Source organism: Saccopteryx leptura, chromosome 11, assembly GCF_036850995.1.
Source record: "Saccopteryx leptura isolate mSacLep1 chromosome 11, mSacLep1_pri_phased_curated, whole genome shotgun sequence".
NCBI classification, from domain to species: Eukaryota; Metazoa; Chordata; class Mammalia; order Chiroptera; family Emballonuridae; genus Saccopteryx; species Saccopteryx leptura.
In genome coordinates, this window is record NC_089513.1 from 71292543 (window position 1) to 71404302 (window position 111760).

The 111760-nt window shown below is 44.3% G+C and overlaps 2 protein-coding genes and 1 pseudogene across 2 annotated transcripts; 2 read left to right on the forward strand and 1 right to left on the reverse strand.

Annotated features, from left to right (window-relative positions):
• Positions 1-18438: 18438 nt before the first annotated feature.
• Positions 18439-19316, reverse strand: LOC136383113 (cytotoxic granule associated RNA binding protein TIA1 pseudogene; annotated as a pseudogene).
• A 4334-nt stretch (positions 19317-23650) lies between these two features.
• On the forward strand, positions 23651-53463 carry LOC136383087 (mitochondrial adenyl nucleotide antiporter SLC25A24-like). Its single transcript, XM_066352641.1, has 10 exons — positions 23651-23839; positions 33200-33326; positions 39780-39867; positions 41515-41626; positions 42608-42766; positions 44643-44795; positions 45785-45892; positions 47544-47711; positions 49946-50096; positions 53214-53463. The coding sequence occupies exons 1-10, from the start codon at positions 23651-23653 to the stop codon at positions 53384-53386; spliced, it is 1428 nt and encodes a 475-aa protein (XP_066208738.1). The 3' UTR covers positions 53387-53463.
• Positions 53464-62899: 9436 nt separating this feature from the next.
• On the forward strand, positions 62900-101339 carry LOC136383129 (mitochondrial adenyl nucleotide antiporter SLC25A24). Its single transcript, XM_066352709.1, has 10 exons — positions 62900-63217; positions 75770-75896; positions 82138-82225; positions 90119-90230; positions 92012-92170; positions 92941-93093; positions 93953-94060; positions 96055-96222; positions 97507-97657; positions 99258-101339. Exons 1-10 carry the CDS (start codon positions 63035-63037, stop codon positions 99440-99442), a joined length of 1434 nt encoding a protein of 477 aa, XP_066208806.1. The 5' UTR covers positions 62900-63034; the 3' UTR covers positions 99443-101339.
• The last annotated feature ends 10421 nt before the right edge of the window (positions 101340-111760 follow it).

Below are 111760 nucleotides of genomic sequence, written 5' to 3' on the forward strand. Positions count from 1 at the left end.
AGGAAAGGGTAGGAAAGAGCAGGGGCATGAAAATGTGCTTGGGGACCTACCAAGTGCCCAGGACTGCTCCAGCCGTTTCCTCTGCTGCATACTCTAATCCTGTCACCCGGGATAAGAGTACAGAAGGGGTTAAAATAATAGCTTCTCTTCTCAAATTTGGCTGTGCACCCGGAGAACTGAAAAGCCTTAAAGTAAAAAGCCTCCCTAGATGCATAGCAAGTACCTGCCGTCTGCAGGCAGGTACCTCATTTCAATGTACGTTTCCTCCTTGGTTACACAAAGTTCATGTTTTCAAACTGAGTTATTAATGTCCTTTTAACTCAAAGAGTGCCTCGCAGTCATCTCTGAAAGGAGGTCATTGAGGAGGTTCTCGCTCCCTGGTCACTCCTTTATTCGTGCATGCATTCATATAAAAATATTTTTTAATAGCTTCAAAGGTCAGTCACTGCTAGACCCAATGATAAACGCAACAGAAGCCTGCCCTCCGGAACTGCACGATCTAGTAAGGGAGACATTTGTAAACCAGTCATTAGAAAACAAAACCTAGCATCTTGAGGTGTGTTTCTTCAGAATGCAGAAGCAATATGTCTACTACTCAGAAGAGGAAGTGGACTAATTGAAGTTAACCAGTGCTCTGAATTTCAAAGAACACCCAGGATTTGGCACAAAAGGGATGAGGTGTTGCACGTGGGAGAAAGAAGTAGAGACCTTGAGGCTGAGTTTAGGATTAGGGACTGGGGGTTGGTCGCAGATAACGCTGGTTGCCCACCCAGCAGAATGGGGGGAGGGGAGCAGTGGGAGGAGGCAAGGGGACACTGAGGTTCTAACTTGGACAACTACATGGATGTTCAGTCTATTAAATGAGCTTGGAAGGCTGGAGGCGGGCAGGCTGGGAACAGAGCGATCTTGAGAACTTGAACTACCTGAGGGACAGTCAGGGCGAGAAGGGCAGCCTGAGCTCAGGTGACTGGGGAAGACCAAAAGCAGGCACTTGGGAGCATCCCTGACTGCTGACGCCCCGAAGGTGGGTAGACATGGGTTACTCTGAAGAACGTTTAAGGGGTAGACTGAGGAAGAAAACCTGGTGAAGGTGCTTGAGAACAGTCAGAGAAAGAGATTAAGAACATTGGCCTGGGGCCCTGGCCGGTTGGCTCAGTGGTAGAGCGTTGGCCCGGCATGTGGATGTCCTGGGTTTGATTTCTAGTCAGGGCACAAAGGAGAAGCGCCCATCTGCTTCTTCCCCCTTCCCCCTCTTCTTTCTTTCTGTTTTTCTTTCCCTCCTGCAGCCAAGGCTCCACTGGAGTCAAGTTGGCCAGGGCGCTGAGGAGGGCTCCATGGCCTCTGCCTCAGGTGCTAGAATGGCTCTGGTGGCATCAGAGCAACGCCCCAGATGGGCAGAACATTGCCCCCTGGTGGGCTTGCCAGGTGGATCCCCGTCAGGCGCATGCAGGAGTCTGTCTCTCTGCCTCCCTGCTTCTCACTTCAGAAAAATACCCCCCCCTAAAAAAGAACGTTGGCCTGGAAGCCAAGAGTTTCAATAATTTCATGTTCATAGTTATTAAGACCTACTATGTGCCAGGCACTATGCTGGTGACTAGAGATACAAATGAACAAGACAGGGGCAGGTGGGGGGCGATTAATGTATGAATGGAGAATGACATAGATGTGCAAACAGATCAGAGAGAGAGAGAGAGAGAGAGAGAGAGATCATGATCCATGGGGAGCAGAAGAAGTTTCCAGAAAGTACGGCAGAGCAATTCTGGAGAATTTGGACTGTGGGGGAAGCAGAGTTCGCTACCCTAAATTATGTCATTTGGGATATTATTTTAAACTGGTTATTTTTTAAGAAGCAAAAGACTCAGAAAGAACCTTTGAAACCCCCCCCCCCTTACCTGTCTAAAGGAATTCAGGTAGAAAAACCTGTTTAAAGGAAGGGAGCTATCACCTTACCTTAAACCATGTGTGACAGAGGGGAGGAGCCTGGCAACCTGTTTGTTGGACTCCCCTCAGTGTCTCATTGTTTCTGGGTGGCTCCGCAGGAATTTGTTTACCAAAGGTTGGCTCTGTCTCACCTTCCTTCCTTCCAAATTCCCAGACCTCTGCCTCCCTATCCTTAATCCAGAACAGCACATAAACCTTAACTGCCCTATATGTATGTCCTCAGGGTCCCCTATTCTATGGAATCCCCATCTGTGTGTGTATGTGTATTTTATATATATATAAAATAAATTAGCTTATTTTCTCCTGTTCATGTTCATTTGATTATTAGATCATCCAGAAGAACTCAGACAAGTAGAAGGAACATTCTTTCCTCTCCTACAATGGAAAAGAAGCTGTTGAATGGAAGAGCTCATAGATCATTAATAATCTCGGCAGGAGAAGTCTCCATAAAAGGTGGCGGCAAAGTAAGATTCAAATGGTCTGGGAAGTGAATGGAAGGTAGTAATGAGGAATGGGCGACTAAAAATTATTTTTAAAAAATTGTCATTGAATGAAAAGAACAAGGACAGTAGCTAAAGGAGGAGGGCTCAAGCTTTTTCAGTAACATTCGGGGACTAACCAAGATTCGCTGAGAGCCTGTTAGGTGCCAAGCACCTCATAGGCCCTGGAGATCTGAGAAGCAGTGCCTGTTCTGTGTCCTACAGTCTAGTGCAGGATGCTCGTACTGGAGCTCCAGGCAGTTCCAGTGCAATGCATCACCGAGTTCTGTCTATGTGACGGGAAGCAGAGGCTGTCTATGTGATGGTAAGCAGAGGCTGCTGTGGGTGCATATAGTAGTAACATCTGACTAGGAAAGTAGGTTGTGGAAGACTTTCTGGGGTAAGCGATTTTTGAGCCGATGCCTGAATGATGAGAAGGGGGGTGGGGAGTGGTTTCCAGGAAGAAGCTACTGCATGTGCAAAGGCTCAGAGGAAGAGAGATCATGCTGCAGGAGGAACTGAAAATATCGTAGTTCAGTCTGGCTGCAGCTTAGAGTGGGGTGTGGTGACAGGGATATAATAGGGAGTCTTTGAAGTTCTAAAACAGAGGAATAATATATTCAGATTTGCATTTTATAAAGAGCTCCAGCTGCAGTAAAACTGGAGGTAGAAAGCGAGTCTAGCACTCTTTTTCAGATTCATGTTTGATTATTAAACACCTTGTATGAGTCAAAGTCCAGGCAAGAAACAGACATCGTTTCAAAGTGTTTGAATAAAAAGTTTCATGAAAGGACTCTATACAGAACTCTGTACAGGGCAGAGTAAGTACCACATCTGGTGGTACCTCTCATTATCCAAGTCCAACCAAAGCTAGAAGGCAACAGAACCTGGAAATGGAGTTCATAGAGGACACCCTCTTGCAGCACACAGCAGGGCACAGAACATCAGAGTGGAAGTCAACAGACTACCGAATTCAAGGTCACATTATTTGTAACAAACGTTACTACCGATACCTGGTTCTCCTTTACTTCTTGGGCATACGGGAGTTTACATTTCTGGATCCCCTTGTAGTTAGGTGGGGTCAATAACATGTGAGGAGTCATGTATCACTTCTAGGAGGAAACAGTGGAAAGCTTTTGAGCAGTTTTCTAGACTTTCTCTTCCTTGCCACAGTAGTCATGGGGGAGGCCTCGGGTTAAGACGTAGCAGCCCCAAGACTGAAGCCCCCAGATCACTGAGTCAGCAGGTGGAGAACTGCCAGCAGCAGCAGTGAACTGTTCCCACCCCACTCCGCTGGTTTCATTGAGATGTAATTGACATATGACATTGAATTAGTCCGAGATGTACAACACAATGATTTGATACAGGCATACATTGGGAAATGATTACCATCAGAGCTTAAGAACATCAATCACCTCTCTTTCTGGTTGGGATTTGACGTCAAGGGAATTGTTGGATGTTACATGCTGAAGATGACAGAGGCTCTATGAGCCTGGACCTCTAGGTGACCGTGTGGCTAAAGCTACTCCCTCTCTCCTCCAGCCCTGACCAGGGACACTTACATTGAACTGTTATGTGAGCAAGGAACACACTTTTACTGTGACCTTTAGAGGTATGTGTGTCACAACAGCTAGCATGACCTTGCTACAGAAATGATTACAGAAGTACAGTGCTATCATAAAAATCTAAAGATAGTCAGGCAGGCGGTACACAGCAAGGAAACTATTATCGGGAGCTGGAAAATGGAAACTTGTGGCAAGACATTCAGTGAGAGAGATGCCTGTGATAATCAGAGGGCAAGTCAGTGCCTACAAAGCCCAGAGCTCCAGAAGAGGTTGGGAAATGGAAGGTTAGTGGGCTGTGTTTACTAGCTGCATTTAGCAAGGTATTAGGAACATGAGATGAGCTCATGCAATAATAAGGTTTGCATGCATAAATGAAAAGGAATGGAGAGAGCACAGAAGTTCGGAGCCTCAAGGGATCGGGAAAAAACTAGCTGCTCTCTACTGCGAAGAATAGGAAGCAAGACTGAGAAAGCCTTTGCTGTCATGGGCCAATTAATCCTCAGCCATACGGCCGAGATTAGACTGAGGGTGTGGCCTGCGTATTCAAGTCTGATGGCCCCTTAAGTGGAGAAGAAGAGACAGAAAGGGGCGAAAAAGCAAAGAAATCAATTAGGATGGAGACTTACCTCTAGGAAAGGACTTGCGTGTCATTGGCATAGGAAACTGACTGGATGTCAACAGATCAGAGGCCTTTCAGTTTTTGAGGGACTGAAATGCTAAAGGAACCATGAGCCTGAATTAAATTCTTTACTGTCTATAGGAAGTCATACTTCCCAACACCTACTTCGTTGTGGGCTTAGAGGAAAAACTCCAGAGGGCAGAGCCAGTGACCGCAGAGGACAGTGTCCTGACGGAAAGCAGAAACCAGGTCTAGCCTAGGAACTCCGCCGGCAATTTCTGGGCCATCACAATGCCCCCATGCAGACTTCCATTTTTGTAGTGGGGCACTGTTTCCCTTCTTCCCTCTTTCCCTTCTGGAAGTGTCTACTGTAATACTATTGTTTCATCATTATGTATTAGATGTGATTGAAGAAGGTATCTTACTAGTTTATAGGCCGCAGTGACACTTTGGCACTATTGACACATTAGACCAGACAATTCCTTGTCCTGTGCATTGTACAATGTTTAGCAACTTCCATGGCCTCTACCCACTAGATGCCAGTAGCAGCCACCTCCTTCCCAGTTGTGACAATCAAAAATGACTCCAGACCTTGCCTCGTGTTCCCTGGGGGACAAAAGCACCCTGGGTTGAGAATCACTAGGTCACTAGATGATGCGGGTTATACCCAGCCCGATGGAGAAGCCTGTGTGGTCACGTGGGGACCCTGCACTTTGAACTTGACAAGGTGCCTGGGTGAGGTTTTAGGTGAACTCCCTTGGGGAGAGAGCATGTATTATTTGGGAAGAAGGGAGAAGTGGATATTTGATGACCAAATGGATGGACTGTGGCATAGACTGCTAGGTCATCACCAGGCCTGTTTCTCTTCCCGAGTCCATAGTTAGACCTGTGCTTTCCGGACTCCCTTCCCATCATTGCTCCTCGTCTGGGTTCCAGCCCACGGAATGTGTGCGACTTCCAGCCTGGCCCATAGAGACCTCCTGCATGCGATCCTTTCTCTCTCCCCCTCTGAGGGCTGAGTGTGGACGTCACGATGGCCTTGGAAGCCAGGTGTTAAAGATGAGAAAGCCTTTATCAGCTTGGGTCTTTCTATAAGCAGAACCAGTTAAAATGCCTCTCTCAAACCCATGGATCAGTATGTTGGTCTATGAGAAATTAGCATTTAATTATGTGTGTGATTTTTTAAAATTACTTTTTAATTGTGGCAAAATACATATAACAGAATGACCATCTTAGCCATTTCTAAGTGTCCAGTTCAGCGGTGTGAAGTACCAGCACATGGCTGTGCAACCATCATCACTGTCCATCCCCAGAACCTTTCCATATGGCCAACTGAAAGTCTGTTCCCATGAACAGTGTTCCCCACCCCACCTCCAGCCCCTGGCCACCACCATTCTGCTTTCTGTCTCTGTGAATTAGACTACCTTAGTACCTCATAGGACTGAAATCCTACAGTATTTGGCCTTGTGTGACTGCTTATTTCACTTACGCATTTAATTAGAAAGCTACCAAAATGTGGGGTGTGTCCATTGTACCAGCAAGAATTACAGACTCAGTGCCTGGAACAGAGTAGATACTCAAATAATTGTTTGCTGAGTGAGTGAACATTCAGTTATTGTAGTCAGTTTGAAACATTTGTTTAGACTATTATATTGTATTTAATTTGCAAATTTATTGTTTTAGAGTTAGATACAAGTTAGATATATGTTATAAGATATCTAATTTTATGTGTAATATTCACTTAAGAAAACTTATAATAAATTAACATTGGAGGCCCATGACTTTTTTTTCTATACATTATTCATTTTAGGGAAACACTGCTATACTGGTTTGTTTGGAGAGCATCTATTCTAAGAATGTTAAATCAAATACTTGCCTTAATTTTCTGTTGCCCCAAAGCAAACCAGACTAGAGTTACTGAGAAATGATTATAGGAAAATGACACAGCAGTTTGAATAATAACATGCCCAGCCAAACAAAAGCTTTTTAATTTCACCGGGAAGGAAATAATGGCAGTAAAAACACCCCCCCTTTCTTTGGTCCTGTGGTTAAATCGGGATGCCACAGACACCTAAGTACTGACATTGCTCTGTCTAAAGGAAGAGGAAAGGTTTTCAAGGAAAGAACCAGACAATGGTCTGAGGTGTCTCCTTTAATCCTAAACCTTCATCTCTCTCATCACTAGTTCTGGTTACCTTTTCTTTTCAAATTGTTATGGAAAGATGGTAAATTGCCTTTGTGGTTCTTAAAAACAAACACTAACCTATATGCTCTTCTATCAGAAACTATACTGTTTATTCAACAATTTCACTCCAGTCAGGACGTAACTAGAGTGGATTACGAAGCGTCCTTTCACTTACTGAGTGTGTTAGCCTAAGTGCCTAGACTGACAGCATTTGGGAGACAGTTAACTGCTATTTGGTCCCCCTTCCCTTGCCTCCTTCGATCTAATGTTAGGGTACCAATGGGAATGATCACTTTCTCACTTCTTTATAACTATACTGGATCATATATATTTACAACTATAATTAGGTAGAATGGGATTTCTCTTTCCAAAGAACATTAACTGCTAATTTCATAAACAAATACATCATGGAAGTTGTAGGAAATAAAGCTTTCTCTAAGAGCATTTCAGAAACTACTGACGATCTCAAAAAAAAAAACCCAAAAAACAACAAAAAGCTGAGAAAATCTTTTAAGAACTCAAACCAAACCAACTGTGAGTCTCAAATCCGATCTGCTGATTTAGATGCAAATAATTTTTATGAATTAGTAAACCAAGGAGGAATGTTTTAAAGAAACCAAACTAAAAAGCAACCACTAAACCAGTACCTAGTCTATGCATTTTCTAATTAAATTAGCGCAAAACCAGAACACTATAACATTTTGTTTAGCTAGACACCTGGAAAGCATTTTTAAAATTAGCATTATTTTCTCCTTTTACACCAGAGGTATAGAACTTTCAGGTACATTTTTTTTTTTTTTTTTACAGAGACCTAGAGAGAGTCAGAGAGAGGGACAGACAGACAGGAATAGAGAGATGAGAAGCATCAATCATTAGTTTTTCGTTGCCACACTTTAGTTGTTCATTGATTGCTTTCTCATATGTGCCTTGACTGTGGGCCTTCAGCAGACTGAGTCAGCAACCTTGGGTCCAAGCTGGTGAGCTTTTGCTCAAACCAGATGAGCCTGCGCTCAAGCTGGCGACCTCGGGGTCTCGAACCTGGGTCCTCGGCATCCCAGTCCGACGCTCTATCCACTGTGCCACTGCCTGGTCAGGCTCAGGTACATTTTTTAACGTGTTATATTTTTTGTTTGTAAAACACGCATATTGACCAGTTACAATACAAAAATAAAATAGCCTCTATGGCAACCATAAGACAAAGACTATGCCTCCCATACTATCACTAGCTCTAAGTTAGGGCTACAAACAGCTGGAATTCTGAAATGAATCAGAGCCATGACTTAACCACAATGAACATTGACTTGGGAGTTCCAGGTTTAATGCCAGTTCTGCTTCTGACGGTTTGATTTTGAGCAAGTGACAAACAACTTGAGAAAGATAGTCCAGACCGGTATTGTCCCATAGAACTTTCTGTAATGATGGAAATATTCTCTGCTCTGTTCAAAATGGTAGCCATATGTTACTGAACACATGTGATGTGGCTGGTGTGACAAAAGAAATGGATTAAAGTTTTTTTATTTATTGATTTGGGAGAGAGAGAGAGGGAGAGAGAGAGAGAGAAACATCGATCTGAAACATTGATTTGTTGTTCCACTTGTTTACGCATTCATTGGTTGATTCTTTACGTGCCCTGACCTGGCATCTAACCCGCAACCTTAGCTTCACAGGGTGACGCTCTAACTAACTGAGTCATCAGTCAGGGCAAAGGAAATAATTTTCTTTTTAAGTGAAAGGAAGGGAGATAGACAGACCCCTGCATGTGCCCTGACCAGCATCCACCAGCAACCTGTCTGGGGCCGATGCTTGAATCAACTGAGCTATCCTCAGCACCCAGGGCCGACACTTGAACTAATTGAGCCACTGGCTGCAGGAGAGGAAGAGGGAGAGAAGGGGGAGAAGGAGAGGAAGAGAAGCAGATGGTTACTTCTCATAAGTGCCCTGACTTGGGAGCAATCCTGGGATGTTTGCACACAGGCTGACGCTCTATCCACTCAGGCAACCATTCAGGGCCCAAAGAAAACACATTTTAAATTGTATTTAATTTGAATCAATTTAAGTAGTCATATGTGGCTAATGGCTACCATACTGGACGGACAGCAAACATTTCTCGCTCTCATTCAGCAAGCTTTTGAACGCCTGTAATCTGCCAAGCTCCAGGCGACGTGGGATAGGTGGGGCATCACAAGGTCTTTGCCTTCAAGGAGTTAACTAGGAGACAAGCTAAATCAGTATTTGTTATACAGGACGCGCTGCAAGAAACGTGCAGAAAGCACGGAGCACACGGACGGGAAAGTAGTTACCGAAGGTGACTCGTCTCTAAGGTCCTTGTGAGCTCTACAACTATGAAAACTAATCTTAGCAAATATTTACTGAGCACCTCTTTTCTGTCCAGCTCATTTTCAGCTTGATTTCTGAGCACAGCATTACCGCTCAGAGGTATGGATAGTAACTGACAAATACCGTCTGCACTCTTAATTTGTAGTAGCTGACAGATACTCTCGGCACTCTTATTTTGTAGATTCATCCATTCGATATTTAGGGAGTGTTTATCTACCAAGCACTTGTATGCAAAAAAAATGAATTTGATATTGTTTTCAAGTTGATCTCAAAAGTGTATAGTGAAATAAAAACAGACTTTGAGTCTATTTTTCAGGAATGCAAATTACCAGGAGATGGGTTTGGTTATATTTAGAATTGATAGTGTTTCAATTCAGTTCAATTCACTTTTATATTTATTGGTCTAAATATGACTTAGGCAGTCATATTTAGAACTGATGGTGTTTCAAGTATTATTTCAACTACCTACAGCCAAATCAGCAGCATTGATTAGTAGTAATAATAACGACAGTTGCCCCTGACTAGGTGGCTCAGTTAGTTGGTTAGGCGTCCTCCTGGTATGCCAAGGTGGCTGGTCTGCTCCCTGGTCAGGGCACATACAGGAATCAACCAATGAAAGCATAGAGAAGCGGAACAACAAAAATCAATGCTTTCCTCTCGCGCCTCCTCTTTCTTCTGTCTCTAAAATCAATAAATTTAAATTAAAAAAAAACTAATGCCCTGGCCGGTTGGCTCAGCAGTAGAGCGTCGGCCTAGCGTGCGGAGGACCAGGGTTCGATTCCCGGCCAGGGCACATAGGAGAAGCGCCCATTTGCTTCTCCACCCCTCCGCCGCGCTTTCCTCTCTGTCTCTCTCTTCCCCTCCCGCAGCCAAGGCTCCATTGGAGCAAAGATGGCCCGGGCGCTGGGCATGGCTCTGTGGCCTCTGCCTCAGGCGCTAGAGTGGCTCTGGTCGCAATATGGCGACGCCCAGGATGGGCAGAGCATCGCCCCCTGGGGGGCAGAGCACCGCCCCTGGTGGGCGTGCCGGGTGGATCCCAGTCGGGCGCATGCGGGAGTCTGTCTGACTGTCTCTCCCTGTTTCCAGCTTCAGAAAAATGAAAAAAAAAAAAAACACAAAAAAACAAAGAAAAAAAAAAAAAACTAATAAAGAAAGTAGAAGTGAAAGGATTAGGCATGTTTGTCCATTTAAAACTTCCCGTAGAAAAGAGAAACAAAAAGCTACCCATTAGTTCTGCGTTAGAATATATCAGAATAAATATTTTGAGGAGCTGTTTCTTAGAAAAGATTCTTTTCTATTGTCAGCTAGGTATAAATACACATTCCTCTTTCAGTATTCTGTGGCTTCTTGTTTACTGGTGTCTGGTTATAGTATCAAGTCAGTATTTTTCTTTTTTTGTTTAATTTTTTTAAGTGATTGATTTTTAGAGAGACAGAGAGAGGAAGGGAGAGAGAAAGAGAGAGAAGTGTTTATCTGTTGTTCCACTTAGTTGTGCATTCACCTGTTGCTTCCCATACATGCCCTGGCTGGGGCCTGAACCTGCAACCCTTGCATTTCGAGGTGATGCTCTAACTGACTGAGCTAACAGGCCAGGGCTCAGGTCAGTATTTTTCTATGTATTAGATCATGTCTTATTTTACATAAAACTCTTCTTTGCCTTGAATGCCTCTTATTTATTGGACATATACATATTTATTTCAACTATTACTTACTTAGTTGGCCAGTATGCAAGCAATCAATTATACAAAAGCAAGTAAGAGCTGGATCTTCTCAAGCGGAGAATAAGGAAAGTAAAACAGAAGAGAGTTGAGAAAGAGGCATTTACAAAACCACCATAGTATTTCAGAGGAGGAAGCAATTACTTCCAGATGAGAAATTCAGAGAAGGCTGGGGGAGGATGTGGCGTTGAGCTGGACCTTGAGCCCTGGAGGAAGCGGAGCATCTGCACATGCAGAGAAGGAAGCATAAACCATTTCCGACCGGAGCCCAGGCACAGAGGCGAGACAGCAGAAAGCCGGGGAGGAGAAGAGTCTGGGTTGAAACAAAGGGAAAAATTGCTATAACAGAGTAGCAGAAAACAAGGTTAGAAACCGATTGTGGCCAGAACCTGGTCTTAAGTGCTAGGCTGGGTAGACAAGACTTTGTTTTGTAGGTTGCGAAGCATTTGAACAAGGGAATGAAAAACCAGAGCTGTTCATTAGGAACGATAATCCAACAGAGGTCTTTAAGATACATTAGGCTGGAAAGAGGCTATGGAAGGGCCAGTTAGAAGGCTGGATAGTACAGCCGTGCAGACCACAGGTCAGGGGGTTCCAAATCAAAACTCTGGGAAGCTATTGCGTGTGGTGATGGAATACGGGGAGGAAGTAAAAAACATTTTCGATTTTATAAATCTTCAAGACAGAGAGGATGGTGGCACTTCAAGCAAATTTAGGGGGTGCAGGAGGAGAAACAGATTGAAGTTGATACAGAAAATATGCTCTTGAAAGGAAGAAGTCAATTTACACTGTATTCTGGAAATACACATATGCGATTCATTTTGAAAGTGAAAATGTGAGCTGCACTGGGGGACATCTTGACTTCTGCACTGTGACAATGAGTGTCCAGGGTATTTGTATTCAGTGTTGTTTCATTATTTAAGTATATTTATGTTCTCACACTGCTGAATTGGAGAAATGCCTCTAGTAACCTTAACCTGACCTTCCTGGTCAGTCCAGTGTCTGAGGTATATAGATTTTTTGCTGCATTCAAATATATAACCAAGGAGATTCTTAAAATAGCACACAAGATCTTTATCATTAACGATAACAAGAAGTGCCCATCCATGGATGGACTCAATTTCAGCTTTTAGCTTACTTGTTCTTTGAACACTTAAACTAAGGGGCTTTCTAGATTAAATCTGAGGTGGTTAATATATTTCAAATAATAAGTGTATAGACAATTTCTGTCATTATCATGACTAATGCAATCAAATATAATTTCCCAGTTGGAAAAAGTAATTTTCATTTATACAATCTTTCTAAAAAGGAATATTCAGGTTTCAGTAGAATTGGTTAAGATCAAAAACATTTTTAAGGGTTTAACAGTTGTTAGAAATTACTGATGTTCTCAAAGAAAGCTCAGAAAATCTTTAAAAATTCAAACCAGAAATTTAATTAAAAAAGAAAGAATAGAAGAAAGCAAAAAGAAAAGAAAAAATTCAAACCAAACCAAAGTACTTTCTGCATAGGTGGAGACGGGAGATCAGTTATGAAAAAGTGAGTCCATTTCTAACACAAAATGTTCAAAGCAGTACCTTCCTCCATATCTGTGGTGTTTATTTTCAATATGAAAAGAATTATAGTTGGAATATGCAGTAGGCCTATTTACTCTGACATTTTGAATGCTATGTTTAACTTTACTCATTTAAAACCTTAAGAGCTATCTTTATAAAAAAGCTTTTTGTTTTTTGAGAGAGAGGAGGGCCCAGACTTAAGGACTTAAGGTATGTTGAGACACCAATCTCACTTCCTTTCTTTGGCGCACTTCAAAATACTAGCTAAAACACCAGAGGTTCCTGCCTGCCCTGTGGTGGCGCAGTGGATAAAGCGTGGACCTGGAACGCTGAGGTCACTGGTTCAAAACCCTGCACTTGTCTGGTCAAGGCACATATGAGAGTTGATGTTTCCAGCTCCTCCCCCCTTTCTTTCTCTCTCCTCTCTAAAATGAATAAATAATGAAAAATAAATAAAACATAGGAGGTTCCTTTGTGGGAACAAGAAGACTGCCACCCACCTGGCAAGTCAGTTTGGCCAAAGGAAAGTGTAGCAAGATCTCACACTGATGGTTTTACTATGAAGCAAAAAACCAGAATAATAATGTGGGATATAAAAAATAAAAGAAAAAATTTCCCTCCAGTGATATGTAGGAAAGGAAACTGTGGGAAAGGCACAAACAACTGATTTTAAAGTAAGTTTTATCAAAATTACCCAGTGACTTGTTTCCATTATGCCCCCCCCTTTTTTAAGAGCAGACTTGACTTCTTAATACATATTTTGGTTAATCAAGCACCTTCATTTGTGGAAACCTTTTTTTGGGCCACTGATATGCTAAGCCTGCGCTGGAGCAAGGGCGACAGTGCCGCTCCCCTTCAGAAGCTGTCAGCACAGGGGCTGTAGCGCGTATGCGGTGGAGAGGGGGCGGGGCAGGAGGAAAGGGCACACGTCTGTCTTTGCTGATTAGCGTGGCATCTGCATTCGCCAATACGGATGTGCTTTAACTTACGCTGTGGACGTGTTCCCGAGAAGTTGTATACAAACTGATTTTTTATTGTTAATTAAATCTGAATGGCTGTGCTGTATTTTCAGAATTCCTTTATTTACGTTTCTGATTGGTCTGCAACTGGCAGAGGTTTTCTAAGACTTTGAATTTCTCTGATACTTCTTTCCTCTCATGTAGTCAAGCCCTGTTAATCCTAATACACGTTTATTGGTTATGATTTAAAAAATTCTTCTATATGTGAAAAATGTTTTTCCTTTACCTTATCAATTTAAACCTTGCACATCTGTATTTATCTTATTCCATATATTTATAAGTCTGTATTTCCGGCTATTCCATAGATTTGCTGATATTATTACTGTTACTCTATGATGATAGTAATAATAACAGCATTTACTGAGCACTTACTATGTACTAGGCATTGTTCTAGGCTAAGAACTTTCATGCATTCATTTATTTAAACCTCACCATTCAATGAAGTAGATATTATTCTTCCATTTTACAGATGAAGAAACTGAGGCACAGAGAGATTGAGCAATTCTCTTAAGGTTACACAATCAGTAAGTGGCAGAACCCTAACATTAGAGTTTCATAAATGAGGTTCACAACTGTAATGGAGTCAGACTTGGAAGGCTTTATGCCTGGAAGTGGTCTTTTCGCTTACATTCCGTTTGCTAGAATTGAGTTACATGGCTGCACCTAATTGCAAGGAAGGCTGGGAAATGTAGTCCAATTTTATATCCAGAGGAAAAGAGAAATGCTTTGGGAAATAGTTAAGTAGTCTCTAACTGTGTGACCACAAACTAGTAAACCACAATTACATAACTTGTGATAAATGCTGTAAAGGGAAAACAGTATGGACTTTCCTCAAAAAATTAAAAATGGAACTGCCTTTGCACCCAGTGATCCCACTTCTGGGAATTTGTCTGAAGAAACATGAAACATTAATTTGAAAGAATACATGCACCCCTATGTTCACTTCAGGGTGATTTACAACAGCCAAGATCTGGAAGCAGCCCAAGTGCCCATCAGTAGATGAGTGGATAAAAAAGCTGTGGTATATTTACACAGTGGAATACTACTCAGCTGTAAAGAAAAAAAGGAAATCTTACCTGTGCGACAGCTCAGATGGATCTGAGAGTATTATGCTAAGTGAAATAAGCCAGTCAGAGAAAGACAAACACCATATGACCTCATTTATTTCTGGAATCCAATGAACAAAATAATTTAACAAACAAAATAGAAACAGAAGCATAGATACAGAGAACAGACTGGGAGGGGGTTTGGGGGGATGGGTGAAAAAAAAGGTGAAGGCATTAAGCAAAAAATCTATGGGTGCACAATGTGATGGGCAGATGTTTTGCTGAATTGTAGGCTTGAAACCTGTATGCTTCTGTGGACCAATGTCACCCCAATAAATTCAATTTTAAAAAATTGAAAAATAAAAAATGTTGACCTAAAATATTCTGTAAAGTAAAATAGTATATATGAGCGAGAATAACGGAGAGGCGATGAGGAGCTACATAAGGAATGTCCTTTGTTAGGAGGTAATTTTTAAACTGAGACCTGAAAAATGAGAAGACAGAGTGGTAGGAGAAGGAACATTCTAGGCATGTACGGCGTGCTCCGAGGGAGGAACAGCTGGGAGAGTCTGAGGACCTGGAAGCCCCGTGTGGCTGAGCCCGGGAGACAGCGGCCTGAGACGAGGCTGGGGAGCTGGCCAGGGGCCACGTCATGCAGCGCTCCATAGAACACAGTACAGAGTCAGAATTCAATCCTAATAGTAATGGAAAGACATGATATTTTGGTATTTTTAACAGGATGTTAAAACGGGACTCTTTCTGACTCACTTGCAGCTGAAATCCCAATGACCCCCACCTTCCGAGGTGAAGTGTGGGGGACGAGTGAAGAGGTAAAGCAGTCACTAACTCAAACTGATGAGTAACAACTAAGACCAAGTAGGCTGAGGCATGAAGAAACGATTTTTTTTTTTTTTTTGGAAAGAGAGACAGACAGAGAGGAAGGGACAGAGAGATGAGAAGCATCAACTCATAGTTGCGTCACTTTTAGTTCTTTGATTGCTTCTCATATGTGCCTTAATGGGGGTGTGGGGTGCTCCAGCAGATCCAGTGACCCCTTGCTCAAGCCAGCGACCTTGGGCTTCAAGTCAGAGACCATGGAGTCATGTCTATGATCCCAAGCTCAAGCTGATGGGACCTCAATCCAATGACTGGTGTCCTTATAAGAAGGCCATGTGAGGACATAGGGCACATACAGGAACAGATCAATGTGCCTGTTTCTCTCTCTCTTTGCCTCTCACTAAAATCAATAAACAATATTAAAAAAACCATTTAGATAGTAATGTGCAAAACATAAATGAATGTGGCTCACTGTCAATAAACAGTGTATGCTTTTTTAAGGGGGTATTTTTCCTAAGTTAGAAGCGGGAGGCAGTCAGACTCTCTCATGTGCCCAACCAGGATCCACCTGGCATGCCCACAGGGGGCGATGCTCTGCTTATCTGGGGTGTTGCTCTGTCACAACCAGAGCCATTCTAGTGCCTGAGGCAGAGGCCATGGAGCCATCCTCAGCACCTGGGCCAACTTTGCTCCAGCGGAGTCTTGGCTGCGGAAGGGCAAGAGAGAGACAGAAAGGAAGGAGAGGTGGAAGGGTAGAGAAGCAGATGGGCGCTTCTCCTGTGTGCCCTGACCAGGAATTGAACCTAGGACTTCCCACATGCTGGGCTGACACTCTACCGCTGAGCCAACTGGCCAGGGCAAACAATGTATGCTTTTTTGAGACCCAATAGAAGTAGAGGTTTAATAGTAAAAGAAGATATAGTCAAACCTCTTAATAAGTGGAATCCCCAAAGTTTTATCACATGAAATTATGGTCACATTATCAAAATGTTAATTTGTTTGCTAGTTGTTATGATTTTGCTTGTTCTGATTTATGAGATGTGTAAAAATAGACCTATTATTACAAATGTGTGCCATACACTGAACTGAGAAAGTCTCAAATTATCCCAAAGTAGTTTCATTTTCTGATCTTGTATCCTGAAGAAGATACTCCCTTTACCTGGGACTCAGTTGAGAACTGCAGCCAGCTGGAGGATGGCGCCAACTACCGACTGAGTTCTATCTCCGTTCACAGTAACGATGTGGCTCACAGATAATCTAGTCTATCATTTCTGTTTTCCTCTTTATTGAATTTATGGGGGTGACATGGTGAACAGAACTGTACAGGTTTCAGGTGCTCAATTCTATAGTGCATCATCTGTTCACCCCGTCACATCTCCATCCATCACCATTTATCCCGCCTATAACCTCTTCCAGCCCCCATTACCCCCCCACCGCCACCCGGCAAGCACCACTGTGGTCCATGTCTGTGAGTTTTCTCTTCCCCCCCTTTGTCCCCAATCCCTCCACCCCTGTCACTCAGTCTCCCTCTATCATTATTTTCTGTCAATAGTTACAGCTGGCTTGGTGCACCCATTACACTGAGTTTCATTAATTTGACTACTCTTGAAAGATACTGGTAAAACAAATAAATGATGTTTGGAACACTCATGATTAAAAAACAATTATGATGCAATATATTTCTTTGGTTGATAGCTTTCATGATATTGTAGGACATAAGGGGAAAAATGTAAAATGGAATAATAAAGTAATAAATGAAAATTGTTATTTTTTATTTTTATAAATCATGAATGTATTTTATTAGAATGGATCTATATACTCTGTCTATTCAATAAATAAATATGTAATGAATTGGGGGAAAGTATTAGTTGAGTAAATTATGTTTATAGAAAACTAAAACAGTCCATAAAAGGCATTAAGCTGTCATTCTGTGTTCTATCACCCTCTGCTGGTCAGTGAGAAAATTACAGTTAGCCTTTCCCCCACTGCAAAATGGATTTCTTTCATAAAAACTAAAAAAATGTTTTTGTTCATTTGCTAAATCAAAAACAAAAATATGCTCATGAATAAAAAATTATACCGAAAATAAATACTTCATAAGTCATCTGTTTGTGCCTCTCTCCGCCATTTGCTGGGAGCTACTCAATGGAAGTCAGAGACTCAGTTATCTTCTTCGTATCTCTAGTAGCCAGCATACGGCTTTGGCACAATATATATTTATATATACACTCAGTAAATATTGGATAAATGATGTGTTGAGGCCATTTGTGTATTATAACAGTCTTCATTTATCGTTAGTTTGTAAAGTTCTTTTGTTTCATAAATATTCCTATGTGGATTTATATAAAATTAGTAGAATAGTTATTTTCAACATATTTCATATAAAATGCTCAAGTTATTTTAACTTCAATATATTTTCACAGTTTCAACCCTATGTTCATAGTCAGTTTTATTTACTTTAAAACCCTTCTTCACTATGGAAAACTTTAGGGAAGTGTAAATAATAGCTTATAATTACTGAGCATCTCTTTGTTACTATTTTTCTAAGTACCATATATACATATATAAAATCTCCCTCAATCCTCACAAGCCTTTAGAGACAAAGTCTATTACTATTTGCTTCACTTTAAAGGTAAGGAAATTGTTGAATAGTGAGGTTAAGTAACTTCCAGACTCTGCACAGTTTTGGTTTTTCATTTTTTAAAAACATCTTCATATTACATGTTTTAAATGGTATCATGAATGCAAACTAAAATAGAACTGCACTACTTTAGTGGAAAAAAGTTCAACATTGTGCAATTTTCTGCCTCTTAATTTAAAAAAAGTGGCAGCAATCCCTGCATTTGTATTTGAAACAAGGATTTGAGAAACTTTATTAAAAAAGGTAATGAAGGCAAAAATTGGCAGACATCCAGCATCTTGTTTCTTTTTAAAACAATATGGATGGTAAGTAATTTCATGATTAAAAAACGAACCTTTTAAATAAATATTGTATCTGACATATGCACTGACTGATTTGATAAATCTTTAAGTAAATAACGGCTTTACTATACTCCCTGTAGCCTCAAAGCCACTGGCTTTAGGTTCTGGAGTCCTTTTTCATTGAGTTTCATACCCTGCCACTCGATACCCTTTTTCATTGAGTTTCATACCCTGCCACTCGATACCCTGCAGGCTGATTAGGCAACATGCTGCCATTCTGTCCTGGAGGTGGCTGCACTCCGTAATTTGGTCCCATCCATGGTGCAGAAGACTGTGTCTGACTGTTGTACGGGATTTATCATATCAAGAATTTCTTTGTCCCAATAGCATTTCACAACATGACCTTCAATGGTAGTTCCATTAACAGAAACAATTGCATGTGCTGCACTTTTGTGGGAGTTGAATCGAACAAATGAATATCCTTTATCTGGAAAGACTCGAATTTCCATTATTTGTCCAAATGGCAAAAAAGTTTGACGCATAAGTTGTTCTGTTAGCCCAGAAGTGGCGCCTCCACAGTACCCGGTACAGTTACTAGGACTGAACTGATTTACAACCTCATCATATGACAGCTGTTTGGTGTTTGACTCATATGTACTCTTTGGATCTGGAGGCTTTCGGGTTGCCCAGTTAGTTCTTATTTGTCTTCCACCAAGCCACTGGCCACCCATCTGCTGAATGGCGTTTTCCACATCCCATTTGTTGAAAAAGGAGACAAAGCCATATCCCTTAGATTTTCCTGTTGCCATGTCTTTTGCCACTTGGGCATCTGATATTCTTCCAAATGGTGCAAATGCAGCTTTTATATCTTCAGTTGTAATTTCTGGACTGAGATCACCAACAATGACATGGAAATGATCTTGTGAACGCTGTGTGCTGACAACGGTACTACTGCTTGTATCTTTTGACAGCTGGGGGTTGTTGCCCAATTCACTTTGACTTCCTTACCCATTTTCTTCCGCCCATTCATAGCAGCTAATGCTGCAGCTGCATGACGATGCTCATAAAACTCCACAAAACAATATGGATCATTTCCAGCTGTATCCATAATCATTTTGCAGTTTTTACAAGGTCCAATCTGGCTAAAGAGCTGGAGAATCAGAGCTTCTGTCATATCTCTGGATAGGTTACCAACATATAGCCTTGGGCATCTCATCTTTCATGGCTGCTGCTGTCGCTGCAGCACCTTTAGGTCCAACTCCCTACCTTTTACTACGTCCCGGGACGGGACGTTTGAGCGGCTCTAGCTGCAGAATAGCGGGGTTTCTCGGCTGACCAGAGGTTACTACGCCTCCTTCTTCGCCAGCAATTACACAAAACCCGCCGACCCAGCGTGAACAATGAAGCCCCAATTCGAGATGGCGGTGAGCCGGGAGCCTAGGAGCAGCCAGAGCAAGAAATTCTTTATTCTATGAATTACTTAGTCATGACTTTTGCCCATTTTCAAGCTGGATTGGTTATCTTTTTCTTAATGGCTTGTGGGTGTTCTTTCTAAATTGTGGTTACTAACTGTATGTTGGTTACATGCACTGCAAATGTACTCTTCTAGCTTGTTGCTTATTTTTAAATTCATTTTTTAGTGTTTTTTTTTTTTTTTTAGGTGTCATTTTAGGAAATTCGCTCTTAGCAAGCAATGTATTTCACTATCTTTCTTCAAGTTCTTAATTTCATCCAGGGATTTGAGAAATTCTCTGAGGGGAAGAAGCTGTTGCAGCGGACCTTGAGCATTCTCAAGATCAGCTTAATTGCTGTTATTTCACGTTAATGGACTTCCTTGGGGGAGTACTGCTTGAACTGAGAACTGCAGGCTGAAGTGGGGTTAAATAAGCTAGCGTGGGGGCGGTGACTTCCAGGCAAAGGGCAAAGCCTGGGCCATCTGAGCGGCTGAAAGCAGGTGTGTAGCTGGAGCTCGGAAAGCAAAGGAGTGGGACAAGTGAGGAGGGAGGAGGAGATGCAGGCCAGTCCACACTGTTTCTAAGTATAACGGGATATTACTGAAGCAGGAGAGTAATATAATCAGATTTGCTTTCTTCAAACTTCTCCCTGTTTAAAAGATGGAGAAAAAGTTTAAGTGATTATAGTAAAGGGCTGCTAAAATGGTCTCAGAAAGAATCGATGGTAGTTTGCCTTGACCGGTAGCTCAGTTGGTTATAGCATCGACCTCCTATGCCAAGGTTGCAGGTTTGATCTCTGGTCAGGGCACATACAAGAATCAACCAACGAGTGCATAAATGAGTGGAATAATGCCTCAATGAACATAGGTGAACATATATCTTCATGAATAAATATTTTCAAAAATTTTGAGTAGATACCCAGGAGAAGGATTGCTGGGTCATATAATAGCTCTGTTCTTAATTTTTGAGGACCCTTCATATATACTTTTTTCCATAGTGGCTGAACCAATTTACATTCCTACCAGCAGTGTATTCAAGTTCCTTTTTCTCCACATCCTCCCTAACACTTGTTGCTTCTTGTCTTAATAATAATAGCCGTTCTGACAGGTGTGGAGTGACATCTTATTGTGGTTTGATTTTCATTTTCCTTATAGCTAATGAAGTTGAGCATCTTTTCATATATCTGTTGGCCATTTGTACGTCTTCTTGGGAAAAGTGTCTGCTAATTTGTAATTGGATTGCTTTGTTGTTGCGTTGTGTCAGTTCTTTATGTATTTTGGCTATTAGCTTCTCAACAGGTTTTTTTTTTTTTTTAATTTATTCACTTTAGAGAGGAGAGAGAGAGAAGGGGGGAGGAGCTGGAAGCATCAACTCCCATATGTGCCTTGACCAGGCAAGCCCAGGGTTTCGAACCGGGGACCTCAGCGTTCCAGGTCAAGGCTTTATCCACTGCGCCACCACAGGTCAGGCTCAACAGGTATTATTTGCAAATATCTTCTCCCATTTGGTTGGTTGTCCTGGTTATGTTGAAGATTTCTGTTGCTGTGCAGAGGCTTTTATACTTGATGTTGTCCCATTCATTTATTTTTGCTTTTACTTCCCTTGCTTTTGGGGTCAAATTCATAAAAACCTATTTGAGACCATGGTTTCCATGTTTAGTACCTATGTTTTCTTCTATGCATTTTGTTTCAGGTCTTAAATTTAGGCCTTTGACTCACTTTGAGTTAATTTTTGTGTATGGTGTGAAATAGAAGTCTAGTTTCATTTTTTTTGCATGTAGCTTTCCAACTTTGCTAGTACCATTTATTGAAGAGGCTTTCCTTTTTCCATTGCATGAGTTTGGAATTTTTGTTGAAATTAGTTGCTCATATACTTCAAAATTTTTTACAACTGTTGTCATACATTTTATTTTTTCATTTTATATAAGCTCCACAATGTTATTACATTTGCTTTGACAGTTAATTTCTTTTTTAAAAAAATCTTTTATACTTATAAATGCACAGTACTTATATTTTCTAAAAGTTTTATTTTATTTTAAAAGTTTTATTAATAGCTTTTTAAAATTCTGTTTACTGATTTTAGAGACAGGAGAGAGGTGGGGGTGGGGGAGAAGTGAGAAGCTGCTTCCCAGACACGCCTTGACCAGACAAGCCCAGGGTTTTGAACCAGTGACCTCAGTGTTTCAGGTCAACACCTTATCTACTGCACCACCACAGGTCAGGCAATAGCATTGTTTTATTTTTAATTCCAAACTCATTAATTTAAAAGGTACATACTTTATGACATCTGGTTACATCTTTAGTATAGCACTTAAGCTGATTTTTTTCTGTTGTTGTTATTTTAGAAGCCTACAGCAGTAGTTTTCAAGCTTTTTACACTTGAGGGCTGGTGAAAATAGGAGAATTATTTTGGGGATGCTTAGGCAGAAATCACCCTGAGCATAACCAGATTCGTCTGAAATCACTGGGTCTATAATCATCTTCATACAATATAAGTAAGGGTGGTCAATTCTTTTGTGAACAGGCATGAAATTTCTGGCAGATCAGCAGCTGAAAAACACTGGCGTAGAGCATACTAGATGTTGAGCTTCTAGGAGAGCAGGTTCAATTGTCTTCATTTTTATAGCACTTAACAAAATACTATTGTAAAAACTATGTAATACATTATCTTAAAGTGTATCTAACAATGGTATTTTAAGAAATGAGTAAACTTTACTCTGTGGCCCATAATTTGGGTATTATCAAGAAAAAAAATCCTTTTAAAAACATTGGTCTGGGCCTGTCATTAGACTGTTTGATGACAAACCTTTGAAAGGCCATGACCAAAGACTGAGAACGCAAAAGCTTCAGGGCAACAAACCACAGAATTGGGTTTCTGCACACTCCCCAACCTTTTCTCCTGCAATTCTGGAGAGCCTCGACTTTACTTATAATGTTGATTTTATTGATTTTAGAGAGAGGGAGAGAGACAGGAACATCAATTTGTTCCTGTATGTCCCCTGACTGATGGTGGAAATGGAACCGCAAGCTCTGAGCTTCCGGACGATGCTCTGACCAGCTGAACTATCCAGCCAGGGCCCTAGTGCCTCGACTTTAGACCTCAGCCTCCGTGGTGAGAGCCTGCGTGGTGGGCCTGCGAGAGGCTGAGGCAGGGCGGAAAAGGGTGGTGTCCCCCAAGACAAAGGAAACTGGGTCAAGATGGAGGGCCGGGTCATCAGCGTCTAAACAAGCCCAGGATTAAATAAGGCCAGGATTTCAGAGTGTCCTTTGGGTGCTGTGACAAGGAAGTTCAGTAGGGTAGGGGCCTGAGATGAGACCGCAGTGGAGCTGGAGCAGGTGGGAAGTGAGGACGAGGTGACAACCAGGTTGGGCGAGGGAGGGCAGGGGGAGACGGGAATGGAGGGAAGGCTGCCCTCTGCAGACCTCTCCCGCAGGGTCAGTGGGGTCCCGAATGCAAGGTGATGACCTGCCCTGGGAGAAAGGGTGGCTCCCATCAGAGGTGCAGGTCACAGCCACTCACCCGCCACAGGCAGAGAGTTTGCGCCCACAGACTCTGGACCTCTATGGGTCGAGGCCACCCGAACGTGCTTCACCACTCCACACAAGCTTCTGCTTCCGGGTCGGCCGCAGACCGGAAGTGCGCTGCACTTGGCGCCTAGAATTCCAGCTTCCGGTGGGCCAACTCTCGCGTGGCGCTCCACAGGGTTCCCACGAGGCCGCGCGCGCACGAGGGTCGTGTCCGAGTACCTGAGAGCCCACCGCCGCCGGTGCCCTCGGCCCGGGAGGCCCCGAACCGCTGCGGCTCGGTCAGGCCGTTGCCGTGGCCACACTGACGGCTTGGACTAGTCCCCTGGCGTCCTCGTCGTTGAGGTGGCGACAGGTGGTGCGGCCAGAGGGCCGGATGTCCTCGCTTGGGCCGGGAGGAGAGGCGGCCTGGAGGTCCCCGCTGGCAGCGACCAGCGCCGGAGGGGGCATGCTGCGCTGGCTGCGGGGCTTCGTGCTGCCCACGGCGGCCTGCCAGGACGACAACGAGGAGGACCTATTCAACTACGAGATCCTCTTCCGAGACCTGGACCGCAACGGGGACGGGGTGGTGGACATCACCGAGCTCCAGGAAGGGCTGAAGAACTGGACCTCCACGTTTGGCCTGCAGTCGGAGAAGGTGATTGGCCCAGAGCACGTGGCACCGGGAGTCTGGAGAGAAGATGGGTAGAGGGGGGAAGCCCGCCTTGCCCTTGGTGGAGCTCCTTTCGGAGCCGGTGTTGTAAGGTGGAATTTTCATCCGTGAGCCTTAGAATAGTGCGGCCCAGGGACACACGATGTCCACCTTCCCAAGACCACCCTTGTCCGCAGAGAGCAAAGCCGCCTCCTGGGCTTTTGGCGAGATGCTGAGTGGGTTTCTGGTGACTCATTCAGCCCTTACTGAACTCGCACAGAATTTCAGGAGCCGTGTCAGCCTTTGTGAGTGCAGGAATAAAAGACTTCCTTAATTAGGATGTTCACACTTCAAGACAGGCACAGATGCGTCCCCAGAGCTGCTGTCTCTTCCTGACGTCCATAGGGTGTAGGGCGAGGCAGACCTTGATCCATGGGTTTACACTTGAGCTGGTGGTTCAGCACCTTGCCTAAATTAGGGGTGTCTTCCTCCTCAGAACGGGTCTTTGATTTGGTTATTTAAAAACTGTTTAGATGGAAGTTTCAAGATATCAAGAGAAAACAATTACTCCGTTTCTCCTCTATCAATGGTAGACAGTCTTCGGATACTACACTCGTTTCTGCTCTGCACCAGTGAGGTGTGTGTGTGTGAAGTCCAAATGTTCCCATAGCTCAGGAAATTCCTTCAGGGTTCTGTGCTCCAAAACCCACTGCTCCGAGTTAATTTTTATCTTATTATCACATACCTGTATCCTCCCACTCTGTTTAGTCCCTTCAGATTTTGATGACTTAAACCATCTACACGGTTATTCTTTTGTTTCTGGGCCCTGTCTCCTGGAACCTTCTCTGTTTCTATTCCCTTTTCTTAGCCTGGAATCCCAGGACACGGCACCTCGGCCTGTCAAGCATCTCAGGCTTCTGCTAACCTGAGAGAGAGGCAGGGGTCAGAGAGGAATGGTAGGGATATAGGAACATTAGCATGAATACCGACAGAAGGTGTATAACCCTCTGTCTTCAGGCATGGTATCCCATTCTGGAAGGTTATTATCGCCAAGCTCTCACTTGGAAGAAAACCACTTATTTGTGCTGTCACTCCCTGAGGCTGGAGGCTCCTAGGTAGTATTGTCTGTGACGGGACTGGTGGATCCTCTGGTTATTATGTAGCTGCTCTGTTGGATCTTTGGTTCAATGCAATGTAATGTATATACTCTTTAGCCGTTGGGCAGTCCTGATGGCCGAGGCTCTGCAGCCAAGTAAGGCAAACTTATGCTTAGAGTACTTTTCAATTCCAGTCATTGCAGCTTTTCAGGGTGGAAGAGTTTCAGAGTGATCAACTTGCTGCTCAGTGGCTGGTTGGCGTCCTGAAAGGGTACTGGTGTCTCTGATGCTGGTAGGTTTGGTATTTGGCAGCAGCAGTATCTATCTATCTATCTATCTATCTATCTATCTATCTATCTATCATCTATCTAATCTATCTAATCTATCTATCCATCCACACTAGGCATGGTGGGTGGGCCCACACTCCTTGGTCCATGGATAGCGTCTATTTCCACCACCATGGCTACTCTATTCATGAGCACATTTGGTCAGCACTGGAGTGCATTGTGTCAGCTGATGAGAGTCTGGCTGACTTCATCTGGCCTGGTCATTCTGTCCACTTGGTTGTTGTTTTTTTTCCCTGAAGTTGGAAACAGGGAGGCAGTCAGACAGACTCCTGCATGCGCCTGACAGGGATCCACCCGGCACGCCCACCAGGGGGCGACGCTGGAGGAAGGAGAGGGGGAGGGGTGGAGAAGCAGATGGACGCTTCTCCTGTGTGCCCTGGCAGGGAATCGAACCCGGGAATCCTGCATGCCAGGCCGACGCTCTACCTCTGAGCCAACCGGCCAGGGCCTGTCCACTTGGCTGTATTCTTCCGTGGTAGCTGCCATACAATAAGAAAACATTCCGCTTTCGTAGATCCATTCTCGTGCATATCCCCCAGACCATTTTGTTTCTGATCTTCTAGTCTTTTTCTTTCTAGGCCACTGATCATCCGGTCAAGCTATTCACCACTTTCCATGTGTCTATTTACAATTGACCCTGAACAATGTGGGCTTGAACTGTGCGGGTCCGCTTATCTCACTTTCTTTTATACTGTAAATGTATTTTCTGATTTTTTTTTTTTTTTTAATTTCTCTGAAGCTGGAAACGGGGAGAGACAGATAGACTCCCGCATGCGCCTGACTGGGATCCACCTGGCACGCCCACCAGGGGGCGGCGCTCTGCCCAACAGGGGGCGATGCTCTGCCCCTCCTGGGCATTGCTCTGTGGCGACCAGAGCCACTCTAGCGCCTGGGGCAGAGGCCAAGGAGCCATCCCCAGTGCCCGGGCCATCTCTGCTCCAATGGAGCCTCGGCTGCGGGAGGGGAAGAGAGAGACAGAGAGGAAGAAGAGGGGGAGGGCTGGAGAAGCAGATGGGCGCTTCTCCTGTGTGCCCTGGCCGGGAATAGAACCTGGGACTCTTGCATGCCAGGCCGACGCTCTACCGCTGAGCCAACCAGCCAGGGCTGTATTTTCTGATTTTTAAAAATAACATTTTCGCCTGACCTGTGGTGGTGCAGTGGATAAAACCATCGACCTGGAATACTGAGGTCGCCGGTTCAAAACCCTGGACTTGCCCAGTCAAGGCACATATGGGAGTTGAAGCTTCCTGCTTCCTACTCCTCCCCTCCTCTCTCTCTCTCTCTCTCTCTCCCCCCCCTAAAATGAATAAATAAATAAAAATAATTTAAAAAAATAACATTTTCTTTTCTCTAGCTTACTATATTGTAAAAATACAATATATAATATATCTAATGTACAAAGTATGTGTTAAGACTGTTTATGTTACTGGTAAGGCTTCAGGTCAACAGTAGGCTACTGGTAGTTAAGTTTTAGGGGAGTCAAAACTTACAGACAGATTTTTGACTGTACAGAGGGCCAGCACCCTTAACCCTGTGTTCAAGAGTCAGCTGCATATGTTATCTCGGGTCACTTCTTCCACATAAAATGAATGATGAATTACAGCACTTTAAAATCTCACTGGACGGATTTCCCTTGTTTTTTAGCGTATTCTTCAGTGATGCTGAGTAGTGCATGACAGGCTGTTTGCAATTTGCAGTCACATACTAAGAAAGCTGTCAATGAACCAGGCTCATCCTTTTTACTCCTGTCTCAGCTGGTCGTAGGTGAACCCCATGTAGTGGTAGGTGTCAGTATAGGAGAGGTGCTGGTCTGTCAGTGGTGAGGAGGGTGTGACCCCATGTAGTCACAGGTGTCAGTGTAGGAGAGGTGCTGGTCTGTCCGTGGTGAGGAGGGTGTGACCCCATGTAGTCACAGGTGACAGTGTAGGAGAGGTGCTGGTCTGTCAGTGGTGAGGAGGGTGTGACCCCATGTAGTCACAGGTGTCAGTGTAGGAGAGGTGCTGGTCTGTCAGTGGTGAGGAGGGTGTGACCCCATGTAGTGGTAGGTGTCAGTGTAGGAGAGGTGCTGGTCTGTCAGTGGTGAGGAGGGTGTGACCCCATGTAGTCACAGGTGTCAGTGTAGGAGAGGTGCTGGTCTGTCAGTGGTGAGGAGGGTGTGACCCCATGTAGTCACAGGTGTCAGTGTAGGAGAGGTGCTGGTCTGTCAGTGGTGAGGAGGGTGTGACCCCATGTAGTCACAGGTGTCAGTGTAGGAGAGGTGCTGGTCTGTCAGTGGTGAGGAGGGTGTGACCCCATGTAGTGGTAGGTGTCAGTGTAGGAGAGGTGCTGGTCTGTCAGTGGTGAGGAGGGTGTGACCCCATGTAGTGGTAGGTGTCAGTATAGGAGAGGTGCTGGTCTGTCAGTGGTGAGGGTGTGACCCCATGTAGTGGTAGGTGTCAGTGTAGGAGAGGTGCTGGTCTGTCAGTGGTGAGGAGGGTGTGACCCCATGTAGTGGTAGGTGTCAGTAGAGGAGAGGTGCTGGTCTGTCAGTGGTGAGGAGGGTGTGACCCCATGTAGTCACAGGTGTCAGTGTAGGAGAGGTGCTGGTCTGTCCGTGGTGAGGAGGGTGTGACCCCATGTAGTCACAGGTGTCAGTATAGGAGAGGTGCTGGTCTGTCAGTGGTGAGGAGGGTGTGACCCCATGTAGTCACAGGTGTCAGTATAGGAGAGGTGCTGGTCTGTCAGTGGTGAGGAGGGTGTGACCCCATGTAGTCACAGGTGTCAGTGTAGGAGAGGTGCTGGTCTGTCCGTGGTGAGGAGGGTGTGACCCCATGTAGTTACAGGTGTCAGTGTAGGAGAGGTGCTGGTCTGTCAGTGGTGAGGAGGGTATGAACCCCATGTAGTGGTAGGTGTCAGTGTAGGAGAGGTGCTGGTCTGTCAGTGGTGAGGGTGAGGAGGGTGTGACCCCATGTAGTCACAGGTGTCAGTGTAGGAGAGGTGCTGGTCTGTCCGTGGTGAGGAGGGTGTGAACCCCATGTAGTGGTAGGTGTCAGTGTAGGAGAGGTGCTGGTCTGTCAGTGGTGAGGGTGTGACCCCATGTAGTGGTAGGTGTCAGTGTAGGAGAGGTGCTGGTCTGTCAGTGGTGAGGGTGTGACCCCATGTAGTGGTAGGTGTCAGTGTAGGAGAGGTGCTGGTCTGTCAGTGGTGAGGGTGTGACCCCATGTAGTGGTAGGTGTCAGTGTAGGAGAGGTACTGGTCTGTCAGTGGTGAGGAGGGTGTGAACCCCATGTAGTGGTAGGTGTCAGTGTAGGAGAGGTGCTGGTCTGTCAGTGGTGAGGAGGGTGTGACCCCATGTAGTCACAGGTGACAGTGTAGGAGAGGTGCTGGTCTGTCAGTGGTGAGGAGGGTGTGACCCCATGTAGTGGTAGGTGTCAGTGTAGGAGAGGTGCTGGTCTGTCCGTGGTGAGGAGGGTGTGACCCCATGTAGTCACAGGTGACAGTGTAGGAGAGGTGCTGGTCTGTCAGTGGTGAGGGTGAGGAGGGTGTGACCCCATGTAGTCACAGGTGTCAGTGTAGGAGAGGTGCTGGTCTGTCAGTGGTGAGGAGGGTGTGACCCCATGTAGTCACAGGTGTCAGTATAGGAGAGGTGCTGGTCTGTCAGTGGTGAGGAGGGTGTGACCCCATGTAGTGGTAGGTGTCAGTGTAGGAGAGGTGCTGGTCTGTCAGTGGTGAGGAGGGTGTGACCCCATGTAGTCACAGGTGTCAGTGTAGGAGAGGTGCTGGTATAACAGCGGTAGGTCATGGAGCTCTGGATCACTCTGTGTAGCTTGCTTGTGCTCTGTGATTCGGCCAGTGCTTGATCTCAGATGTACTGTTTCATTGTGTGGATTGCTGCCAGGCTCACCAAAACTTACCACTTGGTGGTGTGTCTGACAAAACTCAACTCATGTTAGGCAGCTCACACACGGTAATTTGGTGTCCTGTAGTTAATCATTGTTTCTGCTATGGTCCTGTTGCTTGTCAGGAACTGTGATAACTTTCTAATGCAGATTCCTTTTGAGGACTTGTTATAAATTCTAGGCAACATTTTTCCTACCACTGGTCCTGGAAATAATTGATGCAGTAGATTGCTGAATCTTCATTGACTCTATTTCAGGGGTCCCCAAACTTTTTACACAGGGGGCCAGTTCACTGTCCCTCAGACTTTTGGAGTGCCGGACTATAAAAAAAACTATGAACAAATTCCTATGCACACTGCACATATCTTATTTTAAAGTAAAAAAACAAAACGGGAACAAATACAATATTTAAAATAAAGAACAAGTAAATTTAAATCAACAAACTGACCAATATTTCAATGGGAACTATGCTCCTCTCACTGACCACCAATGAAAGAGGTGCCCCTTCCGGAAGTGCGGCGGGGGCCGGATAAATGGCCTCAGGGGGCCGCATGTGGCCCGTGGGCCGTAGTTTGGGGACCCCTGCTCTATTTAATCTCTCAACCTCTGGAGTGCACATATTTTTTTTTTTTGGACAGAGAAAATCAAGAAAGGGACAGCTAGGGACAGACAGACAGGAAGGGAGAAAGAGGAGAAACATCAGTTCTTCGTTGCAGCACCTTAGTTGTTCAATGATTGATTTCTCATATGTGCCTTGACTGGGGGCTACAGCAGAGTGAGTGACCCCTTGCTCAAGCTGGCGACCTTGGGGTTTCAAACCTGGGTCCTCAGCATTCCAGTCTGATGCTCTATCCACTGCGCCACCACCTGGTCATGCTGGAGTACATGTATCTTAACAAGGCCTTTGACATAGTGCAACTTCTTTATCTAGTCCAATTAGCACAATGCCATCAAACTCTTTTTCTTACAGCTCTGATTGCTCTCAGAGAAAGCTTTTACTATTCACCTGGTGACCCAAATAGCATCTTCACAGTTCTAGATTCCTCTCTTTCCCGAACTCTAGATTGTGTCAGTGATGAAGGTACCTCCCACTTTCTAAAGATCTTTGCTGTCTGCTTGCCATTCCTGCCACCCTCCCCTAGTTCAGAGGTTCATTTCTCCTCTGAATTGTTTGCAGTGGTCTCCTTACTGATCTTTCAATATTTTTATATTTTCTCTCTTTCTCCAGTCAACCACTGGGATGACCTTTTTAACACTGATCATGGCACTCCTGTCCTTGAAATTCATCAGTAGAGCACTATTCCTTACAGCAGTATTACCCAACTTCATGAGGCTTGCTATAATCAAGAACTGACTGTACTGTTATTAATTATTTTTCGTAAATAGATTCATTTGCATGTCAAGAAATTTATTTTAGCCCTGGCCGGTTGGCTCAGCGGTAGAGTGTCGGCCTAGCGTGCGGAGGACCCGGGTTCGATTCCCGGCCAGGGCACACAGGAGAAAGCGCCCATTTGCTTCTCCACCCCTCCGCCGCGCTTTCCCTCTCTGTCTCTCTCTTCCCCTCCCGCAGCCGAGGCTCCATTGGAGCAAAGATGGCCCGGGCGCTGGGGATGGCTCTGTGGCCTCTGCCCCAGGCGCTAGAGTGGCTCTGGTCGCAACATGGCGATGCCCAGGATGGGCAGAGCATCGCCCCCTGGTGGGCAGAGCGTCGCCCCTGGTGGGCGTGCCGGGTGGATCCCGGTCGGGCACATGCGGGAGTCTGTCTGACTGTCTCTCCCTGTTTCCAGCTTCAGAAAAATGAAAAAAAAAAAAAAAAAAAAAAAAAAGAAATTTATTTTAAAACAAAAAAAAATTACACTACTATAGCTGGAAAACTAGTAGATCGAAAGAAAGCATAAAATAAAATAAAAATAAATTAGTGTTATTGATTTCTAGCTAAACAGTACATATCTGACAAAGTTGAACGTGACACTTATACTCTGATTTTTTTATTTTTTATTTTTATTTTTTCTGGTATTTTTCTGAAGCTGGAAACGGGGAGGCAGTCAGACAGACTCCCGCATGTGCCCGACCGGGATCCACCCGGCACACCCACCAGGGGGCGATGCTCTGCCCATCCGGGGTGTCGCTCTGTCGCGACCAGAGCCACTCTAGCGTCTGGGGCAGAGGCCAAGGAGCCATCCCCAGCGCCCGGGCCATCTTTTGCTCCAATTGAGCCTTGGCTGCTGGAGGGGAAGAGAGAGACAGAGAGGAAGGAGAGGGGGAGGGGTGGAGAAGCAGATGGGTGCCTCTCCTGTGTGCCCTGGCCGGGAATCAAACCTGGGACTTCCTCACGCCAGGCCGACGCTCTACCACTGAGCCAACCGGCCAGGGCCCTCTGATTTTTTTTAAGTTGGCAAATATTGAGGCATGTTAACACAACACTGAGATGTTCTCCATGATGCAGTCAGAAGGATTGAAAGGTCATTGAAGTAGGACTTTCTCACATTGTGATTTAGTGTTATTTAATACTGTTTCCATATAACAATCATAGTATTTCACTGGTTGAGAAATACTTACTAGGAATCAGTTGGAAATCCTTTTTGTGGCATATAACTCCTCTCTCGCTCTTTCCCCCCGCTCCCCACCTTAGTTCCTACTTTTCTCCTTTGCATTTCATCCTTAGCAAATTGGACACATATAAAGTTGTTATGAAGACTAAATGAATTTATATATATAAAAATACTTAGAAGTGAGTGCTCAATAAATATTAGTTGTTACTGTGTTTTCTAAAGTTAACAGGTGTTCTGCTTGCTTTCAAATACTATCAGATGTTCTCGGAATGTCTTCTCCCGTTGGTCTGCCCAGTGAATGTTCATTTTCTCTGAAGACTCAGCTCCAGCACTCTTCCTCTGTGAAGGCTTCCCAATCCCCTGTGCCTTGACTGTGTTCCCATTACGACATCTCATAAGTATTCTCTTTGGTTATGTGAGGGGTCTCTACTAGTCTGCAATTTCCTTCAGGGCAGGGACTGTATCTTCTTGTCTTTGAATCCCTAGCACCTAGTCCAGGGCCCAGCTCACAGTATTTTTCAATTCAGCAGGTATTGATTAGCCCTGGCCATGTAGCTTAGTTGATTAGAGTTGACTGGCTACACCAGGGTTGCAGGTTTGATCCCTGGTCAGGACACATACGAGAAACAACCCATGAGTGTATAAATAAGGTAAAAAACAAACTAATGTTTCTCTCTTTCTCAAATCAATCAAAAAAGAAATTTTAAAACCCCACAAATGAAATCTTGACTAAAGACCTTGGTTTGCCACAGTTTATAGTAGGCATTGATGGTACAAAGATCAACAAGACATACCTTATGCCCTTGACATAGGAGTCTACTGGAAATATAAATGATGTGCATTTAAAATTTATAATTTTTAGTTTTTTATTTAAAAAAATCATAGCACCCCAGTGAGACTTGAACATACACTCTTAGTTCATAAGGCTAGGTCTCAAACCATGAAGCTGTGGGTCATACTAGATTGTCACATATTTTATCTCATTTAATTAATAGAGTGTGAGGTCTCTGGTGGCAAGAACTATGTATCTCAATATCTTTATTCTTTCAAGGCACTTGGCATTCATTGATAACGTCAGATAAATACTTCTAAGACTCATAATTACTTGGAATGACATGATGGCTGTTGACTCTAGTATCGCACAAATCAAAAAAAGAAAAAGAAAAGATTATACCCTGTCCAGTTAGCCCAGTTGGTTCGAGTGTTGTCCCGGAACATCAAGGTTGTGGGTTTGATCGCTGATCAGGGCACACACAGGAAGCAACCATTGGATGCACAACTGATGAGTGCTTCCCTCTCTCTCTCTCAAAGCAATCAATCAAAAAGAAAATAAAGATTACTTAATGTACTTTGCCTTTAGCTGTGACGTGACTGGAAAGTGGGGCCAATGGCTGCTGATGGAAATCCTAGTAGAGTGCAGCGCGCTGATGCTAGAATGGTGCAGGGGCTTGACTTGCAAGGGGGCTCTGCAGTGGTTTCTTCTTTCTTGCAGGACATTTTAAAAGCTGGAGATACTAATGCTGACTCAAAATTGGACTTTGAAGAATTTGTTAAGTACCTGACAGACCATGAGAAAAAGATGAGGCTGGCATTTAAGAGTCTGGACACAAATAATGATGGTTTGTATGTGTGTGTATGTGTGTTTTATTCACAATTAGCTTAATATGAATGACAACTGTCAGTGCTAAAGGATATTTTTATTGGATATTGGTATTTTCTGGGTGGTTACCATCTTTTTTTTAATAAAATAATTTTTGCCCTCTAAATTTATAGCTTTTTGGCTTAGTGAGTAGGTCTTTCCACTCTTTTGCAATATATGAGCCGAAAGTATGGTTGTTTTAAAAAATGACATATGCCTGACCAGGCGGTGGCACAGTGGATAGAGCATTGGACTAGGACACAGAGGACCCAGGTTCGAAACCTCAAGGTCGCCAGCTTGAGTGCAGGCTCACCAGCTTGAGCATGGGATCATAGACATGACCCCATGATTGCTGGCTTGAGCCCAAAGGTCGCTGGCTTAAAGCCCAAGATCGCTGGCTTGAACAAAGGGTCACTCACTCCGCTGCTGACACCCCCCCCCACCCCCCCACCCCCCGTCAAGGCACATACGAGAAAGCAATCAATGAACAACTAAGGTGCCACAACAAAGAATTGATGCTTCTCATCTCTCTCCCTTCCTGTCAGTCCCTATCTGTTCTTCTTTCTGTCTCTTTCTCTGTCAAACACACACACCACACACCACACACACACACACACACACACACACACACACTACATGTATTGTTTTCTTGCTAATTTTGAAAATATTTCAGTTTCAGGAAAATTATATAACAAAGTTTCTGTTAGAAAGTGAAAGTTACTTATAACCCTGCTGTCTAGAGATCAGGTTTAGCATTTGAATATTATTTTTTAATTTCCTTCTAGACTTGCTGTTTTTTTCTTGGTTTCTTTCTCTCTCTTTAAATGAGGTTGCAGTCGCATTGCATGCATAGTTTGGTGTGCTATTTTTTTCTGTTATAAACATTTCTACATTCAGTATTCTTCACAAATACAATTTTTATTTATTTATTTTTGTGAGAGTGAGAGAGTGAAAAAGACAGGGACAGGAACGGAGAGAGATGAGAAAAATCAGCTCATTAGTTGCAGCACCTTAGTTGTTCATTGATTGTTTCTCATATGTGCCTTGACCGAGTTAGGGGATGGCTCAATCTGAACTAGTGATCCCTTGCTCAAGCCAGTGACCTTGGGATCATGACGATGATCCTATGCTCAAACCGGATGAGCCCATGCTCAACCTGGGGACCTTGGGGTTTTGAATCTAGGACCTCACTGTCCTAGGTTAACACTCTATTCACTGTACCACTGCCTGGTCAGGCAGAAACCTAAGTTTTAATGACTCTAAAATATTAAATTTGTGAGTAGACTTACCTAGTCATTTCCATATTGTTAGACATGTAGAATGTTTCCAATTCTTTACTCTTATACATAATGCTGCAACCAATATCCATGCTAACTGGCAGAGGAAGAGGATGTTGTCCTTTGCTACAAACCCTGAAATCAGAGAGACTAACTGTAGAAGTGGAATACCCCTCCTGCGTCTGTATGTGCTAATCCACCAGGAGGAATTAGAACAGGGGTCCCCAAACTACGGCCCACGGGCCACATGTGGCCCCCTGAGGCCATTTATCCGGCCCCCACCGCACTTCCGGAAGGGGCACCTCTTTCATTGGTGGTCAGTGAGAGGAGCATAGTTCCCATTGAAATACGGGTCAGTTTGTTGATTTAAATTTACTTGTTCTTTATTTTAAATATTGTATTTGTTCCCGTTTTGTTTTTTTTACTTTAAAATAAGATATGTGCATTGTGCACAGGGATTTGTTCATAGTTTTTTTTATAGACCGGCCCTTCAATGGTCTGAGGGACAGTGAACTGGCCCCCTGTGTAAAAAGTTTGGGGACCCCTGAATTAGATTCTGGTTCTATGCTCAGAAACATTTTAATTTTTAAGCTTTGTGAAGTTAATTTTTGTTGATTAAAAAATTCCAAATGTTTAATATACTAGGAAAGTGATTTAAAAGATTCCACTGATGGATTCTTGGGTAAGACAAAATATGATCTGAATGTCAGAGGTGTTAGTGACCTGTGAGCGCAGAAGTGGTTACATGTCCCTTAACAGGAAATGACAGCTTTGAGTTTCCACTTACTTTCTAGAAGGAAGTTTAGGCCTTTCTGGGCTCTTGCACTGAAATAGCAGCCAGAAGCGTTAGAAGTGCTGCTTACTAATTCGACCTTGTCATCATTTGCTGCTGATTCAGAGCTGATAATTCTGCTCTTGGTGCTGTTTTCTATATCCTGTTGATGGTTTTTGATCATCATCTGTCAGCTGGAAAGCCCCAGTGTCAGACAAGTCAGTGACATTAGACTGTCGGTGGTAAGACTGTCATGCCACTGTTGCCACTGGTACAACTGCCTGTAGTCGTCCGTGATAACAGAGAAGACCCTCTCTGTGGCGAGAGGGCGTTCGCAAGGTAATATAGTGATTAGCAATATAGATCTTTTAACTTCTGCCTTAACTAGCCAAACGGGACATCACAGCCCAGCCCCCCAAAGTCTGCAGAGGTACCACTCTGGTAGACCCAGTGTCCCAAGCCCCACTGGCTCCATGTGTTCTGAGTGCCTGAGCTGCGACGTAGGCGGAAGCTCTGCTGTGGCCCCCAGGGCTGCTTCCCCTGCTCCCAGCGGCGCCGCTGCCCCCCCCCCCCCCCCCCCGCCCTCGGAGCCGAGGCCCGAGCAGCCCTGCAGAGGCCCTGCGCCCACCATGCCTGCGCCAGGGCTTCGCTGCCGCCGCCTCAGTGAGCCCCTTTGGGCAGAGTTCAGCCCAGCCACTTCAGCCGGGCTGGTAGTGTGGGTGGGAGAGCGAACACTTACTTTGTTGTGGTTGGAATTGTGTCCCCCCCGCCCCCTAAAAAAGACATGTTGAGGTCCTACTTCCCAGGACCGCAGATGTGACCTTATTTGGAAATTTGGGAGAAATTTGGCCACAGAGACAGACATGCACAGAAGATGGTGGGAAGTGGCCATTTGATGACAGGACTGGAGTGATGTACCTACAAGCCAGGGATCACTTGTGGCGACCAGAAGCCAGGAGAGGGCATGGGACAGACCCTTCCCTGGCGCCTGGGAGGAGGCAGGGCCCTGCCCACGCCCGCTGTCAGACCTTCGGCCCTTGGAGCCGTGAGACACCAGACTCCTGTGTTTCTGCGCAGGAACACACTCCGCTTGTGGTGCACTTGCTTAGCCAGGAGTCTCATACCAGAATATTTTGGACCTAAAAGTACAGTCTTTTCAGTTCATATAAGTGCACCGCCACTTCCTCCCTGAGTGTGCAGGGCTTCCGGGTTGTCTGGGGTAGGAAAGTTTTGGCTATCAGGCGTGTCTCATTGACCCTGGGCCAGAATTTCCCCCCAAATCCTACTACGGGATGTGGCTCACTGCTTCAGCCCTTTTCCCCTCTTGTCTTTCTCGACAACACTGTTCCTCTTGGGACTCGTAACATTTTTATGTGTTAAATATCATAGTAGACAGAGTTCCATTTTTACCACCCTCTTTGGTCCACCAGGAGGCTTTCTGGGCCTTACAACTGGTAGAGTCAAGAGGATGTATGTGGGCTGGTGCATTATTAAACTCATGAGCTGGAAGCATTTAAGTCTCAATGTGAACTGATCTGTTTAACTTCTCTCATCAAGAAGTATCTAGTCTGACTCGTGGTGGTGCAGTGGTTACAGCGTCGACCTGGGATGCTGAGATCCCAGGTTCAAGACCCCGAGGTTGCCGGCTTGAGTGTGGGATCATCATCATTATCCCATGGTCACTGAGTTGAGCCCAAAGATTGCTGGCTTCAGCCCAAGGTCACTGGCTTGAGCAGGGGTTTACTGGCTCAGCTGAAACTCCCTGGTTAAGGCAGGAATGAGAAGAAATCAATGAACATCTAAAGTGCTGCAACTATGAGTTGATACATCTCATCTCTCTTCCTTTCTCTCGCAAAATAAAAAAGTATCTAGCCCTTGTTCCTGTTCACCCAGGATGTCCATGGAATGCTATTAAAAATATGTGAAGGAGGCCCTGGCCGGTTGGCTCAGCGGTAGAGCGTCGGCCTGGCGTGCGGGGGACCCGGGTTCGATTCCCAGCCAGGGCACATAGGAGAAGTGCCCATTTGCTTCTCCACCCCCCACCCCCTCCTTCCTCTCTGTCTCTCTCTTCCCCTCCCGCAGCCAAGGCTCCATTGGAGCAAAGATGGCCCGGGCCCTGGGGATGGCTCCTTGGCCTCTGCCCCAGGCGCTAGAGTGGCTCTGGTCGTGGCAGAGCGACGCCCCGGAGGGGCAGAGCATCGCCCCCGGGTGGGTAGAGCGTCGCCCCTGGTGGGCGTGTCTGGTGGATCCTGGTCGGCCGCATGCGGGAGTCTGTCTGACTGTCTCTCCCCGTTTCCAGCTTCAGAAAAAAAAAAATATATATGTGAAGGAAGTAATTATTAAACATCATTTTACCATTAAGATTCTTTTTTTTGGATGGAATTTTGGATGTTAAGGAAAAAGTAGGAAAAGAACTAACATTTATTGGACTTTTCCTATCTGCCATGTCTGTTCTAGTTATTTTATCTTCTGTATCTTGTTTTTATCACAAAGCAACTATGTTTGACATATGAGAGCCCCAAGTCTAATGCAGGTGCAGTGATTTTGCTTTGTACTGGCTATCCCGTGAACTGCAGCTCCCAGGACTCGTGTCCTGGAGTTGGCCTGGGCTTGGCCATTGGACTTGCTTTGGCCATTAGGACATTGGCAGGGCTTGTTAAGTACTTGCAGCCTGGGGCTTGTGCTCTTGGAATGCTCCCTCTGAACACTCTGAGCCACCAGAAAAGAGGGCTAGCTCCCCAACTGGAAAGACCACATGCTGAGAGATGCCCATTTAGTCTGTAATTGCTCTACTTTCCCATCTGAGGTGACAGGCATGTGAGGGAAGCCATCTTGGATTTCCAGCTGCAGTCAAACCTCCATATAATTGAATTCACAGGAGTGACCCAAAGTAAGATCAGGAGAAGAACCAACAAGCCGATCCAAGCTCAGAGTGCATACTCATTAAATGCAAATTAAAGATATAACAATTTATAGTAGCTTTTCGACATTACATATTTTTCAATGAGGTGATACCAAAGTTGATTATTTTTTAACGTGAAAAAGTTGTCCTCATATTTTAAAAGACTGAGTATCCTCAATTATTTTTAAAATAAATTTATTGAGGTGCCATTGGTTAATAAAATTATGCAGGGTTCAGGGGCACAATTCCATAATACATCAACTGTATATTGCATTCAGCACCCCAAGTCTCCTTCCATCATTTACCCCCCATCCCTCCTTCTGCCCCCACCCCCGCACTCCAACTGTTTGACACGAGAGAGGAATCAAAGATATTTTGAACTTGGGGAGGGATATGATTGGATATGCATTTTAGAGTTTGGAGTACTTAAGTTTTCTTTTACAACACCCAGCAATGTGAGATTGAAGTACACAGTAGGCTTGTATTAAATATGTTGTTTGGTTTGAGTTAGTTAACAGGATGTGGTTGTGTTAAAAAGAGCGTGGTGCTGTATTTTAAGTGTGTTGTTTCTTTTGAAGCCTTCCTTATGAAATGTTGAGTGGCCTTATTTCCGTGTCCCTGAATCAGGTCCTCAGAATTAGTTTTTCAGTTCTTTCCAAGTGGGTACAACTATCAGGATTTGTCAGAGACCTATAATTCTTCTTCTTCTTTTTTTTTTTTTTTGAAACCCTTGGGGCCAGATATGCTTAGACATTTAGAATTTGAATTTTAGAAAAGCAATGCAGTACCTATATGATATATCATTTAATACTCCGAGTGGGGTCTGGGGCACCGCTGTGCAAGTATATACAGTTGACCTTGAACTGTAGGTGCTTAGGAGCACCTACCTCCATGAGGTCGGCAATCTGAGTATAACTTTTGAGTCCCCAGAAAGTTAACTGTGGTATGCCCGTAACATCTGTGGATTCAGCCAACTGCAGATTGAGAAACATCATTTTGAATTCATAGTTAGGAAACCACAGTTGTGACTGCAAAAATACTGATTTTGATTAAGAGGCTGGCTGAACCCAGGGACACAAATCCTCTATTGTATTTGTTGTGTAAGTGGACCCGTATTGTTCAAACGTGTTGGTCAAAGGTCAACTGGACATGAATATTCCGTCAGTGAAACAAGTGAATAATAACACTAAGTTAGATAAATAATTGACAAATTAATGGCACATCAGCGTACGGCAGGTTTTGCCACCAAATGCATTTATAAAATATTATTATTTTCATTCTGGAATGTAAAACTTTTTAATTAAAGTTGAGTTAGCAAAAATGTCTTAGTTTTTAGAGGTTTCTAGTCTTTGGGTTGTGAATATGGGATTATAGGCCTATAAAACCCCTGGGCTTTTTAAGACTATTGTGTTCTAAGTATACATATATTTTGTCTGTTATGTTCTCAGATGCTTTAACTTGACATTTTTTCACTTTTTAAAGGAGTAATAGAAACTTCAGAAATAATCGCTGCTTTGAAATCACTGGGTGTACATGTTTCTGAAGCCCAGGCACAAAGTATTCTACAAAGGTCAGCCCTTGTCCTTGTTTTTCATAGTTTCCACTTTGTCTAATACTCCACATTAGAAACTAATTTCGATAAATGTAGCTCCCCCTCCCTCCCTCTCCCTTCCTTCCTTTATTCCAACGTTGCTCCGCTATAGAATTTCCATTAAGCCCTCTGGTAACTACTTTTGTCAGACTGATGGAGTCATGCATGGCTCAGCATTTGGCCAAAGATGCAGAGAGACACCTAGACACACTGCTCACAAAAGTTAGGGGACCAGGGACCGTGCAGACCCTCCAGGACTTCCAGCCTTTTGTACAGCGCATCTTCACCAATGAGATCAAAGGTGGTTTTGCATCTCATTTGTATAATAGTCAAACGAGTTTCTTTGCTTACTTGCTTTTCTGATGTTCTTGTTTAATAATTAAAAAAAATCAAATGCTTCCTTTTTTTATTGCTTCATATTCATTTGAAATATCCCCTAATCTTTGTGAGCAGTATATTTACTACAGCACCCTGCAGAATTTGCTGTGCAAATTCCAGCCCCTTCGCAGCCCTCAGCTCCAGTCTCTGCTTATTCCATCTGCTGACTCTGGTTAGGCTCTTCCTTTCCTATGCCACACTTTGGAAAGTGTCCCCAGACAAGGACCGGGGTGAACGGGAGCTCAACTCATGAGTTCTCCTTCTCTCAAGTGTCAGACCGTGTCCTGCTTGTAGCCCCGTGCCTGGAAGCAGTGGCTTCATATATATACTGTGTCCAGTTCCGTAGTTGTTGATAGTGAGAGGATAAACCACGCCCACTACGTCGTCTTGGCTGGAACTGGACATCGTGCTGATGTTTTTGTTGGCCTCATGGAATTTGTTTTTTAGAATTGCTGTCGAGAAAAATGCAGTTGAAAAACATTTCACTTCATTCCAATTTTTACTCAGACTTAAAACAACAACATCTGATGCATTTTTTTGATTTGATATAAATCGGGAGAAGAAGGTCAGAGGAAAAATACTATTAGAAGAGTCAAAACGTGTAAGATTCATCTTCAGACAATTTTATTGATTCATTCATTCATTCATTCATTCGTCAAACATTTACTGAGTATGCAGTGCTAGAGATATAAAGGTGACTTTAAATAGCTTTTCCCTTTAAAAGATCACAGGCACATGTGAGAGAAATAGAGGTAATTAACTAAAAAGCAATATAGAATAAATTCCACCAGAGGGGCATTCTACAAAATACCTGATCATACTCCCCAAAGCTGTCAGGTTACCAAAAGCAAGGCAAGTCTGAGAAACTGTCACAGCCGAGAGGAACCTAAGGTGACATGACAATGACATGGACATCCTAACACAAAAAAGAGACATTAATTAAAAACGAAGGAACTCTGAGTAAAGTAAGAAATTTAGTTAATAATGACGTGTCAATATTGGTTCATTAATTGTAACAGATGTACCACAATCATGGTGCCATTAGGAGAAACTGAGTGTGATTCTCTGTATTCTAGTCTCAATCTTGTTCTAAAAAATAGTCTATTAAAATAGGAAAATACAGCAATATTCATGAAGTCTGGAGGAATGGCTTCTACAAGAAATATGTAAGAAGCATTTAATTTTTATAGTGATGCTAACTTTGTTCTACATGTTTTAAGAACAATTTTTTTAATATATATATTTCAGCATGGATACCGATGGAACCATGACAATAGACTGGGATGAATGGAGATACTATTTCTTGCTTCATCCCGCAACGAGTATCGATGAAATTGCTGGCTTCTGGAAGCATTCTACTGTAAGATTCCTTTGTATTTTACTCTATTTTTATTTGCTGTAAATATCATAGTGGTTATTATGATCACATAATTCCTATAATACCATAATCCTCAGTGGCTAAAATAACAGCATTCTCTTCTAATAGTGTTTGACCAATTTAGCAAGGAGTGTTAGTATTACATACACAAGCCCAGCTTCCATACTGTATTTGTTTGCTAAAACCTAGAACTCAAAATAGATACCCATCTGATGAAAGGGCCTACTTCGTTGAGAATAAATTACTCTGATACAGTTTACTCTCCTGTAAAAGTAGAAAAATAATATACTTTTAAAAATTCACAGATATGCTGTTCTCACTTCAGGCTTCAGTCATAGGAAATGTCAAGTCAGATTAAGGCTTAAAATTTTAGAATCAGAAAGGCTCAAACATTAGTTGATTGTATGTGTGAGGGTTTATTTCTGGGCTCTCAATTCTTTTCCATTAATTTACGTGTCTATTTTTATACTGTTACCATATTGTTTTGATCACCATAGCTTTGTAGTATAGTTTAAAAGCAGAAGTGTGATACCTCCAATTTTGTCCTTCGTCTGAGGATTGCTTTGGCTACTCAGGGTCTTGTGTTTGCATGTGCATTTTAATATTTTTATTTCTGTGAAAAATACCATTGGAATTTTGATAGAGGTTGCATTGAAACTACATATGGCTTTGAGTAGTATGGACATTTTGACAGTATTAATTCTTTCAACCCATGAGCACACTGTATATTCTATTTATTTGTGTCTTTTTTAATTCCTTTCATCAGTGGGAATTGATTTTACATCTGACCTATATCTGAATGCATTACAAAAAACCATTTGGTCTAGAACTAGTGCCAAGAACATTGTCAATCTTCATTCACAGGAGATGAGATATGAAAAAAAATCTTGTGGTTTTTGGTCTCTATATAAAGTTATCCTCTTAATTTGTCTATTGTTTAATTCTGTCTTCACATTTTATCAGATGGTCGATATAGGGGAGAACATGGCTATTCCCCATGAATTTACCGAGCAAGAAAAGCGTTCTGGAGGCTGGTGGCGGCTCCTGGTGGCGGGAGGAGTGGCGAGCGCGGCGGCGCGGACCTGCACGGCTCCTTTCGACCGTCTGAAGGTCATGATGCAGGTCGGTGGCACGTGCCCACCGGCCCCAGTGCCTTAGAGCAACTGGAAAATCCTTGGTCATTTGCCAGAGAAATGTTTTGCCACATTTCATACTAGTCATTAAAGTTGTACATTTTTCTGAAAATGTAAATTATCTTATTTATCTATATTAAAAGATTTTTTTTTTACAGAGAGAGGGATAGACAGGGACAGACAGGAACGGAGAGATGAGAAGCATCAATCATTAGTTTTTCGTTGCGCATTGCAATACCTTAGTTGTTCATTGATTGCTTTCTCATATGTGCCTTGACCACGGGCCTTCAGCAGACAGAGTAACCCTTGCTTGAGCCAGTGACCTTGGGTTCAAGCTGGTGAGCTTTTGCTCAAACCAGATGAGCCCGTGCTCAAGCTGGCGACCTTGGGGTCTTGAACCTGGGTCCTCTACATCCCAGTCCAACACTCTATTCACTGCGCCACTGTCTGGTCAGGCTTTTTAATTGTCTTAAAGATACTTGTGTGCTTTTTAAATTAATTTTTTTTTTTTTGTATTTTTCTGAAGCTAGAAACCGGGAGAGACAGTCAGACTCCCGCATGCGCCCTACCGGGATCCACCCGGCACGCCCACCAGGGGGCGACGCTCTGCCCACCAGGGGGCAATGCTCTGCCCCTCCGGGGTGTCGCTCTCCCGTGACCAGAGCCATTCTAGCGCCTGGGGCAGAGGCCAAGGGCCATCCCCAGCGCCCGGGCCATCTTTGCTCCAATGGAGCCTCGGCTGCGGGAGGGGAAGAGAGAGACAGAGATGAAGGAGAGGGGGAGGGGTGGAGAAGCAAATGGGCGCTTCTCCTGTGTGCCCTGGCCGGGAATCGAACCCAGGACTTCTACACGCCAGGCCGACGCTCTACCACTGAGCCAACTGGCCAGGGCCTAAATTAATTTTTATTTGACATAAGAATAGAACCACTCTATCAGAAGTTTTTCAGAAATATAATTAAATCTCTTAAAGATATGATAAGATATCATTAGTCCAATTTATTAGTTATTTCCAGTTTCTGATACCTACATAATAGCATGGTTCTATTCTACTATTGAAGTACTTAGACTATTTCTAAAAATTGGAAAATAAGTTATTTAGAGTGTATTATTGACTTACGATCTCAGTAGAGGTGGTGTTGTCTAATTTAATTACCTCTTATTTTACTGAATAATGGATTGATTATTAACAGTAGTTATAAAATAGTGCATGGTTTAATCTGTTAATTAAAATATAATATTTACTGAATACTTTCTCTGCAATGATATAAAAATTAATAATCCATAATCTAGCGAATTTAAATTTGCAATTAACTTTATGTATCTTGGTGTTTTATTGTCTTGGATTTTTGGTAACATTATGACATTTGGTAATGGATTATGAAATGTGTGTGTGTGTGTGTGTGTGTGTGTGTGTGTATTTATTTATTTTTTTTTTTGGGAGGGGTTGACTTCTGATCTTATTTTCTAAGATCTGAGAAAATCTTATTTTTGATCGGCTCAGATTTAGAGGTAGGAGCTGTCAGAGCAGACAGCCTCTGTCTCTTGGCAATCTGTTCTTGGCGTTTTTCTTGTTCTTTTTCGTTCTCCCGCCAAGTTTGCAGCCTCTTCACTCTGAGCCTCTTTCTTATGTTATCACTATGCTGCTGTTTCAGGGAAGTGGCTGACGTTGGGGCTGCAGGGCCGGCGAGCAGCGAGGTGCTGAGCCCCGTGGTCTCCCGTCCTGGGTTTCATACCTTCTTCATTCCGGCTTTCTGGCATCTTGAGAGAGACCGGCAAGTTCACAGATCCCACTAGTTCTTCTAGGTGCAGAGGTACAGCCGGTGTTGTTAGTCCAGGAATAATATCTTTCTTCTCTTTTTTTCTAGGTTCATAGTTTAAAGTCAGGAAGAATGAGATTAATTGGTGGGATAGAGCAGATGGTAGAAGAAGGAGGAATTCGTTCTTTTTGGCGAGGAAATGGTGTAAATGTTTTTAAAATTGCGCCTGAGACAGCCATCAAGATTGGGACCTATGAACAGGTAAAACGCTGTTGTCTGTGGAATTTCATAACAAAGCTCAGATTTTAAGTTTAGTGTTTAAAAAGTTGAGGCTTTCACGAGAGAGAAAACTGGAGTGTGCACAAACAATAGATGTCAATTAAAAGTGACTTTGTTTATTCTTATTTGATTATTTTTTTCATATTGCTTTTGTTTATGAGAGACATTCCATGGATTATGGTATATTATCAGAACTGATGTATATTAGTAATACTTTTAATTTCAATGTCATCGTGAAAGAAACCCTCACAAAACATTCGAATATTAATTTTCCTTTGAGCAATTTGAATGTTTTATCTAAAAAAATTGTTCAATTTAGGATTGTAGTTTTGTTTAATTAATTCACTTTGAGATGCGCTATATTTGTTCTCAAGCAGTATAAGTTATTCGCATCACATAGCAGCCCAGGAGGGCTCTCTGCACATTTCAGGTTTCCCGTTTTCTGGGCTGGCAGGCTCCGCTAGCGTGGAAGCCCGCCCTTGACGCTGATAGTTCCGTTTTCCTTACTTCCACGTGGGCTCTCGCAATAACCTCCTGATTTCTTGAGCTAACAGGAGTTCCTAACAAAAAGAGCTTTCTACATTAACTTACCATTCCTGATTATCCAGTAACCAAACAGTAAGCACCCTCCCTGTGGAGGGTGTGGAGGCTGAAAAGAGAGGGAAGACACAGTCCCTGCCCCTTGGAGGCACCGGTATGCCTTTATGAACTAGTACTTCCTTCGCGAATATGCTTAAGTGATTTCATGTTGCAACTTATTCTGCAGACAAAGAAGGGAAGGGAAAGGGGTCTTACTTGTTATCTCGGACAACTGCATAAAAATTAAAACGAAGTTTTGTACTAGATGCTAATATCAGGTGTCTAGAATACCTCTGAAATAATTTTATAGTGCTAATTAATGTTATAAACTTAGAAACTATATATATTCCATTTCAGTAATTTTATGCATTTCAATACTTTTATTTATACAGTACAAGAAATGGCTTAGTTTTGATGGTGCTAAAATAGGAATTATTGAGAGATTTGTATCTGGCTCATTGGCTGGTGTAACTGCTCAGACCTGTATTTACCCCATGGATGTATGTATTATTATCAAATTTTAACTAAAGTAATGCTTTTAACTGAAATTATAATTTTTAAAGAAATAAATGAATCCTAGATCTAGAATTGGTACGAAAAACAATTTTATAGCTATAAGATTTAAATGTCATATCACATGTCAGTTGTATCAAATGGCCGTAGTAGATTTTTGTTTTAGTTGTGTAGGATAGAGGTAGCTTTATAGATGTACCAAGAAGGTAACAGTTTCATTGTCTGCTAATTTATTTGTTAATGTCGCACCCCCCCCCCCCCATTGTAAGATTCTTTTCTAGATCCAGAGGTGAGTCAGACAGGCATTTGGTCACGCAGCTGCTTCTAGTCTAGAAGGGAGCTAAACATGCACATCAGTCCGAAGAGAGAATATAATTCTGGGAGAGAGCGCCGTGTGAAGAGTTAATGGGAGTGTAGGGGGAAGTTATTTCCAGTTAGGGATTGCATGAAAGACGCGAATTACTGTGTGAGTCTGGTTTAGGATTCGGACTTTGAGAGACGCTGGGTAAGAGGGCAGTGCATTGCCCCCGAGCGAGGGGGCAGGGCTGTAAGGATGGGCTTATCCACAGAGCAGGGTCCCGCAGAGAACTCATAAGACAGGGCTCCCGTCTGACTCAGAAGCAGCTTCAGCGAGACACACCATTTGCCCAATCAAGACGAAGTTGACACTGTTTTTTCATCTTGGCTGCTTTGGAGAGTTATTCCTCCCAATCTGCTGTGTAGAGCCTCCTTAAGGGAAATGAGTGGAGGAGAAGAGGGCAAGGAGTGAGGTTCTGTCAGAATTACATTGAGTGTAGGCATATCGGGCAGAGCCTGCCGAAGCCCCCTGTTGTGTTGCTGCTTCATGAGCACAGATCCGCCCCCACCATAGTGAATTTCAGCTACAGGCCTCACTGTTACAGTAGTTCCCAGAGTATGTATTTCAGCATGGGTAGGATTTGTTTTCTCATCGGTTCTTCACTCTCACATGACCAGGTACTTCTTTTAAATCTTGGCTGTAGCTGCTTTATTTTGAAGCAATAATGTTGTCTCAGATGACTTTGTTTCAGAATATGCTGCCGTACAGACCATTAAAGGAGTCTGAACGGATGTATCAATCAGAGCCACAATGATGATTTATATTCTCCTGGTTAACTTTCTTTTTTAAATGAGAGGAGGGGAGGTAGAGACAGACTCGTGCATGTGCCCTGACCAGGATCCACCTAGCAACCCCTGTCTGGGGCCAATGCTTGAATCAACAGAGCTATCCTCAGCGCCTGAGGCCCACGCTCGAACCAATTGAGCCACTGGCTGGGAGAGGGGAAGAGAGAGAGAAGGGGTAGAGGGAGGGGAAAAGAAGCTTTTTACATGTGCCCTGACCGGGCCAAACACAAAACGTCCATATGCCAGGCCGCTGCTCTATCCACTGAGCCAAATGGCCAGGACTCCTGATTAGTTCTTTTAAAAAAAAGCTCTGTACTAGATCAGTTTATTATTGAGTCAATTAGTAAGAATTCAAAATTATGTTTAAGCTTGCTTTCTCTTTTGATTTCTGTGATGATCAGTAAACATGGTGATTTAATGCAGTTTTCTAGATTGCTAGATATGCCCAGTGACTCTGATCAATTATTTTTATTATTTATTCCCTTTCACATTTAGGTTATAAAGACCCGACTGGCTGTAGGGACAACTGGACAGTATTCAGGAATTATTGATTGTGGGAAGAAGCTTCTGAGACAAGAAGGCGTGAGAGCCTTTTCCAAAGGCTATCTCCCGAACGTGCTAGGCATCATACCCTATGCAGGCATAGATTTTACTGTTTATGAGGTGAGTTTATTCTCATCATGTGACATTATCTGTTAGATTTGAAAATTTGGCACAATAATTTTTATTCTAAAAACCTGGTTATAAATGACTTGTCATGAATTAGCTTCTAATCAAGAAGTAAAATGAGCACTTTTCTTGGGCTTTTCGTTTATGTGTCAGTTGTCTGATATTCTGATCATCTGTGTGTGTGTCTGCGTGTGAATTAGTTTCTGGTAATCATAATTATAGACCAGAATGCTGATAACATAGTGGTTCTCAACCCTGGATCCTATCAGAATGACCTGTGTGTGGGTGGATCAAAAACAAGATTACTGGGCTGCACCCCGAGACACTCTGACTTAATCATCCCAGGGAGAGGCCTGGGGTTCAGGTTTGCAGCCCCCCGGGAGAATCTGATGTCCAGTTGAGATGGGGACACTGAGATATTATTGGTTAGAAATAAACATGAGAGTTGAAGGCAAGAGTAATTAGGGGTGTTGGGGGCCAGGCGGCATGGAGACGGGCGGACTCCCTGACAGGGTCGTGCCGTGCCGAGCAGGCAGGATTCCAGGTGACACCCCTTTCAGACAGTCATTTCATTTCTGGGACCACACAGCCCTCTCAGGTAGGCCGTCTTAACAACACGCCATTTGGTCATAAGGAGCCGGGGAGAGAACAAGACTAGTATAATGTCCATTCATTCTCCGTTCAGGAAGGACAGCCATCTAGGCACAGGCCCCGTGGCATTTTTGGTGAGTGGTACCACCCTCATGAGAAAGACAGCCAATTTCATTTAGCGCTGAACAAAAATACTGTTCCTTTTCTTGGTGGAAGATTAAAGTATTGAGTATTATAGTATGTATTTCTTTCCCTGTTTGTTTTCTTGCTTCTGTGGTCTTACTAAAATAATTTCATTGCTCGTGTTTAACATTGGCCTCTCTCCATTCCTTTATTTCTACATTTCAGTGCCCACACTTCCATACCAGAGTGGCACTGCACATTTCTCTATTGGTGCATGGCTGTAGTAAATGCACAGAGTAAAGACATTCTTGGATTTTCCTTTTTCCAAAGCATCAGATTATATGTTTCATAGTAAATTGTCCCATATGTAATGGTCAGTTTGTATCCTTTAATAAATGAACAGTTCTAAAAACACTTAGTGGTGTTTTAAACCCACTATAACTGAATAATTTCTTCTAGCTACTTTCTTGATTTTTTTTTTTTTTTAGTGAGATAGAGACAGACAGGAAGGGAGAGAGATGAGAAGCATCAGCTCATAGTTGTGGCACTTGAGTTGTTCATTGATTGCTTCTCATATGTCCCTTTACCAGGGGCCTCCAGTAGAGCCAGTGACCTTAGGCTCAAGCCAGTGACCTTTGAGCTCAAACCAGCAGCCATGGGGTCATGTTTATGATCCCAGCTTCCAGCAGCCATGTGGTCATGTTTATGATCCTATGCTCAAGCTGGTGACCTCACACTCAAGCTGGAGCCTATGCTCAACCTGGTGACCTTGGGGTTTCAAACCTGGGTCCTCAGCATCCCAGGCTGATGCTCTATCCACTGCACCACCTCCTGGTCAGGCACCTTCTAGCTACTTTCATTCAAGGACAAGCACATTTGGAAAGATGGATTTTTCTTAAAAGTTGCAACAATATGGTTTTATTAGCCTAAAGTGGATTACCAGTCTTTTCACAGTGTTCTGTCAGTCCCTCTGAGAATCCCCTGAATTTTGCTTGGGTCTTTGAATGTCACTGCAAACTAAGCAGTCAAGCAAAACTAAACAAACACAACCCAGAATAAACAGAACCTACATGGATACAAATAGAGGAAAACGTGAACTGAGGTTGCATGAATACCTTTGTTTGAAGACATCCGCATTCCAGTCCCTGACAGGACTGTGTGGATAGCCTCCTCTGTACACGACGCAGGGACAATCTTTGGTAAAGATTTTGGAAAGAACAGTTGTTAACATCAAGCTACCAAGTTTGACTCCAATTTATCAGCATTGCAGCTGGATAACTTAGTCTCTCTGAAGGAGTTTCCTCATGTATAAAATTTATAAAATGGAGACAACAGTATTGACTTGTCAGGTTTCCATAGGGATTGAATGAGGTAACATCCATAAAAATGCTCAATAAAATTCTTTAATCAAGAAGCTACCCAATAATGCTCACCGAAGTTGGATGAGCTATGAACTTATTTTACTCAGACTGGCATAGTAGTTAAAAGATATTTACTGCTTTCTTCTCTTCCAGCTTTTGAAGAATTATTGGATAGAACACTATGCGGGAAACTCGGTCGACCCTGGGATAATGATTTCACTGGGATGCAGCATGTTTTCTCATATTACTGGTCAGATAGCCAGCTTCCCAATGAACCTTCTTAGAACGCGCATGCAGGCTCAAGGTGAGTTTATTTTTTTAAAGGAAGTAATAAATTTAAAAAGTTAGTAATGTAAATAAATAATAAAGTTATTAGTGTAATGAATTAATTATAAAAAATAAGTTCAAAAGTTAAAATATGTTTTAAATGAGTAGAAATTAATGATGTCAAAATTTGAAAAACTGTAGTATTGCTAAATAAAAAGCTAACTTTCTGGTTTTTAAAGCATGAGCTTGAATTTATTGTTTTATCACAGAGCCTGTTGTGGGGTTTTGATTTTCTTTCTTCTGGAAAGTTCTGTATGGAATGCTCCACATTTATTTCTGTTACCAATGGTTCTTTTTCCAGAGTTTATGATTAGGAAGTGCCAGTTGAGCCCGCAGTGACTCAGTGTGAACATGTCATTTCCTAGTCATATTCTGCACTGTGGTTGTGGAGTTGGACACTCGTTCTTTTTTCCAGTCCACGGGGCAGGAAGATAAGCAGAAGGGAGGGCACCTGTTTTGTTCCTCTCAAGTGAAATGTCAAGAATTTAGATTTTAACAAAATGCCTGGCCCCGGCTGGTTGGCTCAGCAGTAGAGAATCAGCCAGGCCTGTGGAAGTCCCAGGTTCGATTTCCAGTCAGAATACACAGGAGAAGTGCCCATCTGCTTCTCTACCCCTCCCCTCCCCCCTTCTCATTCTCTCTCTCTCTCCCTCCTTAAGACATGGCTTGAATGGCTGGAGCAATTGGCCAAGGCACTGAGGATGGTTTCCTGGCCTCACCTCATATGCTAAAATAGCTCGGTTGCTGAGCAACGGAGCAAGCCCCAGATTGGCAGAGCATCACCCCATAGAGGTTTTGCAGGGTGGATCCTGGCTGCGGTGCTAGTGGCAGTCTGTCTCTCTGCCTCCCTGCCTCCCACGTAATAAAAAAGGAAGAAAGAAAGAAAATGAAAAAGGCACTTTTTGAGAAAAAAAAACCACCTCACATAATCTTATTATCTTCTTGAGTAAACTCTTTTATTTTTTATTTTTTAAAGTGAGAAGCAGGGAGGCAGAGAGACAGACTCCCACATGCACCCAACTGGGATTCATGCCCCCAGACAGCCCACTAGGGGGCAATGCTCAACCCATCTGGGGTATTGCTCCATTGCTCAGCAACTGAGCTATTCTTAGTGCCTGAGGCGGAGGCCATGGAGCCATCCTCAGCACCTAGGCCAACTTTGCTTCAGTGGAGCCTTGGCTGTGGGAGGGGAAGAGAGAGACAGAGAGGAAGGAGAAAGGGAAGGGTGGAGAAGCAGATGGGCACTTCTCCTGTGTGCCCTGGCCGGGAATTGAACCTGGGACATCCACACGCTGGGCCGATGCTCTACTGCTGAGCCAACTGGCCAGGGTCCTGAGTAAACTCTTAAGGGATCATGTGGTAAGTGATATTCTTTTACATTTTTTTGTTGTTGTTTTATTCAGTGAGAGGAGGGGAGGCAGAGACAGACTTCTGCATGCGCCCTGATGGGGATCCTTCCGGCAAGCACACTAGGGGCAATGCTCTGCCCATCTGGGGTGTTGCTCCATTGCTCAGCAACCGAGCTCTTCCTAGCGCCTGAGGCAGAGGTCATATAGCCATCCTCAGTGCCTGGGGCTAACTCACTCCAATAGAGCCATGGCTGCAGGAGGGGAAGAGAGAGAGAGAGAGACAGAGAGGAAGGAGAGGGGGAAGGGTGGAGAAGCAGATATGCGCTTCTCCTGTGTGCCCTGACTAGGAATTGAACCCGGGACATCCATACACCAGGCCGATGCTCTACCACTGAGCCAACCACCCAGGGCCTCTTTTACGTTCTTTTCCCCCTTTGTTCTGGGAAGGTTTGAGGGTTTAATTTATATTGTAATCCAGGTGGGGAATCTGTCCATCCCATCACCTGTCCATCCCTCAACCAAACTATTTATGTCATACCCAATTCCCAGTGCTCCTTTGAGGTCCCTTGTTAAACACTTTCAAGTGCTGTTCAGTAGAATTTCCGGCAGTGATGTGGGCATTTTATCTGTGCTGTCCCGTAGGGCAGTGGTCCACAACCTTTTTTGGGCTATGGACTGGTTTAATGTCAGAAAATATTTTCACGGACCAGCCTTTAGGGTGGGACGGATAAATGTGTCACGTGACCAAGACAAGCGTCAAGAGTGAGTCTTAGACAGATGTAACAGAGGGAATCTGGTCATTTTTTAAAAATAAAACATCGTTCAGACTTAAATATAAATAAAACAGAAATAATATAAGTTATTTATTCTTTCTCTGTGGACTGGTACCAAATGGCCCACGGACCGGTACTGGTCCACGACCCAGGGTGCATCACAGGTACACACAGTTGTTGGGCACTGGAATTGTTGTAGTGCAACTAAGAAACTGAACTTTTGCCTGACCTGTGGTGGCACAGTAGTTAAAGCATTGATCTAGAATGCTGAAGTCACTGGTTCAGAACCCCAGGCTTGCCTGGTTAGAGGCACATGTGGGAGTTGATGCTTCCTGATCCCCCCCTTCTCTCTTTATCTCTTTCACTCTCCTCTCTCTCTAAAAAAAATAAATTAATAAAATCTAAAAAAAAAATTATAAAAAAAAGAAACAGAATTTTTAGTTTTACTAATCCTTTTTTTTTTTAAGTGAGAGGAAGAGAGGTAGTGAGGTAGACTCCCGCGTGTGCCCCGGCTGGGATCCACCCGGCAACCCCCGTCTGGGGCTGATGCTTGAATCAACTGAGCTATCCTCAGCACCTGAGGCCGACACTTGGACTGACTGAGCCACTGGCTGTGTGAGAGGGAGAGGGAGAGAAAGGAAAGGGGGAGGGGGGAAAGAAGCAGTTGGTTGCTTCTCATGTGTGCCCTGACCAGGAATTGAACCTGCGACATCTGCATGCTGGACCAGTGCTCTACCCACTGAGCCAACTGGCCAGGGCTGAGTTTTACTTAATTCTAATTAATTTAGAGTTAAATAGCCACATGCACCTATTGACTGCAGTATTGGACCACACAAGACTCTTCTTTATGTAGGAAGAGAGGTGTACCCTGAAGTAATTTCAGCCCCTGAAAATTCTCATTAATCACTGGACTATCTTAATATATAAAGATTAAATATTGAATTATACTGATTTCCCCCTCCCAATTTATAGCACTAAAGGAAAAAGAAACAACTATGATTCGTCTCATTCAAGATATATATAACAAAGACGGAAAAAAGGGATTTTTCAGAGGTCTCACCCCAAGCATCATGAAAGTGCTTCCCGCAGTAATCATCGGCTCTGTGGTTTATGAAGAAGTGAAACGTCATTTTGGATTAACTTAGAAGTGAAATATGAAATTGTTGTCAGTACTGTAATCACTTAATTGTAAGATAATACCTGAGTTGTAAAGGGAAATTGATCTCTTCCTAAAAGATTCCTGAAACAATTATTCAAATAATTGTTAAAACATTTTCACTTTATTATAAAATCTATAAATTAAATAATCATTTTGGTAAAGTTCCTTAATAATTTAAAATCCTTAATACCCACAGAATTCAGTTTACATTTCCCACTACTTTCCCTTGAATCCTGACTTGAAACTTCTTTTTATTGGGTTTAAATATACCACAGTAAAATTATAAAACATTTGGGCAGCGGTAGCAGTTTGTGTTAACCTTTTTGTCTTTAAACAACTTTCTAAAAAGGCTGACCTTGAAAATGTCTTACACACTAAAAGAAAAATCAGTGGATTTAAAATTGATGTTATAGGCCCTGGCCAGTGGCTCAGTAGATACAGAGTTGGCCTGGCATAGGATTTCCCAGGTTCGATTCCTGGTCAGGGCACACAGGAGAAGCAACCAGCTGCTTCTCTCCCTGTCCCTCTTCGCCTTCTCTCCTTCTTACTCTCCCACAACCAGTGGCTTGATTGGTTTGAGCATGTCCCTGGGCACTGAGGATAGCTAGGTTGGTCTGAGCATATTAGCCTCAGGTGGTAAAAATAGCTCGATACCCAAGCATTGACCCCAGATAGGGTTGCCTGGTGGATCCTGGTTGGGGTGCATGTGGGAGTCTGCCTAACTATCTCCCCTCCTCTTACCTTAAGAAGAAAAAAAAACCCCCAAATAAAAAAAAGAAAATAAAATTGATGTTATAGCAAATGATCAGAGTATAGCTCTCTTGTTTAAGCAAAATGAAAAGTTGGTTTCACAAATCCTTCTGTCAGATTGTGGATGGAATAATGACAATATGATAAAATATTTCTTCTCTGGGTACTTTTATTTGTAAATATAAACATGGTTGGTTTATTTTTATTCCTTTAGGGTTCATTTTTATTGATATTTTCAGCTGTTATAAGAGAGTCAGAACTGAGAACAAATTCGCATTGTACCAATTTTTATCTTCTGGTTGAGAGGAAGAACTTAAAAGATTAAATCCATTATTTCATACTTGTTGAAGCAGTTATTATTCAGCTTAGGCATTGATTGAATCAACCCTTTGAAATCCTAAGTATGTCTTTTCACTTTTTTTTTTTTTTTTTTTTAATTTTTTTTATTTATTCATTTTAGAGAGGAGGGGGAGAGATAGAGATAGAGAGAGAGAGAGAGAGAGAGAAGGGGGAGGAGCAGGAAGCATCAACTCCCATATGTGCCTTGACCAGGCAAGCCAGGGTTTTGAACCGGCAACCTCAGTGTTTCCAGGTTGACGCTTTATCCACTGCGCCACCACAGGTCAGGCTGTCTTTTCACTTTTATGGAAAAGAAAAAGTGAATCCTAGTCTTTGTTGGACTGGAGTCCTGACTATTGAAATTTTTAAATAAGAGCGTGGGGAGGCGGTGGTAATGGGCCGTTTGGCCACAGTACTGCTCAGCTGAAGGACTGCCTAGCCCTAGCTAATCTGACTAATGTCCCGCTCTGAGGTTTGCCCTTGCCATCCAAACATTTGCCTTTATTTATTTCCTCAAGATGATCAGTTTCTTGGTGATAGATTAATTAAAAATGATGAGGTTGAGGTGCATATCACAATGCAAAGATTTAATTTGTAGTGGAGCATCACACTTCCCATAAAGCAGGACACTTTTATCTTCTCTGGGGCGCAGCCCTGGTGTCCAAGGCCCTGGGAAACCAAGTCAGTAATGAGAAGATCCATCTGGGATTGGAGCAAAGAGAAGGTGGTATTTTGGAGGACTGTTGTACTCAGACCCAGACCCGGCAGTGCAGGTGGGAGGAGTAGGAGGCCTTGTCCCCAGGGAGAGGGCCTGAGACCTGTAGAACTCTGATAATGCTGGTGACATTCAGTAAATAATATTGATGCTAGCACTACTAATAGCAAACTTCAGAGGGAGGGGGGGAGAAGGTTGGGTTTCCTGTTAACTCCTGCGTGGCTGAGAGTGACGGAAATGGGATAGGAAAGACAGAATGCTGGCATTCCTGCGATCTTCCTGTGTCTTCCTGTGAGCCGGGAACATCGCCGTTTGTATACACTGGGCTTTCAGAAGAGTGGGCTCACTCTGTTAGAATATGCAGGGCTGCCAGCCCGAGCAGTCTGTTAGCAAAGGTAGTCAATCTACATATAATCAGAGAGGACAAGCCTCAGGAGGGAATGAATTTTTTTTTTGCTTTTTTGTTTTCTGATTTGTTTGTAAGTGGAGCTGACCTTTGAACCTTTGATAAATTAGTACAATCTGATCTACTGAAACCCACGTCAATTACATTTAATTGTTAGGAACATTTACCTGTGAAAACGCCTTCTCCCCTTTAACTTGGATTCGTTGGGCACACAATGCTTTGGGCTCAGGAACAATGCTGAGGTTTTCATCAGTGAGCACCTGAGATAAGTCCAGGAGCCTCTTGCGAAGATTTGCAGAATTTAGCACCAGGAGTGTTAAGAAAGTGTCTCTGGCCTGACCAGGCGGTCGCGCAGTGGGTAGTGTGTGGGACTGGGAGCGGAGGACCCGTTTGAAACCCTGAGCTCGCCGGCTTGAGCAAGGGGTCACTCACTCTGCTGTACCCCCCCCCCCATCAAGGCACATATGAGGAAGCAATGAATGAACAACTCTCTCCCTTCCTGTCTGTCTGCCCCTATCGGTCCCTCTCTCTGTCTCTGTCACACACAAAGAAGAAAGTGTCTGTTGTGCTTGAGAGGTAGTAAGATAGGAAGAAAGAAAAAAAGTGAAAGAAAATGTAAGAGAAAACTGAGAGCTGCCACAACCATGTCCTCGGCCACGTGAAGAAAGCGGTCTGGAGGGTTGGCAGGGCACAGGGAGGAGCAGAGAGAGGCCCGTGGGCAGGGCCAGGCTGTGGTTCTTGTTTTGCCCGAGTTCCAGCTGCAGCCAGTTTGCATAAGTTCACTCAAGTGGGATTTCTGGCCCTTGGACTCGCCACACCCTGTCTCTGCATTGCCTACTTAGGTTCTTAAACATAACTTTTTTTTTTTTTTTTTTAAATAGAATATATAAAACTTAGGATTTCATATGACTATAAATTGGCCGCAGACACGCACATGTAAAATCATGCCTTACATGGAGTCAGCATCTAGAAGACATTTGAAACTGTATAGACGTTAAAAAGGAGGGTTAATGAAGAACAGCAATAATGACTAAGAAATACTAGAACCTCTTTAAAAAGTGTTTTGACAAAAGAAGCCTTCAAGAGTTACAAAATGAGCTCTCACTGTCCCCCGCCCGCCCCTTTCTTTGCACCACAGTCACGCTCTGTGCTTCAGGGCTTTTTAAATAGAAACTGTTCACAGGGATGAGCAAGTTTCAGACTCCAGAGGAATTGTTGCTTCGTTATTGACGGAAGCATGCTGCCATGAGAGGTTGTTTTGCAATATAGAAAATAATTGGAAAGATGGATATGCTACATTTCTGCTGTTGATCTCCAGTTTAATCAGAGTGGACAATGAATACGGACAGAGAATAATTTTTTAAGAAGGGAAAAAATGTGTTACATCCAGTTTTAAAATATTTTAGTTCTCTATCTTTTGTGAGGGTATTTTAGGGACACATAACTGTGCGGATGACTAAGGAAATACCCACTTCCTTCTTTCCTTTGTTCCCATTCAGCCTGCATTCCCCGGTTCTGTAGCCCCAGACCGTTCTTCATCCTTAGTTACAGCACCCTCTACTGACTCATTCACAACATTACACTGTGGCCGTTTTCCCAGTGTGGCCGCTTCACCTTCAGAAGGAAAACACTTAGAAAATGTACTAAAGAGTTGAACTTTCAGCAAATTGAACTGCTTTCAAACCATTTGAAACTTATTACACAGATACTAGTACACTCGCATCACTACAGAGAAACAAGTGGCTGTGAGTTTGAAGATATTACAAGTAAGCACGCGGACAAATCTTAATGTCAAAGACATTCAATTTTTGAATACCACATTTCCCCATTTTTTGAAAAATCTGGGGTCTAAAACCTGGTGCGTCTTATGCAGTGGTAGTGGCATTTCAAATGCCGTGGAAGGAACTGAGGACGAGGCAATCTATGAAGACAGTGATTCGTCATCAGACACAGATGAGGACAAGCTAACGGATGGGAGTTCTGACAGTGATGAGGAGTTGTCTGAACTTTATAATGAATAAAACTTGAGTTCAATAACTTTATGTAATACATGTTTTTTCAAATTTCAGGCCCCCAAATAAGGTGCATCTTATATTTGGGAGCATCTTATACACGGGGAAATACAGTATATGTGCCAAAAAACAAGAAAAGATGGCAAAAATTTCTGTTTTCTGTTTTTTTTTTTTTTGTTTTTTTTTGCGTTTTTCTGAAGCTGGAAACAGGGAGAGACAGTCAGACAGACTCCCGCATGCGCCCGACCGGGATCCACCCGGCACGCCCACCAGGGGGCGATGCTCTGCCCACCAGGGGGCGATGCTCTGCCCATCCTGGGGGTCGCCATGTTGCGACCAGAGCCACTCTAGCGCCTGGGGCAGAGGCCACAGAGCCATCCCCAGTGCCCGGGCCATCTTTGCTCCAGTGGAGCCTTGGCTGCGGGAGGGGAAGAGAGAGACAGAGAGGAAAGCGCGGCGGAGGGGTGGAGAAGCAAATGGGCGCTTCTCCTATGTGCCCTGGCCGGGAATCGAACCCGGGTCCTCTGCACGCTAGGCCGACGCTCTACCGCTGAGCCAACCGGCCAGGGCAAAAATTTCTGTTTTCAAAATGAGCAATGAACACTATGAAATGAGAAATCTGAATTTTATTTTTTTTTTATTTTTTTTTTTTTTGTTTTTTTTTTTTTTTTTTTTTCATTTTTCTGAAGCTGGAAACAGGGAGAGACAGTCAGACAGACTCCCGCATGCGCCCGACCGGGATCCACCCGGCACGCCCACCAGGGGCGACGCTCTGCCCACCAGGGGGCGATGCTCTGCCCATCCTGGGCGTCGCCATGTTGCCACCAGAGCCACTCTAGCGCCTGGGGCAGAGGCCACAGAGCCATCCCCAGCGCCCGGGCCATCTTTGCTCCAATGGAGCCTTGGCTGCGGGAGGGGACGAGAGAGACAGAGAGGAAAGCGCGGCGGAGGGGTGGAGAAGCAAATGGGCGCTTTCTCCTGTGTGCCCTGGCCGGGAATCGAACCCGGGTCCTCCGCACGCTAGGCCGACGCTCTACCGCTGAGCCAACCGGCCAGGGCGAGAAATCTGAATTTTAAATTCCTCTCTGCATGACATAACTTTTAAAATGATGTCAGAGAAGCATTTTTTTATTGTTTTGTACATTTTTAGTTTTATGGTTATTTGACCCAAAGTTCTTCTATAGCTCCAGAACCCTGGGGGGGATGAGTGAGTGATTTTCTGTCACCCCTAAATTGTGTGCTCCACGAGGACAGAGGCCCCTTTATATTTCAATATCTAAAAATATTTAAAACCGCGAATTCTCACCAACACCACTAATTCAAATCTGACCCTCTAGGGGTCGCTCTAGCTTTCCCCTTTGCATATTGGTAACTCATTTTTCTGACAGCAAGTAGCTTAGATCTCATTATCCTGAATGTATTTGTTGCTTTTCTCAGTCCCCTTATAGGCAACCAATCTCCCAACCTGCTGGGCTGCTGCCCTGCTCAACCTCTTCCTTTGAACTTTGATGCGAAGGTGACCAACTTTTTTACAATGAAAAGGAGGACAAAAATAAATGGAAGGAAACAATATTGTAAATAAAAGAAACATTTCATTCATTGCAACAATAATACACTAGAATATGATAAATGCATAATAAAAACATTTGTAATATTTTATATTGTAATTATGCTTACATGCCTATTAATTTTTAATAATAATTGTAAGAAAAAAGTACTCATTTAGATACAAATACGTCACATCACACGCAATGGATCGACTCTGCATCGATCAAATACGGACATTTACAGATTAGTCTTCCAATATCAAAAAGGAGGACATGTAGGAGGACACTTTTCGAGAGAGAGGGAGGAACTAAGGAAGGAAGGAAGGGAGGGAGGTAGTGAGAGAGGGAGGGAGGAAGGGAGGGAGGGAGGGAGGGAGGAAGGGAGAAAGGGAAGGAGATGAAGGTTTTACATAAAAAATATAGTATAGAATATGGACCCAATTCCCACGATTATCAATTCTTCAATAGATGTGCATGTTCTTTTTGTGTTTTGAGTTTATCAGTCTTCAGAACAATTTACATAAAATGTCAAAACCAAAGGTGGTCTTTTATATAATTAGGTTCAGAATCATGCCATATGTGGATTAGAAGCCCATTTGAACTTGACACAAGTGTTTTGAAATCAAAAGCATTTACATGACTTAGAAATGGTGGCAATTAAGGACCATGTTTGTATGATGGAAAGCTGTCTTCATTCCTTTTGGGGGGTTGGGGGTTGGGGATGAGTAAGGGGCAGAATGCACCTTCTTCTCTGGAATTCTGTCCCCTAAATGACTTGGAAAATATGGGGCAGAATAGCCACTTAGCTTAATATGATAGATGAGTTAAAACTTACAATGATTATCTGCCTAAAGACCACTAGGATTTTCAAGTTCAAAATTCATTGCTTCATAAAATTATCTTTCTACTGATGGTGATGGTGTGACATAGAGCCAATCAAATTCTCTTACATAGCCCGCTGAAATTTGAGACAGCAATGGCCAGGATTTTGAAATAGGACCAGGTCCTTGTGGACAGGCTGTAGCTTTGGTCTTACTAGCATCACATAATTACTAAGGGGTTCAGTTTACCAGGCAAACCATGACAATCTGGGATGATTATTCAAGCAGTTTTCCCCTAACTACAAGGTATTCAAAATAGGTGCTGAAAGAGGTCTTTGAACATCAAATTAGATTAAATTGATAAAGTTTGGAGGTTGTTCCCATGGAAGACGGTAGTTCTCAAGAAGGCTAGAAGTTGAAGAAAATAGAAGAATTGGTCTGAACTGTAAATTTCTGTCCTGACCACAGAAATGAGTTAAGGAAGTATGAGTTCAGGGTTCTACTGTTGGCCTCTGCTGGAACCACTGGTCTTTGGGGACTCCCCAACACAGAAGTAGGCAGGGGTGACCCCTGTTATGCAGATATTCAAGTCCATTCATTCATTCATTCATTTTAGAAAGTGAAGTGAGGAGAGAGACAGAGAAGGGGGGAGGAGCAGGAAGCATCAACTCCCATATGTGCCTTGACCAGACAAGCCCAGGGTTTTAAACCGGTGACCTCAGTCTCTGGCAACCACTGATCTGTTTCCTGTCCCTGGAGTTGTCATATAATGTGCTGCTGCATGTATCTTTCCTTCTCATTGCTGGCTAGTATCCCATTGTATGAATGCAACACAGGTTGCTTATCCATTCATCCACTTAAGAACATTTTGCCCCTGGCCAGGTAGCTCAGTTGGTTAGAGCGTCGTCACAATATGCTGAGGCTGCGGGTTTGATCTCCAGTCAGGGCATACAAGAATCAACCAATGAATGCCCAAATAAGTGGAACAACCAATCAATGTTTCTCTCAAATCAATCAATTAAAAATTATTAAAATAACATTCTGCTGTTTCTGGATTCTGGCCATTAGGAATAAAATTGTTACAAACATTCCTGTAAAGTGTTTGTGTCTAAAGTTTTCTCAGTCAAAATTTTGACAATTATTCCTCTAAGGCAAAGAAAAAAAAGGAGGGAAATAAAAATATTCCAAGTCTGGGATGACTATGTTAAGCAGCCTCTCTTCAAGTACAGAATACTCCCAATAGGGGTTGAAAAGGATTTTTAAGAACAGATAGAAAATCTGATGGAACTTGAAGGTCCTTCCAAAGGAAGAGGATAATTCCTAGCAAGACTGGAACTTGGAAGTAATATAAGCAAATAAATAGGTTTCCAGATGAGTTTACTCTCCACGCAGTCGTGAATTCACAAACTCTAGATTCACAGATTCTGTACATTTAATATACAAAATGGTGTGAGGGGAGGTGAATGCAGAGTCTGAGTCCCTGGATTTGGTTTGAACGACTGGTCTTTGTACAGTGATTCCGCCGATGAGGGGAGTTTTATTTACAAGTATGTGTTTGTATCTCCTTCAGATCACAGACAGGCAACGATAGTTTCTGTTAAGCAGTGAAGAGAGAATCGTCACAATTATTGATATCTCACTTGATTGGCACTTTCACCTACAATATACAACTTTGTTGCTTTGAGGCCAGATACTGATCATGCTACTCAGAAAGGCTATGCCACATCTCTGAGTTCACACAGAAGGATCAGGACCCTGGTATTTTCTCTCCAAGCCCAGTGGTCCTTCCCTAATCCCATCTTATACAGTAAGAAGTCTGTCTTCCTTGGGCAGTGAACCCCAAGCTTTGTACCTGCATCCATTTTGAAAGGGAGGGCCTGAGGTTTTCTGACAACTGCTGTTGGCAGATGCTACCTATTATCAGGGGGCAGTTCCTAGTCACTAAGCTGTGGAACAAAGTAAGCCTTCTTTTTTTAATTTTATTTTTTTGTATTTTTCTGAGGTGAGAAGCAGGGAGGCAGAGAGACAGACTCCTGCATGGGCCCAACTGGGTTCACCCGGCAGGCCCACTAGGGGGCAATGCTCTGCCCATCTGGGGCGTTGCTCCGTTGTGACCTGAGCCATTCTAGCGCCCCAGGTGGAGGCCATGGAGCCATCCTCAGCGCCCGGGCCAACTTTGCTCCAATTGAGCCTTGGCTGTGGGAGGGGAAGAGAGAGGTAGAGAGAAAGGAGAGGGGGAAAGGAAGAAGCAGATGGGCGCTTCTCCTGTGTGCCCTGGCTGGGGCTTGAACCCTGGATATCCACACGCCAGGCCAGCGCTCTACCACTGAACCAACCGGCCAGGGCCAAAGTAAGTCTGCATATACCTACGTTGCTGTTTCTTGTAAAACACCTGAGTTTTTCCAGTTTTAGTTTACTGTGCCCCGCCCTGTTCCTCTTCCCTCCTCCCCCACCAGTTTTATTGAGATATAATTGATACAACATTGCGTTACTTTAAAAATAAAATTGCCTCCAGATTTGATTCCTCTGCCTCTTAGGGCAGAATTCCCATCCCAGGTGTGCGTTCCTTTGAATGGGAATCAGGCCCCGAGATGCGCGGTGTTGGGGGCGTGGCAGGAAAGAGTAGTAAAAATCCTGTCGACAGAGCCCGACCCCGCCTAGAGTCCAGGCGGGGAACCCCCTGTGGGCAGGGCGCCAGCGCTCCCAGCAGGCGGGAAGGGGGCTTGAAGTTAAGGAACTCGGACTCCGAACTGTCCCTACCCAGCACTAGAAGCTGACGCCGACGCCCACGACTTTAGGGGTCTTGATCCGCGGCACCGCCCCTGGGGCTCGCAGTCCGGCCCCTTCCCCTTCCTGCCCGCCCTCCGCCGCGCCAGGCCCGGCCCTCCAGCCCCGGTGGAGGCGGTGCCGGCACGCTCCTCCCCTCCCTGCGCGCACAGCGGGCTTGGGTGGGGTCCCCGCTGCTGCATCCTGACACCGCGAGCCCTGCAGCCAGGCCGGCGGCTGTCGTACGGGCTCCTCGGTGACTTCCCTCGGCCGGGACCATGCTGCGCTGGCTGCGGGGCTTTGTGCTGCCCGCGGAGCCCTGCCAGGACGCCGAGCCGCCAACGCGCTACGAGACCCTGTTCCGGCAGCTGGACCGCAACGGGGACGGCGTGGTGGACATCGGCGAGCTGCAGGAGGGGCTCCGGGCCTTGGGCATCCCCCTGGGCCAGGACGCCGAGGCGGTGGGTAGCTGCGGGGTGCGGCCCGCGGGGACACGGAAGGCGGTGGCCCGGCTGGGCCGGGGCGGGGGCGGAGCCGGGGCTCCCAGCGGGCGGTTGGGTTCGGCCTCCTCGGAGTGGCGCGCGCGGCCAGGTCCCTCCGCGGACCCGGCACGCCGCGTCCTGAACGGCCCCGGGTGTTTTTCCGATAAAACGTGTGCAGTGGACACGCCCACTGGACCTCAGCGCGTTTGGTCTGAATGCGTGCCAGGTCCTTTACCTGCTTTTTTGCACCTTTGCAGGTAGGACCTGCAAACTTGAACTCTTTAGCTCTCGGGTTTCAGCGGGCCCCAAATTCTGTCCGAAGCTCATACTTCGAATCTCTTCGAAGCTGCTTTGTTGCACCGGCTGGTTTTGTCCACTGTTTCAGATGTGTTTGAAAACCAATCCTATGTTTCACCAACTTCCTGTCAAATGGGAGCGGCGACATTCCATTGATTGACGTTCTTCATGCCTTAAGTGCGTGAACTGATCTGGAGGATTGGCCGGTCTCTGAGTCATTTTAAGTGTGTCGCTGAAGTTCAGACCCCTTAGCAGGGCGGAGGTATTTGGAACCTCTCCAACCCCACTGAAACCTTAGAGGAGTCTTTGACATCCCTGTCCCGAGCGGGAAAGTGATTCCACTCTGAGAGCAACAACTGTTTTAGAGTTTTGTATTTTAAGTTACCCATTGAATGTCTATCGTGGTGACTGCTGACCTCTTCAGTTTACTGCTTCCTCTAGAGTCAGATTTGGTAAGTTACACTTTTTAGAAAACGGCCCATTTATATAAACATACATATATTTGCCCAAGGATCATGATATTCACTTATAATTTTTAAAAAGTTCTGACTATATCTGTAGTTCTGTTCACTAGTTCATTCCTGGTCCCTTTTGCTGATTGTCCCTTTTTATTGTCTTCCCTGAGTTTCTATTTATTTCCTTCTACTTTTCTTTGGATTTACTCATTTGCTCTTTATCTTTTTTTTTTTTTTTTTTTTTTTTTTTTTTTTTTTTTTAGAGAGAGAGATGAGAAGCATCAACTCGTAGTTGTAGTTGCAGCACTTTAGTTGTTCATTGATTGCTTCTCATACCTGCTTTGACAGGGATGGGGGGCACCTCCCGTGGAGCCAGTGACCCCTTGTTTAAAACAATGACCTTGGGCTTCGAGACAGCGACCATGGGCTTCAAGCCAGCGACCATGGGCTTCAAGCCAGTGACCATGAGGTCATGTTGATGATCCCACACTCAAGCCAGTGACCCTGCACTCGACCTGGTGAACCTGCTCTCAAGCCGATGACCTCGGGTTTGAACCTGGGACCTCAGCATCCAGGTCAAGGCTCTATGCACTGAGCCACCACTGGGTCAAGCTCTTTTTCTAATTTCTTGAGTTAAATGCCCAATTCATTAATTTTGAGCTACAACAGCCCTTTAATCACTTCTTTGGCTGCGTCCCCCAAGTTTGTGCTTTTGTTGTTAGTTAGTTCCAAGTATTTTCTGGTTTTCAGTATGATTTCATCATTGACCCATGAATTATTTAACCATGTGCTTTATATTTCCAAATATATGCTTTTTTGGGGGGTTGGTTCTTTGCAAATATGAATAAAATAGACAAACCTCTGGCTAGATTGATTGAGGAAGAGAGAATTAAAAATATCTTTGTTCTCATATAAATTTTGGATAAATAAATATAAAATAGGTTCTATAAAACTGTGTGTATGCAAATGTATAAAACAGGATGGCATATGTTTATCACTATAATATATGTATTTCATACTTATACATAAAAGATGCTTTTATTTCCAGCATATATTGGAAAAGATAACCAAAATTCACCTAATGCAGCGTACCTAGAAATGCTGGATAAAACAGGATAAATATCTTTTTTATAATAAAAAATATTAAAAATTTTTATTTATTGATTTTAGTGAGAGAGGAAGGAAGAGAGAGACAGGAACATCTATATATTCCTATATGTGCTCTGATCTGGGATCGAACCAGCAACCTCTGCGCTTCAGGATGCCGCTGCTGTCTGGCCAGGGCAAAAAACAGACTTTTTTAAGAACCGTTTTAGGTTTACAATAAAATTGAGAGGAAGGTACAGAGATTTCCCATCCACCTGCCCCAATACATGCACAGCCTCCCCATTATCAACATCACTCACCAGAATGGGTTATTTATTTATTTTTATTACTGAGGATGGACCTTCATTGACACATCGTCATCACCCGAAGTCCCTAGTCTCTGTTAGGGCTCAGACACCCTGCGGGCTTGGACAAGTGGATGATGGCTTGTCCCCATCGTTAAGAGTTCCCTGCAGTGTTTTCATGGCCCTGACCGTCCTTCTTGCTCCCTGCTCTGCCTCGTCTCCCCCACGGCCAGTCTTTTTATTGCCTCCGTACCTCGTTTTCCTAGATAAACATCCTTCTACAGGCGCAGCTGAGCTTGTAAGAAAATAAGGAAAACATAGCCAAACTGCCTATGTTTAAAGCGTGGTTCCGCTACTGCCTAGTTGATTTTGGACCATTTCCTTTGCCTCTCTAGCCTCAGTTTCCTCTCTGTGACAGAGGTAACATTAGTGCCTATCTTATAGGGTTATTGTGAAGAATACATAAATTAATGCCTGCTACCTAATAAGCAATCAATTAACAATTCGCTTTTAAGTTAATTGTGTTTAAGCTTTTAGTGTAACACTAAAGGTGTTTACAATCACTAATAGTGTTGTTACAATCACTGCTATAGGAGGGGAGTCAAAACCTCTCGCTAAGACTGTGGCTTTACCGCCATTTCTTTATAGTTCTGTCAGTTTCCCTGTTTATATTTTGGGACTGTACTATTAATGTGCACGGTTGTGTCTTCCTGGAGAGCCTCTCCTTTTAGCATGCTTTCATGCCTACACGCATGGCCCATCGCTCCTGAGATTTTTCCAGTGCCCAAACCATTGCACTGGTCAGTGTGTCCCCTCCACCAGGCCATTTTCCCAGGTCACCACTGGGGCGCCTTCAGCACCGGGCCTCGTGCAGGGCATTGCCCTGCCCCCTGTGCCACTCGGGCGCTTTGCCTGCGGGAGGTGAGTGAGCCAGTTCCCCAGCCCCATGTCACCACATCTCGAGAGTCTTGGGTCACGCCTGGTACTGAGTCAGCTCTGGTCCTCTGAGGGGCAGAAACCCAGATGGCGCTGGGGGTACAAGAGATTTGTGGGGGAAATGCCCGTGATGGGTGCGGGAGAAGGAACAGGAGCGAGTTGAAGGGGTCTTCTGAGCACGAGGCCGGTTTAACCCTGTGAGGAGAGAGCAGGGGGGCGGGGCTGCTTTAGGGAGGACTGCGGACCGAAGCGGGGTTCTTAGAAAGCCTCCATGAGGCTGACGGGCATCCACGGGGAAGTGCTGTTCTTCAAGGGAGTCCCACGTTGGTGTCGGCTGTGTCCTGCCGAGTCTAGTCATGGGTCGGAGCAGCCCAGGGCCAGCGCGGACACGTGAGGGCGGCAGTCCGTCCGAAGTTCCAAAGGTGGGGGGGGGAGGGTAGGCTTTCGGTCACCTGGCTTCCGCAGCAGGCTCTCCTGCAGGGCGACCTGACCTGGTCCCCACAGACCGCTCCTAGTACGAGCAGATCCGCCTCCTGGCATAGGTTTGGGGAGTGTGTCCTCAAGAGTCCTCGGCCTCTTCCTCGGGGAGATCGGCGGGACAGAGGGACAAACCACAGCCTCACTGCTCACACTTGGGACTAATTATTTCCCTTTCTTTTTTTAAAAAAATTTATTCATTTTAGAAAGGCGGGGTGGAGGGGAGAGAAGTGGGGAGGAGCAGGAAGCATCAACTCCCATATGTGCCTTGACCGGGCAAGCCCAGGGTTTTGAACCAGCAACCTCAGTGTTCCAGGTTGACACTTTATCCACTGAGCCACCACAGGTCAGGCCTATTTCCCTTCTTGACTGTCTATTTTAAATCCACCCACATCCAGCTATCATGTCTGCAGGCCTTTGTGACTTACCTGGTGGTGTGACCCAAACCTTCTTTCCCCAGGGTCTGGGCTTGTCAGGCCAGTGTTACTGCGGTGGCTCCATTCACTGTTAGAATTGTGCATGTGGGTCACCTGAGTTGCATGCATTTTTCTTTGTCTCCCTTGTGTAAAAGCAGCCCTACCTCCTGCTGATCAGAGTCAGTTCACACTCCTAAGATGGTGACTTCTTCTCATGCCTGTTGGTCCCCAGACACAGAGAATTGCCAATGTCTAGGGGCACTTGGAGCTTGTAGTTCGGTGGACCCTTGCTGTATTCCCTGGCAAGAATATACCTTGTTTGGGGACCAGGCACGAATCCTGCAGAGCCTGATATGAAAGAGTCTGCTGTTTTGGCTGGAAGTATGCCTGCTTCATTTCAGGGGAGGCTTGGAAGACTTTGGAGCAGAGTAAGGCCAAAAAAAATTCTGAATTTAGAATTAAGGCAATAAAATGAAGGAGATCTTGCCCAATAGGATTTTACAGGTATTTTTTCTTTCTTCTCAGATCTTGGAATCATTTTAGTGGTAACTCTTATTAACATGTGGAAGAGAAAAGGGGGCCAGGTTTTGTAGAGTAGGAAGGGATTCCTGTACCGACGTTCAGGGCCAGCTGATTTAACAGGTCAGCCTGGGAAATTATAGGCAATTTTTTTGTTTGTTTGTTTTTTTGTTTTGTTTTTCTTTTTTTTTTTTTCTGAAGCTGGAAACAGGGAGAGACAGTCAGACAAACTCCCGCATGCGCCCGACCGGGATCCACCCGGCACGCCCACCAGGGGCGACGCTCTGCCCACCAGGGGGCGATGCTCTGCCCATCCTGGGCGTCGCCATGTTGCGACCAGAGCCACTCTAGTGCCTGGGGCAGAGGCCACAGAGCCATCCCCAGCGCCCGGGCCATCTTTGCTCCAATGGAGCCTTGGCTGCGGGAGGGGAAGAGAGAGACAGAGAGGGAAAGCGCGGCGGAGGGGTGGAGAAGCAAATGGGCGCTTCTCCTGTGTGCCCTGGCCGGGAATCGAACCCGGGTCCTCCGCACGCTAGGCCGACGCTCTACCGCTGAGCCAACCGGCCAGGGCAATTATAGGCAATTTTACAACTAAGTTGTTTGCCATATTTTCATAGTCACACGCTCTTACTGAAACTTTCTTAGGGGAGATGTCGAGTCAAAAGAGGTACAGGACTCTTACATGGAGAGGAAGACGAGAGGGAGGAGGAGCCAGCTTAGAGTCAGTCTCACACGAAGTGATGAGGCTGTCAGCTCTCTGTTTTGCTCCCTATCAGTAGTTCTCCTCCTCCTCCTCCTCCTCCTTCTCCTTTTTTTCATCCTTCTTTCTTCTTCTTTCTTCTTCTCCTCCTCTTCTTCCTCCTCCTTCTTCTTCCTTCTCCCCCTCCTTCTCTTCTTCCTCCTCCTTCTTTCTCCTACTCCTCCTCCTCTTCTTCTTTTCTTCTTCTCCTCCTCTTCCTCCTCCTCCTCTCTTTTCTTCCTCCTCCATCTCTTCTTCTTCCTCCTCTTCCTCCTTCTCCTCCTCCTTCTTCCTTCTCCTTCTTCAATATTTCATTTATGGGGTGGGGTGGAGCAAGAAGTATCAACTCATAGTTGCTTCACCTTAGTTGTTCCTTGATTGCTTGTCTTGTGTGCCCTGACTGGGCAAGCCCAGGATTTCAAAGGGGCGATGGCATTCCAGGTGGATGATCTGTCCACTGAGCCACCACGGGCCAGGCCACTCCTTATCAGCTCTATAAAACGCTGTCACTCTGTTCCTTATTACCCTGGCCATGACTTCTGTCTTTTTTACTTGGCCCTGTGCATTTTTGTGCCCCGACTGGATGCCTGACTTCTGTGACTCTTTATAACTGCTTGGATTCTCTGCAGTGCACAAGGAGGGACCATTCCCCGTGGACTCTAAAAGTCTCTTTTGTGTGAGAAGTCATTCTTGATTGGGAAATCAAGCACATCTTGGGAAATAGCATTAGACAGTTGCCCCTGCGCAGCAGCCATGTGGGAAGTGTTTATTGCAAAGCCTGTAGAGGTACTGATGACTAACCGTGGCACAACCCGCTCCCGAAGGCCGACCCACAGGCACTTCCAGGGCAGGGGGTGAGCTTCTCTATGCTGTCAGTGCTTGACAGGATGACTCAGCAGAGCGAGGACTAACGTAGAAGGGCTCGATTATGTTTTCTTTATGAATTTTTAAAAGATTAATTTGGGGGGAGCAGTTTTAGGTGCACAGCGAAATTGAAGAAGGTGTAGAGATTTCCCATGTCCCCCTTGCCCCTACATATACACAGACCCTGCCATTGTCGACATCTGGCATCACAGTGACACATTCATTACAACTGATGACCCTACAGTGACACATCTTTATCACCCCAAGTCCATACCTTACCTTAGGCTTCACTCTTGGTGTTGCGTTTTCTGTGAGGCTGGACAATGTATAACAACATGTATCCTCCTTTATAGTGGATACATACATCCACTCACAGAGTATTTTCACTGCCCTAAAAAACCCTCTGTGCTCTGTCTGCATACTCTCCCGCAAGCCCTGACTTCTGGCATCTGCTGATCTCTTTATTGTCTTCCGATTCTTGCCTTTTCCAGAATGTCATAGAGCTAGAATCATATGGTAGGTAGCCTTTTCAGATTGGCTTCATTCACTAATTGGCACCTTAAGGTTCCTTCATGTCTTTTTTATGGTTTGGTAGCTCATGTCTTTTTAGTGCCGAATTGCCGTGGACCAGCATGGCTCCTAATAACGGTGCAGAATTAAGGAAACACACTTATTAAGAAAAAATGGGACTGAGAGGACTCTTCAAATGCTGATGGCAATATCCGAGTGCCCCATAGCCCCAGTTTGCTTTATTTTATAGCCATATGCAAATCAAGGAAGTCCTTGATACAAAGTTACACATCCAGGCTAAAACTGGAACTCTCCCAAGGTATAAACAGGAATCCCCCTACCATGCATAAGTGAAATCAAGCAACATCTAAACAAAGAGGAAGAGGAAGAGCATGTAAATTGCTTCCAGCAATTTAAGCAAGTAAGTGAAGTGGGTGCAAATACTCAGCATCATAGCCAACATAAAGATGGAAGGGGGAGAACTTAGCCTTTTGTTAAGCCTCGAATCTGCAATGGCTTTTTGCTATTTACAGTCCACAACACTGAATAATACTCCATTATCTGGATGTACCACAGTTTATGTACCAATCACTCCCTGGAGAACATCTTGGTTGTTTCCAAGTTTTGGCAGTGATGAATAAAGCTGCTATAAAAGTTTTGTATGGAGGTTTTTCTGTAGACATAAGTTATGTAAGTTTTCAACTCCTTTGGATAGTTATCAAGGACTGTGAGTGCTGGATTATATCCTAAACATATGATTAATTTTGTAAAAAACTGCTAAGATGTCTTTCAAAGTGGCTGCACCATTTGGCATTCTCACCAGCAATGAATGCGTGTTCTTGTTGCCTCACAGGAATTAATTAATTAATTAATTAATTTGTGTGTTTGTTTGTTTTTAAGTGAGAGGAGGGAAGGGAGTTAAGGCAGACTCCTGCATGTGCCCTGTTTGGGATCCACCAGCAACCTTTGTCTGGGGCCTATGCTTGAATCAATAGATCTACTTTTCACACCTGAAGTTGACAGGCTTTGACCAAAGAGCTATTCTCAGTGCCTGGGACCAACGTTCCAACCAGTCAAGCCACTGGCTGCAGGAGGAGAAGAGAGGGAGAAGGGGGAGAGAGCGGGGGAGAGCAACAGATGGTCACTTCTCTTGTGTGCTCTGACCAGGAATTGAACTTGGGATGTTCATATGCCTGGCCAATGTTCAATCCACTGCATCGACTGGCCAGGGCCATGTGAATTTTAATATTCAGCATTTTAAAGAGTAGTCCATATTTAGGAAAATAAATTACATAAAAACATGGTGTTTTTACTGTGGAACCACATTTCCAGTGGAGCAGGATGAGGGACCGTCGGTATATGCACAGCGAAGCCAGAGCCCTCTGTGGTTTGGAGAGCGGGGGTTAAGAAGAGTCCCAGACATTGTTTGTTTGTTTTTGTATTTTTCTGAAGTGAGAAGTAGGGAGGCAGACAGACTCTGGACCAGGATTTACCCGGCATGCCCACCAGGGGGCGATGCTCTGCCCATCTGGGGCATTGCTCCATTGCGGCCAGAGCCATTCTAGCGTGTGAGGCAGAGGCCATAGAGCCATCCTCAGCGCCCAGGGCCAACTTTGCTCCAGTGGAGCCTTGGCTGCAGGAGGAAAGAGAGAGAGAGAGAGGAAGGAGAGGGAAAGGGTGGAGAAGCAGATGGGCGCTTCTCCTGTGTGCCTTAGCTGGGAATCGAACCCAGGACTTCCACACGCTGGGCAAACGCTCTACTGCTGAGTCAACCGGCCAGGGCCCAGACATTGTTTATGGGTATCTCCAGACCTCTCTGGGACCCCAGCTGACTTAACTTCTGCCCACGTTGAGACTTCCCTCCCAAGTGTGCATCTGTGGGGACAGAGCTGGGACCCGGTGACTGGAGCATTCTGCCTGCAGCCACCGCCAGGCTGGGGAAGGCAGGACCTGGGGTCGGGGCGGGAGGAGGGGGAGGTGAGAGGCTGTGGAGAACGGAGGAGGAAAGGCCCACATGGGCAGATCCCATTAGGTTCCCAGTGCCCGGCTTCACTCCAACAATTCATCAGGGCCTCAACCTTAGGAGAAGAGTTCTCAGAAAGTTGAGACCAAACAACTTTAATAAAAAGGTCGGGCCTCACGACCAGTCACGGTGGCCCCACAGTCCCCGTCCCAACATTCCTCTACCCACTTTCTCTGAAAAGCAGTTCTGTGTGTAGAGACAGCCCTGTCGAAGGTCTTTCCAGAAGTCTTGGGGGAAGGACCTGAGTTGCCCCACTAGGATTCTCCTGCAATGGGGCGGAAACGAGGGCGCCTGATTGGCTGACCTGCAAGTGCAGCTGGAACGCCAGGGCCACGCCCTCCAGGTAGACCCCCCCCCCCTCCAGCCCTGCCCCCACCCGGCTGCAGGCTGCGGGGCACCACGTGCCTCTGTTCTGGAGCCTGGAGCCGTTGGGATACACCCCTCCCCCCTTCCTGCGCTTTATCTGGAGGTGGGGCCTTGTCCTCGGTGCCTCAGAGGATGCTGCTATCTTAGGTCGGTACCAGTTGGATACGTGGTGGGCAGACATCCCCCCTTCTCCCTCTCACTTCCACTTCTGGGAGACTCTTGGGGGCGCAGCGTGGACCATCCCTGCTGGACTCCCTCTATGAAGAATTTCTTTGTACCCAGAGCATAATGAAGAGAGGACCCTGGACATCCGTGAGCTTCAGGAAGACCTGGAGGATACAGGGATCATTTCCTTCCAGAAGGGAGGGCAGGTGGTCAGAGAGATGCTGGGGCCGGGAGCCCTGGAGAGGCCTTGGGCAGAGAGGGGCCAACCCTCCTCACTCCCGGCTCAAGTTCCCAAGTTTGACCTGGGCCCCACTTTGGTCTTCAGGTCGATTATCAGTGGTACTGTATTAAGAATAACTTAGCACAGCTAATACTTTTCTCAAATAGATATATTTTTCAGTTTTCTCCCTGATAAAAAAATAAGAACTTCCAAATTCAGATTGCTCTCAGGGTATTGGCTACATCCTTGTTTTGGGGGTCATTTTCAATGTCCTCACTTGTTAATAGTCTAGGTAGGCGCCTTGGCCAAAGATGCTTCCTCCCCATTTTGGGCATGACCTTTAACGTGTAATTTGTAAAATCATTGTTCACTAATATTTCTGTTGATTATCATTGGATACTTGGATTATGAGGCTTTCAGTATGAGTAATCGGGAAATAATTTTCAGATGAAAATCATCCTCAGTCTAAGTGGTAAAAGGAATTAACTTTAGCAATAATTTTTCATTGACAATACAAATGTGTTTGCCTTTGAAACGGTAAGTAGTAAGGGATGGTATTTGAATCAAGGCTGTTTATGTTGCCGATAAGAAAATTCTGCTCACATTCATTTAACAAAAAAGTCTAGAGTTCTTCGTAGATACACTCTATTGGATTAAGGAAGCACCATTCTGTTCCTGGTTTGCTGGGAGTTTTTAATCAAATGATGTTGAATCCATCAGATGTTTTTCTTCATTTTTTCAGATGATCTGTTAATATGGTAAATGACAAGATTGAAAAAATATGTTAACCTAACCTGGCAATCCTAGAATACTTTCATTATATATATTTTTCATTTTACATACTGTTATCCATTTTACATATTATTATATCACATTTATATAGAGAGTATTATACATGTTATGTGTTAGATTTTATTTGATTTTTTAATGTTTTATTTAGGATTTTTGCATCTATTTCACTAATGACATTACTTATAATTTACTTTAGAGGGAATTTTTGAATTACAAATTAAATTCCTTTTTTTGTGTGTGTGACAGAGACCGAGAGAGACAGAGAGAAGGACAGGTAGGGATCAACAGACAGGAAGGGAGAGAGATGAGAATCATCAGTTCTTCATTGCGGCTCCTTAGTTGTTCATTGATTGCTTTCTCATATGTGCCTTGACTGGGGGACTATAGCGGAGCAAGTGACCCCTTGCTCAAGTCAGCGACCTTGAGCTTCAAGCCAGCGACCTTTGGGCTCAAGCCAGCTACCATGGGGTCATGTCTAGGATCACACGCTCAAGCTAGCGACCCCGTGCTCAAGCCAATGAACCTGTGCTCAAGCAGGTGTGTTTCCCAGTCTGATGCTCCATCCACTACACCACCACCTGGTCAGGCTAAATTTCTTGGATACTTACAGGACTACTACTTAGATTTTTTTCCAGTGATTTTTGGTAATTTCTCTTTTTGTAGCCATTTGTTTATTTTATCTCGATTTTCATACTTTATATGATACAAAGTTTATAATATCTTCAATGTGTATTAGTGTCTAGTGATTTTCATTGTTACTGTCTGGTGTTGATTATCTGCCAATTTCAGGAGCATATTAATTTTACTGGTTTTTTCAAAGAGCCACTTTTAGTATTGTTGATCCTTTCTATGGTATATTTGTTTTCTTTATGATTACTTTATTACTCTTTATTTTTTTAACTTGTTTTTTTTAATTTTAATTACTTGAGATTGAGAATGAAGCCTTTGATTCATTGACTTCCAGCCTTTCTTCTTTTCTAACTATGCATTATAAATCTGTAATTGTCCCTCTAAGCTTTTGTTGCCTCGTATGAGTTTCAGACCACTGTCTCTTTGAGTCCCCAGCTTGGAGGTCTAGCATACCATCTCGCCACAGTGAAGCATTTTTTTCCCAGAAGAGCATGGCCATCAAACCAATAAAATTTTGGGTTTTTAAAAAGATTTTATTTATTTGATTTTACAGAGAGAGGAAAGAGGAGAGAGAGGGGAGACAGAGTGAGAAGTATCAACTCATAGTTGCTTCACTTTAGTGGTTCATTGATTGCTTGTCGTGTGTGCGTTGACCAGGCAAGCCCAGGGGTTCAAACGGCAACTTCAGCATTCCAGGTTGATGCTTTATACACTATGCCACTGCAGGTCAGGCAAATCAATATAATTTGTAAGGTTTGAGTGGGTGGTTGCAAATGTCTTACCAGGTAGAAGGTGTATACAGTGTGTCTGTAAAGTCATGGTGCACTTTTGACCAGTCACAGGAAAGCAACAAAAGACAATAGAAATGTGAAATTTGCACCAAATAAAAGGAAAACCCTTCCAGTTTCTGTAGGATGATGTGGCAGCATGTGCAGATGATGATGTAACACCGTGTATATAGCGGAGCAGCCCATGGCCATGCCAGTCGAGATGTGGACGGTACAGAGGAAAGTTCAGTGTGTTCTGTGGCTCACTAAATTAGAATCCGTGACCGAAGTGCAACGTGAATATCGGCGCGTTTATAACGAAGCGCCACCACATAGGAATAACATTACTTGGTGGGATAAGCAGTTGAAGGAAACCGGCAGTTTGGTGGAGAAACCCCATTCTGGTAGGCCATCAGTCAGTGATGAGTCTGTAGAGGCTGTACGGGATAGCTACCTAAGGAGCCCTAAAAAATCTGTGTGTGAGCCCACATCGAACTGCACTGAATAGGTATGAAATTGGGAGAGTTTTCCTTTTATTTGGTGCAGATTTCACATTTCTATCATCTTTTGTTGCTTTCCTGTGACTGGTCAAAAGTGCACCATGACTTGACGGACACGCTGTATTTTGGGTGACAATGGAAGAGATCTTACATGTAATATCAAGTACCATAGTTTTTGTTTCTTTTGAAAAAGCAATGGTTTCTACTCATAGAGTTAATTTGATATGGCAGCTTTTTATAAGCATCATCTTTACGAAAAGATTATTAAATTTTGGAAATCCAAAGGAAAAAACACTATTTTAGAGATTTGAATCCCAAGTGTTTGTCTTCTATTTTGGGATTTATGAAATACATGTCTTATCGGAAAACAGCCAATCTACTTGAAGTGTATGTACAAAAAATTTAGTGTTTTAACCTGTATTAAAATACTTATGCTTTTTTCTTTTTTTTTTTTTTTTTTGTAGAAAATTTTTACTACTGGTGATATCAACAAAGATGGGCAGCTGGATTTTGAAGAATTTATGAAGTACCTTAAAGACCATGAGAAAAAAATGAAATTGGCATTTAAGAGTTTGGACAAAAATAATGACGGTGTGTTTTATTTTCTGTTCATCACCAGCTGTGTGAAAATTCTTACACTTCCCAGGGTCTAAGCCAGGGATAGTCCACCTTTTTATACCCTACCGCCCACTTCTGTATCTCTGTTAGTAGTAAAATTTCTAACCGCCCACCGGTTCCACAGTAATGGTGATTTATAAAGTAGGGAAGTCACTTTTCTTTATAAAATTTATAAAGCAGAATTACAGCAAGTTAAAGCATATAATAATAATTACTTACCAAGTACTTTATGTCGGATTTTCACTAAGTTTGGCAGAATAAATCTTTATAAAACAACTTACTATAGTTAAATCTATCTTTTTATTTACACTTTGGTTGCTCCGCTACCGCCCACCATGAAAGCTGGAGCGCCCCCTAGTGGGCAGTAGGGATCAGGTTGACTACCACAGGGCTAAAACAATGTCTATTTAGTCTTTCTTTTATTAGGTGATAATTATTACTGGTATTAATACTTGTTTTTCTTAGTAATGTGATTTTTTATATAGAATTCATGTTTTTAGTAAAGAAACTTATTTGTTCAGTGAATTAAAATACTGGGTTAGGGTTGTTTGTAAAATATTAACTATGGAACATTATGCTGATTCGACTTAAAGCTGTGGGTTAAGAATCATTATGTTTCCTTGTTCTCTGGGCAAGAGAAATGTATGTTTCATTCATGATTAGCTGTAAATGTTACGTAACCTAAATTTTAAAATCTTTTTTGTTTTTTTGAGAGGGAGGCAGGAACATTGAGCTGCTTCTTTACGTGCTCTGACCGGGGAATCGAACAAGTAACCTTTGTGCCCTGGATGACACTCCAAACCATATCCAGCCACAGCTTAATCTTTAGAGAGAGACAGAGATAGGGGAAGGGGAAGGGGAAGGGAAGCATTCATTTGTTGTTCCATTCAGTCGTGCATTTTTTGGTTGCTTCCTCTGTGTGCCCTGACCAGGAATCGAACCGCAACTTTGTTTTGAGATGACGCTCTTAATCCATGGAGCTAACCTGCCAGGGCCAAAAACTAGACATTTAAATATATATCTTCTATCGACCTGGAAATGCTGAGGTCGCCAGTTCAAAACCCTGGGCTTGCCTGGTCAAGGCACATATGGGAGTTGATGCTTCCAGCTCCTCCCCCCCCTCTCTGTCTCTCCTCTCTCTCTGTCTCTCTCTCTCCCTCTCTCTCTCTCTCTCCTCTCTAAAAATGAATAAAATAAAAAAAATAAAAATAAATATATGTCTTCTGACTTACGGTTTCACTATTTAGATTTAAAGCTTGGAGTTCAAGTTCCATTTATGTAGAGCAAAAAGCAAGAATCACAGCAGGAGAAAAGGATTAGGAAACCCTAGTCACCAAAGAGAACTAACTGATAGGAAGAGAGAATTTATTTATTTTTATTTATTTTTTCTTTTGTGACAGAGACAGAGAGAGTCAGAGAGAGGGACAGATAGGGACAGACAGACAGGAAGGGAGAGAGATGAGAAGCATCAGTTCTTCGTTGCAGCACCTTAGTTGTTCATTGATTGCTTTCTCATGAGACCTTGACCCAGGGGCTATAGCAGAGCGAGTGACCCCTTGCTCAAGCCAGCGACCTTGGGCTCAAGCTGGTGAGCCTTGCTCAAACCAGATGAGCCCGCACTCAAGGTGGCCACCTTGGAGTCTGGAACCTGGGTCCTCTGCGTCTCAGTCCGATGCTCTATCCATTGCGCCACCTCCTGGTCAGGCGAGAATTTATTTAAAAAAAATTTGAATGAGGCCTCCAGCTCCTCCCTAAATATGAGCTCTCAGGACCAGTTCATTCACAGACTTATTATTAAGAAAATTAAACAAATAGATTGGGAGGAAATGTGGTTCATATCAGGGTTGGCAGACGTTTTTTGTAAAAGGCCAGATAATAACTCTTTTAGCTTTGTGGGCCTTGTAGTCTCAGTTGCAGCCACTCATCTGTGCTGTGATAGTACAGACGCATCCATAGATAATACGTAACGAACAGGCGTAGTTGTGTTCCAATAAGACTTTATTTCCAAAAGCTTTATTTGGCTAGAGGGTTATATAGTGTACTGGCCACTATATTGTACTGTACATTACGTTCAGTTAGATTCGAGGCAGGTTCCTGCAAACAAACAACTCAACCCTTTGAGTGGTTTTGAGGACCATTCAAGTGTGTGACTCGGTCAGGAAGAGCCGAATTTGAGGTGGAAAGTTGTGCTATGAGACCATTTGCTACTTCCATAAGCCTTACATTTTATGCCCTAAGTCTAGCCTTGGTCTAGTCTAGTAAAATTTAGTTCTTACAGTCAACTTAACTTCTTTGCCATAAGCCTTCACCCCACCCCAGACCCTCTCGCGTTTGGCCGCAGAGGTCAGGCTGTGTGGATAGTGTTAGTGCTGGTAGTAGCCGGGAGGTGGTGTTACCGCAAGGTCGCCCTCCAGACCGCTAGAGGTCAGTCATCCCAGGGCACAAGTTGTGCACACATGGTAGTCCATTTCAGAAAACTCTAACTGAACCAGAGGGAACAATGAAAGATGAAATTTCATGATACATTTGTAGTAAATAAAAACAATTTCTCCTTAATTAATCTTACTTGTATATTTTCAAACAATTTCTCGTTCTAGGTTTATAAAATTTTGTTTATCAGACTTCCTTAAAGCCAAACATGCTCACTCTATCCTCATTGTGGGTTCTGTATTTCAGGATTTGCCTGCTTGCCAAAATTGAACCCCCAAAGTAACCCCCAAGTCATTAGCATGTTTACAGTCATTCATAGACCATGCACAGAGCAGTGAAAAATTTTAGTTGAGGCCCTGGCCAGTTGGCTCTGTGGTAGAGCGTCGGCCTGGTGTGTGGAAGTCCTGGGTTCGATTCCTGGCCAGGACACACAGGAGAAGCACCCATCTGCTTCTCCACCCCTCCCCCTCTCCTTCCTCTCTGTCTCTCTCTTTCCCTCCTGCAGCCAATGCTGCATTGGAGCAAAGTTGGCCAGGCACTGAGGATTGCTCCATAGCCTCTGCCTCAGGCACTAGAATGGCTCCGATTGCAGCAGAGCAACGTCCCAGATGGGCAGAGCATCGCCCCCTGGTGGGCATGCTGGGTGGATCCCGGGGTCAGGTACATGTGGGAGTCTGCCGACAACCACCCCTTCTCACTTCGTAAAAATACAAAAAAATTTTATTTGCTTGACGTGCACATTTGTAGCTGACACAGAGCAGGTGATGCTCTCTGCTTTCTTTTTTTACAGAGTCAGAGAGAGAGTCAGAGAGAGAGATAGATAGGAACAGACAGACAGGAAGGGAGAGAGATGAGAAGCATCGATCATCAGTTTTTCGTTGCAACACCTTAGTTGTTCATTGATTGCTTTCTCATATGTGCCTTGACCGTGGGGCTACAGCAGACTGAGTGACCTCTTGCTCGAGCCAGCGACCTTGGGTCCAAGCTGGTGAGCTTTGCTCAAACCAGATGAGCCCGCGCTCAAGCTGGTGACCTCGGGGTCTCGAACCTGGGTCCTCCGCATCTATCCACTACACCACCGCCTGGACAGGCCTCTCTGCTTTCTTGTTTTAGTTTCCATCCTTTCAATAGGCTACGTTTAAGTGTCCTTCTTTAATCTACTTAGTGCCATGTTTAATGCATTTTCGTGCTTTTGGTTGGTGATTTTGCCATTTAAAATGGCTCCCAAGCATAGTGCTGTCTAGCATTCCTAAATGCAAGGAAGCTGTGATGTGCGTTAGGAAATAAATATACGTGTTAGGTAAGCTTCCTTCAGGCAGCGGTTATAGTGCTGTTGACTGTGAGTGCAATGTTAATGAATTCATACTACAGTAGTATGTATTGAATAAGGTGTCCCTAGTGCTGTTGACTGTGAGTGCAATGTTAATGAATTCATACTACAGTAGTATGTATTGGATAAGGTGTCCCTAGTGCTGTTGACTGTGAGTGCAATGTTAATGAATTCATACTACAGTAGTATGTATTGAATAAGGTGTCCCTAGTGCTGTTGACTGAGTGCAATGTTAATGAATTCATACTACAGTAGTATGTATTGAATAAGGTGTCCCTAGTGCTGTTGACTGTGAGTGCAATGGTAATGAATTCATACTACAGTAGTATGTATTGAATAAGGTGTCCCTAGTGCTGTTGACTGTGAGTGCAATGTTAATGAATTCATACTACAGTAGTATGTATTGAATAAGGTGTCCCTAGTGCTGTTGACTGTGAGTGCAATGTTAATGAATTCATACTACAGTAGTATGTATTGAATAAGGTGTCCCTAGTGCTGTTGACTGTGAGTGCAATGTTAATGAATTCATACTACAGTAGTATGTATTGAATAAGGTGTCCCTAGTGCTGTTGACTGTGAGTGCAATGTTAATGAATTCATACTACAGTAGTATGTATTGAATAAGGTGTCCCTAAACAGAACACACATAAAACAAGGGTGTGTATTGGCCCTGGCCGGTTAACTCAGTTGGTTAGAGTGCTGTCCGGAAATGCCAAGGTTGTGGGTTCGATCCCCAGCCAGGGTACATACGGGAAGCAGCCAGTGAATGCACAATTAAGTGGAACAACAAATAAATGCTTCCCTCTCTCTCTCTCCTTTCCTCTCTCTGTCTCTCTAAAATCAAGCAAGAAAAACAAAAGAAACCAGGGTGAATATTGATTGGTTGAAAATGTTGTGGCCGGAGGCTCATAGGAACCTAACCTCATGTTTTCCCAGGAATAATGGTTTTAGTATACACTAGTTCAGTTGTGGAACGTAACTACCACGAACAATGGGCACATCAACTGTATCTCTTTAAGAGTATGATATTCGGAGTGCTATTTAAGGAATTCCATTGCTAAGAGATGGATGCCTCTAATTGTCCTTATATGGTCCTGACTCTCACACTACTCCTTTGCTCTCTGCAAGAGAATTCACTGCAATCCTGTCATTTCTTCCAACTCCTTTCCTTCAGTTAAGTTCCTTTCACTACTACCGGTAATGTTTGTCTCTCTCTTTTCTTGGAGAACTTGACCGTTGATACTGCCTTGGCACCGGGTCCTCTCTGTCTCTGTTTTGTCCCATCCTATCCCGCGCCTGTTAGTCTGAGGGTCCTGACGAGTCCGTGAGCTGTGTGAGGGAGACACAGCATCACTCACATTTACTGCCTACGTCTTCCCTGCTTCTCTTCCGGTTCTTCTTCTGTGTACGGACATGCTCTGGTTTCTCTAATCATCATCGTTTTCCATCATCCTGATCTCCCTGCTCTCATTATTTTTATTCCCAGATTTCTCTTCAGCTTCATCTAGTCATTTTCTACTTCCTTTTAACCTGGTGCAGTTGGTGTCCAGTCATTTATTAAAATGTAGAAAGGCATACTTTAAAAATGAATAATATCGGCCTAGCGTGCGGAGGACCCGGGTTTGATTCCCGGCCAGGGCACACAGGAGAAGCGCCCATTTGCTTCTCCACCCCTCTGCCGCGCTTTCCTCTCTGTCTCTCTCTTCCCCTCCCGCAGCCAAGGCTCCATTGGAGCAAAGATGGCCCGGGCGCTGGGGATGGCTCTGTGGCCTCTGCCTCAGGCGCTAGAATGGCTCTGGTCGCAACATGGCGACGCCCAGGATGGGCAGAGCATTGCCCCCTGGTGGGCAGAACGTCGCCCCCTGGTGGGCATGCCGGGTGGATCCCGGTCGGGCGCATCTGGGAGTCTGTCTGACTGTCTCTCCGTTTCCAGCTTCAGAAAAATGAAAAAAAAAAAAAAAAAGAATAATAGATCCTAGCCTAATTGAATTTACCTCAAAGTCCAAGTATCTCCCCCCACCTGCAGGATTATTTTGTGCTGGTCTCAGGTGTATAGCACAGTGGTCCGACAATCATACCCTTCCCAAGTGCCTCCCTGATATTTCCAGTGCCCATGTGGCTCAAAGTTCACGTATCTTGTTTTGAATCTCATTTCTGCTGCTACTTAATGTTGTTCCTTGATAAGGACACGGGAGCTGTCAGTCTCTTCTTCTTTAGAAGGAACATCATTATTTACCTACAGGGCTGTTACGACTTCTGAGTGAAATAATGTGTGTATACTTGCTTAGTGTATGTGCTGACTTTTGAGTCGGTGTTGCAATGTACTTAAGCAAATCTGATACTCTCTGAAGTTCAGTTCAAGGCTTTCCCTGATGAATGAGGGATTTGAAATTCTGATTTATAAGGTCTTTATAGCTCTGAGTCTGAATCTGTGCCCTCTTTATTGTTTTAAAGGAAAAATTGAGGCTTCCGAAATTGTTCAGTCTCTCCAGATACTAGGTCTGTCTATTTCTGAAAAGCAAGCGGAGTTGATTCTTCAAAGGTAAGCTTTTCCATTGACCGACAATTTTTTTTTTTTTACCTTGACTTTCATTGTCATGTCCTGCATTGGAGAGCTGCATTTATCAGTGTCGTTCAGACAAGTTCTTGCAGGCCCTGGCCAGTTGGCTCAGTGGTAGAGCATTGGCCCGGTGTGTGGAAGTCCTGGGTTCGATTTCTGGCCAGGGCCCACAGAAGAAGTGCCCATCTGCTTCTCCACCACCCCCCTCCCTGCCACACACACTCTTCTCCTCTCCTCCTGCAGCAGTGGCTCGATTGGAGTGAGTTGGCCCTGGGCTCTGAGGATGGCTCCATGGTCCCCTCAGGTGCTAAAAAATGGCTCTGGTTGCAAAGGGCAGAGCGTCGTCCCCTAGTGGGCATGTCAGGTGGATCCTGGTCGGGGCGCATGCGGGAGTCTGTCTCTGTCTGTCTTCCTCTCACTAAAAAAAAGAAAGATAAAGTCCTTGCAGCTCGCTGTCTCACTGTGCACGTTGACTGTCTCTCTTCCTTTTCATTTGTGTGTACAGATCATCTGAACTGTGGGAGTGGGAACTGTAAACTCAGACAGGACTCTTCTCTTCAAAATTTACTATTTTATCGAAGTATAGTTAGTTGGGATACACGCTTATATTAGTTTCAGGTTTGCGGTATAGTGACTCACCGTTTTTACGCCTCACCATGTGACCGCCCACTAATTCTAGTCACTGTCAGCACGCAGACCCATCACCCTGTCAGTGACTGTCTTCCCCTTCCCTTCCCCCCACCCCCCGCCCCCCTCCGGAGACCGTCCCTTTGGTCTCTGTTGCTGTGAGCCTGTTTCCATTTTGTTCTGCTCATTTAGCTTCCGGGAAGGTGTTAAATCTGCAGAGCAGTCTAGGAGGGTCAGTGCTCTGCTTCCCATTTGGCTTCTGATGGGACAGCAGACTCCTTGTTTCAAGAGAAGGAGTGTGGCGGCGTTGTCACATTACAGTGACTGGACAAGAGGGACGTTCCAGCGCTCTTCCCGCTGACTGACACGGAGACTCTGCCGTCGGCTCTCAGGAGACAGCGGTGCTGGTCTGAGCACCACGGAGACTCTGCTCTCAGCTCTCAGGAGACAGCGGTGCTGGTCTGAGCACCACGGAGACTCTGCCGTCGGCTCTCAGGAGACAGCGGTGCCGGTCTGAGCACCACGGAGACTCTGCCGTCGGCTCTCAGGAGACAGCGGTGCCGGTCTGAGCACCATGGAGACTCTGCCGTCGGCTCGGCTCTCGGGAGACAGCGGTGCTGGTCCGTTCAGCTGCTGCCTGGGCCACACCTGCCGGACTTGACGCTTCCTTTCACAGGGCGCGGCCGTAAAGCTCTGGGGTCCAAGTTCCTTGAAGACTCTTTTGATACAAATACACCCTAGGAACTAATTTTTCTCTTACGACATCAGAAAACCAGAAAGGGCGGTTACATTATATTACTACTTTGATGAATGTTTCTGGTTTTCAACATTATAAGAAAGTGTCTTCTAAATAGTGTTTTGTAGCTGTTATCTCCTTCTGTGTCTGCCCCGGTGGCCTCTTCCTCTTTTCTATCTGTTTGGAATTTGTTTTATAAGCAGCTTCTCAGTGAGAAGGCCGCAGGCCTCCGGGCTGAGGGGGGTGACTCTTGTTGACATTGATGAGTTAGGCTTTCCTGAGGAAATAAAAAGCTAAAACATGAAAAAGATGTAAGCAGCATTTTGATAGTGGGAGGTGGAACATGTAATGTTCTGCTTCTAAAGTCACATTCTTCCAGGGAAGTGTGGGGTTTTTCTTGTTGTTGTTGATCTTAAGCCAGAAATCATTTTCCTTTATTACTTTTGCTAGCTTTAAGAATAATATCGATGTTAAGCCCAAGCTCTGGAATAGACCATGGGTTATGCAGAGTGATGAGTATTTAAAAGTGGCTGTATATCCCTGGCTGGGTTGCTCAGTTGGTTAGCGCATCATCCCAATGTGCCAATGTTGTGGTTCAATCCCCAGTTAGGGCACATATAAGAATCAACCAATGAATGCATACATAAGTGGAACAACACTTTGATGCTTCTTTCTCTCTCTTTTTTCTAATATCAATAAATAAAAATTTAAAAAAAATCAACAGAAAGTATATATTGTATATATAAATACTACCTGACAACTTTATTGATATATAATTTGCACACCAGAAAATTCACTCTTTTAAACTATACTATTCAGTGATTTTTTTTAGTGTAGTTACAGAATTGTACAGCCATTGTCACTATCTAATTATGGAACATTTTCATCACCCCAAAAAGTAACCCTGTACGTATCCACAGTCATACCCTGCTCATCCACTGCAAGCCCCTGGCAGCCACTGACTGACTTCCTGTCTTTATGGGTTTGTCTGTTCTGAACATTTCATATAATGGGATCATATAGTACGTGGCCTTTTTTGGTCTGTTTTATTTTTTTTCACTTAGCTGTGGTGGCTAAATGATAAGGTATATAAGGTTATATATATACATATATATATGGTATATAAGGTTATAAGGTAAAATTATAACTTCACATTAATGAAAATAGAGTGTCATCACATTTTAAAATTCACGAAAGAAACATAAAAAATTTAAGCTGTTTGATTATTTTTCCAGGGATAAATAGAGAAATCCATCATAGCGATGAGAGACTTCAGTGCACATCTTCCTATATGTAGGCCAAGCAGAGAAAAAGTTTAGTTGAAAGATAGGATTTAAATAAATAAGAAGCTTGATTTAATGGTCATGCAATAGGACCTTGCACCAAAAAATTATAATTTTGTTTTTAGCTGCATATAGAACACGTATAAAAGTTGACTTCACAGTACATCATAAAGCCAGGCTCAAGTCATTTAAAAAAAAATTGGTTTTACAAAGACCACCTTCTTTGACCACGCTGCATTAATTTAGAAGTCAATAACAGAAATAAGTTAGGAAAATTCCAGTGGATTTTGAAATGATATATACTTCTCAGTAACTTACAGGTCTAAGAGGCAGTTATATGTGGACATTCAGAAGTACTTTCACTTGACAGAATGAAAACATCACATATTAAATCTTTTGAGATATAGCTAAGGTGGTATTTAGGGGAACTTTCATAGCCTTAAAGCTTGTATTAGAAAAGAGTGAAGGTTGAAAATTTATGTGCCAACTCAAGGTGAGAAATCAGAATAATCTTTAATAAGGGAGGAAGAAGGAAGAGATAAAGACAGCAGTGGAAAGAGAAAGCAAAGATACAGTAACAGGATCACAAAGCCAAATGTTAGCTGTTAGAAAGAAACTTCTGGAGAGTCTGATGAGGAAAAAGAGAAATGACTTGTAAATAAATGAAAGAAACTTCTGGAGAGTCTGGTGAGGAAAAAGAGAAATGACTTGTAAATAAAGGATGCCCGATAGCACATGGACTCATCATGTGTCTAAGAAAGATAATAAAATATATGAATAGTTTTATGCCAGTAACTTTGAGAACATATGAAATAGAAGAATTTCTAGAAAAATACCATTTGCTAATATGAAATCACAAGGAAACAGCCAGTAGTTCCTAAATAAAGAGATTGCATCAGTAACTGAAATTCTTCCCATAAGGAAGGTTTAACTCCAGGTGGTTCTTAAAAACTCTCGGACAGACCCACAAATATTTGTAGAGTGTAAAAGGGCCCCACCCAGTCCATTCTGTGGGCCATTAGAACCATAATACCAAAGGCAGGCAATTAATGGGAAGGAAATTACAGGCTAATATCATCTGTGACATAGATGTAAGTATTTTTAAGAAAATATTAGCAAATTGAATGATCTGTATATAAAAAACAATATATCACAAGTAATACTTTTTATAAGGGCAACTTAAATTAATTTCATTAGAAGACATTAAAGAAGACTCAGTACAGAAAAGATGTACGTTTTTTCCATATTGATAGTAATGATTCAATGCCATTAAAAAATCCTATATAGTTTTTTTTTTTTTTTTTTGAGGAACTTGTTGAATTAAGTCTGAAATTTATACTGAAGAGCAAAGGCCCAAGAATGACCAAGACATTCTTTTTTTTTAATTATTTTTTTTCCTTTTTATTGAATGTATTGAGTGACAGACACCGGTTAACAGAATTATACAGGTCCCAGGTACACAGTTCACAACACATCTGTACACTGTATTGTGTGTTCACCTCCCCAAGTTAAATCTCCGTCCATCATTTATCCTTCCACCTCCTCCTCCAGCTCCCTGATCTCCTCCCGCTGTCAGCCACCATACTGTTGTTTGTGTTCATGACTTTTTTTATTTTTTGCTCAATTCCTCCATGCCACCCCAACCAAGATATTCTTGAAGAGCCATGAGGAGCCTGACTAGGCAGTGGCATAGTGAATAGAGCATCAGACTGGGACTCAGAGAACCCAGGTTCGAAACTCCAAGGTCACCGGCTTGAGTGTGGGATCATAGACATGACCCCATAGTCACTGGGTTGAGCTCAAGGTCGCTGGCTTGAGCAAGGGGTCACTTGCTCTGCTCTAGCCCCTCAGTCAAGGCACATATGAGAAAGCATTCAATGAACAACTAAGGAGCTGCAGTGAAGAACTGATGCTTCTTATCTCTCTCCCTTCCTGTCTGTCCCTAGTTGTTCCTCTCTCTGTCTCTGTCACACACACACAAAATAGAGCCATGAGGATCCAGGAGCTTGCACTATTATAACATCAATAGTTATTATTAAGCTATACTTTTTTTTTTTCTTTTTTCTGAAGCTGGAAACGGGGAGAGACAGTCAGACAGACTCCCGCATGTGCCCTACCGGGATCCACCCGGCACGCCCACCAGGGGTGAAGCTCCGCCCGCCAGGGGGCGATGCTCTGCCCCTCCAGGGTGTTGCCCTGCCGCGACCAGAGCCACTCCAGCGCCTGAGGCAGAGGCCAAGGAGCCATCCCCAGCGCCCGGGCCATCCCTGCTCCAATGGAGCCTCCGCTGCGGGAGGGGAAGAGAGAGACAGAGAAGAAGGAGGGGGTGGGGGGTGGGGAAGCAAATGGGCGCCTCTCCTATGTGCCCTGGCCAGGAATTGAACCCCGGTCCCCCGCACGCCAGGCCGACGCTCCACCGCTGAGCCAACCGGCCAGGGCCTTAAGCTATACTTTTGACAGTGGTATTGCTGCATACATAGACAAGTTGAAAAATAGAACTTAATATCCCAGACACAGAACCATTCATATTTGAGATTTGTCACATGAGAGAAGTAGCTTTGCAAATCACTGGGGAAAGGAGAGACTATTCAATAAATGGTGCTGGTACCCCTGGTTATTCGAGCAGACAAAAATGAACCTCACACCGTCACAATAATTAACCTGATGTGAAAGTTAAACTATAACACTTTTAGAGGATTATAGGGAAATGTCTATGTCAATGTAGGGAAGATTTTGTTTCAAAAGAGATACAAAGGCAGTAACCGCAAATGAAAAGATTGATAACTTCCGTTACATTAGAATTGAGAGCATCTGTCATGAATGAGTTCCTTTTGTTCCTTGACCTTTGTAAATGATTATGTCTGGCAAATAGGAAAGCTGTTCACTTGAGGCATATTGATCTTATAGCCAGCTACCTTCATGCATTAAAAATTGTATTTTAATGGTTAAAAAAATAAAATTAAATTAAGAGCAGCTATTCAGGGACACTGTAAGCAAAGTGTAAAGAAAAAGAGAAGGTATTTGCATATCATATTTATAACTTGAAGGATTAGAATCAAGTGTATAAAGAACTATACATATAAAGAAGAAGATACATAACCCATTAGAAAAATGGGCAAAAGGCATGAACAGGTATTTCACACAGGGGAAAAAAATGAATAACAAATTAGGAATGGTTGAGAGATGCTTGACTTCATTAATAATTTGAAAAGAAATACAATATAATAATATACCATAAACTCACAGCAAGACTTGCTGATTTAAGAAGTTTATCTATACTAAGTGTTTTGTGGCTTAAAGCTAAATCATTTGGAATTTTATTTATTCCTTCAATGAATATTTACTCTGTGCCAGTAACTGTTCTAGACACTTGGGTCGTATCAGATAACAAAATCAGCAAAAACCCTTTTCATCTTTATGAATAATTTCCACACAAATTATAGGATAAATTTAAAATCTGGAAGCAACATCAAAACTTCCTTTTTTCAGAGCTATTCATTAATTCAACAAGTGAACATCTTGTTCCAGCCACTGCAGGTGCTGGGTCTACAGGAGTCACAAAACAGTCAAAATTCTGGCACAAATTGGAGTTGCTCATAGGAAAAATCAGGTACAGATGGCATTGTTGTCAGAAATTTTATAAAATAAAAAAGTTAAATGAAAAATAAGGCTATAATATCTTAATATATTAACTTTATTTTTTTAATTTGGGAGCTACACGTTGTGGGTTTTTTTTGTTGTTGTTTTGTTTTTTTTTTAGAGGGAGAGGGTTAGGGGACAGACAGGAAGTGAGAGATTTGAGAAGCAAAAACTCGTAGTTGCAGCACTTAAGTTGTTTATTGATTGCTTTCTCGTATGTGCTTTGACCGGGGGCTACAGCAGAGCCATTGACCCCTTGCTCAAGCCAGCGACCTTGGACTCAAGCCAGTGACCTTGGGCCTCGAGCCAGCAACCTTTGGGCTTCATGCCAGCGACCTTGGGCTCAAGCCAGTGACCTTGGGCTCAAGCCAGTGACCTTGGGCTTCAAGCCAGCAACCTTTGGGCTTCGAGCCAGCGACCTTGGGCTTCGAGCCAGCGACCTTGGGCTTGAGCCAGCGACCTTTGGGTTCGAGCCAGTGACCATGGGGTCATGTCTATGATTCTACACTCAAGCCGGTGAGGCTGCGCTCAAGACGGTGACCTCAGGATTTTGAACCTGGGTCCTCAGCATCCCAGGTTGACGCCCTATCCACTGTGCCACTGCCTGGTCAGGCTGTAATATATTAACTGTAATGTTGAACATAAAGTACCAGGATTTCTGAACTTGAAAGGCTCAATTACCAAGTTTGGTGTGTTGTTTTTTTTCACAATTACTGCTGATTTTCATAGTGTAGAGAAAGTTAAAGAAGGAAACATAGGGAATATTTTGAGTATATTCCCAAATCACATCCAAATGTTATAACAGAATATTAGAGAAATAACTTCCTGAGCCAGTGCAAGAATAAGTGGATCATAAACCATTCATTACTACCTTACAGTATTTTACCTTCCAGGTTTTGTGTCTGATAACTCACTGCCTTAGTTTGACAAAGCTCTAAACGTAGTCTTTCGTGAGATCTCTCTGTAATTTTAGGGTCCATTTTTTAATCTAAATGGTTAAAGTAGGCCCTGGCCGGTTGGCTCAGTGGTAGAGCGTCAGCCTAGCGTGCGGAGGACCCGGGTTCGATTCCCGGCCAGGGCACACAGGAGAAGCGCCCATTTGCTTCTCCACCCCTCCGCCGCGCTTTCCTCTCTGTCTCTCTCTTCCCCTCCCGCAGCCAAGACTCCATTGGAGCAAAGATGGCCCGGGCGCTGGGGATGGCTCTGTGGCCTCTGCCTCAGGCGCTAGAGTGGCTCTGGTCGCAACATGGCGACGCCCAGGATGGGCAGAGCATCGCCCCCTGGTGGGCAGAGCGTCGCCCCAGGTGGGCGTGCCGGGTGGATCCCGCCCGGTCGGGCGCATGCGGGAGTCTGTCTGACTGTCTCTCCCTGTTTCCAGCTTCAGAAAAATGAAAGAAAAAAAAATAAATAAATGGTTAAAGTATATAATGGACCATCAAGTACTTGCTCTCATTTTCAACATCCGATTGTGATTTAGGATTTTTAAAAATTTAATAAGACTATTAAGTTGGAAAAGAAACTGTCATTCTGCAAAATAGTCAGTAATGTTAGATTTATTTATGAATGTTGTTTTGTTCCCTTATTTTCCAGCATCGATGCTGATGGGACAATGACGGTCGACTGGAATGAATGGAGGGACTACTTCTTGTTTAATCCTGTTACAGACATTGAGGGAATTATCCGTTTCTGGAAACATTCAACAGTAAGTACATTTTACGTATTGATTTATACTTATTTGGGGTTGTAAGCCATTGGTATAGTTACCACCTGAAAATACTGTAATGTTGCAGCTCAGGGTGCCCAACCAAGTCCCAACGGCTCCTTAACTTGTGGAGCTTTGTTTATTCTATTGCAGGTATATCAGATTCTTACTGTATCTTTGGAGATAGTTGATAACAGTAACCATTTTACTTACAGCAAATGAAGAAAGAGAGGGGTTACGACTATTGCATAGCTCCTTACCTATACAATCTTTTACACTGAAATAATTTGGGGAATAAAATTGTAAAAAATATTACCATTAGAGAATTTTATTTCTCTCAAGCTATGTCTGCAATCTATAGTAATGTTTAACATAATAATGTTTAAAACAGATTGGAGGGCAGATTATTTTAAAGAATACCTCCTGTTAGCTAAATTTTATATAGAATCTTTGGCGTGTTTTAAATGACAAGTCAGATACATGAAAATATTCATGGTTTATATGGGAAATAAGTTTAAGAGTATTCATATACATAGTTTTCAGTTAAATTAAAATTCTTTTGATTGAATTAATTGGGGTGATGTTGGTTAATAAAATTATACAGGTTTCAGGTGCACAATTCTACCCCAAGTCAAGTCTCTCTCCATCACCGTCTAACCTCCCTCTACTCCTCCCCCTCCCCCATCACCTATTTAATTTTAATTTACGTATTTAAAGCATATATCATGGTACAAAATGTGACGTAGATCTAATAGTATACACCATGGTATACTATTCAGCCGTAAGAAATGATGACATCGGATCACTTACAACAAAATGGTGGGATCTTGATAACATTATACAGAGTGAAATAAGTAAATCAGAAAAAAACAAGAACTGCATTATTCCATACATTGGTGGGACATAAAAACGAGACTAAGAGACATGGACAAGAGTGTAGTGGTTACGGGGGGGGGGGGGGGGGGGGGGGGGGGGGAAGGGGGGGGGGAGGGGCACAAAGAAAACTAGATAGAAGGTGACGGAGGACAATCTGACTTTGGGTGATGGGTATGCAACAGATTTGAATGACAAGATAACCTGCAATGTTTTCTTTGAATATATGTACCCTGATTTATTGATGTCAAAAAAAAAAAAGAAAAAAAAAAAGGTGTATCTGGAGAATTGACAGACTAAATCCTCTCCCTAGCTAAGAAGGAATTAAAATGCTTCCTTTTTATTTTGACTTAGACCCAGAGGAGAAAGGTCACTCTGAATCTATTTGGAAAGAAAGTTGTGATTGTTGGTTTAGTAAATTTGTAAGTACTGTCAGTGTTCATGTCTTGTGGACTGACCCCATCCTCTAGCCTGGTGGGAAGAAGCTACCGTATTTCCCCATGTATAAGACGCTCCCATGTATAATTTTGGGGCCCGAGATTTGAAAGAAAAAATGTATTACATCAAGTTATTGAACTCAAGTTTTATTCGTCATAAAATTCATAGAACTCCTCATCCACGCAAAAAACCGGGAAATATCAGTAAAAAAATCTACAACCACTGTATAAGATGCACCCAGTTTTTAGACCCCAAAGTTTTTGATAAAGGGTGCATCTTATACATGGGGAAATACAGTATTTATAGTCATCTTCATGCTCAGATCGCTCCATTGTGCTTTCTAGGGATGAGCTGTTAACGACAAAACAACACATGCTGCTTCTCTGAAACAGACTTGCTGGGATGATCTATTTGTAATTGGAGGAGCCTGAGGGTCTTTTTTTATTTATTTTTATTTTTTATCTTAACAGGGTATTGACATAGGAGATAGTTTAGCTATTCCGGACGAGTTCACGGAAGAGGAGAAGAAGTCCGGGCAATGGTGGCGGCAGCTACTGGCGGGGGGCGTGGCCGGCGCCGTCTCCCGGACAAGCACTGCGCCCCTGGACCGTCTCAAAGTCATGATGCAGGTGAGCTCGGTGACCTTGTGTCTGTCCTAAATATCCCCAAACGACGAATATGGTGCTTTGAAAAAAGTTAAAAAACACCCTCTCCTTTGACAGTCTTTCATACATTTTTTAAAAATTTATTTTATTGCTATTAACCTTAAATTCAGTCCATGTAATATTTCTGTATTCTGTGAAACCTTAAATTGTTGGCACATGTGTGCGCTGAACTTCTAATCTTTGGCATTCTATGACTATTCACGTGTTTAATATGTCTAGTCATTATTGTAGGGTTCTCCTTAAATTATTTCTTTATTATATATTTCCTCAGCCTCCTATATTCTATTTTCTTTCTTTCTTTTTTTTAGATGAGAGGAGGGGAGATAGTGAGACAGACTCCCACATGTGTCCCCACTGGGATCTACCTAGCAGCCCCATCTGGGGCCAGTGCTTGAGTACCGAGCTATTTTTAGTGCCTGAGGCTGATGCTCTGCAATAGAACTATCCTCAGCACTGGGGGCCATGCTGGAGCAAATCGAGCCACCGGCTGTGGGAGGGGAAGAGGGAAAGAAGGCAAGGAGAAGCAGATGGCAGATGGTGGCTTCTATGTGCCCTGACCAGGAATCAAACCTGGGACATCCATACATGGGTCTGATGCTCTATCCACTGAGCCACTGGCCAGGGCCTATTCTGTTTTCAGATACATCTTCATACAGTATTGGAGGAAAGAGAGTGGTTTGGAATAGTGCTAATAACGTCACCAGCATTTTATATCATTTTACTTTTATTTTTAGGTCCACGGATCAAAATCAGACAAAATGAACATATATGGTGGCTTTCAGCAGATGGTTAAAGAGGGAGGGATCCGCTCCCTCTGGAGAGGAAATGGCACAAATGTCATTAAAATCGCTCCCGAGACAGCCGTGAAGTTCTGGGCCTACGAACAGGTAATTATCGCGATACTGTTAGTGACGGTATAATGATAGGGGTCACCTCCCAAAACTGTTTTTCTAAGTCATTAATATTCGTTTGTCACTAACTTGACAGTTTTGTTTGTTCTGGTGAAAATAACTCACCTTCACAAAAGGAAAACTAGAGGGCATTCAAAAATCGTGAACACTCTGTTAACCCTGTGTTTTCCACACAGTCGGGAATGCTATCACTCTGTTTTAGCAAAGGAGCAGCTGGGCCCCATCTGTGCAGCATCTGTGTTCTGTGGAAATCTCACTTGAAAACCACTGTCCAGTACCCTGAATGTACTAGCATTTAAGCCCTGATTTTCTGCTCAGAATTGTTAATGTAGTGTACGCATTTTGAGAAACATAATCGCACTGTCAATTAATCGATTTCTAGGAGCTGATTTGTATTTTGGTAGTGTCTCATTCAGCTCGGGAAATAAACAACATAAGTTTATTTCTCATAGTTACAGAAGCAGGGAGTTTAAGACCAAGGCCAGTTGGATCTGTTGAGGGCTCTCTTCCTGGCCTGCAGATGACTGTCCCCTTGCTGTGTGCTCACTGGCCTTTCCTTGGTGCATGCATGCAGAGAGAGAGGGGGGGGGGAGAGAGAGAGAGAGAGGGAGAGAGCGAGAGCTCTCTGGTACTTCTTTTTGTAAGGACACTAATCTAGTCACGAGCGCCCCACCCTCATGCCTTCATCTAACTGTAATTACCCCCCAAAGGCCTCATCTCCAAATATCATCACACTGCGGGTTATAGCTTCAACATACAAATTTGTGGGTGGGTGGGGACACACAATCCTATCTCTAGCCAATAATCACTTGCATTTTAAAATTTGTTTACACAGTACAAGAAGATGCTTACTGAGGAAGGACAGAAAGTGGGAACCTTTGAGAGATTTGTTTCTGGTTCCATGGCTGGAGCGACTGCACAGACGTTTATTTATCCCATGGAGGTCGGTGCCATTGTGAAGTCTGACAGCGTTAATGGCCTTCGTATTAATGATCCATCACTGTGTAACAAGCATTCCCCAAATTAACAGTTGAAGACGATGGGCATTTCTCATCTCCGTTTCTGTGGCTCCGGCTTCTGGGAAGAGCTAGGCGGGGTGCCTCTGACCCCGGGTTTCTCACAGGCTCCGGTCAAAGTGTCGGCCGAGGCTGCAGTCACTGCGAGGCTCAGCTGGCAATGGGTCTGCTTCCAAACTCATTGTTTTTTTTCAGGTCGTTCTGTCTGTCAACTGGAGACATTGGGTCTGACCACAGGGGCCTCCCCAGAATCCACTTGAGTATCCTCATGTCATGGTGTCCCGTTTCTCTAAACTGGTGATCTGAGGGGCATAGACTAGCATCCAAGATGGAAGCTGTGATCTTTGGTCACTTCCGCTGTAAACTGTTGGTCACACAGACCACCCCGGTGGAGTGTGGGCGGGGACTGCACAGGGTGTGACTATCAGGAAGCAGGGATAGGCGGGCTGCCCCGAGGCTGGCTGTCACAGCATCGGTTAGAACGATAACACTGTTCCTCTTCAGAGAGTTTCAATACCATAAATGTTATCATGGATTCAGCATTTGATTAGGTGATGGTAGTTCTACCTAGACATCCTTGGAGCAGAACACGGGTTGGCAAATGATGGTCCTGTGGATTATTTTGGAAAGCCCTGGAGCTAAGAAGTTTTTACATTTTTAATAGTCGGTTGACCTTCCCCTCCCCCAAACCAATATACATCAGAGACCTGATATGTTGAGCCTGCAAAGATGAAAATATTTACCATCTGGCCTTCACAGAAGGAGTTTGCCAGCTCCCACTTTAGAGCAAAGACAACACTGTGGATGTGGATATTTTTATTGGTATGACAAAGGGTTTTCAGTAAATGATAAGACGTAGGCAAGATATGCTAATAATTTTTGTTTTTGTGGTATGCACATCACCAGATCTTTCCCTGCAAGCATTTTTTTTTTTTTTTTTTTTTTTTTTTTGCATTTTTCTGAAGCTGGAAACAGGGAGAGACAGTCAGACAGACTCCCGCATGCGCCCGACCGGGATCCACCGGCACGCCCACCAGGGGGCGACGCTCTGCCCACCAGGGGGTGATGCTCTGCCCATCCTGGGCGTCGCCATGTTGCGACCAGAGCCACTCTAGCGCCTGAGGCAGAGGCCACAGAGCCATCCCCAGCGCCCGGGCCATCTTTGCTCCAATGGAGCCTTGGCTGCGGGAGGGGAGGAGAGAGACAGAGAGGAAGGCGCGGCAGAGGGGTGGAGAAGCAAATGGGCGCTACTCCTGTGTGCCCTGGCCAGGAATCGAACCCGGGTCCTCCGCACGCTAGGCCGACACTCTATCGCTGAGCCAACCGGCCAGGGCCCTGCAAGCATCTTAATGTGAGTGGTCATAGTACTCCCCACGGCCCTCAAAACAGTATCCTGGCTGAGCACCAGGTGCTGCTCTTACATTGTTCATCTCCGTGAATAGCGGCACCTTCCCGCCTCTCTGCTGCCCCTTGTCCTGTGCTCCAGACTAGACACACAGCAATCGTCTCTTTCTCTGCCATTTCACTCCATAGCTAATTGGTCACCAGTCCCTTTTGTTAAGACATCAGTAGATTACCTTTTCTCTTTCCTGTGCCACTGCCCTCATTCAGGTCCTCTTTGCATTAAATGGCTCCTCTTGGCTCTTGTTGTAGTCCCTCAATAGAGACTACATGTGAGGCTACAGTCATACCACCCTGAACCTGCCCGATCTCGTCTGATCTCGGAAGCTAAGCAGGGTCGGGCCTGGTTAGTACTTGGATGGGAGACTATATGTGAGAGAGGACACATCAGCAGATGGGACCGTCACTTGAGTGACAATATGAGCGAGGTCGTTGTCCTTTGTCAAATTACTTGTTTTAAATTTCATGATAATAGGGTTCATACGAGTGACCATATTTTGTTACATTCTTTCATAACCAGGTTTTGAAAACCAGGCTGGCTGTAGGCAAAACTGGACAGTACTCTGGACTCTTCGACTGTGCCAAGAAGATTTTGAAACGTGAAGGCATGGGAGCTTTTTACAAAGGATATATTCCCAATTTGTTAGGCATCATACCTTATGCAGGTATAGATCTCGCTGTGTATGAGGTGAGTTTGTCACAATCCTTTGAATCTGAAAGTGTAGTTAAATTGTTCATAGTGTTTGAGTTTGTCTTTGAATGAAGAAGTACATATATACCAGGGAACAGTTTGTGACCAAAAGTAGATTCAAGGGTGTTAGTTGATTTTTCTTTTTTAAGTATCTTGAACATGAGACCCCATATACCTGTGGTCAGTTTTGTATTACACTTCTCTGTGAAGTATCTTTTATTAATGAAGAGAGTGGACTTATAGTTCAGATGTAGTTGTTTAGCTTAGAGGATGGTACTAGGATTTGAGGGGAGGGAAGAGAAAAGAAGCAAAAATGACATGTGGTCTTTAATCCATTTTGAGTTAGTTTTTGTATATGGTGTGAGGTAAGGGTCCATTTATCCTTTTACATGTAGATATCCTCTTTCCCCAGCGCCATTTGTTGAAGAGTCTTTCCTTTCCTTACTGTGTAGTCTTGGCATCCTTGTTGAAGATCATTTGACCATATATCTAGGAATTTATTTCTCGGCTCTCTGTTTTGTTCTGTTCTATGTATCTGTCATTATGCTAGCACCACCCTGTCTTTATGACTGTTGCTTTGTAACATATATTGAAATTAGGCAGAGTGAGGTCTACAACTTTATTCTTCTTTTCTGAGATTATTTTAGCTAGTTGGGGTCCCTTGAGATTCTATATAAATTTTAGGATGCTTTCCGCAAATAGATGTCATTAGGATTTGAGCAGGGACTGTGTTGAATTTGTAGATTGCTTTGGGTAGTGTTTTAGTATTCTTGGGCTACCATAACAAGATATAAGTTCCCCATATATTAGCATTTATTTTCATATTTAAAATACTTATATTTACAAAGTAGGTTTGCAAACTTATTTTATGTAACTCTCTCAATTATTGCCTTCTAACGGAAAGACAGTGACCTAAAATAACGGAGAAAAGCATGATGGGGGGATTAGTACTTGATCCTGCTCCCTTGTTAAAAAAATTGAAGAAAAAGAAAACAACAAAAGAGCAAACCCACTGAGACCAATTTTCCTCATTTCTAAAATCAGAAAAATAACCCTACTTTAGAGCTTTGGAAAAGGACTAAATGAAATAACACATGTGTCAAGTACAAGATTATATGCACTTAGTAGTATTGCGTTATTTTTGTTCATCTGCCGGCGGTCCGGCGGAGGGTGGCCTGGGTCTCCTAAGGACCAGAGTAGCCGTGACGATGTCCACGTTGAGCGAAAGTGGTCGCTGAGTTCGCTGTTCACTGTTCCTCTCCGTTTCCGTCTCTCCGGCAGCTCCTGAAGTCCCACTGGCTGGATAATTTTGCCGAAGACACTGTAAACCCCGGTGTCATGGTGTTGCTGGGGTGTGGCGCCTTGTCCAGCACCTGTGGGCAGCTGGCCAGCTACCCGCTGGCTCTGGTGAGAACGCGCATGCAGGCTCAAGGTGGGTTTTGGATGGAAGAAGAATGCAGGACCGGACTTTTTAAGATGGTATATCCCAACCTTCTGTTCCTTATTGCCTCCGGGAGGAAACCTTTTACAAATCCTTTCCCTAACCACTCCCTCTTCAGGAAATTTTACCACCAAAGACACACTGCACATGTACCGAATGTGTATCTGTGCTTTATGCGTAAACAGAGTAAGGATCCCGCCCCCCCCCCCCCCCCGCAGCGCATGCGCGTTCCTGCCCAGTGGCTGGCGTCCTCTTCCTCTCCTACCTGTGGAGATAATTTTCACAGCTCAGGGACCTATATTTTCCTAAGCTCCCCAGAGTGTTCTCTGTACCCCCTCACTTCCCAGTGTTGAGGTGTTCCCTCTTCAGCATGTGGTTAATGGGGAGGAGGGTGGACTAGTTGGGGGTGGCACATAAAGCGATGAGCGCTGGTTTCAGAGTCGCCATCAGCTCTCTGCTCTGCTGGCTAACTGCGTGTGTCAGGACACCTTTCTTCATCTTTCCTAGCCTCGGTTCCTCGTTTGTAAAACAGGTATAATAATACTTACCTTGGAGGATTGGTGTATAAAGTAGTTAACCCAATACCTAGCACATAGTAATCACTCAAGAAATAACTGGCATTACTATCAATAAGGAGACTTATTATATAAAGGATTACTTTCTGGGATGCCCTTGGAATGAATTTGATCCTTTACTTCCAGATCATTCTGAATCATAAGTGTGTTGTATAGTGATAAGAATAAAGCATGCAGCCCTGGTCGGTTGGCGCAGCGGTAGAGCATTGGCCCAGTGTGTGGAAGTCTTAGGTTCGATTCCCGGTCAGGGCACACAGGAAAAGTGCCCATCTGCTTCTCCACCCTTCCCCCTCCCCTTTCTCTCTGTCTCTCTCTTCCCCTCCCGCAGCCAAGGCTCCATTGGAGCAAAGTTGGCCCGGGCACTGAGGACGGCTCCATGGCCTCCGCCTCAGGCGCTAGAATGGCTCCAGCTGCAACAGAGCAACGCCCCAGATGGGCAGAGCATCGCCCCCTGGTGGGCATGCCGGGTGGATCCTGGTCTGGTGCATGCGGGAGTTTGTCTGACTACCTCCCCACTTCTTACTTTGGAAAAATACAAAAAAAAAAGAGAAAAAAAAGAGAATAGCCCTGGCCGGTTGGCTCAGCGGTAGAGCGTTGGCCTGGCGTGCGGGGGGAGCCGGGTTTGATTCCCGGCCAGGGCACATAGGAGAAGCGCCCATTTGCTTCTCTACCCCCACCCCCTCCTTCCTCTCTGTCTCTCTCTTCCCCTCCCGCAGCCAAGGCTCCATTGGAGCGAAGATGGCCCGGGCGCTGGGGATGGCTCCTTGGCCTCTGCCCCAGGCGCTAGAGTGGCTCTGGTAGCGGCAGAGCGATGCCCCGGAGGGGCAGAGCATCGCTCACTGGTGGGCAGAGCGTCGCCCCTGGTGGGCGTGCCGGGTGGATCCCGGTCGGGCGCATGCGGGCGTCTGTCTGACTGTCTCTCCCCGTTTCCAGCTTCAGAAATAAGAAAAAAATAATAATAATAATAAAGCATACTTGACTATTAAATTAGCCTGATTTGATTTTTTATTTTGTAGCCATGGCAGAAGGAACCCCCCAGCTGAACATGGTTGGCCTCTTTCGACGAATCATTTCCAAGGAGGGAATCCGAGGGCTCTACAGAGGCATCACCCCAAACTTCATGAAGGTGCTCCCTGCGGTCGGCATCAGTTATGTGGTTTACGAAAATATGAAACAAACTTTGGGAGTAACTCAGAAATGATACGTCGAGTTTTTTGCTTTAGCTGACTACTGAAATTTTCAATGATTTCTAGAGAGACTTTTTCTCCTGGAATTTCGAGTCTGGCAAAAGGAGCCACATTTTTTCAGACAAGGAAGAGCTTATCAATGATCACTTTAAATATTTGGGCTCAATTTTCTATATACAGAACTGTTAAAAAAAATCATCGTTTTGATGAGCTCATACAATTTTGAAAAGGCCAGAAAATGGTATTTTATCTCTTCGTATTAGTCCTTTCTACAAATCTCTGCCCTGAATCCTAAATCTGAAACATGTACCTGTCTGAACTAACTTTGTTTCGTGTGGGAGAATTATAAACCATTCATCTTTATTTAGGACGGTTCAAGTTTTTTACCAGTTTCTTCATACTTAAGTCTTTTTCTTAAAAACATGATGGTCAGTAAACCTTGAAACTTAAATTGTTTTATACATTTTGAATTTCTTTATAGACGTCTTAAAATTTTCTTGGACAGCCATTAATAGAAAGTTATTTCATGAAAACATAACCTTCCAGTAACCAAATAAGGATAGGGTTCATATCCTTTCCTCAAGCTGAAGAAAAATGAATAGAAATGGCTGAATTTCACTGCATGTGAATACCCGAATCCGTTTATACCATTTTTGTATGAAAAGGAGCGATGAAACAATATTTACTTCCACGGGCCTTTTCCTGTTTTCCTTGCATTGTTACGTGGTTCCTGGGATGACACTGTTAGTGTGTTCCCGTTACGTTATGAAAACAAGGCACTTCATTCGGCAGGTTCTGTGTATTATGCCGTTGCTTTGAAAAGCACCAGGAAACGAAACCCTTTTACTCATATCAGGTTTCGAAGAGCATCTCTCTCTCCTTTATCCTTTGTTTCCTACTTGAATCAGATTTTGTCTTAATCAGGAAGGCTTCTTTCTGGGGACCATTCTTGGTAATCTGAAATTTCTTAATGACAGGAAGTGGGTTGATCATGGATGAATGACATTCTCACCCCCACCCCACCCCAGTGTTGAATTTCTTTGAACCTGCAATTCTCAGTTTGGGCGGTGCAAACCTGAGTACGTATTAACAGCAGCAAATATTAATCTGATATATTAGGTACTTATATTTAAATGAAAGGCCCAATTTATAAACATACATAATCACATTCTCTCTTGCCCCAAGTTTTAGATCATAACATGTTATGACATAGGAAACGTAATTTTTAATACGGAGAGCATGTTTTTATTTTACTAAAGTCATTTTTGTAGTCAGCTGTCTTTTCTGATTTACGTGATTAGGACTTAGAAAAATATTAGTTGTTATTCTTACTGCTTTTGAAATTTAGTTCCTAAACTTAAGTTTGATTATTAATAATTTCTGTTATCAATTGCCACATTTCAATGAAAATCTAGTGACATAATAGGCATTTACTTTATTTGAATCTACCTCTTGTATATTATGAACCAAAGATAAATGTTGGACTTGTCTTTGTGAAACATATTCCAAAATATAGTTTTCATTATACGAGTTATGCCTGAATAATGTCTCAATATTCTTACAATACATATGATAAGCATGGGACTCTATCTTTAGGGTGGTGTGTATTTTGGAGTAATACATAAAAAACAATATTAAGTTTCATGATTAACTCTTTTTTTACTCATAAAAATTATAGAATGAACTGAAATTTCTAGCTACAGAAAAATCGTCATTGTTCATTACGAGTTTAAAATGTTTGCTATTTAACATTTGTAAGGAGTGAATGTAATTTATCTGTGCATCTTGTATCTTTTGAAATAATAATCTTGTATCTTTTGAGAAGAGCCCAGAGTTGGAGATAGATGATTTCTGGCATTAGCACATACTTACTTTCCATTTATATTAAAAAACATATATTTGTTTTTAAAATGACTTGTTTATTTATTTAAAAAATATAGTGTAATTAAAGCAAAATAGAAGGACCTGTGTCACACATCTTATATCACTGGCAGTGGTTTGAATACTTTTCATATCTGTCTTCAGATCATCTTAACAAATACGTAGGTCTTTCCTGAACAGCCAAGCCGTTACTGTCTCTATCATACATTTGGACAGAAATGATGTTTTTTGTGATGGCCAAATTCCACATTTACTGATTAGGGTATGCCCCTGGGGGTTCACAGTGCCACCTCTCTCTCGGTGGCATATTAGTTTGTCTTGAAGCAAAAGCTAAATAAGTTGACTGGTAAGTAATTTTCAAAAAAGGCGTAACTCAGATTACAAGTAAGTACACAATTTGATTTTAAGAAATAAGATAAAACATAAGCCTGAAAATTTTTTGTGTTCCAACTCAGGTGCCACCCAAATTCCAGAAGTAAAGTGCCAGCCCTCGCCTGCTCCCTGGCACCCTTGGTTAGAAAAACGCTGCTCAGTTTACTTCTTGCCTCCTAGTCTTGTATCCACATCAAGGGGATAAACTTCATGCGAGCAGAGATCCTAATTTATACCATTTAAAAAAAATCTTTACATCAGGTCGTTGCCTGTATAAAAGTGTGGCATGGTTTCTCTATCCCCGAACAGGAATTTTTGCCAACCCTTCAATTTCCATGGAATTTATTTTTTTAAGAAGAGCATTAAAGGCCCTGGCCGGTTGGCTCAGTGGTAGAGCATCGGCCTGGCATGCAGAAGTCCTGAGTTCGATTCCCGGCCAGGGCACACAGGAGAAGCGCCCATCTGCTTCTCCACCCCTCCCCCTCTCCTTCCTCTCTGTCTCTCTCTTCCCCTCCCGCAGCCAAGGCTCCATTGGAGCAAAGATGGCCCGGGCGCTGGGGATGGCTCCTTGGCCTCTGCCCCAGGCGCTGGAGTGGCTCTGGTTGCGGCAGAGAGACGCCCGGAGGGGCAGAGCGTCGCCCCCTGGTGGGCGTGCCGGGTGGATCCCGGTCGGGCGCATGCGGGAGTCTGTCTGACTGTCTTTCCCCGTTTCCAGCTTCAGAAAAATACAAAAAAAAAAAAAAAAGAAGGACATCAAAGGAGTAATGATATTTGAAGAGGGGAGCAACCAGCAATCCTCCTCTCCCTCCTTGACCGTCTAGTTCTCGGTTGGGACAGGTGTGGACTGAACTCCCTCAGCCCACTTCCCCGGGAGAGCGCCCCCTGCCGGTCCCATCTGCCCTCTGCATCCGTGCTGGACAGAGCCGCGCTGGAGTCCATGCTGTCGGCTGCCTGCTGACCTCGGTGTGATTGGTGACGCCTGTCCACCGTCTCCGGTCGCGGTCAGGAGTTTTAGTTTATTTTTGAGCAGGTGCGTACGTTCTTAAGTTATCAGCCCAGTTGGCCGTGAAAGCAGGAGCCCGGGCTAGTTGGGCATTTATTCCACGAGCATTTACAGACTCATTTGTCCTTCCAGTGAGTCTTGACTAAACACCTCCTGCATACCGGACACTTGCAGGGGCCGAGGACAGAGCATTGAACTGTAGACACAGGACCTGTCCTCATGAGATTGTCGGGAGGCGGGGGGGGGAGGGGGGGGGCCGAGACAGATTATAAACTAAGTAAGGACAATATGTAATGTGTCAGATGGTGGTAATTATGTGCAGAAGGCAGTCCGGGGTTGGGCGGCAGTTTTAGAGAGGGGAGGCCTCCCTGAGAAGGTGCTATTTGAGTCAAGATGTGAAGGAGGTCGGGAATCGACCCCCTGCTGTCTGGGCAGGGCATTGCAGGCAGCGGGAGTGGAGAGCCAGGCTGCAGGCGCAGGGACATCAGGAGGACACCCCTGAGGGGCAAATAGAGCTCTGAGCAAGAGGCAGCCTGGGAAGTGAGGAGGGCAGAGAGGGCCCCCACCCGGGGGGGGGGGGCCTTCCAGACGAGCAGTCCCCTCTTTCCTGGCCTCCAGCTCTGCAACAGCAGGGGTTTTCTAATCAAGACTCAAAGGTCTCTCTGGGGGCGGGGCTTTCATTATTGGAAATGTCACTGGGAAGTGCCCGCTGTTCCCGGTATCTGTTCTACCAGTCAGGCACACAATAGTTTCCGCTACTGCTGTCCCAGCGCATCGTCCCGGCCCCAGGTGGCAGTCTGTCTGCTATTCTATGCCTCTCCCTCTCCAGGGAGAATTTTAATTTTTAAAATGGGAAATTAACCTAGAGACCTTAAACTCTTGCTAGATGAGAAGGAGAACTTCTAACAAACTAAGGAGGCTGTTGTCCTCCCGTCCTTCTCTGGCCACATGGCCTGCCCAGGATTGGTTTGTTCGTTTAAAATTTAGACAGGTTGTACAGTACTAGAAAACACTTTTAGGAAAAAAAAGTATTTATTTGCTTGTGGTTAGTTGATATTGCCCTGCTTTGAATTCACTTCCACAAAGAAGTGATTTGCCTCTTGTTACTCTTGAAAGGGGTGTGGCTCTGGCCCGGGCTTTTCAACATTGTAAGGGACCCTTTTAATTTTTTTTTAATTTAATTTTTATTTTTTTACAGAGACAGAGAGAGAGAGTCAGAGAGAGGGATAGACAGGGACAGACAGGAACGAAGAGAGATGAGAAGCATCAATCATTAGTTTTTCATTGCGTGTTGCAACACCTTAGTTGTTCATTGATTGCTTTCTCATATGTGCCTTGACCGCGGGCCTTCAGCAGACCAAGTAACCCCTTGCTCGAGCCAGTGACCTTGGGTCCAAGCTGGTGGGCTTTTGCTCAAACCAGATGAGCCCGCGCTCAAGTTGGCGACCTCGGGGTCTCGAACCTGGGTCCTCTGCATCCCAGTCCAATGCTCTATCCACTGCGCCACTGACTGGTCAGGCATGTAAGGCTTTAAAGCTGAACGTAAGGCAGACCCTCGTGTTCACTAACCGGCCGTGTTTCCCCAGAGTTCACACTCATCTCTCCATTCCAGTTCTGCCACCGGCACGACCACGGGCTCGGGATGCAGTGTCCTGACTTCCAGCCCTATAATCTGTCGGCTGCATTGATTATATAATACGTCACCCAGTCCCCAGTGCAGGTCCCCACTTGAATTTCTGTGCACCAACTGGGATGTGCAAAAAACATGACATTCCCTAATTTTAAAAAACAATCAGCCGAAATCCATCTGGAAGTTCTGATACCTAACCCCTCAGGGTTGTGCTGCTGACCTGGGGTCCCTGGACCCTGGTGATGGGCCCCCAGCTGCTGCTGAGGGGCCCTCTGTTCCAGCGGCTGTGCCGTGCTGGGCAGGGGCTGGTTGGGGCAGCCGTGCCTGGGGTCTGGCCTTTCCATTTGGAAGGGTGAAGAGTCAGTTGGGAATCTCTGACCCTTGGGACCTACCCGCCTTTGTCTCCTTCGCAGCCGTCAGGTTTGTCCCCGTTTCTCTTTGCCGTGAAAAGCACTTCCCTCCTCTTCTTTTCTGCAGGCAGCTTAGATGTCTGCTAAAGACAGAAGACCCTTTGATTGAAGTGACTTTTGCTTTCCGCTTCCGAAAACCCTTGAGGGGAGGAAATGCCAGAGCCCTGGCTCCTTGAGATACAGGGGGATCAATACAAATTAGTATTTCACTCAATTATCTTGCTCTAGGCTCTCAGACTGCCTCCTGTCCCAGGAGCCTTATTGTGCCACAGACCAGTGAGCTCTGCACACGTGGAACAACACATCAGTCCACTTACTAAATTTCTAATGCCCCCCCCCAAACTTTATTGATGTATAGCAACATAGTTTCATAGCCAGAGAGTTTCAATAAGCAGCGTCCAGACTGAAAAGTCAGCAATAGGCCCTGGCCGGTTGGCTCAGTGGATGGAGCATTGGCCCAGCATATGGATGTCCCTGGTTCACTCTCCAGTCAGGGCACACAAGAGAAGGGACCATCTGCTTCTCTCCTTTCCTTTTCCCTTTTTTTCTTCCTCTCTCACAGCCAGTGGCTCAATTGGTTTGAGCATTGGCCTGGGGTGCTGAGGATGGCTCTTTTGGTCTAAGTGCATCAGCCTCAGGCACTAAAAATAGCTTAATACTTGAGCATTGGCCCCAGACAGGGATTGCCGATGGATCCCGGCCAGGGTGCATGTGGGAGTCTGTTTTATATCTCCCTCCTCTCATTTAAAAAAAAAAAAAGCAACATTCAGATTAGTAATTACTGTTGTGGGAGAGGGGTGATAATATAGGGGACATTCTGGATACTATGATATCTTAAGCTAAGTAATGGAGACTAGTCAGATGTATTATATATATGAATATCTGAGTCATAACCATACAAATGGTAATAGGTAACTGTATCATTTCTAATCCATTCAAAGACAAAGGAAACAAGAGCACCAGCTCAATAGAACTGAGCAAAGGGGATGTAAGAGGGACACGAGAATGTACTGTGCACAGATGCTGCAGAGGCATAGATAAGGACCTCTAATGAAACACACACAGCAGGGTTGTTCTCTGGGGCAGGGAGTAGTCATGGGGGGTGTGTGCATGAGGACTATCCCTTTTTAATGTAGACCTACATATTGTCTGCGTTTTTCCAACTATTATTTTTATAATCTTTAAAACCATAAAAAGCAAAATGAGATTATACTCTCAGAGACATTTTGTCCCCTTAATTGTCCTGGTCCCAGGCTAGACGGTCCTCAGATTCATCCCCTGCCTGTCCCCTGCCCAACTCTGTGTCCCTGGGGGTCAGCTCCTCCAACCTGTGTTCCCTAGGTTTCCCTGACAGCTGCTGCCCAGCGCGCGCGCACACACACACACACACCCCTAGACCCACCCTTGCAAAGTTCCAAACACCAAGGACAAAGAGAAGAGCCCTTAAATGCTTCTGAAGTGGAGGGGAGACACAGACCATCTACAAAGGAAAAAAAAAAATCAAAATGCACCAGACTGGGCAATTAGAAAGCAGACAAGTATTTTCTGACCTAGAGTTAAAAGCAAACTGTTTACTAAGCTACAGGTAAAAAAATATTCAAAGTGAAAGGAAATTTCCCATATATGATTTCTTAGGATATATTCAAGCAAAACCAGGGAGTAAATATATTGAGAAAAAAGGGGGAACGGGATACAGTGGACAGGGGACCCAACCTGGGAAAGCTGTGCGTGAGAGTAGAGGCGGAGAGAAGGGCCCCAGAGCGGAGCCGTGCGTTCACTGGGAGGCAGCGCACGGAAACTACGGAGAAAGGGCCTCAGGAGAACCGCTGAGCCCCAACTGGGAGGAGAGGTTAGGGGAACACGTCAGTATGAAATAGAGGCAAAAAAGTGCAAGAACACCGAAAGACAGAAACACCAGGAAAAATGAAAGAGCTCGAATACAAAAGAAACCATTTATCCTGAAAAAGACTGCACAGTCACATCCACATGCTTTTAGAGCGAAACTGGGCTACACAGGCTGGACATGAAGTGTAGCGATAGAACAGTCTGAGCCAGAAAGCAAACAGACGGTGGGAGGCAGGAGAGAGGAGAGGCTACAGGAAAGCGTGGGGGTCCTAAAGTCTTTATCTCAGAGGAGAAGACACTACTGATCAGGGATGGAACGAGAGAGAAAGCTGTTGGTGTACCCTTCAAGTTACCTAGGTTTCCAAGGAAGGACTAAAAAACGATGGTTTGGGGACGATGCGAAAGAAAGGTGGTGGTGGGGTGCTAGCGACTTGCTCTCTAGGTAGGGCGGCTCTAGTCGGTGCCCTGCCCAGACACCTGACCCTGACCGTGGCTGCACACGCTGGAGAGGCGACAGGGGGTACTTTTAAATATATAGATATCTAGACGTGTGCTACGTTAATGAAAATTAAAAGCAATCATTTACCACGGTAAAGCAAACTGCAATTGTGGGACAAAATCAAAAGAGGAGAGCACAGACTTATTTGCACGGCCTGGCCTCCAGCTCCCAATCTCCGCCACTTGACTGGCACACATCAATCATGTTTGAATGACAGCCGTCAGCTGAGCTTATGGCACGGATATGAACAAATGGAAAAATATTCTCTGGACAGAAAATTAAAAAGAGCATCATTAATCACGATGCGGGGTCAGTACACAGCCCCCCCCCCCCCCATTCTGTAGGAAAAGACGTGGGTAATTACTGCAGAAACGAGACGGGATTTGTTCAATGAAACTGCTTTACGTGGCACCACGTTCTGAGGAGGGCGTTGGCGTGGGCCGCAGCTGCGTGGTTTTCACTCCGGCCAGGGCCGGGGCTGCCTGTGTGGGAGCCCATCCGATGCCATCTCATGCCCACCAGGCCCGAGCAACGAACCACCATCGGGTTGTCTCCCTTGTTTGCAGTTTCACATCCCACCACTTCAGTTACCCACGATCAACCCCGGTGTGAACATATTAAATGGGAAATCCCAGAAGTAATTCCTGAGTTTGTGGTCCCCAGGGGTGTGCTGAAATCTCGCGCTATCTCCGCGACGTGCGGGACGTGCGTCGGCCCTTGGTGCGCGCCTGCGCGCTGGGGGCGTGCTCCCGCCAGGTGTGCAGCTGGCTTGATGAGCAGATTGGTTGGTGTCTCTGGGCTTGTGTTCAAGTTTTACTTATAATGGCCCCAAAGCGCAAGAGTAGTGACGCTGGCAGTTCGCGAATGCCCAGGAGAAGCCGTAAAGGGCTTCCTTTACGTGAAAAGGTGAAAGTTCCCGACTTCATAAGGCATTTTATCCTCTCACATCATCATCATCATCACCATCATCACCATCATCGTCATCGTCGTCGTCGTCGTCGTCGTCGTCGTCATCATCATCATCATCATCATCATCAGAAGGGTAAGTACAACTCAATGAGCTATTTTGAGAGACCATATTCACATAGCTTGTGTTGCAGTATATTGTTATAACTGTCCTATTATTAGTTATTTTTAGTTTCCTACTGAGCTTAATTTGTAAATTGAACTTTATCATAGGTATGCAGGTATAAGGAAAAAGCAGTATATCCAGATCTCTCCGTGTTTTCCCGCATCCACTGGGGGTCGTGGACCCTGTCCCCTGTGCGTAAGGACTGCACGGCCGTGAGCTCCATCTACCACCAGGTGGCAGACTCTCCCCAGCTCTGCGGGCTGCAGGCCGCTGGGGTAGCAGCACAGAGGGGCTCAGCTCTGCTTTCTCCCGTCCGTCCCCCTGGAAAATCACTGGGCCGCCTGGAGCCAGAGTTCCTTAGATTCCTGCACAATCCGTCCGGAGGTTGGTTAGAGGTGGGAAGGTAGGGTCGGTCTGGTACCATTCCAGGAGAGAAGGTGACACACAAGGTCCTTTTTTCGGAGCACTGAAGAGAAAGGTTTGTTTTTATTTTGGAGGCCAGCTTTTCAAAAATAGAAAAATTCCGTATTTTACAAGTCAAATTAGAAACGATTGAAAAACAAATATTATACAGATTTATAGTAGTTAAATGTTCAGATATGAGCACTGTGACCGTAGAAGATATTTTGAGATATTTGTTTTTATAGTGTCATGAATATTTTTCATTTGCTTAAAGTATTTTGAGACATGTACTCATAACTCAAGCTGGAAGTACAAGGGTGGTCAAGTAAGTCTAAAAATAAAATAAAACAAATAAAACCACAAAATTTACTCAATGCCATTCTCTTTCAGGGATTTTTTTTATAAGATGTTGTTTTCTTTGATTTGTGTGATACTCTAATTGACATGTTTAATTTTTAATTTTATTTATTTGTTTTTTTTTATTCAGTGAGAAGAGGGGAGGCAGAGACAGATTCCTGCATATGCCCCTATTGGGATTCACCTTGAAAGCCCACTAGGGGGCAATGCTTTGCTCATCTGGGGTGCTGCTCCATTGCTCAGCAACCAAACTCTTCTTAGTACCTGAGGAGGAAGCCATAGAGCCATCCTCAGTGCCTGGGGCCAACTCGCTCCAATTGAGCCATGGCTGCAGGAGGGGAAGAGATAGATATATATAGAGAGAAATGCAAGGGGGAGGGGTGGAGAAGCAGATGGGTGCTTCTCCTGTGTGCCCTGGCCGGGAATCGAACCAGGACTTCCACACACCAGGCCAACACTCTATCACTGAGCCAACCAGCCAGGGCCGACAAGTTTTTTTGTTTTTTTTTAAATACAATGTAGGTTTCATATTAAGACAAGCTTGCTCTGGTTTACCCTTAGAATAATAAACATCAGAGGAAGGATTTAATAGGAAAGTCAGGCAACTCAGTCTGTATCTTTAGCAGAAGCTGGAGTACCCTTTCATTCCAGTGAACAGGATTTTTTTTTATCTCACTGTTATGCTACTGTGTTAAGTACAAATATAGTTATGATGCCTATAGATAATTACTTGAGAAATATGACTGTAAACAGATCTGATCAAACTTAGGTTCTGACATGATGGTGCCTCCCCAGCAGGGTGCACCAGCTTCTTCCCTGCTGTCCCCAGTCCCCAAGTCCCCCACCCCCACCCCCGCTCCGTCTTCCTCCTTCCTCTCACCCATAGCTCCTGGAGTGGGTGATCCTGGCAATCATTCTTATGTTTTTTTTTTTTTTATGTTTATTTCATTGATTTTAGAGAGAGGAAGGGAGAGAGAAAGAGAGAGAGCGAGACAGGAACATAGATCTGTTCCTGTATGTGCCCTGACTAGGGATCAAACCGGCAACCTCTGTGCTTTGGGATGATACTCTAACCAAGTGAGCTATCTAACCATGGCTCTAGCAATCATTCTTTACTTCCCAATTGTCTCTTTTCCATTGTTTGTTAGCTCATTTAAAAACTGCAGACTGGGCCCTGGCGGGTTGGCTCAGCGGTAGAGCATCGGCCTGGTATGCGGGGGACCCGGGTTCGATTCCTGGCCAGGGCACATAGGAGAAGCTCCCATTTGCTTCTCCACCCCTCCCCCTTTCCTTCCTCTCTGTCTCTCTCTTCCCCTCCTGCAGCCAAGGCTCCATTGGAGCAAAGTTGGCCCGGGCGCTGAGGATGGCTCTGTGGCCTCTGCCTCAGGCGCTAGAATGGCTCTGGTTGCGGCAGAGCGACGCCCTAGATGGGCAGAGCATCGCCCCCTGGTGGGTGTGCTGGGTGGATCCCAGTCGGGCACATGCGGGAGTCTGTCTGACTGCCTCCCCATTTCCAACCTCAGAAAAATTAAAAAAAAACACACAAAAAACAAAACAAAACTGCAGACTGGTCACCTGTATACCACAGCCTGAGTGCTTTTGATGAAAAATGAATGTAAAAGTTACAAAGAAAATCAAGGTGATAAAACTGGCCTTTAAAAATTGTTAAACTCCCTCAACCTTGCCTAAAACGGAGACAAGCTTTTCAGCTCATTTCCTTCAAAATTCACAGAAACAAATGTCTGCACTCGGAAAGAAAACCCAGAGAAGATCCAGCGCTGAGATCTGGTGATATGTGGGCCAATTTTTAGCCAGTGTTAGAGGTTTTTTTTTTTTTTTTTTTGTATTTTTCTGAAGCTGGAAACAGGGAGAGACAGTCAGACAGACTCCTGCATGCGCCCAACCGGGATCCACCCGGCACGCCCACCAGGGGCGATGCTCTGCCCACCAGGGGGCGATGCTCTGCCCCTCCGGGGGGTCGCTCTGCCGCGACCAGAGCCACTCTAGCGCCTGGGGCAGAGGCCAAGGAGCCATCCCCAGCGCCCGGGCCATCTTTGCTCCAATGGAGCCTCGGCTGCGGGAGGGGAAGAGAGAGACAGAGAGGAAGGTGCGGGGTGGGGGTGGAGAAGCAAATGGGCGCTTCTCCTTATGTGCCCTGGCCGGGAATCGAACCCAGGTCCCCCGCACGCCAGGCCGACGCTCTACCACTGAGCCAACCGGCCAGGGCCAGTTAGAGTTTTTCTCACCAAAATATTAATATTTAAAACTGAGAAAAGTGGTTCCTATAAAAATGAGAAAGAAAAGATCATAAAAGTACAGATTGGAATTATAAGGCTCATTCAAAGAGGATAGAGTGTATTTATATTTATGTTGTTTCTCAGTTATATCGATAGTTTAATCGGGAGGTTATTGTTTTTTGTGTGTGATACTGAGGAGGAGTTTAAATTTTTGACCTGAAAAATATAGCATGACGAAGTTGCCTTTTTTTTGAGATGGGAAGACTGCACGAATACCAAACAATGTGGGGCTGAGTGGGGAGGCGGAGAATGGGGTTCGGGACATAGGAAACTTGGGATGCCTGTGCGATAACAAGGCAACATTTCAAGAAGGCAGTTCTGGAATCCAGGGGAGAGGACCAGGCTAGACACGTACATTTGAGTGTCATCAGCTTCTAGATGGTATTTGAAGCCAGATTGGATGGTTGTCTGAGGAGTGGGCAGAGATGGTGAGAAGACAGGGGTGCACCTCTCATGAGAGGTCAGGGAGCCAAGGAGGAAGGCAGTGGAGGTGATGGTGACGTAGGAGGAAAACCTGAGACCCGGGCTGTGTTGGAAGACAACTCAGGTATGGTGAGGACTGAG

Excerpts from the sequence above, each read along its gene's own strand:
- LOC136383129 (XM_066352709.1), top strand. The coding sequence starts at position 63,035 with ATGCTGCGCTGGCTGCGGGGCTTTGTGCTGCCCGCGGAGCCCTGCCAG. Across the intron at positions 63,218-75,769 it reads TGGGCCAGGACGCCGAGGCG|AAAATTTTTACTACTGGTGA; the intron begins GTGGGTAGCTGC and ends TTTTTTTTGTAG. Across the intron at positions 97,658-99,257 it reads AACGCGCATGCAGGCTCAAG|CCATGGCAGAAGGAACCCCC; the intron begins GTGGGTTTTGGA and ends TTTATTTTGTAG.
- LOC136383087 (XM_066352641.1), top strand. The coding sequence starts at position 23,651 with ATGCTGCGCTGGCTGCGGGGCTTCGTGCTGCCCACGGCGGCCTGCCAG. Across the intron at positions 42,767-44,642 it reads GTCTGAAGGTCATGATGCAG|GTTCATAGTTTAAAGTCAGG; the intron begins GTCGGTGGCACG and ends CTTTTTTTCTAG. Across the intron at positions 47,712-49,945 it reads TAGATTTTACTGTTTATGAG|CTTTTGAAGAATTATTGGAT; the intron begins GTGAGTTTATTC and ends CTTCTCTTCCAG.